This window comes from Myotis daubentonii, chromosome 3 (genome assembly GCF_963259705.1).
Source record: "Myotis daubentonii chromosome 3, mMyoDau2.1, whole genome shotgun sequence".
NCBI classification, from domain to species: domain Eukaryota; kingdom Metazoa; phylum Chordata; class Mammalia; order Chiroptera; family Vespertilionidae; genus Myotis; species Myotis daubentonii.
In genome coordinates, this window is record NC_081842.1 from 214,980,097 (window position 1) to 215,102,468 (window position 122,372).

General features: G+C 53.6%; 2 protein-coding genes and 1 non-coding gene across 4 annotated transcripts; 1 reads left to right on the top strand and 2 right to left on the bottom strand.

The window, feature by feature from the left end:
- Nucleotides 1–14,904: 14,904 nt before the first annotated feature.
- Nucleotides 14,905–36,489, bottom strand: TMEM201 (transmembrane protein 201). 2 transcript variants are annotated; one of them, XM_059691345.1, is made up of 11 exons: nt 36,253–36,489; nt 30,261–30,381; nt 29,512–29,706; nt 28,205–28,381; nt 26,269–26,621; nt 25,280–25,483; nt 20,504–20,736; nt 19,037–19,108; nt 18,210–18,509; nt 17,690–17,824; nt 14,905–16,757 (listed from the first exon to the last, which is right to left on the bottom strand). In XM_059691345.1, exons 1-11 carry the CDS (start codon nt 36,363–36,365, stop codon nt 16,660–16,662), a joined length of 2,001 nt encoding a protein of 666 aa, XP_059547328.1. In that variant the 5' UTR covers nt 36,366–36,489; the 3' UTR covers nt 14,905–16,659. The 2 variants fall into 2 exon arrangements, with proteins under 2 accessions (XP_059547328.1, XP_059547329.1); XM_059691346.1 differs by lacking the exon at nt 14,905–16,757 and having other exon boundaries at nt 17,757–17,889.
- A 3,871-nt stretch (nt 36,490–40,360) lies between these two features.
- Nucleotides 40,361–71,839, bottom strand: SLC25A33 (solute carrier family 25 member 33). Its single transcript, XM_059691347.1, has 7 exons — nt 71,529–71,839; nt 59,889–60,068; nt 46,566–46,643; nt 45,803–45,903; nt 44,196–44,262; nt 42,354–42,634; nt 40,361–40,846 (listed from the first exon to the last, which is right to left on the bottom strand). The coding sequence occupies exons 1-7, from the start codon at nt 71,582–71,584 to the stop codon at nt 40,644–40,646; spliced, it is 966 nt and encodes a 321-aa protein (XP_059547330.1). The 5' UTR covers nt 71,585–71,839; the 3' UTR covers nt 40,361–40,643.
- A 45,227-nt stretch (nt 71,840–117,066) lies between these two features.
- LOC132232073 (U6 spliceosomal RNA) lies at nt 117,067–117,169 on the top strand. The gene has a single exon (XR_009452235.1). It is a non-coding gene; the product is annotated as a U6 spliceosomal RNA (small nuclear RNA).
- The last annotated feature ends 5,203 nt before the right edge of the window (nt 117,170–122,372 follow it).

A 122,372-nucleotide genomic window follows, 5' to 3' on the forward strand; every position in this document is an offset into this window, starting at 1 on the left:
TTTAAATTTAAAAGAAGGGAAAAGGTCAAAACGGGAAGGATAAAGTTCATCAAATAAAAGAGGGAAGAGCTATTAGACAAGAGAGAAAGGAAGGAAGGAAAAGGGAAGAAACACTGGGTTTTACACAAATCCTCTCATGTTGTCCGAGTCCAGGGCCGGGGGAGCGGACGGTGGGGGGTTGGGGGGGGGAGCCAGGGGTCAGGAGGCTGACCCAGCCTCGGGCCTCTTACCCTGGGGGTGACCCAGGCTTTGCAACATTGACTCCTTCCGCAAGCTGCGCTGCTACAGTTCCGGGCTGAAGGGAGCAGCCTTGTATCAGCCAGAGGCCCGCCCTCCCCTCCCGCAGCAGATGCTCAGGTGGGAAAAGAAACTATGAAAATAAAGACAAGATACAGTGTCATAAAGCGGTAAGTGCTGCCCAGAAATATCGGGCGGTTAGAGGGGGAGAGAGAGGTGGGGGCGGGGCCATGGGTACACCTGACATAATACAAAGTAAGAGTGACCCTAAACTGCAATTGAAAAATTGCCCCAAAGCAGCGACACAGATCTCACGAAGATGGGGGGCCCCGTCCGTCCGAGGGACACGGTAGGGACGTGAACAAGTTTCCAATGGCCAAATCTGGGACAAACTGAGCAGCCAAAGAAAGTACAAGGTATAGAATAAACGTCTGGGAGTCCAGACTGACATCTATAATAATAAAAGTGTAATATGCTAATTAGACCGGACGGCCAAGGAACAACCTTCCGGACGACCTTCTGGTCGAAGCCGGGTGCCAGGGCTGCGAGGGCAGAGCCCCTTGCACGAATGTTGTGCATCGGGTCTCTAGTAAAGAAATAAGGCCCGCAGACACAGACAATGGGGTGGTGGTGGCCTGGGGGGGGGATGGAGCGGCTGGAAGAGGTTAATGGGGGGAAAAGGAGGGCCTATGTAATACTTTCAACAATAAAGACTAAAAGGAAAAAAATCTTTTAAAAAAAGAAATAATGGAATTGCCTCAGCCAGTTTGGCTCAGTGGATAGAGCATTGGCCTGCAGACTGAAGGGTCCTGGGTTCAATTCTGGTCAAGGGCGTGTACCTTGGTTGCAGGCTCCTCCCCTGGCTGGGCCCTGGTTGGGAGGGAGGGGGTTGGGGTACAGGAGGCAACCAATTGATGTATTTCTCTCACATCAATATTTCTCTGTCTCTCTCCCTCCCTTCCACTCTCTCTAAAAATCAATGGAAAAATATCCCTGGGTGATGATTTTTTTTTTAAAAAAAAGGAAAGAAATAATTGAATAGCCAGGCCAGGGTGGCTCAGTAGTTGAGCGTCAACCTATGACCAGAAAGTGACAGTTCCATTCCCACCCAGGGCACATGCCTGCGGGTCAGGGTCCATGCCCAGTAAGGGCCGTGCAGGAGGCAGCCGATCGAGGCTTCGCCCTCATTATTGATGTTTCTAACTCTCTCTCTCCCTTCTTCTCTGAAATCAATAAAAATATACTTTAAAGAATAATAAAATTTAAAAATATTTTTTAAAAAAAGAAATGATGAAATAAGTAGATAAGGAGGGGGACTAGTCTATGCAGAAGAATTCCAAATAAGTGGTCAAATCCTTGCCTGCCCTCGGGGGAGAGAAGCTGTAAGCCCCCACTCCCGTGCCCAGGGACCCCTCCCAGGGGACAGTGTGAAAGGGGGACAGCCAGGTGACCAGTCCACATCCTCAGCATAACGCATGTCGACGGCAGGCACCCTCCCCGCATGGGATGAGAATGACATTTTGGTTCTGTGGGCTTCCTTCCAAGAACCCTTGAACACGAGTCTGGTCGCGAGAGAACACCCACACCCACAACCAGAATGGGGGACAGTCTGCAAAACTCCCTGGCCAGTTCTCCTCCAAACTGTGGAGATATCGCAGACAAGGAAAGCCTGGGAATGGTCGCAGCCCAGCGGAGCCAGCCCAAGGAGACCAGAGGACTGGATGTCACGGGGGGGAGGGGGGTGTCGGCGTCCTGGGTCAGCTCCTGGAATGGAAACGGGGTGTTAGGGAAAAGCTACGGCAACCTGAATGAAGCATGGACTTTACTTAATAATGATGCATCAATATTGGTTCATCGGGGTGACAAGTGGGCCCCAGCCACGCAGGAAGTTAGCGATATGAGAAATTAGGTGCGGGAATGCTACACTCTCTCTGCAACTCCTCTGTCCATCTGAAAACGACTCTGAAATGAGAAGTTTCTTTAAAGAAACAAATCAGAATGGTGGGGTTTGGGGTGGGGAGGCAGGACCAGGCCAATCCCTGGGGGCCGGGAAGGGTGCATCATGGCCAAGCCTGGAATGGGGGGGGGGGATGGGGGCGGGGGAGTCGGAGAGTGACACAGGGGGAGAAAGTGAGGCCAGTCCTTGGTCTCCGGCCCTGAGAGTCTGCCCCTGGGCTCTGATGGGGTGGGGGTGGGGATGGGGGTATGTTTGAACCTTCTCCTCTGGGGACCCTGAGACCCAGCTCTGCCCCCACACCTTCCAGTCCATCCCCTCCTCTACACAACGGGGTGTGTTACTCCAACTTCGGTTGTGGGACTAAAAAGAGCCAGCAGACAGGTGGGGGTTCCTGAACCCCATCACCGCTGTGGCCTTCCTACGACAGGAGGCTGTGGGTCTATTGGACAAGCATGAGCCCCCATGTGTCACCTCAACGTTCTGGGGGGCCTGCCTCCTCCCCCGGACCCCAGCTGTCCGGAGAACGTCACAGTCCATGCGGTTGATGGAATAGTGCCAGCCTTGGACAAGGGCGATTCTGGAGGCCCGAGCATCATGGGAACAGGCCCGTCCTCGCGGGGTGAGGCTCGCGCAGAGCTGCCCTGCTGGGTCACACGGCGTGTTGCCTACGGCGGGGGAGGGCGTAGTCGGCAGGGACGTGGTGCAGTGAAAGCTGAGAGAGGAGGGTCACGGATGTTTTCCTTCCCATTTTCCTTTCAGTTCTCAGCCAACCGGAGCTCCTGGGCTGATGCCAGTCCCGCCTGTAGGACCCGCTCCTGGGCACCCCGGGGGCTGCACCTGCCGCCTTCTCTGGCTGTATAAGCCGGCCTTTGAGCCTGTGGGACCAGGGTGGTCACCTGGCCCCAGGTGAGCCAATCAGCGATCTCCCCGGGAATATGGAATCAGAAGCAAGACCCAACCTGTGAACCAGGAGGTCACGGTTCGATTCCCAGTCAGGGCACAGGCTCGATCCCCAGTGTGGGGCATGCAGGAGGCATCCGATCAATGATTCTCTCTCGTCCTTGATTTTCTAGCTCTCTCTCCCTTCCTTCCTCTCTAAAATCAATAAAAATGTGTTCTGAAGAAGAAGAGGAGGAGGAGGAGGAGGAGGAGGAGGAGGAGGAGGAGGAGGAGGAACAAGAAGGAGGAGAAGAAGGGAACGGTGACTCTTCAGGTACCTGGGGGCTGTGAGGCGTCCGTCTGTGAAAAGGCTGAAAGAAGCAGGGCGCTGCTGTGCAGACGGAGGCAGAGAGCACCGTGCAGCAGAGCAGAGAGGGGGAGGGTCCTGGTAGGAGAGAGATTCCAGGAGAGCTTCAGCTCCCTGTCCTTGTATCTTTTTGCAGGCCCCCTGCATTCTTGCCCTGGGCTGCTGATGAAAAGTCCCTCATCTCCTTTGGCCGCATTCCCACATTCTGCTTAAAATCGGCGTCACTCTCCTAGGGCGGCTGTGACCAATCCGAGTGGATTAAAACGCAGACGTGCATGTTCCTGGTTCCAGAGCGGGAAGTCCTCCCCACGGCCGGGCGGGGGTCCTCCCGAAAGCCATCGGCTGCAGCCGCTCTTACGTCGGTGGCTGCCTGCAGTCCTCAGGATTCAGTGCCTTGGAGATGCGTCCCTCTCAGCCCCCCCCCCCCCCCAACGGCATTTTCCCGCGTGTCTGTGTCTTGGTCCAAACGTCCCTCTTCTTACAAGGACACGTGAGCCCAGGGAGACCTCATCGTAACCCGTTAGATCTGCAAAGACCCCATTTCCAATTCAGCTCGCATTCTGAGACTCTAGGTGAGCATGGATTTTGGGGAGACAATGTTCAACCCAGCACAACCCCCCTGGGTGGGTCTAAGGCAGGGATTCTCAACCTTCTGGCCCTTTAATACAGTTCCTCATGTTGTGACCCAACCATAAAATGATTTTCGTTGCTACTTCATCACTGTCATGTTGCTACTGTTATGAATCGTCATGTAAATATCTGATATGCAGGATGGTCCTAGGCGACCCCTGTGAAAGGGTCTTTTGACCGCCAGAGGGGTCGCGACCCACAGGTTGAGAACCGCTGGTTTATGCTATTTGAAACAAATCCCAAGTAATACATAAATTGGTATCAGAAGTGGGTGTTGAAAGCGAGAGTTTTTCAAAGGAGGTATTCAAGCGATGTCTTGAGGCAGAGTGCGGGGCACCCAAGACTCCTTCTTCTCGGCGGGGGCACTGGCAACAGAGCAGTTCAACTCCCTCCCGTGGCCTCATGGGACTCAGAACAGGCGCCACCGAGGCCGGGGCTTGAAGAAGCTGGGCAGCGAGAAGTCCAGGCTCTGGGTATGGAGCTGCTTCCAGCAGCCTCAGAAGGTGGGCGAGTCCGGCTTCCGCCCAGCTCTGCTCCAGGTCAGGAAACGCGGGGCGAAGGTTTCAATTTGTCCCGGGAAATGCCTTTTCCCTGCAGCCCAGGACCACCACGCGCCAGGTACCCACGCACCTGCTCTGGGCAGCGGGCACGCCCTCCGCCACCCGTGTTTACAACACCACGGCGGGCACGAGGGCAGGAAAGCCCGGAGCTTAGCCGTCGGATGGGGACCTCTGGGAACGACACTTACCCTCAGAGCCTCTGAACCCAAGGCCGGTGGCGTGAGGGCAGAGGGCCAGCATCTTAGGAGAATGGCGGGGTGGGGGGGGTGGGGAGGGGGGGGGAGTCCCGTCACCAAGTCCCATCGGGAGGTCCCCTTCTCCCCTGTGGCTGAGGGAGAAACCGGCCTGGCAGGGCCGGTCTAAGGGCGAATAGCCAACAGCTTGGACAGGGAGTCAGGGAACTGGTTATTGGTACGTGACCTGACCCACAAGAAAACTGACAGGCAGCCCCCTGGGGGCTGAAACTCCGGGACCCTAAAACCTGGAAACAGTTTTGACATGCCTCACCCCCAGCCATTCCTAGGCCCACATCCGGCACCGGCAGGAAGCAGGCTGCCAGGGGACAGCTCCTCTCCTGGGAAAAGCCTTCCGCCCCCTTACAGCAAGGGAGCCAGCGGAGGGAGGGACCAGCAGAGCACACCCCAGGGGCGCTGGCTCCTGGGCTTGACCCGCTCCTCCCACCTGAAGACCGCGCGCTCCAGAGCGTGCTTCCCTCTCCGTGGACCCAGGGTAGTTGTGGCAGGAGAGGGGTCTGGAGCATTTAATCTACCGACTGGGGGCCCCAAGGAGACGACTTAGAGGAGATTCGGCAGAAGCTGTGTGTGTGTGGGGGGGGGGAACGGGGGACGGGGGGGGGGGCGGTGTCCGAAGGGCAGAGCGGCTCTGAGACAGAGCCCTGGACACAAGAGCTCAACAGGACGTGAACACCTCACACTTGGCAAAGGAAGAGGCATTGGTGGTTGAGTTGGCGGCATCAAGGTTTAAGCGAGAACAAGGGAACGGGTATCTGGACGGCTCTGTGCTGGGCCCCCGAGAAGGTTCCAGTGAGTCTGAGGACATGTGGAGTGAGTGAGTGAGTGAGTGAGTGAGTGAATGAGTGAGTGAATGAGTGAGTGCATGAGTGAGTGAGTGAGTGAGTGAGTGAGTGAGTGAATGAGTGAGTGAATGAATGAGTGAGTGAATGAATGAGTGAGTGAGTGAGTTAGTGAGTGAATGAATGAGTGAGTGAGTGAATGAATGAGTGAGTGAATGAGTGAGTGAATGAGTGAGTGAGTGAGTGAATGAATGAGTGAGTGAATGAATGAGTGAGTGAATGAGTGAGTGAGTGAGTGAATGAGTGAGTGAGTGAATGAATGAGTGAGTGAATGAATGAGTGAGTGAGTGAGTGAATGAATGAGTGAGTGAATGAGTGAGTGAGTGAGTGAGTGAATGAGTGAGTGAGTGAGTGAGTGAGTGAGTGAATGAATGAGTGAATGAGTGAGTGAGTGAATGAGTGAGTGAGTGAATGAGTGAGTGAGTGAATGAGTGAGTGAGTGAATGAGTGAGTGAGTGAGTGAGTGAGTGAATGAATGAGTGAATGAATGAGTGAGTGAGTGAATGAGTGAGTGAGTGAATGAGTGAGTGAATGAATGAGTGAGTGAATGAGTGAGTGAGTGAGTGAGTGAATGAGTGAGTGAGTGAGTGAGTGAGTGAATGAATGAGTGAGTGAGTGAATGAGTGAGTGAGTGAATGAGTGAGTGAATGAGTGAGTGAGTGAATGAGTGAGTGAGTGAGTGAGTGAGTGAGTGAGTGAGTGAATGAGTAGGGTAGTCAGGGCTGCACAGTAGGCTCTTCCCAGGGAAGGTCAGAGCTCTGCATCTGAGGGAGAGGACAGTGAGGTCTTGGGCCCAGCCAGTGTGAGGACAGCGTCTCCACTACCTCCCGGGGGTGAGGGGGTGGAAGGGGGGCTGCCGCCCAGCACTCTGGAGCTGGATGCTCAGAGGCCTGACAGCCTCAGGTGTCCCCTTTCAGAGTGGCCCTCCACCCTCACATCACCAGCTATGAACCTGGCCAGTCCATCCTGAGGTCCCACCCCAGATGTGGGGAAAATGCTGTTTCCAGATTGAGGATGGGAACAAGGACCCCTCTGCTCCTCCTGTGAGTCAGGCAGCCTCACCTCTAGCCTCCTCATGTCCCCCCACAGCCTCCCAGCCTCCCCCCATCAGCCTACAGCCTCCCCCCCAGCTTCCCAGCCTTCCCCCTGCCTCTCCCCCACCCCTGTGCCTCTCCCCCACCCTGCCTTCCCCACAGACTCCCCCGCAGCCTCCTCCCCTGCCTCCCCCCAGCCTCTCCACCAGCAGCATCTCCTGGGTGAGCTGGAGACCAGAGTCCAGAGCTGGCAGCGGGTCCAGCACAGCCTCTCCAGGCTTCCCGATGCCCCCAGGGCTCCCTGACCCCCAGGCTCCCTTCCCAGGCAGCCTCTCCCTCACGCCCCCTCACCCCCCAGCTCTGGGTGATGAAAGGGTTTGGTGCAAAATTCGTTGGGGAGAAAAACAGGAAGTGGCCCTGACAGCCGCCTGCAGAAGCTGCCTGCCGGGGCAGCAGCAGTGGCAGCCTTACAGGAAAGTGGTGAGGGGGCAGCCCCAGCCGGGCTGCGGGGGCGGCGGGGAGAGTCCAGCGTGGGACCCTTTGGCCAAATGGGGCTTTATTTTTAGACCAAACATCACACCTGCCTCCTGCTCTGTACACCTCCTCTCACTCTCACAGCAGCGCCTCAAGGTTAGTATGTGACCCATTGTACAGATGAGCAAGTAGAGGCGCTGAGGAGGCTGAGGCCAACGGCCTTTCCCACGGCCGGGCCTGGCGCCTGGATTCTTTCTCAGACTCTGATGGCTATTTGTGGTGTGTTTTTGTTCTGGTGTGAGCGCATGGGTGAGGGCGGCGGGAGTGGAGGGCTGCTTCTGGCCCCTTCGGCTCAGCACCTCTGAGCTGGTGGAGGGGGAGCGGGTGGCAGCCCAGGGCCTGTCCCCTGAGGCTCCTGGGATGTGTGACCTGGAAGGACCTCGCTGGGAACCAGGGCGGGAGGGCACCCACCCCTCAGTATTTATGACCTCACCTGGCTGATGGGCCAAAGGACTCAGAACTCAGGTAAGTCAGAACCCCCTTCCTTCTCAGGCCTTGAACTGGGGGAACCCCAATCCCAGAGCATCCTGCCTGAGAGGCATCACTGAATGAGAAGAAGAGGGGGGACTCCAGTGGCCCCACAAAGGCCACTCCCCGCCAGGCCCAAGCCCCACCTGGACCCTAGCTGCCCCACCCTCACCCTCGGCTCAATCCGCTCCCCGGGGACCCATCACAGCATGCAAACCGGGGCTCTCCGTCAGAGCCCCCAGCCTCTCCGTCCTGGGGCTCCTGAGACCTGAGGCCTCCGTGGCCGGGGAGGGGGTGTCACCCTATCGCCCAGGTTCCTCAGGCCTTGACCCACCCTGTGCCCCAGCCCCTTAGCTGCCCAGGTCTACTTCCTGGCCATCACCCTCACCTCCAAGTGACCGCTGGGCATCCCCCCAACTTTCACAGAGTCTCCCAATCCTGACCGCCCTTCGGAAGGCAGGTGCCCACATGGTCCTGAGGTTGACACCGCAGTGCTGTGCTGGCCTTCCCTCACCCACCCGCCACCATGCCATCCTCCGGCCATGACAGGGCTCCTTCCCTAGACGCCTCTGGGGACCTTCAGGCCACAGCGGAGGCCCGTGGGGCCAGGAGGCCGGTGGGGCCAGGACGGGAGGCCTCAGCGGTGCCTCCGCTGCTTGTGGGGCGGGTGGCCTCTGCCTCCACGCGCTCTCAGGGGGGCTGCTGGGCTGCAGAACCAGAAGTGGTGTCCCCTCCTCCCTCTGCCCTGCTTGGGGAGCGCCCCCTCAGCACTGAGCAGCACCAGGGCCCAGCAGGAGGCAGATGCAGGGGGGCGGGGTGGAGGGGTGGAGTGGGGGAAGCCTGGCCTCCTTTCTTCTGTGGGGGAGACTCCGTCTCTGGTCCCAGCCACTGTCCTATGAAAGCGAACCCTAAAAATGACTTGATATAAGTAAAGTGCTTAGAACAGGGCTGGCCCTTAGCGAGGGCTCCATACATGACTTCAGTGCTTACAACAACCCTGCGAGGGCAGCAGTATCCGCCCACTCCACAGGCGAGAAAACTGAAGCAGAGGCGAAGCCACGTGGTACGTTCACGCAGCAGCAGCGGCTGAACAGGGATTTGAACCTGAGTCTGGTGGAAGCTTGTGCTCTGCACTGGATGGGCAGGGGGCTGCACCCTGGACCTGCCGCCCAGCCCACCTTCTCCCCAGCTCCCTCTCCCCCAACCTCTGGGGCCTCGGGGTTTAGCTGCAGGGGGCAGGGGCGCCACCTGGTGGCGATGGGGGGAGCGCCACCCCGTCCCAGCCGCGCCCGGGCGCTCAGCGCGCTCCGACTGCCGGGTTGGCTAAGGTGAGCGGCGATGCCGCCCAGCTCGTGAGACACAGAACACGAATCCCGCTCCGGTCCCGCCCGCGTCCTCCGGGATGGGGGTGAGCGCGCCCCGTGCTGCTGGGCTTGGGCTGCGGTGCGCGTTTTGCTGAAACGCTAGGGTGTGCTCCCCAGCTCCCGCTCCTTCCTGGATTCCTGCGCGCGGGGCGGGCTTTGCCGGAGTCGCTCTCCCCGCGCGGCTCCTGCCTTCTCCCCTCTTCCCAGGGGCTCCGCTCCGCGGGGCGGGCGCCGGGTGCACCTCCCTCTCGGCTTCGTTCCCAAGCCTCCCCCCCCCCCTCCGTGCCCAGCAGCCGCCCAAGGGCACCGACAGACCTTCCAAGGGCAGCGGCCCCCAACCCAACTGCCCGCCCACCTGTCCGCCGCGCCGCTTCCTGCTGCGGTGAAAGCTGTTCCTCTCCCCTGTGGCCAAAGCCGGAACCGGCCTCACGGTTCACTTCCCTCCTCGCCGCCGCCGCAGGCAGGTGTCCAAGCCTCACTGTCTGTGCCCGCCAGGGGGAGGGGGAGGCCGCAGGCTGCACTCATTCATCCAACAGGTGCTGTCAGTGCCACCGGACACGGTCCTGGGCCCTGGACACAGCAGTGACCCAACCCCTGCCTCCAGGATATTCCAGTGTGTATGGGAAGGAGGGGGTTGTGCGGGGAGGGTACGGTGTGTGTGGGGGGGAGGAGGTTGTGTGGGGAGGGTACGGTGTGTGGGGGGGAGGGGATTGTGTGGGGAGGGTGCGGAGTGTGTGTGGGGGAGGAGGTTGTGTAGGGAGGGTACGGTGTGTGTGGGGGAGGGGGTTGTGTGGGGAGGGTTCGGAGTGTGGGGGCAGGAGGGGGTTGTGTGGGGAGGGAGTTGTGTGGGGAGGGGGTTGCGTGGGGAGGGTGCGGTGTGTGTGGGGGGGAGGAGGTTTTGTGGGGAGGGTACGGTGTGTGGGGGGGAGGGGGTTGTGTGGGGAGGGTGCGGTGTGTGTGGGGGGGAGGGGATTGCGCGGGGAGGGTTCGGAGTGTGGGGGCAGGAGGGGGTTGTGTGGGGAGGGGGTTGTGTGGGGAGGGGGTTGCGTGGGGAGGGTGCGGTGTGTGTGGGGGGGAGGGGGTTGCGCGGGGAGGGTGCGGAGTGTGGGGGGGTAGTGTAGGGGGTCAGATGATACAGAAATAAGCAAGAAAGAACACGCCCGTTCACAGCACCTGCATGGCGATCGGGTGGAGCCGCATCACCAGACCCCAGCGCCCTCCTCCCCTCCTGGCCCGCCACACCCACTCGTGGCTGTGCCCTCTCCCCTATGTTGCCTTCCTCTGGGCTACGGACGCCCCTCCCTCCTCACCCCACCCCACCCCACGCTCTGAAGCCCCCCCTAGGCGCCCTCCTGCGTGGCTTCTCCTTCCCTGGCTGGGCATCCCGCACCCACACCTGGCCACCGGGCAGCGGCGGCAGCGCCTGTCCCAGCTCACCTGCCTCGAATTGAATTAAGGAAAGAGAAGGCATGACGGGGAGAAGGAGGGAGAGAAAGCGGAGCCTCAACTTGATATTTTGGTTTCAAACCCTTCAAAAAGCTGAAAGAGTTGTTCAGTGAACGCCATATGCCCTAAAGACATCTTCAGATGGGAGGACACAGCTGGGCCGAAAGCCGGTGGGGGGGCGCCGGAGGAAAACCGACCGTGACCTAGGAGAGGGGCGGGGCCTGAGGGAGAGGGGCGGGGCCTGAGGGGAGGGCCTGGAGGAGAGGGGCGGGGCCTGGGGGCGGGCTTGGAAGCGAGGGCGGGGTCTTGAGGGGCGTGGTCTTGATGGAGGGCGGGGCCTGGAGGGGAGGGTCGGAGCCTGGAGGAGAAGGGTCTGGATGAGAGCGGGGCGTGGGCGTGGAGGCGAGGGGTGTTGTCAGGTGCTGGGAGAAGGGGCGTCTTTGGACAGCTGTCCCTGGGCTGGTAGCGATAACGTGAGAGCATGTGGACTTCTCTCCCGAGTTTTGTATTTTTTCCCAGTCAATTAGGAAGCAAGTTCATCAGCTGAGAGGAGGACGGAGGTGCTGAGGCTGGGGGCGGAAAGCGGAGGGGTGACTGTTCCTCTAGGAGCCCAGGAGCCACACTGTTCATCTGCAGAGGCCCCTCCAGGTTCTGTGGTCCTGCAGCCACGGCTACGGAATTGACCTCCACCATCGCTATTTCATAGGTGATGACACCAGGCCCAGGAGGACTAAAGGGCCCGACTTGACACGGGCAGTGGCTGAGCTGGGGTTTAAATCAGGGGGTGCTGTTAGCCTCTGTGCGCTGGCCTGCGCCCCCCACCCCCAGATCACAGTCACTATGTAACCAGCAGCTGTTACAGGGGCCTCACACCAAGCACCTTTACGCTAGCGACTCGTTGAACCTCACAGCAGCCCTGAGAGGTAGAACACAGGTCCCGTTTTTCCAGGAGGAAACGGAGTCTCAGTGGAGTAATCAGTTCATCCCAGGCCAGCGGGTCAGTAACTGACTTGTAGAGGCCGAGTTCCAGCTGCGGCTCCACATGCACATGCTTTGCACTGGCAGCGAGCTTTTCTCTGCACATCTCGTGTGCTCTGGAAACATACACACATACACACGTGTTACAAACTGTAAGTGCTGTGGACATGTATCCTGTGCACAGGATGCAGGGAATCCTGCTTTCACTCTCCCATCCTGGCTGCCAGGAGTAATTTTTGCCAACAGTCGGGTGTGAGTTCCTTCGGGGCAGTAACTGAGAGGTGCAGTCAAGATGAACATGTGGGGCTCCCTGTTCAAAAAGTATTGAGCATTTCAAGACAGCCCTGCTGGGTGCTCATTCGGTTGCAGCACTGTCCTGATGTGCCAAGGTTGGGGGTTTGGTCCCTGATCAGGGCACATACAGAAATCAATCAGATGCTTGAGTGGGTGGAACAACAATCTCTCTCTCTCTTCCTCCCTCCCTTCCTGTCTCTAAAATCAATCAATAATAATAATAATAAAAATAGTTAAAGCAACTGTCCCATGAAGCAGTGTTGTATCAGTCAGGACCCCTGATTCTGTAAGTTGCTTTGCAATAAGCTTTCATTTCAGCACAGACTTAGATTTACTGAAAAGGGCAGAGTTCCTGTGTGCCCCACATCTGGTTCCCCCATTGCTACCCTCTCACATTATTACAGCATCTGTCCCAATGAGGGAACTGATATTACTATTAATGAAACTCTACGATAAGCCCTTGTTTTTACATAGGGTAATATTTAGGAAATCCATGCTAATTGCATACATTCTAATACGTTTGTGTGTGGTGGGTGAAGTGCGATAAAACGTGTTTGAAGGCAACTTCAGGCTGCTGACTGGTTACTCAGCACAGAAGCAAGAAAGGGACATGCTAACTTGGTCTAGCCTATCCCGCTGGGCGGAGCCAGGGGGTCGCGCGGGGACATTTACACAGGCCCTTTTGTAGAGCCATCAGCGAATGCAGCACATAGCTGGGAGGGTTTGAGTGAAGGGGCCAAATGACAATGACATATTGAAGCCAGCTCCCCCCTTTACTGTTTATAAGGTCAAAATAGAGAACCCTTGTCCCCGTGCCCAACCACAATGAATCTGGAAGCTGCAAGTTCATGACAAGCTGTTAGTGTCTCTGAATAAAAAACAAAAACCAAATCTACAGACAAAATCCCAGCCTAGCAGACGTCTCAGCAGCTGCGGGGAAGACCCGAGGCCACAGAGCTCTGCCCTGGGGTGGCTGCTCGGCACCAGACTGCCTTAAAATCAACTTCAGCAAACCATCGCCTTGCCTCAGCCCCGTAACTCCTCCTGCGTCGGGTCTAACAGCAGCTGCCGGGGATGATCTGGCAATGAGACCTGCAGGCTGGGGCCGTGCAGCCTGGAGCTGTGCTAATCGTATAATTGAGCTGATATTTTGGAAATACCCACTAGTATTAGAAGGAAGAGTTAGATTCGCGTAGAGACATTTGTATAAAAGGCACCTAACTCTGGTCCGGTGGCTCAGCTGGCTGGAGCGTTGTCCCGTGCACCGAAAGGTTGTGGTCGATTCCCGGTCAGGGCACATGCCTAGGTTTTGGGTTTGGTCCCCAGTTGGGGCCTGTATGGGAGGCAACTGATGGATGTTTCTCTCTCGCATCAATGTTTCTCTCTCCCACCTCCTCTCTTGTCCTCTCTCTCTAAAAGTCAGTAAAAACATACCCTTGGGTGAGGATTAAGAAATTTTTTTTCTTTGAAAGGCACCAAGTGGCTCAGCAACATGCCCACCTGTCACACAGGCGCCTGGTTCTGGCTAAGATGCCTCAGGCTAAGGAAGCCCCTTCATATTTACACATTTATTAATTTCTTAATTTTCATGCATGATGCTAAGCACCAATATTAATTCCGTTATGTAGGGACACCACCACAGGAAATGCTGCTACACTTAGAGATCTTCGACTTAGATCTTTCTTGCTTCTCCCAAAAACCGAACTTTGTTTCAAAATAAGCCCACCCAAACACCAGAGAACGGTTTCCACCTTTCCATTGAGGGGCACAATGAAAGGACCCCAATAAATCCTCACCCACACCCTCAGCCTGAGCAGTTGGGCTACTTCACGCGCTGAGCCAGGCAGATGAACCCCGGGATGGCACCCCCATTGCTTTCTGTAAACTCAAAAGCTCATACGGGAGGCCGCATGGTTTCTGCCCCAGGGGCGCTATCTGTGACATCAAATGTGCTTTTTCGGGAGTAAGAGCAGCTCTGACAACTGGAGGTTCCCCCCAAACCTCAGGGCTTGTCCTGGGAAACCAGCCATCTCCCCTCTGAGCTCCTTAGCCTTATTAATGGTCCTGATTTGGCTTGAGGGGCAGGACAAACACGCCAGGCTAGGCTGCAGCTTCACCCGGTTCCATCCGGGTCCAGAGTAAGGAGCCATCTCTGCCCCCCATTTGGTTCCCTCTTACAGCGCAGAGCCAGGGGGAGCCCTGGACCAGAGGACTTTGCAGTCACTGGGAGAGAGGGCTTCCAGTGGCCCCAGGTGTTTAGGCCTCAGGGGACATCGCAAGGACCCTGTGGTCAGTGAACTCAGGTGTTTGTGGCGCCCCCTGCAGGCAGCTTGACCCTGCCCTTTACCATCTAACTCAAGGTCAGGTTTAGAGCCCACCACCCACCAGCCATCCTCCCCTGGGTGCTGGGCCAGAATGAGCCCCTCACATGTACCTGGGCTCCTGCATCGTGCTGTGGGTTAATGATCCCACCTTGGCCCTGGATGGCGGTCCTGGACTTATTAACCCAAAGCCCATAGAAACGCAGGCCCAGGCTCACCCCAGAGGCTGCCCCTTGCCCCACCAGGGGTTGCAGGCTCAGCGACAACTGGCTCATCACCTCTGAGGGCCTCCCCAGTGCCCACCGTGTCTGTGCCTGCTGCCTGGGCCAGCTGACCTTGGCCCAGCCATGAGGCCTGGGGGTCTGCCTTGGAGGGGCTGATGGGGAGCCCAGCTGCTGCCCCCCAGGCCACTTGAGTGGGCTCAGGAGAAAACAAGACCTGACTGCCCTGCAGCCCTGGGGCCGCTGGCTGGGACAGGCCTTTGAGACAGCGGAGCACTTCCTAACTCATGCTGTTCTGGGACCCTGGCCCTCCTGTTTGCGCTGATCTGTTCAAATCCCTGAGCCTTTCTGGGGACACGGCCACACTGCACCTGCCACCCACACCATGGGCCCGGGACCCCGGAGCTCCACACTGAACAAATGTGACATCACTGCCACCTCAGCGGGCTCGGCCCCCACCCCCCACCGTGGGGTCCCTCAGGGGCCGAGCTGCAGAATAAAGACAAATACAGTTCAAAGGCTGGTATCTTTTTGATTTTTTTTGCTTTTGTAAAAATAAGGCTGGGTTTTTTTTGTTTGAATTAAAACATTAAGTAAACCCCTCCCCACCAGCCTCTCCAGGTCTTGGTGAGGAGCTGGGACCCGGGTCCTGGGAGGGGCCAGGCCTGGGGGTGGGGTGGGCTCCGTGGGGGCTTCCTCAGAGCCAGAGAGGAAGTGCGTTTGAGAATGGAGTTTGGCTTTATTAGGCAGAAAATAAAATTAAGACGTTGACACATGTCCCCCGCACAAACGGAGGCCGAGACAGCCCCGAGTTGGAACCGTCTCGGCAGCTGGACTCAGGTCCTGGCGTGGCCCTCAGGTCCCCGATCCCTGTGTTCGGGGCAGGTCAGGGCAGGAGACAGTAGCTCTCAGGACGCGAGTGGGGGAAGGGAGAGGGAAGCCAGAGCAATCTCCTTCCCCACGTGGTAAAAAAAATTACTAAAAAAAGCACCAAAGCTTAAAAAAACTAACCCTCCCTGGCTGGGAGGATGGGGGCATCCTGCTTCCCAGCAAAATGCCTCCCCTGGCAGAAATGTGTAGAAAAATAAAATTAAACTTTATCCCTGAATGGTGGAGCGAAGACCCCTCCTCCTGCCCGAGCCCCTATCACGTGTTGCAGAATTCATCCAGGCAGCCACTTCCTCCCCAAGCAGCACCAATGCCTGCACGGTCACATGCACGTACATGTGCAGTCACATACACACATGTGCTGCCCCACCCTCTGTCCAAGGCCCAGGGCAGCGGGGACTGGGGGTCTGACAGCCACAGCATCATGGAGGGTCGCTGTGCCACCCCGAGGTCCCTCCCCTCTTCAGGGGTGGGCAGGACCCCGGACCAGGGTGAGGGGGAGCAATCGTGCAGTAGCGGCCAAAGGGCGATGGCAGGGACAGAGGGAACGGGGAGGGAACAAAGCCAGCCAAGGTGGCCTGTGGTGTCAGCAGAATGAGAGGACGACGGGGGTCTCAGCTGTGGGAAGGAGCCGGGTTCATGGCGGTGGGGTGCCGTCTCATCTGTCACCTGCAGGCTGCCCTGGGCAGTCCCACGGCGCAACCAGCTAAGGGTTGAGCAAGGCCCTGTGGGCAGCACGGGAGGGACCCTGGGTAGTGTTCTCAGGGTTAGGGCTACTGCCCGAGAGGCCACCAGAGGTACTAAAACGGGTGCACGTGGGCAGAAGGGAGTTTGGGGCAAGATGCTTACACGAGTCCTGCAGGCCCAGCGGAGCCGGAGACCCAGGAATTCTGAGGTGCCCACGGGAGAGCGGAGGGCAGGCCCGGCCCGGGACTAGCAGGAAGGGGTAAGGTGGGGGCAGAGGAAGCTCATCCTCAAGGGGCCGGTGGAGGACAGGGGACACAGGGGCCATGCCTCCCGCCTCCCCCGGGGGATGGGGCGCACGGTACGGAGATGTGCCCGTGGCCCATGGAGCGGGGCTCAGGGCAGGGCTCCAGCTGCAGGTACAATGGTGGTGGCGGCCCCACAGGCAGGGCTGGACAGTGCAGCCCTCGGGGACCGTGGCTCCGTGGCAGCACCAAACACAACTGATGTCAGCAAGATGGACGGGCGGAGGGTGGCCTCACACGCCCCTCAGCCCCGCAGTCCATTCCGTTACGTGAGGAGAAGGCATTCTGAGGAAGAACTCAGTCCAGCGGGCAGGGCCCGGAGGAGGGCGGGCAGGCGGCAGTGGCAGCAGCATGCACCTGGGCTCTCTGGCTCTCCAGTGCAGGAGGCCGGGCCCGCGGTCAGCGCAGGCTCTGGTACAGGTAGGCCGAGGTGAAGAGGGCGTTGGCAGTCAAGCTCACGGCCAGGAGGCCCTGGACCAGGGAGGGGCCAAACCGACCTTGGAGAGAGTAGAGACACCCAGTCAAAGGCACGAAGGCCAGAAGGTGACCGGGGTGGGGTCTCTGCGCCTGAGAGCCCCTGGCCCACCACAGGCGCAGCTCCTTCCTGGCCCCCGGAGGCCGCCCCACTCAGAAGGACACAGCAGCCCAGGTCACGGTCAAGGCCTGCCCCTACAGGTTCCTCCTTTCCTGAGTCTGTGCCTCAGGCAGCACTGGCTGGGGCGCCCTGTGCTTCACCGTGGTGATGGGGCTGTGACCTGGCATTCACACAGAAAACAGGGCATTAGGGGACTAGACCCCCCCGGGCCTCCAAGGTCAGCAGGCGACGGAGGTCCCCCATCCTCTGTGCCCCAGCATGCCCTTGATGCTGCCGCGCTCACCCCCAGACCCCGCCTGACTTGGGGGCAGCACCCAATCTTTCCAGGGAACCTCTCTGTGTCCATCTTCGCCATCCATGTGCCCCTCTCCCAGGGCAGTGCCAGGTGCTGACAGGGTTGGATCTCTCAGCTGCCCCGGGGCCCACAGGCGGAGGAGGCAGGATGTGAGCTGATGCCCGGCCCAGGCCAGCGCCCTCCCGGGAGCGTCTGCGAAGGTGAGGTCTCCTGGAGCACTTGAATGTGTGGCTGGTGCAGCTGAGGAACTCAGCGTTTACTGTTACCAAATTTTCATGTTGTTAAGATTTAAATAGCCGCCCGTGACCATGTGACCCGAGGCTACTGTCACAGCGTGCAGGCCTGGCCCTAACAGGGAGGGAGCCTGTGGAGCACGGACTGCATCCCGCGGTGCTGGGCGGGTTACCTGACCGCCCTCCGTCACTAGGGGGCCCCTCTAGGGTCTTTCTCTGTCAGGCCCCAGACAGAACAGGTGATTCTGGCTGACACCGAGGCCCCATGCTGCCCTGCCCTCCCCCCAAAACAACTCAGGCGCAGACCTCTCCAGGTGTTCTCCTCGGGGCACCCTCGGGTGGTGGTGTCCACCGCGCACGTGGACGACTGCGACGAGTCGTCCTCCTTCTTGATGTAGTGGCTGCTGCAGGCGCTGCCTCTCCCCCGCATGGACCTCATGTCTGCAGAGAAGGGGTATCTCAGGGGGTGCTCACAGGCCACCCCAGGACAGGACAGTTAGACAATACTTGAGCAAAAAAAAAAAAAAAAAAATCTGTTATCAGACAGTCTGGCAGGGCATAATACGTCTCCGATCCATCCTAAGGAACAGACCAGCCTCAAGGTCAATTGCCAAACAAGAGAAGAATATCAGCCAACAGAGAGCAATGTCCTGGAGGGTTCAAGGTCATGAGAAGCCCAGCCAGAGGCCATGGAGCTGGGGAGAAGATCAAGGACAGGCCCTGTGCAGCCTCCGAACGGGGGTCCCCACCACTGCGCTGACCCCAGAGGCGCCCCCACAGCCAGCTGGGCTCTCCTGCCCCCAGGGCAGGGGTCAGAGGGTCATACCCACGGTGTGCTTCGTGTCCTGCGCCGGCTGCCTCTGCGGGACCCGGGGTGGCTCGATGCTGAAGTGGCTGCCGTTGAGGGGCAAGTGTTCATCGGAGCTGCTGGGGGTGCTGGGGGCCTCCCCGGGCGGCGACGGGAACAGCAGCAGCTTCTGCCCCTTCAGGTTGAGCCGGGCAGGGCTGATGAGGGGCCTGCGGTGGCGCAGGGAGCCGGCGCTGGAGGCCACCGAGCCGGCCACGGAGGGCGCCGGGGAAGGGAACGGGGACGAGGGGCAGCTCCCGAGCAGCAGAGAGTAGTAATCTGGAGGGTGGAGGTGACAGACACAGTGCCTTAGCGCAGGCGCCTGCGACTGTGAGGGTAGGTCTGCACGTGCAGTTACAGTCAGCTTGATGGCTCTTCTGTTCCTGTGACCCCAGGAGAAAGGCCAGGCTGGGCAGAGCGGGGAGGAGTCTGCGTCCGCCAGGCCCACAGGCGGGGAGAGGACCGCGGAACCTCAGCCATGTCCCCTCTGCCTCGCGATTTCTCTCCAAAGGCCCTGGTACTGCCCTCAGCTGAGAGCAAGGCCGGGGCAGCAGCCAACTCTCGAGGCTTAAGGTCCGCTCCCCTGAGTGCGCATCCCCACGTGGTCACGGATGAGGACGAGAGCATTCCATCTAACCCTCACGATCCGCCCATTTCACAGGAGAAATGGAGGCACAGGGCTGTCAGTCACTTGGCCAGGCCTGCACACAGGGGCCTGCACACAGGGGGTGCCCCTGCCTGACCCTCAGGAAACCCCGGCCCACACACTGCCCCACCTGGGACAGCCTCCCCGTCACTCCTCTTACCTGAAACAGGAGCCTCCCCGGATGGAGACATCTGAGACGGCGGGCGGCTCCCGCTGAACAGATACCCCGAGTCTGGGAGGGAAGAAAGGGCACAGGTCAGGCCTGCTCCGCCGCATCCAGCCTGTCACTCACAGCCCTGCCTCTCACCGAGGGCCCTTTAACCCGCGTCATTTCCTTTTTGAAGGATAAACCAGGACGCAGTGCCCACCCCTCGCCGTCTGCAACTCTCTCCCTCCAGATGGTTCTGGAAGGTTCTGGGATCCGCACCACCGTGGGCCCAAACCCACCACTTCCCACCCCTGGCGGGCAGCTCCAGACAACAGTCATGTGGGGAAGGGCAGCCGTGGGCCCCCGTGGGCCCCCTGCCCCAGCTGCTGCGCACGAAGGGCCAGGAGGCCTGAGCTGGGCCGGGCCAGGGCTGTGACCCGCGCAGGGACTCGGGAACTCTGCTCATCAATGGCTTCCAGGCAGGAGCACAGGCAGCAGCCCCTCCCCCAGCGCTCCGCCCGTGAGGTTAAGAGAAATGCCCAGAGTCCAGGCCACGGTGCAATCCCACCTTCGCTCCGACCCGAAGGCCTCGCCCAAACACCGTCCCTGTGGCCCACCCTCTACCGACCGGGACCCCACCTGCACCGATCCCCAGCTGGGTTCAACCCCACCGCCCAGCAGCAGTGGGACCCCGGGCAAGTCACGAAGGAAACTGAGGCTCAGAGGGGTGTCTGACTGACCCACTTGGCAGTGCTGCTGAGCGGCTGAAATGAGACATGACTGCACGTCAGCAAGCCCTGGGGAACCGAGAGGCGTCCACATTCTCAGAAGATGGGGTCCCGCTCAGGGCCCGCCCCCCCACCCAAGGGCAACCCCCAGCCTGCTCCAGGCAGCTCCCCCAGGGCTGAGGGTCATCACAGAGCACGCAGAGCTCTAGCAGGAAAACGGCTGAGTTCAGTCCCTTTCCAGGACGGGCCTGCGGGGAAGGTGAAGAGCGAGACAGCGCTGGTGACCAGGACCAGGCGGTGGTCACGGCAGGGCCCATGGCAGCAAGCACTCAGGACTGACTTGAACTGAATCCTGCCCTCTGTCCCCTGGGCCACACGGAACGGCTGGGGCAAACTTCCAGCCCCAGGTGTGAAAACAGCAGGAGTAACAACAGGGCAAGAACAGGCGGAATAAACGCCGCGAAGGGCTCCAACGTTTACTGAGCGCCTGCTGGATGCACTGCCCTCCTGAGCACTTTAAATACATCCTCTCGCTTCTCTCTCACAACCACCGTGGGGCCGGTCCTACTACTGGTCTTATTTTCTTGAGGGAAACTGAGGCTCAGAGTGGGTAAGTCCCTGGGCGAAGGGCAGCTCCTTAGTGGATGCGGCAGGATTTGAACCCAGTTCCTACGGCTTGTACACAGCTGGAGTCCCGGTGCACATCTGTCCTCAGTCCCGCGTGGCCCGCCGATGCCCGAGCGCCTCTTACCTGCTCGGGTCAGAGAGGGTATGGTGCCCAGCGAGAGGGCCCGGCTGAGGCGGCCTGGCAGCGAGGAGGGCGAGGCCCGTCGGGGAGACCGGAACAGCTGCTGGTTGGTGAGGGGCAGGAAGCCGGGCGAGGTGGGGAGGAAGGGAGACGGTGAAGAGGCGGCGACGCTCGGGTAGGGGATGGCCAGGCCGGGGCACGTGGGGAGAAGGCCGGCCGGGTCTCCGGGGAGGTACCTGCAAGAGGCCGCGGGCAGGGAGAGGTCAGCCTGGAGGGCCCGGGAGCGGCCTCCACCAGCCGCCCCCTCGCCCTCGGCACAGGGGGCCCGAGTCGGGGTCCCAGAGGAGGCGTGCGTTAGTTGAAGCGGAAAGCAGTCCGACCATTCACACCATTAGGGTCGGGTGGCTGGGAGGTGCAGCGTGACCCACCGCCCCGCATGCCCCCTCCGATCCGTCACAGCAAACTAGTTCCACTACGAGTCTCGGTATTAAAGTGACACTGTCGCCCTTGCCAACCTCATGCCACCCCTTCGCCTTGAAGCAAAAATGCCCAGCCCCTTGCCAGGCTCCCATGGCGGCCAGTGGCCTGGGGCTCCTCCTGTCCTTCCTGCTCGGCCCAGAGCCTCCCGCCGTGGCCAAGCTTGGGGCCCTGCTCCCTGGGCCTGACTCCGGGGGTCCGACTGCTGCCCTCTGGGCTCAGAAAACGGACATTAACCTCAAGTGTCTTGTAGAGCAGAGGGGGGTGGCCAGGCTGAGGGTCCCCAGGAAGAGACACGCAGGACACAAGCCAAACTTGAACTTGGAGAAGACCCGTAAGCGACCACAAGGCCGCCCAAAAGATGGAAGGTGACAGTGTCCCTTTAACTCGAGATGGTACAAATCACACAACAGGGCCTGGTGGCCCCAAGCCAGAATGTCAACCATGTTTCCGATTAAGGCAACCGATTACAGGGGCGGGACAGAGGCAGTTAATACATTAGTCTGCTCACTGTCTGGACGGAGATGCGGGAGGTCTGGCCTTACCTCGGTCCCCAGGGACAAAGGAGCCCACGGTCAGTGTGCCGACGGCTGGGCAGGTTGGCCAGGCCCTGCAGCAGAGCCCGGGCCGCTAAGGGATCCCCCAGGCCCATCGCTAGCCAAGCTGCACCCTGAGGAGTTCCTCCTAGTTCTCACCCCGCCCCTTCAACAAGCTTTGAGGAAAGTGCAGGGTCAGCATTGCCCTCCTGGAGATCACGTGACCTTCTGAATGCTGTCTGGAGTGCCAGCAGGCTTCCTGGACTCCAGAACCCAAGGCGGGGAGCATGGGGAAATCAAGGCAGGAGCTCAAGCCAAGCCGCTCGCCCCAGCCTCCACCTGCCGACCTGTCCTGAAGCCTCCCCTCCACCCCCCAAAATAGAAGGTACGATTTTCCGGTTTTGTGGCAGAAGGGGGAGCTTTAGGCATGTAGAGGCAGCAAAGGACGCCGGGACCTTTGGCAACCTGCTCTGATGGTGCACAAAGCTGTTCCCTGCTGGGCCTGTGCCTCCAAGAGGACCCAGGTGTGTCCTGAGCCGCTGAGAAGCAGGGCGTGCCCAGGCCCCTCCAGCAGATGCAGCAGGACTCCTCAGGGGGGCTTCCTGCACACCCCCTGCCCCGCCGCCCCAGGCAGCGAGGAGAGGGTCCGAGCCGGGCGACAGGTTTCCCAGGTGGTCAGCTGGCCCAGGACAAGCTGGGTCTTGCCAGCACTTTCCACAACCCCTCCCCGTGCAGAAGACCCGTCTCGCATGATCTGGCACAGGGGCTGTCCCGTCTCTGATGCCACTAAAAACGTTGGCACGGAGGGGGAGACAGTTCTTCAATCTGACCCTCAGCTAGCGGATCCTTGTAAGGTGCTGAGTGTGAGCTCTGGTCCCGACTGCAGCCGGGTTCCTGGGAGCCTCCTGTTAAAGGGCCCGTCTCAGCTGGCTCCCGAGAGCTTCAAATGAGCCGACACTTCCACTGGCCAGGCGCCCAGACCGCCCGCGCTCTGAACCCTCTCCAGAGGCATCAGCCTGGGATCTGAGTCTACGTCCCCGGATAAAGGGGTCTGAGGAGGGCCGGGTGCTTGTACAGTGTCCCAGCTGACAGGGAGGGACGTTGGCCTCTCTCAACCCAACCCCAGTCCACGCCAAGAGGGGAAGGAGCAAGCTGCGTAAGTAGCAGTTTGCTGAGGGGAAAACCCCACCTGGCAGGGCACACAAGGACAGCTGGGCCCTGTGTCCTTCCGTTTCCACGTCGCCAGCTCCCAAGCCTGACTCCCGGGGCTCGCCTGTACCCCCAAGTCCCGCCCCTGGCACAGACGCCTCAGAAAGAAAAAACAAAAAAGACTCCATACCTGACGCCCACGGGTCAGAGCAGGGCCCCGGAGGCATTTATTTAAAATACAGCATCGAACACAATGTCCGGCCGGGAGCTGCGGTTACAGGGATTCGAGGGCCACTAGACAATCATCTGCAGCTCTGCACGACCAGGGACAGACGGCACGGCAACAGGCACGGACAGAGGGACACGCTCCTCCCGGGCCGGTGCGGCGAGGCGGCGCGCTCCTGGGAGGAGCCTGCTGGGCCCGGGGTGGGGACCCAGACCCAGAGGGAGAAGACAGCGCGTGTACCTCCCTCAGGTCTTGGGGACAGAGGTCCCTGGCAGGGGTGACACACTCCCAGCTAATGAGCCACTATCTCAGTGGTGCCTGCACTTCCTCAGCTGTTGCCGCTAACGTCAGAAGGGGCTGGAATAGGCTCCAAGTAACGAAACTTTAGGGGACTGATGGGTAATTAAAAAGTCACCGACTCTAAAAAGGCCAGGAAGCCTTCCCGGCTGAGGCTCATCTCATGAGGGTCCTCCCATCCCCGCCGGGGCAGGCAGACATCTGCTCAGCGCGGGCTCCCGGCCAGCTCGGGAGCTGGTTGTGGTGATTATAAATAACTTAACTTAAATACACACACACACACACAGATGTCCTGCTTCTCCTCAGCGCCAAGAAAAGCAGTCATTAGCTTCCTTGAGAACAGGAGGCTCCAGAGACGAGGGCCGCGCACAGCCCAGCACACCCCTGGCTCTCACTGCAGTGCCGCCTCCCCTGCCTCAGAAGGCGGGCTGGGAAGGGACAGGCGGACGCGCCAGCAGGACTAGGTCCTGGCTCTGCATCCCCACTCCTCCTCCACTTCCCTCCACACGCAACAAGCGGGCAGGCCTGTCTGAGGCCACACAGCTGCTGGGGGCAGCTCCTGACTCCCTGGGCTCCTCACACATGGATGTGGAGGGGCACGGGATCAGTGGGGTGGGGCAGCCTCTTAGGACCCATGAACATGAGGATGAGTGACAGCGGGCTCAGGTGCAGCTCTTGTGCCCCCCGGGACCTCACTCAGGTCTGGCCAGGGCCTGTGCCCCCTGCCCCGCAGGCTCAGCTGGTCAGGGGCCCTTGCTGAGTGGCCCTCATGCTGTGTCACCTGTTCCTGCCTTCCCTGGGCTCTGGACACGGGCCCTGGAGGGAGTGGGTAGCGTACTCTGTTCGGCCTGGCTGTCCCCTCCCCCGACCCAGGAGCCGCCGAGGCCTCTGTGGACTCTGGTGGCCCCACAGGAAAGTAGAAATTGGGAGCCTCGGCACCCTCCGTGAGGGCTCTAGGAGCCAGAGCAGTAGTGACTGTGACAGGCAAGAGAGTCATAAAATGACAATGACCTAGTGCCCTCATGGACCTGCACATATCTGGGCTGCTTACCCCGTGCTAGCCTTGGGCAACTAGGTCTTTCCCAGGCATCCAATGGAGAGGAGAGAGAACTGGGGACGTCCTGGGCATCGGGGACGGGGTCCTGACTTTCCAGGGCAGAGTCAGGGGCTCCCAGGAGAGTGGGCAGGGTGTGCGTGCCCTATTCTGCCTGTGTGGCCCACAGCCGTGCCAAACAGATGAATACAGGACTCTCCAGACCCCCCCAACCTGGGCAAGCTCCCACCATGGCTGGCTGTCCAGAACCCTGCTGACCACAGCAGAAGCAGGATTTCCTACTGTTGACCTTGAGAAGACCCTTGCCCTACAAACTCATGATCAAGGCCAGTCTGGGCCCAAGAACTGGACCCGGCGAGAGGGGTTCAGGAAGGTCTGAGTGGGAATGGGGAAGTGGGCCCAGGGGGCAGCCCAGACGGTTTCCAGTGGGGCTGGCCGGGCACTGGGCAGGACCAAAGGGACAGACCAGAGAAAGGACATGGGGACGAGGCGCGGGGCTCTCCTCTGGGCCCCGCTCAGCAGCATCTGCCTGTGTCAAGATGCCCAAGGGGTCAGGCCATGTGGCAAGGGCTCAGCCTGCGGCCACCATCACCAGCCTGTGCCAGGAGCTCAGAGATGGGGCTGGTGCAAGAAGCAGACAGTAGCCTCATCCCACGGTGTCAGAGCCAGGCAGGGGCTGTGGCAGGATGGGATGCCTGGAGCTGCCAGGTGGAAGCCATAGGTCACAGGCAGCCTGTGTGGGTGTCACCAGTGCTCCAGCCTTGGGGCAATGAGAGAGTTTTGGGCCAGAGAGATGGTGGCACCCGGGCGCGCCCTAGGCTGGGGGAGGACTTACTGGTGTGGAAAGAAAAGGGGGCAGGCCTGACTCCTCAGGGAAGTGCAGGGCTGGGCCAGGACGGGGGCTCGAGGCTGGGCAGGGGTGAGAGTGAGGCAGGAAGAAAGAGGCAAGACAGAGAAGTGCCCTGCCCTGGGCTGGGGGCAAAGCTCTGGGGCTGTCTGTCCATCTGTCCTCCCCCCGCAATCACTGCTGCTTCTCTGACCTTCGGGGCCGGAACCTCCGTGGGCCCGTCGCCTTCCTTGTGGCCACGGCTGCCATCAAGCCCACCAGGCAGCACAGGGACATGGTGCTGAACTTGAGCGTGTCCAGCCAGCTGGGCGAGCTGGCCTGCAGGTACTGTTCGGCCAGGTGCAGACCCAGCAGCAGGGCCCACAGGCAGGTGCAGAAGGCGTCAATCCTCCGGAGCCTGAGGGAGAGTGGGGCTGTGTGAGGGCCCATCTCGGCAAGACTAGTCCCCTCACCCTCCTACTCGCTGCCCCTTCCCGCACCCCGTCCTGCTCAGAGGACAGAATCCAGAGCCAAGAGCACATGTGCCTCTCGACCCGCCTCCAGCACTTACACGCTGCTCAGCTCTGAGCAGGTCAGGTTCCCTGAGCTAATGTTCCAGCCTGTAAAACGGGGCTAAGAAACCTCCCCCAGCTCGGCCAGTGTTGCTCAGTGGTTGAGCATAGACCTATGAACCAGGAGGTCACGGTTTGATTCCCAGTCAGGGTACATGCCTGGTTACAGGCTCAATCTCCAGTAGGAGGAGTGCAGGAGGCAGCGGATCAACGATTCTCTATCATTGATGTTTCTACCTCCCTCCCTCTCTGAAATAAATACATATTTTAAAAAGAAAAAAAGAAACCTCCCTCAGAGTCACTGAGATGATGTGGACACTAATCGGAACATGGAGGGAAATTAGGGGCCCAAGGGCACCCACTCGACTCTCCAACAGCCCACTAGGCTGGTGGTTATCAGGAGTCTGAGGTGGAGAAGTGAGGAAGTTTGGCCCTGGCGGCCCCCACTAGCAGCGGTCAGTGGGGGCCTGCTCTGAGTGCCGCTGCCCCCTCTAAGGCAAGTCATTTACTTTGTCTCGCCCACTGCACTCCCAGCTGCCGGGAGGAGGGACAGCTGTGTTTCCACTACACAATGGAGCCCAGTCCCGGCTGTGCGTGCAGCAGGTCCTCCTGGATCCAGCCCCACACGCACCTGATGCGGCCGGCCAGCAGCATGGCCAGCAGGCAGGTGAGCAGGCCCAGCACCACAACGCCCATCTGGTGGCTCCGCCCGTAGGCCCAGGCCTCCTGCAGCTTCTCTGTCATGTGCTCCGGCAGCAGGCCCAGCAGTTGCCGCCAGCCCTCAGCCCCAGGGGCAGTGCCGTTGTCAGGAGCTGCCGAGCCATTGCCACCAGGGGGCAAAGCCGGGGGCAGGGTGACCCCCGGGGCAAAGGGGTCGCTGGTGTCATACAGCGTGGTGGCCAGCAGAAAGGCACAGGCCAGGAAGGCGAGGGCGCGGAGCACGATGACCTGGACGGGGGCCTTCACCGCAGACGAGCAGAAGCTCTGAGGGAGGGAGAAAGAGAGAGACTGGTCAGCGAGATGGCAAGAGCCACTGCCACTGTGCACTCTGTGCTCAGGGTCTGGCCAGGGCCCCAGAGCACTCGCTGAAGAACCCACCCCGGACCTGATGATCCGAGACGCCGTCTTGGCCAGGCCCAAGATCCCTGGACCTTCTCAGCCATCTCTAGGCTTACCGCCGGACCCACTGACCCAGCCCATGGCTGGCTCTTCACCCCACTGGGTGGGGAGGGGTCCACCACATTCTTTTTTAAAAAAATATATTTTATTGATTTTCTACAGAGAGGAAGGGAGAGAGATAGAGAGCTAGAAACATCGATGAAAGAGAAACATCGATCAGCCACCTCCTGCACATCTCCCACTGGGGATGTGCCCGCAACCCAGGCACATGCCCTTGACCGGAATCGAACCCGGGACCCCTCAGTCCACAGGCCGACGCTCTATCCACCGAGCCAAACCGGTTTCGGCCACCACATTCTTTAAAGAAAGCTTTTTGATATTATAGTGACCTTATTCTTTCTAATACATTTTTCATTGTTTTTGCCAAATTCTCACCATAAATTCCTACTGGAATCTCAACTGGAATTATAATAAACATATAAATAACTCTGGCCAAAGCTAAGTTTAAAAATATGGCAATAAGTTGTTCAGTGTAGGAACACGTGGTGAGGAGAAAAACCACAGGTCCGAGCGTCCTGCTGTGCAAACACGGGCTGCGGGCCGTGTGGCCAGGAGCTGGCTGTGGACTGGAAACCACACGCCACTGGACACAAGGCACATCTGGGGACCTGAGGGGGTGGGTTATCTCTAAATCCACTCACCACTAAATCAGATCTTTAAAACCCAGAACATTCCACTAACTGAATACTGTGATAAAAAATTAATGAGTTTTTAGCTTGGCTGGCATGGCTTAGTGGTTGAGCGTCAACCTATGAACCAGGAAGTTATGGTTTGACTCCTGGTGGGGCACATGCCCAGGCTGCGGGCTCAATTCTCTGTGTGCAGAGGCTGATCTATGATTCTCTCTCATCATTGATGTTTGTATCTCTTGCTCCTTTTCCCTTCCTCTCTGAAATCAATCAATATATATTTTTAAAAAATTAATGACTTTTAACCAACTGGTTCTGGGTTCAAATGCTGGTGCCTTGGCACACGTGGTGTGGGACTCTCTACAAGTTACTTCACCTCCCCGTTGGTTTCCTGGCTGTGAGTGGGCGTCGCAGAGCCGAAGAGTGCAGCCGCCACACGGTGCTCTGGGGAAATGCCAGGTGAGGGGAATGGATGCAGGTGAGGGGAAGTGCCCAGACACATCGGGGCTCAAGACCGTCAAGTATGCAAATGAGGGGTGGACCCCAATACTGAGCCACTCTTCTGGGGACACCCTCTCCAGCTGCTGACAGAAGGGGCTTGGGGACAGGGCCCCACAGGAAGGCTGTTTCCCAGGGAGAAGGGTCTTGGCTATGGAGAGCTGCCCACCAGTCAGTGGGCCCAGCCCTCTGTGAGGGGCTATCCTGCACAAGCCCGAGGGCTGTGACGCCCCAAATTCCCCGAGGACACACTGCTCAGACCTGTGTGTGGCTCTGGTCGGCCTCCCGGCGCCGGAACTGGTGGCTGACCAGCAGGGCGCGCAGCTGGCGGTTCTGGTGCTTGAGGTAGTGCTCCACGGCCGCCTGGCACGGCCGGCACAGCTTGTAGATCTGCTCCAGGTGGTGCCGGTACACCTCGATCTCCTCGTCATACCTGCCCTGCGGGCCGGGGACAGGGGCTCAGGTTCTTGGGTTCACTTACAAGTGGGGTGACCATGGGCAAGCTGTCCCCACTCTGATCCTGCTTCCTCCACTGCCCAACAGGACAAACAGCACCCCGAGTGCGTGGCCACCGGGAGGAAGGGCTGGCCCAGAGCCCAGAGCCCAGAGCCCAGAGCCCAGGCCGCAGCGGGACCCACAGGCACGGAGGCAGGCACTCCGGCCAGTTCTACTCCAGAGGAGGCCGCAGAAGGGGGCTCTGGGCTGACGCTCCCTGGACAGCAGACAGACACTCAGAGGCAGGGCCGCCCACTGGTAAGCCCTGGGTCTAGAGAGCACGAGAGGCCCCTGGCTGGGCCGAGTGGGAGCTGCAGGGTCCTTGGGCTCCAGGAACAGCCTGAGGACCGTCCAACCCTCTCTTCCCCTCCCCCTAAGGATGCAGCAACGCTCCTCTCTGTTTCCAGGGCCCCCAAACATCTGTCTGCAGGGGCCAGCGGGGTTATCGTTTGATCTTATCTTGCTGGGACCAAAAGCTGCCCTGGTTGCCAAGTCCTTCTCCCCACCCCACCCCCTGCCTCCTTCTCCCCACCCCCCCCCCATTCCCAGGCTGGGCCTTGGGAAAGCCAGCATCGCGGGGCCTCAGCTCCTGAGGTCACAACCACCGGCCTGGGGGTGGGAAGGCAGGACCAGCTAGAGGCCAGGCTGCTGGGCTCCACGGCGGCCTGGGGGAGGTGAACGCCTAACACCCAGCCTCCCTCCCCTCCACCAACTCTGGAGCAGAGAGTCCGGCCAGCGGCGGGCAAGCCTGACTCAGAGGGCCAGGGGCAGGGTGGGTCTGACAGGGCCCAGCTGGAGCCACCTGCCCCTGCCCAGGGACAAACCCCTCAGGACTGGCAGGCACTAGGTTTCCATGATGCTCCCAGGCTTGGAGCCAAGAGAGCAGGGACCATGAGAAGGAGGGAGAACGGAGGCTCCGACGAGATGACACACCCGGAGGGGGGCCAGCACAGGTCAGGGTGGGGAGAGGCCCTGTGGGCACTGTCTGGAAAGCCCTGGGCATGCCCCCCCCCGCCAACCCCCCCCCCCCAGCAGGCTCCTTCTCCTCGCCCTACTCCCCGTCCCGGCCTCACCTCATCCCGAGGCGAGAAGGCGGCCAGCTGCTTGATCTTGGTGGTCTGGTGGTGGCTGCACCGCCTGCACAGCAGCACCTGGCTGCTCACCCACTGCTGTGGCTGCGCAGGGGCGCGGGGGCTGGGCGCGCTGCTCACCACGTGGTTCAGGTGCTCCAGGTACTGCGCGGGGATCGGCTTATTGTAGTCACCATTCTGGAGGGTGGGAGGGAGAGACAGGATCAGCGGGGAGCCCGACCCAAAGGGGGCTCTGCGTGAGGCCAGAGGCCCGGGGCGGTGAGACCCCAGTGGAGCAGCTTCGCGTGTCCCCATTCTCTCTCCATGCAACAATCAGCTGCTGTCCTCCACAGAATTCACTAGGGACCCCCACAGGCAAGCTGCCGAGTGCAGCCCCAGGGAGCGCAGCCCAGACCAGACCCACGCGTGGTGCAGGGGCCTGCAAACGAGGGCACGTAGGGGTGCTGTGTCTATGAACCAGGTTCCTATAGTGATGGTGGCTTGGCAGAGCTGAGTCCTGGGGACAAGGACAGTGTGGTCCGCAAAGCCTAGAGCCTCCCTGGTTCTCTGCAGGGAGCCCGCTGACCCCTGGTCAAGTGCAAAGCAGAGAGTGGGCGTGAACATGAGCCAGAAAGATCCGGGGCTCAGCCCCAACCTGCCGACTTGGGTGGTGTGCCTCTGGGCAAGTCACCTGGTCCCCCAGGCTGTGGGGAGGGGGCAGGACAGCTGGACAAGGGCTGGGGCCGCCGCACCTCCTGGAAGCCGTTGTACTGCTCGCAGTGGGGGCAGTCCCAGCAGTTGCGGTTCCCGTAGGGGACCACCGTGTCCTGGGCGCAGAACCAGCAGTTGACAGTGGTGTGTGTCGGCTTCGTCCTGAGCACAGGGAAGAGTCGAGTCAGTGAAGACCTCTGTGCCTGCGCCCAACGGGGACCAGGAAGGAGCGCGGGAGGCAGCACCGGGAGGACCAGCAAGGAGGCCACAGGGCCTGGGCTTCTCCTCGGCCCTCCAGGTCCCGCCACTGACCAGGTCCCTGGGCTCAGCACGCCCACGAGGGGACCCAGAGCCGCGGCGTCCGGGGGCTCATGCTGGTCAGGCCACAAGCCCAGCCCTGGCTCCCTCCCTGTGAGGCCTGTTCCCAGGCTGCGGAAATGGTGCTCCCAGAGCCTCCAGGGAGGAGAAGGGGCGGGGATTAGAGCAGCTGTGGGCTGGGGCCAGCCCTTCCTGGCGGAGGGAATGCGCAGACAGCACACATGAGGTGACAGGTGCTGCCTGCAGGGTAATCCCAGCCCAGAGACCAGGGATCTGTGCTTCGGGCCCCTCCCGCCACCTCGTTGGCTATGGGTGTGATGGGGGGGTGTGTGCAGCAACTGCCCAGCAAACCCCTGGTCCTCGGAATCTAGACACAAGCAGGTGACGGGAGGCAGCTGCTTGAGCCCTGGGGTCCTGGCCAGGCCACCTCCAGCTCTGGGGGTGCCATTCGGACCCAGCTGTAGTGAGGCCACACCACACAGACGACTCTACTGCCCACAGGGTGGCACAGCCCCCAGCTTCCAGGAGCCACTGCTGGCTGTGAGCCCCGGAGTTCCTCCTCTCCCGCTCGGCCCTGCCTGTGCTCCCTCCATTCCTCCTGCCTCCCTGGGGCCACGTCTGCAAAGTGTGGGGTCACAGCATCTCGGGGATCGTGCATCACAGGATCTAGCCCAGGGGTGGGCAAACTTTTTGACTCGAGGGCCACAATGGGTTCATTAACTGGTCCGAGGGCCGGAACAAAAGCATGGATGGAGTGTTTGTGTGAACTAATATAAATTCAAAGTAAACATCATTACATAAAAGGGTACAGTCTTTTTTTTTTTTTTTTTTAGTTTTATTCATTTCAAACGGGCCGATCCAGCCCACAGGCCGTAGTTTGCCCACGGCTGATCTAGCCACACGGGCCACACAAAGGTGCTTTGCCACGTGAAGGGCCAGCTCTGTCACTATCCTGCCCCTTGAGAGCAGCTCCCACTCCTGACATGCAGCTGCCTCCTGCACTCCCTGCCCCTGACCACGTGGGTATAACAGTACTCCAAGCCTCGGTCTTACCACCTGTAACCGGGGAGTGCGTAACTGTGCCTGGCCAAAACGCCCCACAGGCTAGTTACAGGGGGTGGGTGGAGAGAGGAGGCGGCTCAGGGAAGTGCCCCCCAAGAAACCCCTCAAACCACTTCTCCCCCAAGCCAGAGACGGACAGAGGAGACGGAACCAGGGATTGCCCCTGTACTGCAGCCCGCACCCCGGCCCAGCTCTGAAAGCCCTCACAATGGACAAGGGGCTGCTATGTCACAACCTGCCCACAGCAGAGGCAGGGCCCGGGGAGCAGCACTGCGGTCCCAGGTATGGCCTTTGGGGAAGTCATCCTGCCCATCTGGCCAGTGGGGTCATGACAATCCCTCCCCGAGGCCCAGGGAGCTAAGAGGGCCAGGTGGCCACCGGGACAGCTTCGTGGGCTTCAGGCGAAGAGCCTGGCAGGAGGAGGTCAGCCCTGGCAGGAGGTGTGGACGCCCCTGCTCGCTGAGGTGCCAGCACTCGGCACCCCCGGGAACGAAGCCCTGGGCTTTCTGTTAATCAGCACCTGCTTCACAGGCTCCCCTGTAACTGTGCGGGGGGAGGGTGTCTCAGTGGTAACGATGCAGGCAGGTGACCTCATCTGCCCCTGGGACCCTCCAGCCCTTTCACCCCACAACCCCACCACCCCACACTGGCCTCGGGACTGCAGCCAAGCAGAAGAGCTGGCAGCACGTTAATGAAGAGATGGGGAAGGGGACAAAGACGCCAGCCCAGGGGACGGTGGCGGGGGGGTAGGAGCTGCAGCCTCGAAGCCCCTCCCACCCAGAAGCCACCATTTCCCCCAGGAACCTCCAGCTCCGTTGCTAGGGAAATGAGCCTGGCCTGGAAGCCGGTGGCAGGAAGGGAGGAGGATTAGTCCTGGTCCCTGGGGATAGCGGCTCCAGCTCCGGTCACTCTCAGCCCTTGGTGATTCCTGCCCAGTGTGCGAGTGGGGGAGGGGCCACCGTAGCAGGTGGGGGTCCACAGGTCAGGGAGGCATCTCCCACAGCGCCTCAGGGCTGTCCCTGGAGTCCGCAGGCCTGTGAGCCGCAGATGAACTAGCAAAGCGATGGGAGCTGGGCGAATCGCAGCCCCCACACCAGCACTGGCCCCCCTGCGTCAGACACGTGGGCGAACGGGAATGGTGTCCTCTGGGCTACATCCACCTCCACCAGGCCTGCTGTAAGACATCTGGGTCCATCTATTCCATGCCAGCTTAGCCCTGTCCCACTCTTGCTCAGGGAAATGACCCCCTCGCCCCCATAAACCCCTCAACCCACTCCTCCCCAAGCCAAAACCTCTGCCCCAGCAGGACTCTGGGACCACCCACTCCCAGTGCAGAAGGTCTGATGTGACAAGACAGAATGAGGCAGCGCGGGGCCCAGCAGGTGGGCAGACGGGAGGCCTGGAGGTGCTCGCCCGGCTCCCACTACACTATCCCTGTGCTCAGCTCTTGGCTCTGGGGGGCCCAGGGGAGCCCGAAGCAGCGGGGGCAGGGGTCCCTCAGGAGCAGGGGCGGCAGCTCTGGACCGACCCCCACAGGCCTGAACACACCCTGGGGAGGGAAGGTGGACACAGCATCCCCCGCACCCCCCTCCCCCACCACCCCAATCACAGACGTTTAGTTAAAACAAAGCTCGCGACATCCCACCACTCCGTGCAGGTGGGCGTGTTCTAGGAGTGAGGCCCCACTGGATGCAGCTCCAGGGCCTGGGCACTGCTGTGCGCCCACAGGTAGGAGACCAGCCCTGTCTGGGGGCTGCATCTGGGGAGGCCAATGTGCCAACTAGTTCCCACCAGGCCCTGAGGAGTGCCCAGCCTCCCCAGAAGGGGCCTGGAGAGTGGTCTCCCTGAGTCAGACTTGGTTCCCTTAGGGGGCAAGAGGTCATCCTCTGGCAGGGCCCCAGGAGGAGGGGAGTCCTTGCTGAACCCCTAGTAGGCTTCTCGCTTGCTCCTCTGTGCCTTGAGTGAGCAACACGTTGTCCTATCCAACAGGGAGAATCCAAGAAGCTGTCTCCTGGCCCCAGCATCAGAACGCCAGCCAGGACCCCAGGGGCCTCCGGGCAGAACAAGCCAAAGGCCACAGCAGCCCTGCCACACCGAGACAGAGCCCCAGCCCACCTCCCCGGGGCAGACCTCACGTTCACAGAGCTAGGTCCCCAGAGAGGGAGCCGGCCCACAGAGGCAGAAATGAGCCAGCTCTCCACTTCCGACCTGGACAAGGATGAGAATGGCGACCTCATGGGGCAGCTGGTGACAGATGCCACAGGAGAGAAGCCAAACAGTGGAGCATCTGCTGTCACCCTAAAGAACAGGTCTGCTGGCCAGCAGGGCGACAGGAACAGATGGCATTCAAACAGGCGGGGCTGCTGGGCCGAGGGGGACCACCCAGCGTGCGCCCTGGGAGCCTGTCCCGCAGCCTGAGAGTCCCGCAGCCTGAGCGCGCAGCACAGGGAGAGCCTGGAGAGCGCTGGGCGGAAACAGGACTCTGGTGCCAGGACAAGGCTCTGCTGTTTAACCTGAAGCTGCATCCCCTGGGCCTCCCAACAGGACAACGTGGAGAACCCAGGAAACCCCTTTGGGTGCTGTGGGCGGCCCCTGAGGTCCGGAGCATGGGCGCACTGCAGAGCAGCAGGGGGTGCGCCCAGGGGCAGGCTGCAGTGTGGGCTGCCCCTGTGCTGGTGCTGACAGCCACAGGCTGCCTGGGCCGGGAGCTGAAGCTGGCAGAGGCGGCTGCGGTTTAACAGCTGGGTGCCGAAGGGCAGGGAGCCTTCTTCCTTAGCTGTAGAAAGGGGAGAAAAGTGGGCCTGCCCCCCAGGTGGCCCAGGTGGCAGCACCAGCGGGAAAGCCAGGTTGGCCCTGCCTGAGGCTCGGAGCACCGCGGCCCTCCAGGCAGGGGCCCTCTCCTGGCGTCCCCTCCACCTCTGTGCTGGGCTCGCAACGCCCCAACCCCCCCCCCCCCCCCCCCACCAAATCACTTTCCAAACCCAATTCTCCTCGGGAGGGTCACCCAAAACCCATGCTGTGGCCAAAGCCCCCGCTCCTGTCACACGCTCTCCTCCCTGGGGGACAAGGGCTCGGCCTCAGGGGGCTGGTCTTGCGTCCATCAGGACAGCGGCCAGTGCTCGATGAGCATCTCAGAGCAGCCTGGGGAGAGCTGGTCCTTCTCAGGTCCAAGGCCACGCCACGGCACCCCTCCTGCTGCTGGGTCACAAGCCTCCTAGGACCCTCCCCAGTCCCCTCGCCCAGCATGCCCTTCTCTGCACCAGGCCCGGCCTCCGGCCTCGGGGACAGGGAAAGCTGTGGCCGGCGGTATGAGAGCAGCCGAAGCACGCAGCACAGGAGCACGAAACACAGTCCAAACGGCAGCCGCACTGGGGACAGTGCCCGGCCCAGGCTCTGCTCCCGGGTCACTGGGAGGCAGCAGCACCCAGGCTCTGCCACCCTGAGCGAAGCGCCTTGCCTGCTGTCCCCTCCGGTATAAAAGGACTCGTTTCAACCAGCTGGTCCCGCACGCCCTCCCAGCTTCCAGAACCCGGGCAGGAACTGGGAGACTGGAGATGTGGGTTGTCAGGGACCCCCGAGTTGGGGCTCCTTCAATGCCTGACTGCCCTGCCCTGGAGACTGCCCCCCTCAGCCTGCACACAGCTGATGTCCCTCCCCCTCCAGAGGCCTGTGCCTCAGTCACCCTCCCTCCTTGCCCCCTTGGGTGAGAAGTGGTACACGGTGGTGGTTAAATAAGGACAGCCCAGGTTCAAGTCCCAGCGCGGTCACTGGTGGGCAGGTGCCTTCGCTTCCTCGCGCGCCCCCAGGCTGTTCTCACAGCCCCCTTTTCTCCCTGTCTCGGGGGAAGGGGATCAGATGGAGGCACAGTCCGTGGGCCCCGCCGAAGCGCTCAGCCCGGAGCACGGGGTCCCTGCGACAGGCCGGCTCTGAATGGGGGTTGGCACGGTCTTTGAGCCTGGCCAGGGCTGGGGCGGGGGGCTGGAGCAGGGGTTGGGGATGCTGGCCTCGGGGTCGGACCACCCTGACTCCTCTAGTTACCGGGTTTACTCAGTCCTCCTGCCCCTCAGCTTCTCTGGGGGGAGCAGGGGCCGGGGGGCTGCAATGGGCCAACGTGAGCTTAGACCTGAGACAGGAGCAGACCAGAACCACCTACAGCCAGGCCACCCCCGCCTGCTCTCGGGGACCTGGGAGCGGGGATGAGGGCAGAAAGCAGTCAGAGCGGTCGGATCCCCGCGGAGGTCTCCCGCAGGGCTGGGGGGCCCGGGGTGGTGGTGGTGGGGGGTTCGGGGGCCCGGGGGGTGTGGTGGCGGGGGTTGGGGGGAGGGGGCCTTGCAGATCCTGCGGCTCCCAGCACAGGTCTCCTTGTAGAGGGAAGTTTGTAACCCACGTGCGGGCTGCGCGCGCCCCCTCCCCCCCGCATTCCTGGAGTCCCCAACCCATTCCTCAGCCGCTTCCGGTCTTCTTTTGGGGATTGGGGGCGTGCAGAGCGGGTCTCAGCACGTGGGCACAAGGCCTGGCCCCACGCAAAGCGGCGGCCTCGCCGGGCACGGGCAGGGAGGCGCCGTGCGGCCCGGAACCGCCGAGGCGGGAAGGCCGCGTGCGGAGGGCGGGGGCGGGGGCCGAGGCCGAGGCCGCACGGGCCCGCGCACTCACCTCCGCGCGATCCGGTAGAGCAGCACGCCGGCCGCGGCGCACGCCGTGACCCCCAGGCCGCCGGCCAAGCCTGCCGTGGGGCAGCGGGCCAGCAGCGCGCTCACTCCCTCCATGGCTCCCCGCGGCCGGCGGTGGGCAGAGGCGGCGACGCCGAGGGCCGCGAGCGGATTACCGGGCGGCGGCGGCGCGCACCTCCTCGCGCCGTGACCTCCGTCGCTTTGTAGCGGGTGCGGGCCCGCCCCCTGACTCGGCGCGCTCCCGCCGCGCAGCCAATCGGGGAGTGGGACGAGCCCGATGGGCGGGGCGCCGGGGGAAGCGGCGGCGGCCCGACAGTGCCCCCTGGCGGCCGGAGGTGGGAGGCGGCGCGGAGCCTTTCCCGGTGCACTCCGCTCCCGCGCTCGCCAGGCCCCTCCCGCACGTCGGGCTACTGACCACTGGGGAAGGCTTTGCTCCCGCTGGTCCGGCCTCCCAACGCCTGGGCCAAGCCGGCCGCAGCGCGCAATGCTGTTTGCTGCAAGTTGCAGTTCTTTAAGCCACTTCCACTGAAGCCACTCCAACGGTCCAAATAATTTCTAGAAACATGATTATGTTTATAGAAAGATAGCGACGAGGTTGAGTAAGTCATAGGACAGCCATACATCTGAACATAGGTGTTGGCCTGCAGGGATGGGTGATACACTGTTCAGGAAGAGCAACATGCACATTAGTTTTAATAATATCCGGTTTAACTAAATAAGCCCTATAATATGTGTATGCTTGTAGGAAGTAGAAGATGGGTAAACGAACTGCAGTTGCCTCCAGGTGGAATTAGTGGGGAAGATGCATATTTTTTAGCATTATGGATTTTCATTAAATCACTCATAACTAAAAAGAAACAAGTAGGAAATATTAGTACTTAATTACGTTTCACTGTCCCCACAACTTTTCCAGTGTTTGGGGGGTCATTACAGTTTAGTTGTGGGCAGTGGTGGGTTGAGGGTTTCCTGTGGCCAGTTCATCTGTCCCACACCCTAGTTCTGTGCATTAAAGAGCTGCCTGTGGGGAGGGGAGGGAGCCCACAGGAAACCTGGGGCTGATTAGAGTCTGCAGTGGGAGCTCCTCATTCTTGGGAGTGGGTGTCAGAGCAAGGGCCTCAGGTTGCAGTCTCGCTGCTTTCACCAGCCTGGAGCGCACAGAGAAGGAACCAACAGCATGAAGCTGCCCTCTCCGCGTGCAGCACTCTCTTCCCAAGGAGGAGCCAGCGTCTGCAGAGGATCCCACTCACAGGAAGGGCTCTGTCCTGGGCACTACGGTGCCAGGGCAGCTCTTCCGGGATAACGCCTGTGGACACGTGAGCTGGACGGAATGCTTTGCTGGAGCTTGGCTTCCGTCAGGTCATTCCACGGGCTCAGATGCCCCGCCCGGCTGCTTTGCATTCATCTACTGGACTAGCAGTCAGACCTACTCGTCAGCTTATTACTCACCACCTCCGAGACTTCAAGCAAGTCGTGTGAGCCTCTGAGCCTTATTTTTAAAATGTGGACGATAATACCTGCCTCACAAGGTTGTCATAACAAATGTAAACGAGAAAATACACAACATTTTGCAGTGCTTGGCACACACTGGGTAAGCAGTAAGGGTTGTCTTTTATAAACATACTAGAGGCCCAATGCATGAAATTCGTGCAAGAGCAGGCCCTGCAGCCCCGGCTTTGTCCAGAAGGTCATTCTGCTTTGCAGCCATTCGGTCGATTTGCATATTATGCTTTTATTATTATAGATTGCTTAAAAATAATAAAACTCCAATGACTAAGCTTGTAGAGGAGAAATAAATCAAGGGATTTCTCCATTAACAGTTCAGTGACATTTTCCGTTTAAAAATCCAGCCCTGGCCCAGCTGATGTGGCTGTGGTTGAGTGTTGACCTATGAACCAGGAGGTTACAGTTAGATTCCTGGTCAGAGCACATGCCTGGGTTGCAGGCTCAATCCCCAATGGGGGGCGTGCAGGAGGCAGCTGGTCAATGATTCCCTCTCATCACTGATTTTTCTATCTTTCTCTCCCTTCTTCTCTGAAATCAATAAAAATTACTTAAAAAAATCCAGCTTTGACCAGCCTGGCTCAGTGGTTGGTGTGTTGGCCTGCATACCATAGGGTCAAGGGTTTGATTCCCCCATCAGGGGCAGTCAGGGGCAAGTACCTGGGTTGCAGGTTAATCCTTCCCTTTGGGGTATGTGTGGGAGCCAACCAATCGATGTCTCTCTGACATGGATGTTTTCCTCTCTCTATCCCCTCCTCTCCCTTCCAATCTCTCTGAAAGATCAATGGAGAAAACATTTCTTACTCCTTGGGTGAGGATAGAAAGATAAACTGCCCAGCCGCCATGGCTCAGTGGTTGAGTGTCCACCTATGAACCTGGAGGTCATGATTTGATTTCCGGTCAGGGCACATGCCTGCTTTGCGGGCTCCATCCCCAGAGTGGGGCGTGCAGGAGGCAGGTGATCAAGGATTCTCTCTCACCATTGATGTTTCTCTCTCTCCCTCTCTTCTAAAATCAATAAAAATATATTTTAAAAAAGTAAATGAAATAAAAATCCAAAAAGCCCCTTTATAGAGGAAGCATCCCTTTTTTCTGCCTATTCTCATCCTACCTTTGGGGCTGAGTTTCTTGCATTTCAGTGCCCGGGGCAGAAGCAAGCAGAGAACTAACTTGTACTAGGTCAACATCAAATTTATTAATTCAAGAATGTCAGTGAAAATTATTTTGAAATAATTCTCTTACCTAATTTAGTGAATATTAAGCAATCTAATTTTTTTTAATGTATATTTTATTGATTTTTCAGAGAGGGAGAGGGACAGAGAGCTAGGAACATCAATGGGAGAGAAACATCGATCAGCTGCTCCCTGCACACTCCCCACCGGGGATGTGCCCGCAACCAAGACACATGCCCTCGACCGGAATCGAACCCGGAACCGGGCAGTCCACAGGCTGACGCTCCATCCACCGAGCCAAACCAGCTGTGGCTAAGCAATCTAATTTTTAATGTTCATATTAGATAAAATCTTGAGGAAAAATTCAGGTTTTAATATGAATATTCAAACAAAGGCGTTGATAAATGCCACTATTAAACAGTCGTTAAAATGAGGTTCTGGAATAGAAATCTCTTTACTGTCATGTGTTTTGGAAGCATGAAACATGAGTAGTTGTGGACAGTTGAATTATACTAGGGAGCTCAACACCACCGACAAACTTCCTTCATGACTCAAGAGAAACAAAATAAACTCAATACAATTAGAAACCATCCGCCTCTCATCCCTATCAGAGCGTCTGCCCTGAATCGGAAGCTCTGTGCATCGGTTATTAGAGTCTTATCTTTCTAGTCATTCAGACTGAAAACGAACCCAATGCTCAGCAAAGCCCAGTGAGAGAGCTAACGGGAGAAAATGTCCCTTATTAAACTTCCTTATAAGATGGGAGCATGGGCTTATAATTCTGGTAATTTCTCATGTCTAGATTTAAAAAATATTTTTTTGAACTAGGGTATTTAAGCACCACCACCACCACCATTTCCAGGCACAATAAGTGAGCTAGCTCTTTAAGGAGCTGGCAATCAACCTTGGTCGCAGGAGCGGGGACCGAGAACAGGGCTCACCCATCACGGATGGCATCGCTGCCCACATTCCCGCCCGTGGCCGGCCGCGCTCTGACACACCTGCAAGTACCTGGGCTTGACTGGGCTTGACTTCTGGAAACACATCCAGGAGCGAGGCCACCGGTAAACCGTTCTCTGAAACTCTCACATTTGGTGCAAACTGGGGATAGGGGATGACTTCAGGAAAATGTATATAGTTTAAAATATTTAATGTCAGAAAGTTGTTTTTTAAAACGCAGCAGCCTGAAAACTTGGGAGTATCAATCTGTGTGAGACTTGGAAATGTACAAAGAGAAAACAGCTGGGCCATCTGCTCTGGTCAGCCCGTGTCACCGACACGTGTCAACCCCTACCTGCCGCGAGATTGGGCATTCAGGTTAGAAAACACGTGCACTCTGACTTTAGCGGTGGTCTGTGTTTCCAGCGTTACCATCCTATGTTTACAGTACCGTGAAGTGAAAGAGCACAAAAACCAAAGTTATACTTAAATTAAATAGCATGATTTAATTTACTTGCTGCTTAATCCTGAATCCTCTTAAATTAAAAAAAAAACAACGAAAGTTAAAATTAACTATTAACGTTAATGAATTTAAACCTTCCAGAAAACATGAATCCAAAAGGAAATGTCCAACAGGTGACTGAGCCACATACTTTATGGCCTTTCCTGTATCGGCCTCGAACATTCTAAACATCAACGGGGAAAAAAAATTCTGGATCGAGTTTTTCAGTTTTATTCTTCCGGAGCACAATTTTCGGGCCTGTTACTGAGGACGGTCTTCCAACAGGTACACGATTAGCTCATAGGTGGACAGCACAATGGCCGTGTTTGGGATCTGCCGGATGAGCTGGGCAAAGAGTCCTCGATAGAAGGCCAGGTAGCCTTCTTCCCGGAAGACCAGCCGAGCGGTCTGGACAAAGGACTTGTACTTGGTGCCCTCCTCCCGCAGCCGCGTCCTGATCACTTCTGCAGAGAGACACACGCTTTATGTGACAGATAAATTGCATTTCCCGGTAATACGAGGAGAATTCAAAGCACACAGCTTTATCATTATCACCGTACACCTCTGCCCACGTGCCACCTAAAATAATAAATTATGTTAAGATCTCAAGAGATGCCCTGGCCGGGTAGCTCAGTTGGTTAGAGTGTCATCATGATATGCCAAGGTTGCGGGTTTGATCCCGGTCTGGGCACATATAGGAAGCTACCAATGAATGCATAAGTAGGTGGATCAACAAACTGATGTTTCTTTCTCTCTCTTTCCTCCCTTCCCACTACTCTCTTAAAAAAAAAAAAAAAAAAAAAAAAAAAAAACCTTAGTTTGAGTGGGACTTGATTTTAAGATAGTTTAAGATAGTTTTATAGTTTTCAACTCCAATTAAGTAAATGCTGTAATTTCACCGAAAGTGGCATCTGTATTAAGTATGGAAATATCTTCCACAGGACTTTTATTTCATGTACTCCCCAACTTTCTCCTCCTAGAGTCCTCCTCTGCTCTGTCCAGCTTAAACGCTGCCTCCTCCTTTTCCAAACCTCGGCCCACCTGGCCCTGCCTCACCTGGGTGCCCACAACATGACACTGCCTGTCACCGCCTGCCAAGCAGACCTCTGTCACTCTGTCTCCCTATCCGGCATCCGTCCGCCTCTTCTTCACGAGCCCCGAGGCCACCAGTGCCCGGCACACACCGGGACTCCGCCACCTGTTACCGAGTTCACCACCTGCACCTGCCACAGCTGACAGCACAGCAGGCTTCTGAAAGCAAGGCTTGTTTTTCATGGCACAAAAAACAAAGCTATTATTTTAATAGTAGCTCAGAAGGACAGTAGGCCTATCATTCTTTTTAAAAATAAACTTAAAAGCCCTAGCTGGTTTGGTTCAGTGGATACAGCATTGGCCTGCGGACTGAAGGGTCCCCGGTTCAATTCCGGTCAAGGGCACATGCCTGGATTGCAGGCTCAGTCCCCAGTAGAAGGCAGACACTCAATGATTCTCTCTCATCATTGATGTTTTTATCTCTCCCTCTCTCTCCATTCCTCTCTGAAATCAATAAAATATATTTTAAATAAATAAACTTTAAGTAGAAAATAAAATTCAAAGTGGAAGCTGAGAGATTTTAAGTTTGGTTCCTTTGTCATTTTCTTTTTTTTTTTTTTTAAGTCAAGGATAAAAATCCAGATTTTTGGCTTCTTGAAAACATCAGAAGTTCTACAACACAGGCCCACGTTCTGCACAGCAAGTTTTGGGAACTGGGGTTGAGTGACACTGAGTCCCTGCCACACACACACACACACACACACACACACACACACACACACACACACGCCGAGGGGCGTGGGGGAGGCCAGGCCCACTTGGCTCGGGTCCCTCACTACCTGCAGGCATGTGCACTTCAGTTGGCTCCAGGGTCCAGGCACACTGACAAATGGCACAACCTGACAGCTGTCACTGCTCTGGGAGAAGAGTGGCACGTACCGTGAGGATAGGCGACACAAGAGGCACATCCCTTAGATACAGCAGCAGCTGCCATGAGTCCAAAAAAACTTGCGGAATTCTTCTCAGTCCCATTTGCAGAGGGGGTGAGTGGAGCGTCCTTCAGATATTTCTTCAGACTTTCATAAATAGCAAAGCAGATGACAGTTTCTGAGATCCCCGCATACGAGGCAGTTAATCCCCGATAGAAGCCACGAATGCCTTCCGTCTGGTACACGTGGCGCGCGCACTGGAGCGTGTTCATCTGCTTGCAGCCGCGCACCCTGTGACAGAGACCAAGGACAGGCCATCAGACCATGAGTGAGCGGGCTCCACAGACACTTGCCGGATGGAAGGCAATCAGTGGGCGACACGTGTCCTCCCCGCACGGAGGGCAGCTGTGCCCGGCTCACGGCGAGCCCAGGTCCACAGGCTGGGCCACCCGGCCGGCCCACAGAGAATGTGCGCCCATACAAGAGTCACAAGAACACGCTCACAGCGTCTGGCCCGAGTTTGGAAAGAGCTTCGTGGAGGAAGACATTCCTCACAGAGAAAATCTAACCAACATGATCCAGTCCGTCCGAACACCTAAAGAGGCGCAGAGAGGGAAACTGGGCACCAGGCCAGAGAGGAACTGCCGTGCAGGCGGGAGGCGGGCAGTGCTGGGGGGGAGGCGGGCAGTGCAGGCGGGAGGCGGGCAGTGCGGGTGGGGGGGTGGGGGGGAGGGAGGCGGGCAGTGCCGGGGGGGGGGGGAGGGTGGGGAGGCGGGCAGTGCCGGGGGGAGGCGGGCAGTGCTGGGGGGAGGCGGACTAGCTGGTATGTGAGGCACAGTGACAGTTACAGTTACAGTGCAGATGTGTTTTAAGACGACACTAAAGGAAAACCCGCCAGCCTTTGGCAGAGAGGAGAGTGTGAGGGTGCTCTCAACCCTGAGGTAATTGAGATTCATCAAAGGATTCTAAGCAAATGATATGTTCAAAATTATTAGAACTGCTGCATCTCAGAAGGTTCTTTCAGGCAGGATGGGACGGGGAAATGTGGAGTCAAAGGCCAATATCGAGGCTACTGTGGTCACTGGAGAGGAAGAACAGCCACAGCAGCCCCCCTGCCCTTGCAGGGGTTCCTGCTCTCTCCCCTGTCCTTTCTAGGAGCTTAAGTTGGACTGGATGAGCTGGAAGTTTCCAGTGCCCCACACAGTTACACAGGGCTCTTAGATCGAATCCTATCACAAACTTCACTTAGCATCACTACTCCTCTGAAATCACGGTAGTTATTGGGCCACGGCTTGACTTAATATATTAAGTAGGTATATTACTATATCGTAATTTTAAAAAACATTAATAACTGCGTTTCAGCAACTGGTTTCCATGTCTTCTACTATTCTAAAGGGCCTGCAGACTTCGCCGGACCACCAAAGGAATCTGCAGGCTGCAACGGGTTTCAGGCAGAAACCAGAGTCCGAGGGCCTTGGAGAGAAAATGGCCCTTCCCAGGCCTGGAGGCATTCGCTGCTCTCCCTCATTGTAAGGCGCCTTCCCGCCTGAAAGAGAAGCATCTGAGGAGAGTCCCTAGCGCTGCAACTGGGGTGGGGCCCGCCAAGCTCAGGGACCCCCGATGGTCTGCGGAGGTCAGCAGTGCACACCAGGGGCCACAGCTGAGCGAACTTGTGACCACCTCTGCTAGTCTTTGTCCCCACAATGCTTGACAGCACGACTCTCCAAGCAAAAGGAGCTGCTGTGTGCTCACATTCAGAAAGAACAAGACTGTGTACTGCACTCCACAGGGAGCTGGGGGAGAAATATCCCCAAGAATTCTTATGTTAAGGAAGCAACAATCAATAACTTACTTCCGTTCTAGCTGCATCCGGGTTTTAACCATCCATATAGGATTCATTAGGGAATTTGTGACAAAAGCTGGAAGAAAAAACACACCAGAAAATGTCATCACTGAACACAGCCAATGCTGATTAAAGCTGTCTATTCCATCTGAAATCAGGCTTTCCATGGTTTCATAGTAAAAATGGACAGTAGGAAGCAGGACATTTCTGTATCGCACAGGAAGCTCCAGTCCCTAAAGTGTAGCTTCTATTGGCATGCTGGACCTAAAAGTCTCTCCAACTTCTGGAGCCCTGACTGGGGTTTCCAGCCTGTAGGTGGTGCTGTTGGCATTTCTGTCAATGTGAGGCCCACGGTAAACATGAACCCCGCTGTAACCCAATTTACAAGCATCAGATCCAGAAATAATTTGTTTTAAGGGAAGCTGCTGTCTTAATCCAAAAGGTTGCCTTTTATCACACTTAAAAGGAACTAAATCTCCATGTAACTGAATCCAAAGGCAGACATTTTAATAGCCACTGATGTTCCAGGAAAGTGAAGTTTTAGCATCGATCTGTGTCCTACAAGAACCATTTGTTAGTGAGTCTCCCATCTCAACACGCTCGTCACGCGGGAGCGACAGAGCCAAGCAGAGTCAGGCACAGCCAGTGACCCCCTGGGACCTCGCCCTCCCCAGGCCCGGGCACAGCATGAGAGAGGAGCCCGGGCCAGGCTGAAACACGGCCGCAGGTTTGCTTTAGGTCCCAAGGGTCTTCTAAGCGAACGCTGCCCAAGTTAAGCCTGATAACCAGCGTTTAGGTTACAGCCAACCCCTATCGGCCTCAAAGTGCAGGCTCCTCGGAGCTGCGCACCGGCACACGCCTTTCTTGTTTAACATTGGTTCCGAGGGGTCCAGAGCAGCCTCTGTAACTCCTCAGAGGGGCTGCTGGTGCTTTACTTGAGTAGAGAGGTGCATACACTTACAGGCTGGCAGAGGCGGAAACTCCTTATAAAATGCCAACTGAAGTTCTCTAGAATACCTTTCTAGTTAAGCAGACATAAACATAAATCCATGAGGCATGGCCTTCTCGCCGCAATCTACAAGTCCATGCTTTTGTGGCCAAGCATTTCCTGGGGGGAAACCCTGTTATAAGTTTCCTATAGTGAGCAGGATGACTCCCTCATGAGGCACACTCTCTGGCCTGTTCCGGTCCCACTACAAGCCCACCAGCCCCGACCATCATCGTAGAGCCCAGTGATTAGGACAGAGTGCCAGCTGTGCATAGGGTGTGCTAGGCACCAGGAGTCATGAGAAAAGGAGCTTGAACTTTAGAAAGCAATGTCATGAAACAGACATGAAAAGCACATGAAAATTCCTTGGAAAGAAGCACTGCACCCAACTAGCATGCGTGGGACATGTACATGTTGAGGCAGAATAAAAAGCTTTAGTGGCCAAAGAGATAGGAACAGGCTACAAACTGATCTTAAACACATTATTTTATCGGCTCTAACATAAAGCGTTAGAAAAATGATTTCAGATGGAAAAAAGGCAGAGAGCTCATTTCTAATTCCTAGAAAAGGCTGCTGGGCACAACACATGCTTTCTCCACCCACGGGTAATGGGTAACGGGTAACGTACCTGCAGAGCCAGCTGAGAAAATGTGCACAATGTTGCTGTTAGGCACGAAAATGCCATTGAACTGCTCTTTGGCTTTGGAGTAACATGCAAAGTACACAGCCCTGTCAGAACAAAGGGAGAGAGCGATAAGACATCGGCACGCACTGCCAATAGGATGTCCCTCCGCAACCTCTGAAACGCCAGGTAAATAATATGGGCAAGAAGTTACCACGTAACAAAAGCTCGGCCTCATCCGTGCTAAACCCAAACCTGCTGCAGGCGCCTTCAGAAGGTCCTGCTCGCCCCCCAGAGAGCATACGGTGGAGGGAAGAGTCCAACATAACGGAGGAAAATGAGACTTTGGTAATACACGTGCGAAGTCCATTTATATTCTTCTTTCTGTTGGTGCCAATCCTCTGAGCACCAACATATACTGTAATATTTAAAATTTGTAGTATTTCTAAAATATACCACACTCGTCCTGCCTCACACCAAAATGAGCATGTGATTGGGGGAGGGGCAATGCTGCTGACTACACTCACTCACTTAGAGAAGGTCCAGGGATGAGAGCAGACTCATTTTCAACTCAGTACAATAACTAGAATCTCTTTCTCACCATCCACTAAAGACACACCAACAGTTCTCACTATTCCCATTTGTCAGGTGTGTTTAGGCAAATCCTGCACAGAAGAGACTGGCCACCTAGCAGTACGGCCCTTCCTTGGGAAAGGACTCAGGACATTACATCCGTATGAAGGGAGCCAGCTCAAAGTTCAATGCTTACCTTGATGGTGCAACTCCAACCAAATTTGGACCCAAGCCTCTAAAAAGTGACTTTGGTCCCTCCTTCTCCAAGATCGACCTGAACGATACAAAAAAGATCCAGCTTTAAAATCCTTAGGCAAGGTCTATGCAAAGCAAGTGTCAGCCTTCCGTTGGCGCCTTGCATAAAGAATAATAGGTTGTTGCACGGCCGACGTGGTTTGGTGGCTGAGTGTCCACCTGTGAACCAAGAGGTCACAGTTTGATTCCCAGTCAGAGCACATGCCCAGTTGCAGGCTTGACCCCGGTCGGGGTGTGCAGGAAGCAGCCGATCAATGATTCTCTCATCATTGATGTTCCTCTCTCTTCCCTTCCTCTCTGAAATCAATAAAAATATTTAAAAATTAAAAAAAGGTTAATAAATTGTTTACAAGACCCCAGGCTACTTTACGATTACATTACAACACAGAATCGGGAGGCTGAAGAACAGCTGCAGTAACAGTGAAAATCTGTGCTTCGGCAGCATCAGTCTGACATGTCTGCAAGAAGCTTCTTCCTTGTTCACACAGGAGCAAGACACTCAAGGTTTGTACGAGGAGACCCTGTAGGGACAACGAGCACTGGCGAAGGGGCTGACCCCGGGACAGGGCCCCACTATAACAAGGTCCCTGAGAAACACATTCAGAGAGGTCTCTGGATGGGACTTCTTCTGGATTTACTCCTTATTTATAGTAACCCCATCGTCTCGATGTTTACTTATTGTGGGCAAGCCCTAAACAGATGGAAGGAATAGAAAAGGCTAGTAATTTCATGGGCTGGATGGAAAAGCCTCGTACCTCAAGTCCAAAGAGAATACTGTGCCTGCTTTTTCTTTTTAATGTTTTTCATTGTGGTAACATATATGTAACATAAATTTGTACCATTTTAGCATTTGGCTCAGTGGATAGAGCGTCGGCCTGCGGACTGAAAGGTCCCAGGTTCGATTCCGGTCAAGGGCATGTACCTGGGTTGCGGGCACATCCCCAGTAGGAGATGTGCAGGAGGCAGCTAATAGATGTTTCTCTCATCGATGTTTCTGACTCTCTCTCTCTCTCTCCCTTCCTCTCTGTAAAAAATCAATAAAATATATTAAAATTTTTTTTTTTTTTTTTTTTTTTTACCATTTTAACCATTTTAAAATGTATAGTTCAGGGGCATTAAGTGCATGCACACTGTTGTGCAACCATCGCCAGCATCTGCCTCTAGAACTTTTTCATCTTCTCAACTAAAATTCCATACCCACGGAACACGAACCCTCCATGCCGTCCCTCCCCCAGCACTGGGCACCCACCATTCTACTTCTGTCTCTCTGAACCTGACTGCTCTAGGGCCTCATGGAATCACACAGTATTTGTTCTTTTGCGACTGGCACATTTCACGTAGCATAATGGCTCAAGGTTCGCCCATGATGCAGGACGTGTCAGAATTTCCTTCTTTGTAAAAACTGAGTAACATTCCATTCTATAAATGGGCCACGTTTTGTTTATCCATTTATCTGTCAATCGACACTTGGGTTGCTTGCCACCTTTTGGCTACTGGGAAAATGCTGACATAAATGTCCAAATATCTATTCAAGTCTCTATATCCAGAGATGGAATTGCTGGATCATATGGTAATTCTAGGCTTAATTTTTTGAGAATTGGCCATACTATCAACCACAGCAGCTGCACCATTTTACATTCCTATCAACAACACACATGGGCTCCAATTTTTCCATATACTTGCCATCATGCTTTAAAAAATAACTATTAAATATAGTTTCTGATCAACAGTGACTGACAATCCTAAAAGCATTAGAACATTCTTTAGAAGCATATTCCCCACTGCAACGTAATTCTTTAAGTTAGTTAAGTTTCTTCTTCTTCTTTTTTTTTTTTTAAAGTATTTTTACTGATTTCAGAGAGGAGAGGAGAGGGAGAGAGAATCCTTGCCAGTTGCTTCCTGCACGGCTCCTACTGGGGATCGAGCCCCCAACCCTGGCATGTGTACTGAAGGGGAATCGAACTGTGGTCTCCTGGTTCAGGTCAGTGCTCAACCACTGAGCCACTCCGACTGGGCAAATTTACTCTTTTGAATGGCTCGGTTTTCATGGTATCCAAGAGAATTTACATTGTTAAATTAGAGTCCTCTCTAATTCAATCTCCTTTTCTGAGAATTTACTTGGTAATTAGTACTTCCAGTTTGACAGCATTCTAAGTTGGCCAAGCTCAGAAATAATCACATTGTTTTCAAAAGAGTTTATATACTGTTTTACCTTCATTATGACACTGAAGGTAAGATAAAACGAACCTGAAATTTTTGGTGCAAAAGAGCTTAAGCTGATGTTTTAGTCCTTGGCATGCTAGTAACGTTCAAGTTTTCTCCATTTGTAGTTTTCCCTCCTGTTCTTTCCTTCCTCAGAGCAGCGTAATTTTCATGATCTAGATTCCTAGCCTTTCCTCTCCATGTTTTTTGATGTTTATAAAATAGTTCAATTGCTTGATGAGAAAGAATATTTATACCTTTAAGAGCTTTCTTAAAAAGCAGCAGGCTAGCAATTAGAAAAGAAAAAAAGAAATAAAAGGTATCTAGATTGGAAAGTAATGTCTCTTTTCACAAACATATTATATGTAGAAATACTAAAGAATCCACTAACAATTACTATAATAAACTAGTTCAGCAAGGTTGTAGGATACAAGATCAATGTACACACACACAAAAAATGCCCCAACAATTGTATGTCTATACAGAAGCAATGAATAATCTAAGCATGGGAATAAACAGCTATTCCACTTATAGCAGCATCAAAAGAATGAAATACTTATCTATAGAGAGACAAAATAGACGGGTGGTTGCCAGGGGATGGCGGAGGAGGAATGGGGAATGACTGCTCATGGGTACGTGTTTCTTCCTGGTGTGATGAAATTGTTTAGGATGAAGATATGGTGATGGTCATGTAACTCTAAATATACTAAAACCCACTGAACTGGATATTTTAGGAGGACAAATTGTATGCTTCTGAATAATATCTCAATAAAGCTACTACACTACAAAATATTAGGGAGACAATAGTTATATTTTCTAACCATAAAATATTTTCCTTGCTGGCAGGTAGAAACTCAGACCCTTTCAGTTAGGGGTGGGGAATGTCTGGCCCACGGGTGACATCATTTGGTCTGGCCCTGCAAAGGCACTAGGGGTGAGTTCATTAAATGTTTGACCCAATACAGCAGGCTAATTTTTAAGTTGGTAATTTTGTACGGCCCGCGGATGTTGTTCTACCCAAATGGCCCCTGGCGGAAAAGGTTACCCACCCAGCTTTAAATGATCCCAAGACACACTGCGGTTTGTGTGGCCCAGAATAAGCCCTCTGGCCACCCCACGTGTCACTTAAAGGTACTTTGCTGGACGCACCAGACAACCAGGGAGGCACATCTCACTAAAGGACAGATTTCTTTTCTCTTTTCATCGCATAAGGGCAAGGTCAAAGCAATGTATTTAAAATAAGACCTGGCCATAATAATGGAATGTTACTGGACAGTAACTACAAGGGAAAGAAGCCAGACACCCCCCATAAACACACTGCATGACTTCATTTATATGCAAAGTCCAGAGGAGACACCCTAGAGACAGGAGGTAGGTTAGTGGTTGATGGCCTAGCGCTGGGACCCGGGGTGGGGAATGGGGAGTGACTGACTGCAAATGGGTGAGGGCCTTCTTAGGGGAATGACATGTTTTAAAATCACATCGTTGTGACAGTTGAGCAAACTATATGTGAGCATGCTAAAAACAGTCAACTGTCTGCTTTACATGGGTAAGTTGTATGTGAATTACATATTAGTAAGCTGTTTAAAAAACCCTGCAGGGAGAAAAAGAAAGAAAGGCTCACTAAAAAAGACAGATCAGCAGGAACAGAGTTTTAAACAAAATTTAGTTCTTGTGGTAAATCAATCATTTACAAAAGATAACTGAGAAAAGTGAAATATAGGCTGCAGATGAGTTAAAAAAGCAGTATATCAAGCCCTGGCCGGTGTTGCTCAGTGGTTAGAGCGTTGGCCCGCACACCAAAGGGTCTCAGGTTCAATTCCCAGACAAAGGCATACACCTGGGTTGCGGGTTCACTCGCTGACCCTGGTAGGGGTGCGTGCGAGGCAACCAGTCGATGTGTCTCTCTCACATTGATGTTTCTCTTTGTCTCTCTACCTGACACCTCCCTCTCCCTCCCCCCTCCCAACACACACACACACACACACACACACACACACACTCACTCTCTTTCTCTCTCTCTCTGAAAAAGCAATGGAAAAAATATCCTCATGTGAGGATTAACAATAACAACAACAAAAAATAGTATATCAGTATTAAATTTCTTGAATTTGAAAACCGCTGTGGTTAAGATAATACCTTTATTCTTAGGAAATAAATGCGGAAGAATTAAGGGAAAAGGGGCACAATGTGAACCTATTTTCAAATGGTTCAGAAAAAATATGGATGTATACAGGACAAAATGCCAACACAAATGTGGCAATATGTTAAAAATCTGTGACTCAAGATCAAGAGTATATATAGCAAGTTACTGGTACCATTCCTATAACTTTTCTACAAGTTTGAAATTATTTCAGAAAAAACTTCTGTAATAAAAATCAGTTATAGGCAAGCCATAGGTTATAAAAATATTGAACTCATGATTACAGCCCAATGTTACGGGAACAAGGGCTGGGTAAAGGCAATTGTTAGGTTCTGTAAATCAAACCCCCAAGTGAAGGTCATGGAGTTGCAGTGAGTTTTCACACTAGCCAAAAACAAGTCACTGGGCCCTTAGCAGAGGCATGAGAATTAGTTTTTTCAATTTTAAATACTTAACTTCTATCTTTCTTACCACAGGCCTGATTTAAAAAGCTCTGCTCTCTGAGCAAAATCTTTTCTTAAATAACACCTGCAAGTGACCTACACCTTATAGCCTGTAAGACTGTCAAATGGTCAGAATACCCAAAATGTTTCAACTTTAGATTCTATCTGTGGTTCCCATTAATGAACACTGTGCGGCCAGCCCACGGGTCATTTAAACACGATTCCGGGACTCTCTGGCTCCAGGAAGCCTGAGCCTCGCATCTATAATGCAGCAGGGAACACCAGTCCTCAAGTGACTAGGGCCTCCTCAGAACTGGGCAGGCTGTCGCCATAGTGACACACATTAACAGTGGGCAAGAAGTCAAGCCTATTACATAATTCAAACTTCTAACCTTGCTGGCTGTGTACAAAACTCTTCTGGAACAATCAAGTGCCTACTATAAATGTACACTTCACCTCAAAATACAGCAGCAGGACCCAGGCCGATTTTCCCACAGTCATAGGAACTGTCACTTAGGCAGAAATGCAGAGAGAAACGGGCCTTATTTGGAGCATTTCATCTTCACTGGTTGTAGACCACGATCCAAGAAAAGATCTCACCTGAACACTCAGTTTTCTTTTTATAACATAGACTGGATCACTAATATATTACATTTCAGATCAAAAAGGCACCTGAGTAAAAAATTACCTGAGTGATGGAAAAAACAGGAGGAGCTCTGATTTTTTTTAAAAAAAAGCCTGGCTGGCATGGCTCAGGGGTTGAGCATTGACCTATGAACCAGGAGGTCAAGGTTCAATTCCGGTCAGGGCACATGCCCGGGTTGTGGGCTCCACCCCCAGTGTGGGGCGTGCAGGAGGCAGCTGATTAGTGATTCTCTCATCATTGATGTTTCTATCTCTCTCCCTTTCCCTTCATCTCTGAAATCAATAAAAATATATTAAAAAAAAACACACACAGATTAAGTTATAAGACTTTAAAGCAGACACATGAAATAAACTGATATATTATTCCCCTTTGGTGAATTTAACAGTGAGAGCCTTTTTAAGTAACCATCTACAAAATATAAAGGTTAATGGTGCTGCAAGGGAGAAAATGGATTCTCTAGCGGGTTACCCTGTGATGCAAATGCTGACTTGCATTTTGAAAAATAAACTTCCTGTAAACAAGTTCTGTTAAGCCTTTTAAAGTAGTACTTCCTGAAAGAGTAAGACTAAGAAGCAGCAACCTAACCAGCATCCCTGCCCCTGCTAGGAGAAGAGAGATGGCTGCAACCAGGTGGTGGCAGAGTGCTGCCGGGAGCCGGTCCATCCTTGCTGTTTCAAGGGACCTGGCATATATGGCATACGGTTCTTAATATGTTTGCTCACCTTCTTGGCGCTGTGTTTTAACCAAAGTCACCTCTCAGAGAAAGGTTGAATCCCCAGGTAGGGATTTTCCCCTGAAGTTAGGGAGGGAATAAAACCCCTCAACTAAGTGCCAGGCGGGTAATTAATCCCTTTAACTACGAACAATCATGCTTAAACTACATACTCTTTTCTCCCTGGAATGGAGATAAGAAACGCCCTAACCTTTGTAATAGAGATTGATAGGATTGAATCAACTGGTATAAATACAGTTGTAACAAGACAGAAAGACTCAGAACTCAGGAGACAGAATTCAGAAGACAGAACCTACACGGAGCCTAGAGACAGAAGAACTTCGCTGGCGAGAGCATGCCAGAGGATCCTGGACCGGGACTGGCCTCGGAGCCTAGAGACAGAGCCTAGCGAGAGAGCATGGCAGGGGATCATGGACTGAACTTGACTGCGGAGATTGGCAGGAGAACCTGACTGGAACCTGGACACTGACCCTGACTGGAGAGCCTGGACAGAACCTGGCTGGAGAACCTAGCGAGGGAACATGGCTACAGAACCTCGCTGGAGATCCGAAGCAGAACCTCTCTGGAGATCCGGGCTGGAGATCCTGGCTAGGCTGCTGATCAACTGAACGCTGTCTCCGTGTCATTCCTTCTTCGCCGACTCCGTCCACACCTTTGGGGACCCCTGGACCTGCTGGGGTCGGACCCCGGCATATGGCGCCCGAACAGGGACCCCTAGGTAAGCGCCCCACACTCGGGACGGATAGGACTCCACCATAGGAAGAGGGTGGATAGTCTGCGCCGACTCCGTCCACACCTTTGGGAACCCCTGGAACAGGATTCCCCTAGGTAAGCCCCCCTCCCCCATTGAGAACCCCCACACTCGGGACGGATCAGACTCCACCGTAGGAAGAGGGTGGATAGTCTTCGCCGAATCCGTCCACACCTTTGGGAACCCCTGGAACAGGATTCCCTTAGGTAAGCCCCCCCCATTGAGAACCCCACACTCGGGACGGATAGGACTCCACCAGGGTGCTACAGACCCCCCTATAGAGGATAAGTAGGGTAAGAAGGTGGATAGTACAGAACTTAGATTGAGAAGATGTGCCATACTGAGTCCAAAGAAAGAAGACTCTGTATTGATCCTTAGATTGAGAAGATGTGCCATACTGAGTCTAAAGAAAAAAGACTCTGTATTGATCTTTAGATTAAGAAGATGTGCCATACTGAGTCTAAAGAAAAAAGACTCTGTATTGATCTTTAAACACATATGCTTGCTAGCAGAGGAATTAAGGTTACTCCCAGTCAGACAGAACGTTTTGTACAACAAATATGTCCATGCTTTTCTGAGGAAGGAAAGGTAAATGTAATGGCATGGGAGAAGGTAGGCCCAAGGAGCCTTATCCTTAACCCCACTGCAGCCTTTCTACCCTGGGAAAGTGCAGGATTGGCAAGCTCTCCCTGGGATGATAGATCAGGACTCAGGTAATAGTGGAAAGCGCCAATCCTACTCTTAAAATGGATATAAGAAAGCATTTGAGGTTTTTCTTTTTAATGCTTGCTTTTAAAAAATAAAAAAGGGGGAATTTGCCGGGAGCCGGTCCATCCTTGCTGTTTCAAGGGACCTGGCATATATGGCATACGGTTCTTAATATGTTTGCTCACCTTCTTGGCGCTGTGTTTTAACCAAGGTCACCTCTCCGAGAAAGGTTGAATCCGCAGGTAGGGATTTTCCCCTGAAGTTAGGGAGGGAATAAAACCCCTCAACTAAGTGCCAGGCGGGTAATTAATCCCTTTAACTACGAACAATCATGCTTAAACTACATAATCTTTTCTCCCTGGAATGGAGATAAGAAACGCCCTAACCTTTGTAATAGAGATTGATAGGATTGAATCAACTGGTATAAATACAGTTGTAACAAGACAGAAAGACTCAGAACTCAGGAGACAGAATTCAGAAGACAGAACCTACACGGAGCCTAGAGACAGAAGAACTTCGCTGGCGAGAGCATGCCAGAGGATCCTGGACCGGGACTGGCCTCGGAGCCTAGAGACAGAGCCTAGCGAGAGAGCATGGCAGGGGATCCTGGACTGAACCTGACTGCGGAGATTGGCAGGAGAGCCTGACTAGAACCTTGTGACTGAACCTGGCTGGAGATCTGAAGCAGAGCCTCTCTGGAGATCGAGACCAGAACTTGGCTGGAGATCCTGGCTAGGCTGCTGATCAACTGAACACTGTCTCCGTGTCATTCCTTCTTCGCCGACTCCGTCTACACCTTTGGGGACCCCTGGACCTGCTGGGCCTGGACCCCGGCAAGTGCCAAGCAGGGCCCTTCTGCCGGCGCCCAGACAGTGCTGCTCCTGTTGGCAGTCTGCCAGGCAGTGCGGGTGACAGACCACTGCTGGGACTTTGTGGCAGGAAGACGCGCGTTTCCCCTGGAGTGAGGGTGCTTTCTTTAGGAGGGAACTGTGTAATATGATAGTCCCCTTTTTGCCTTGGCTACCAAGAAACTCAGTTATAAACCTTGTATTTAAAAAGTACGGGAAGTAAGCATTACAATAGCAGCCAATATTTATTTACATATTGAGCCCTTTATACGTGATATTTTACTGATGTGCCCAAATGCATCCATTCATGCTATTTGTACTAAATGCTTACTGTGTGCCAGGCAGCTTTCTAGGGGGTTGGGGACACCTCCCTGATCAAAACAAATCAAAGTCCCTGACGCAGAGGAACTTCCATTCTGGTGGAGACGGGGAGAGAAAATAAACAATACTAACAAGTAAGCTACACTCTGTGTTGGATGGAGGTAAGTGCTGGGGATAAAAACAAGGCAGGAAGGAGGGACGGAACATGAGGGAGGCTCGGTTTTAAATAGCACAGTCACTGCAAGGCCTTCCTGCTAAGGTGACAACTGGGAGCCAGCCATGCAGTAAGGTCAGGTACCAAGGCCCTGAGGCGGAATGTGCCAATGTTCCTGGCCTTTAAAAGGAACAGCTGAAGGGGTGGAGGAGAAGAAACATCAGTGAAGCAATGGGAGCGGCGCAGCTGTGTGGAGGCCGCAGGGACAGAGGACAGGCAGTCCCTGGAGGGATCTGAGCGAGGATCTGGGTTGAGTTGACAGAGGATGGGAGGGGAGCAGGCCTCAGGCCAGACCAGTGAGGAGCTCATGCAGTCACACAGGTGAGACCTGGTGGCTTCCATCAGGTGTGGGTGCTGACAAGCAGGGGCAAGGGTCAGATGCTGTGCATATTCTGAAGGCAGAGGGGACAGAACTGGCTGTGGGTGTGAGAAATAAGATCCAAGGCTGACTGAGGCGTTAGGTCCGTGGAGCGGGAAGCCGGAGTTGCTTCGAGACTCCGGGAGCGGCGGGTTGGGAGCTCAGTTCTGCACAAGTTCTGCTTTGGGTGCCATCGCACGGCCAGGAGGAGCTGTCAAACAGGCAGCAGGACTGCAGCTGAGCAGAGGCCGGGTCTGAGCCCTGGGCCTCCAACCAGAGGCTGCTAGTCCGCGGTGGGGGAAGGAGGGTGGTCCCAGCGTCTCTGAGTGACCTTGGGCTCCAGTAGAAGCCGAACCCCACTAGGGCACTCGGGATTATTTACTGCTTTCAAGTCTTCCTTTGAAATAGGTGAATAGACATTAAAAATGGCCTTGAGCCCAGTTGGCATGGCTCAGTGGTTGAGCATCCGTCGACTTATAAACCAGGAGGTCAGGGTTCAATTCCTGGTCAAGGCACATGCCCTGGTTGTGGGCTCCATGTAGGGCATGCACGAGGCAACCGATCAATGACTCACTCATCACTGATGTTTCTACCCCTTTCTCCCTCTCCCTTCCTCTTTGAAATCAATAAAAATATATTTAAAAAAAGAAAAAGGCCTTCAAGTTGTGTAACTCCAATTTGTGTTTCCTCATCTATAAAATGGGGTGATATCCCACCTGAGCGCTAATCTCATAGGATTGGTGTGAAAAATCAATAAAGTACTACTATATAAAAGTGGCCATTTCCAATAGAAACCTATTAAATATCAGCTGAGAATCTTAATAATGTACATAGATCAGGCCGATGAAATAAAGCTTTAATGAAATGCTTTTGAATAAAAAAATGCCACTTTACAAACTCTTTTAACAAAATATCGCAACAAGAATTTTACTTAAAACCCCATTACTTATATTTTCATGTGGATATGGAAATGGTTTGAAAGTGCTCAAGCGTTCAGTGGTGTCTGGTTACCGTGTGGCTGTGGCTACGTTAACCAGTGGCTGCGGTGAAACGGGCCGCGCAGCGTGCTGTGCACTGTTCTTGGGCTTCAAAAGACAGGAAGCTTTTTTTAATCTGTTTTATTGATTTTTACAGAGAGGAAGGGAGAGGGATAGAGAGCTAGAAACATTGATCAGCCGCCTCCTGCACACCCCCCACTGGGAATGTGCCCGCAACCAAGGCACATGCCCCTGACCGGAATCGAACCCGGGACCCCCTAGTCCGCAGGCTGACGCTCCTTCCACCAAGCCAAACCGGTCAGGCAAGACAGGAAGCTTTTTAAATTTGATTTACATTTTAATAAACAATGGTCCTAACTGGGGAGAGAAAATACATACAGAGAGAGAGAGAGAGAGAGAGAGAGAGAGAGAGAGAGAGAGATTTGTTGGAGCTAGAGAGACAGCAGAGATATATGTAGAACATGCAAAAACCTGAGCTACAGAAAGCCAGAAAGCCTCTTACCTGATTTACCTACAGGCCTGGCCCAGTGACACCCACAACTTTTGGGTAGCCGTGTCCCAGTTACAGTAAGCCTATAAACCCACTAGTCATGAGTTATTTGCAAGCATGCAAGAGGAAGTTCATGGAGGATGTTAGTAAAGCTGGCAAATTACCCGTCTTTCCTTTTGTCCAAAGCGCTTACGTTCTCCAGAAGGTGCCATCTGAGACTCCCCCTGCCCACACGTGTACCAAGACAGAGAGGATGGGGATGCTTTCACAGCTGTGTCTTCTGGAGGATGTGGGGCTGTCCCTCTCCTTCCTGAGGTCCGAGCGGGCCTCCCATCAGGGGCCCGTCCCTAAGCTGCTGCTCTGTGCCTCCGCCCGCCCAGGGTTTAATCTGAAAAGTGGGTTCTGGGGGCTGGGTGCCCGCCTCTTCCCCTCGCTGGGCTTCTGATTCTTCACTTGGGACCTTGCCCTCAGCAGCTGGTCTTGCGTTCACAGTTTTGCTCGATAAGCTTGGATGCAGCTCATCCACGTTTGGCATGGAGGCCTGCGTGCCTTGCAAACAGGCTTTACAAACAAAAGGTGCCTAAAAATAAACCCAGTGCTTTCCAACGCACTCTCCTTATCTAACCGGGACTGCACTCTGTCCAAAGTGCTCCGCATGCGGTTATTCGGACAGAGCGCTTCCACTTTAGTGCATCTTTCTCGAACACTTCCCAGCTGCCGCCTACACTGATAAACGGCAATGTCTTTCTTGGGCTCACCCTCTTCCAGAGGTAAGTCTCAGGTATCAGGTGTAGTGAAATTCAACTATCATTTACTGGACATCTCTCTTTTTAAAAAAATATTTTTATTGCCGAGGCCGGTTTGGCTCAGTGGATGAAGCGTCGGCCTGCGGACTGAGGGGTCCCGGGTTCGATTCCGGTCAAGGGCATGTGCCTGGGTTGCGGGCACATCCCCAGTGGGAGATGTGCAGGAGGCAGCTGATCGATGTTTCTCTCTCATCGATGTTTCTAACTCTCATCTCTCTCCCTTCCTCTCTGTAGAAAATCAATAAAATATATATTAAAAAATATATATTTTTATTGATTTTTACAGAGAGAGGGAGGGAGAAAGAGAAACATCAATGTGAGAGTGGAACATCAATTAGCAGCCTCCTGCACGGCCCCCTTCCTGGGGATCAAGCCCGTCCCCTAGGCATGTGCCCCGATTGGGAATGGAACCAGCAACCTTTCGGTGGACAGGACAACGCCCAACGAAGCGAGCAACACCGGCCGGGGCTGAACATCTCCCTGAAGCACAGGCCCACGGTAAAGTTCAGAGACCATCAAGAGGTCTTGATTTCTGGTTCTAAGCATAGATACCAGTAAGTCAAATTCAACTTATGAAACTTTAGCTACTTCATTAGCAAATGAGATATTTTTAATGTAGTAAAAATAATAAATTAGGCAGGTAGCCAAGGTATGAAACAAAATTTCTTTTAAAAATATATTTTTAGCCCTGACCGGTTTGGCTCAGTGGATAGAGCGTCAGGCTCTGGACTGAAAGGTCTCGGGTTTGATTTTGGTTGAGGGCATGTACCTTGGTTGCAGGCTTGATCCCCAGTAGGGGGCGTGCAGAAGGCAGCTGACCGATGTTTCTAACTCTCTATCCCTCTCCCTTCCTCTCTGTAAAAAGTCAATAAAAACATATATATACATATATATGTATATATACATATAAATTGATTTCAGAGAGGAAGGGAGAGGGAGAGAGAAAGAAACATCGATGATGAGAGAGGATCATTGATTGGCTGCCTCCTGTACATACCCTACTGGGTGGGGATGGAGCCCGCACCACAACTTGGGCATGTGCCCTTGACCGGAATTGAACCTGGGACCCTTCAGTCTGCAGGCCGATGCTCTATCCACTGAACCAAACCAAATAGGGCGAAACAAACATTTTAAAAACCATTTTACTAAGTATCTATTGAAACTTTTCTATACGTATGCAAGTATTTCCAAATAAAAAATAAAAAATTAAAACATTTTGTTTCCAGATTACTTCCCCTTCAAATATTCAAAACCTTTCTCTTGTGAAATTTAAAAGTTTTAATTTCATTCTATCACGCCATAGCTTCCTGCTAGCCCTCAGATTTTGAGCAAGGACACTTTGATGCAACAATTTGAACATGATATTTTAGTTTGCTTTGTAGGTTTGCTTTAACTGTCCCTGGATGGTGACCCCATGCACACTGGGTGCCCAGCTGCCAAGGGAGCAAGGTCAGAGTTCAAAGGTATTGGTACAGAAACCTAATTCTTAGGTTTGGAATTAGGCTGTGCAAACAGGAGATCCATCTGATAGGCTTAATAAACATTCGGTATTGACACTGGGGGCGGGGGTGTGGCAGGAGCCCAGGCTGGGGACTGAACTTACTTTAGAACCTGTACAAGTCCAGGCGTCACTGAGGTTGGTCTCACCACTCCAGCTCCATCAATGGCCCCCAGGTGGACCTGAGGGTAATAGACTGTCCGCAGAGCTAATTTCGAAGACTGCAGTCTTGTCTTAATGACTTCGAGTGGACAAGTGAAAATAGCACCAACCGTGCCCCCGCACCTGTAAGAAAAGAAATCACAACAGGATCAGAAAAGCCATGCCATTCTCTACACAAGCAAAATGTGAAATTTATATTTTCTTTATTTAAAAAAAGAGCCTGGCCGGTTGAGTCCAGATTGAGTGTTGGCCTATGAACCAGGAGGTCACAATTTGATTCCCGGTTAGGGCACAAGCCCAGGTTGCGGGCTCAATCCCCAGTGTAGGGCATGCAGGAGGCAGCCAACTAATGATTCTCTCTCATCATTGATGTTTCTATCTCTCTCTCCCTCTCCCTTCCTCTCTCTGAAATCAATAAAAATATTTTTTTAAAAGAAGAGACTTATGTTCATTTCATAATTAGAACATACGGGAGGTAAAAACAAATTATAGTTGAAATCACAGCAGCTAATGAGATAACCACTGTCACTATGTCAGCACATCCTGTAGGGCTTTTCCGTACTGGCTCTTCGATCCCCAGTTGTCTAGATGTTGTGAATGTCAATATTACGTGCACTTACATCATCTGTAATGGCCGAATACTATTCTTCTATATTGATGTATAATATATTAACCAATTTCCTACTGTTAGACATTAATGGCATTTCCAATTTCACTACCCTGTTGCAATGAATATTCTAGAAAATGCATCTTTTCAGCCAAACAAAATAGTTCTTCAGGCAATGCTCCTATTTGAAAATCATTGTCTACTACAATGGACTTTTAATAAAGTCTAATTTGGACTCCATTGAAAGTTAGGTTAAAGCTTACTTTTAATGACCAATCAATTCATCCTGTTTTCCTTAGTCACAGTCTGAGTCAGGGAACTCATTTACAATATTTCATACCAAAATATTACCTGTATTAAAATTTTAAGTATTTTTCTTCAAGACAACTCACTTATCCTAAAATATCTCCTTCCATCTTTTCTTAAACAATACCCATGAAACTGCGCTCTTAAGGGCTGGTGAGAATTAACAATGTCACGTACCATTGAAAGCCGCCCCGCACCACCAACCACGCAGGTTCTACCCCTCGGAAAACATGAAAGCTCAGGGCCTGTGTCTATTCATCTTTGTTTCCCTGGCAGCAGGACTCCCAAGTTCACACACAATATTTCCTAAGCAAAGGAATTATTAAACTGAAGTTTCAAGGAGGGTGTTTTTTATGGGATCTACATGTTTGAACACAGGACTTCCTCCTGCCTGCTATCACAGGTGACTGTCCCAGGAGCACCTCGCTAGGGGACAGTAGTGCCTGGCACACTAGAAACGATGCAGCACCAGTATCTCTGAGGGGACAAGTGGTGACAGGAACAGAAGATCTGCCCGGCTCACAGAATATTAAGTTAGGAAATCTGGCTGCGAACCCAGCACCTAGCACGGCGTCTGAGTAAGGAATGGGGTAAAGCCCTGTGTAGCATTTTAAAATCAAGAGCCTGCAGTCCCACAGAGCGAGCTGGAAGCTAGCGGTTTAAATGTTAGCATTTCTACTATGGAGTGAATGACTACCTCATGGTAAGCATGCAATCCTCCAACAATCCTTCAAGGTAGGAACTCTTTAGCCTCAAATCACCCCAAGGAATTGAAATGTCAGAAAAAAGAGAGTAAAAGATTGGGGGTGGGCAGCCATTCTGGGCTGTTTAGGCAAACCTGCTTTAAAGTCATGACGACAAAACACCGTCACGATAAAACAAACTGTTTATATACACAGTGTCTTCTGAACTGTGAGCCAAAGCCCACCCACCACAAAGCAAGGCAGGGGGTCGGCCAGACCGGGCGGGAGGCCGGCAGGAAGGGCTCCATGTATGAACCGGCCAGCATTTACCCGTCAGGGACTGGGGGCAAATATATAGAGGGGAACCTAGGTCTCAGGGAGGTCACAAAGCCGCTCAGGATCTAGTCTGAAACCCAAATCCAGGCCCTGTGTCCACAGCCTGTTTCGTCCCCCTGCGCTCAGGTTTCTCTCTGGGAGCACTGTGGGAAGAGGGTAGTGCAGACAGCGCTGCCAGCTCACGTACGCTGTTGCACTCTTCCTCAAAATGGAAAACTGTTGATCAGACAAGTAGGACTTCAAAACTCTAATGTGTCCTTTTGTATCAAGAAAAATTGTGAGCCCAACTGAATGCTGTTCTGTAATAACTGGCTCTAAAGAAAATAGGATATAATGGGGAGTGTTTAAAAAAATACCTTCCTAACCATGTCTATTTACACAAAGTAATTACTCTTATCTATTACCATAAACACGTCCTTAAAAGGTATATTTTAAAACATTAGAACATTTACATGCTACAAAATCAGATAAAGGAATAGCTGAAACCTATTTATGCTCAATAACATGATTCCATGTCACCAAAAATAAACAAAAAAAAACTCAACATAAAACAGCTTCTGAGAAACTCTTTCATCAGAAAGCCAACAAGTTTGAATGAGGCACAGGTCAACCACCTCTGCTTTGTCCGCAGATCAGCTGCCCTCCTTATCTGGCCAACTGTCATCCAAACCTGCTGAAACCTATTTATGCTCAATAACATGATTCCATGTCACCAAAAACAAACAAAAAAAACTCAACATAAAACAGCTTCTGAGAAACTCTTTCATCAAAAAGCCAACAAGTTTGAATGAGGCACAGGTCAACCACCTCTGCTTTGCCCGCAGGTCAGCTGCCCTCCTTATCTGGCCAACTGTCATCCAAACCTATGCCACTGATCAAAGGATGCCCTTCGGGGCGGTGTGCTTGCCCAACTAGGCGAATGTCCTGCTATCAATCAGGCGGTGGACTCTGAGGATGGCAAGCCACACTCACTACCAGTCGCTGGCATGGGTTGCACACTGTGCCCATGGCAGAGTGGTGATGGTGACAGGCCCCGCCCGCCCGGCCTTCTAGACCACTAACCAGGGGACCAAGTAAGGCGCTCTAAACAATGTTACTATCAGAAGTGAGTCCCTTCTTACCCACCAGGAAAAAACTCAGATGAAAAAATGTCCAAAGGATATTCTAAATCGTTAAGCTGTGGTATAATAATCCTCTTAGAAGAACCTGATATTCAATTGAAATGTCCAAAGAAGTCTTCCTGAAACTTAAACCTTTCATAGCAAAATTCTGTATCTTTCAGCTCAACTTCTTTTTCTTTCTTCATGAGCCAACATACAAGACAATCATTTGAACCAAAATGCTGACTTCTCCAGACTGGCTCTCCAAAATTTTCTAAAAATATTTCATCATGTTGGCTACAGAGCACTTAAGAGTACAACAAATTACACTCTTTGTGGAAGAGTTCCTGTCATTCTCAGTTGTTTGATACAAAGAAGCCCTTCAGCATCGCTAGCTTGGATGAAGGCCCACCCACCGCTGGCAGAATTCACGAAGAGGACTCTTCCGGAGGCCCAGCTCACGAAGGGCAGAGGCAGCAGCCTACCCTCGCTGCTTCGCAGTGGTGCTCTACTGAATGCCCCTTCCTGCCTATGAATCACAGGCAGGTTCCATGACTTCCTGGTAACTTTTAGCCCCAACACTGGGAACGCCCATATGGGTTAGTCCCTCCCCCAATCACCTTTCAGCCTTACTTGGCCTGGCAACCCTTCAAACAGCACTAGGTCCTCTCCTTCCTCTGGTCCTCATGCTCCTGGCCACCAAGCCACTGGGGCCCTAGTACCCTCCCATGCCGGCCACAAGGCGACAAGACTGGCACTGGGGAGGAAGTCACCGGAGTCCTCCTCATCCTGGTGGCCTAGGCTAATGCAGCAGCAGCCTCCCACCTGCAGGAAGCCTCTGCCATGGAGCAGGCGACCTCTCAGCCTCACCAGCTCCTCAATGCATGGAGCCCAGACCCCTAGGGCAGGGGTGGGGACAGGGAGAGGCGGTGACAGGAAAAGCCTCTCAACACCACATGCCACAGCTATAACCTTCCTGCTCTGCACACACAAGCCGGGGGAACAGCTGGTGCAGGCGGCGGACCTGCCCCCTCTCTGGGTCTCAGAGCAGGCTTCTTGGGGTCCAGCCCAGGGCCCGGAAGCCGGTGCTCAGCCAACCAGCAAAGTCACATTCAGCATCCACTCACACAGTGACACAGTGTGGGCATCAGGAAACAGACTAATCCTGATGAGATGCCAATACTTTAGACCTAATATCTAAAGTGGGGGACATCCTTAAGAGGCCCACATACAGGAAGGAAGTAGTACAGAGAGATATAGTTCCATTACATTAACCATTATCATCTCTACCTTTAATTTCTATTTTGTGCATGTTTTTAAATATATATACATATAGTGCATGTTTCACACACACACACACACACACACACACACACACACACATAAATAAAAAAGAGTAATAAACATACATGGGGATATGCACAAACATGTTAATCATAGGGCCGTGTGATCAAAGTCTAAAGACCACTATTCTAGGCCAGTGGTTCTCAATTGGAACAATGTGCCCCCATCCTGTGACATCTGGCCATGCCTGGAGACATTTTTGGATGTTGACATTGGGGGAAGGGGTATTAGCATCTAGTGCAGCCGTGGGCAAACTACGGCCTGCCGGATCCTGCCCGTTTGAAATGAATAAAACTAAAAAAAAAAAAAAAAAAAAAAAAGACCCTACCCTTTTTTTTTTTTTTATATTTTATTGAGTTTTTACAGAGAGGAAAGGAGAGAGATAGAGAGTTAGAAACATCGATGAGAGAGAAACATCGACCAGCTGCCTCCTGCACACTCCCCACTGGGGATGTGCCCGCAACCAAGGTACATGCCCTTGACCGGAATCGAACCTGGGACCTTTCAGTCCGCAGGCCGACGCTCTATCCACTGAGCCAAACCGGTTTCGGCGACCCTACCCTTTTATGTAATGATGTTTACTTTGAATTTATATTAGTTCACACAAACACTCCATCCATGCTTTTGTTCCGGCCCTCGGACCAGTTTATGAACCCATTGTGGCCCTCGAGTCAAAAAGTTTGCCCACCCCTGAATTCTAGTGGGTGTCAGGAGGCGGCTGAACACCCTACAATGCACAGGACAGCCCTGCCCCACCCCAAGCAAATAAGCATCTGGCTGAGGTTGGAGAGCAATAAAATGGACAAGATATTTGAAGGCAGTGTAAGTAGCGTGGAGGCCACTGCTGCTTGTCTCCCAGCATCCATGCCCTCTTCCTGTCTTAAGAAGATTGATCCCAGATGTCTTAAGCCAGACAGTCTGGATGCAACTGAACCATTTCTAGGTTTAGCCCCGACCCAATCAACGCTGCCACGTGTTCGGCAAGGGGCACCCGATTCAGCCCAAGCAGCAGGACTGGTTTAGAGGCCGGTGCATGTCCAGGTTGGTCCAGAGTTAAGCTCCAGCCAGACTTGTTCAATGGTGGGGAAACATTGGGAGTCGCTGTTAGCCATGCTGTGTTCATGTAAGGACCAACCCTGGAGTCAAGAAGGTATTTCTAGAAGGCAGAGCAGTCATCGCTGGTCTCAGTGATGCTGTCGAGCTATTTAGGTAAGTCCTCACCACGCCTAGCTTTCTCTAGAATTCAATAACCAAGCCAGTAGGAACTGAAATTATTATTTACAACTGAAAGCCTCCTAAATGAGCCTAGTCAAAAAGCCTTACACCCAAGCTTTTCAAGGACAGGTGGGCGGGCAGGTGGAGAGCCTCGAGTTTGACATGCTTGGCTTAAAGGGTTTTACTCTTATCAGCAATCTTCCAAAAGGCGGTTAGGACTGTGTTTCTCCTAGGCTAGGTTTCTAGCAGCCAGGAGGAACTCCCTGGATGTTAATTTAATTCGCCCCTAAGGTAGTGCTCTAGTCACTGGCATCAAAGTCCAGAGGCAATTCTCTGGGATATTCCATTCAGCAAAACCACCCAAAGACTCTGCACAGAGCAGCACAAAGACCAGGAGAGCCACCGTCGCTCTCTGGAGCCTACCTGCCCAGTCTCCTAAACACTCATCACCTGGATTTTTCTGGGCCTTTTCCCTCTTTTACTACTTGTTTCTTTTTCTATAAAGACATTCCTCCTCCCATTCTCTCTGTCTTCCTGCCCAGATCTGAAGTCTTATAGATAGGTTTAACTGTTTGTCTTTTTACCCACATAGGTCTGTCTTGATTTCCACCCCCCACACACCCCGCCCTACCCTGTGAATTAGCTCTTCTCCAGTTTATAGCAGAACAAAGCTAGACTGTTAGTACATATATAGCTTTATGCGACCAGAGACATAAAAATTTTAAATTACGCACACAAATTTTTACTCTTTAACTCTGAATTTCAAGTAACAAGTACCATTTTTAAAAACTTGATATTTTCAATAAGACCTCTGTTTTCTACACACACGGACATTTTTAGGCACTATAGTCAAGACCAATACACTCTTTATTATAAAACTGGGTTTCAGACTCACAGTTTTTCATGACTATGATACGGACTCTACCCACAAAAGATACTGGCAGGCCCTGTGACTCCAACCTCTGGAGCTTTCTTTGTAGTTTCCCCTTTCATCTGCTATCTCTATAGTCACTTCTTAAAAAACACTAGTACTTCTTTACATAGAATTTTCTGGCATAAGGCTTAGATGATTTTGATTATGCAAATTCTGTATTCATTCAGTCAAAGCAAATGCATAGTTTTTGATGCTAGTTCCTGTCTTCTATCTCATGCTTAGAGCATCATCCCTAGGTTGCGGGTTCGATCGCAGGCCAGATCACATACAAGACTCAACCAACAAATGCATAAATAAGTGGAACAACAAATCGATGTTTCTCTCTCTCTCTCTCCCTCTAAACTCAATCAATAAAAAAAAAAAAAATACATGTTACCTATGCCAATATAGTTTCAGCAAATCTTAATATAGAACCATGTTCACAATTCACAAATAAAGTACTTCTCTGAATTTGAGACAATTTAACAAGCCACATCAATCTATACTCCCAGGCATGACCCACAATACTCTTTATTCACTTAGTCATTAAACAAGTGTCCATTAAGCATCTGTAACATGTGGGACACTGTACTTGGGATGTACCAGTGAAGAAAACAGACATGGCTACTATCCTCAGGAAGCTAAATTCTAGCAGCAATCTTCCATCCGAACACCACCCAATTTTAAAAGTGTTTATTGTAGATATGAAATACTTTGGATGAAATCAATGTATAGTCTTAGCATACTTATATGAGCCATATACAAAATACGTGCACATTATATTTGTCTTATCAAAAGTTCTTTAAGCATTTGAAACAAGTCTTGCATCTTCTCTACATTGTCCCCCTAACAAGTATATTAACACATGCCCAACACTTCAAAAGTAACCATTAGCCTGTACAGATTAAACTTGTAGGCAAAAGCATAGTACAGGAGTATACTAGGTGACAGCTGTCCATAATGGGGGAGGGGAGGAGGAGGAAATACTAAATTTTGAAAATATCTTATATATTTAAACATACCATAGTGGCATTAAGATATATTTTAAAGCCTCTATAAGTATGTTTGATGACAAAAAAAAATCATGGCATAAAAATAAAACCTAAAGCATATAATCCAGGCCATTAGCCTCGAGAGCTAATGCCAGCTTAGTCTATTTCAGGTGCCAAGAGCATTTCCTAATCGCACCCGGATGTTACTGCTTGCTCAGCAGGGGAAGGGCATCCCGAATCCTACATGTGCACCAGAGCCCCGTCATCAGGCAGGGAAAATGTAAGGGATTTTCTCAACAGACTTAAGGCCTAGACAAGGGAGAGACTGTTACTGTGGGAAGAGCTCGGGAGATTTATCTCAGTGCAGTGGCAGATGCAATGGCGTGAGCGCACTCCGCCTATACAAGCTTCCTCGGCACACCAGGAAGTGGCAGCGCCCGCCTGAGCAAGCCCCCTAGAGCCCCTACATAGTACCCTATCTTTCCTACCATTGGTTGCCCTAAGGATGGTGTAAACTTCTGATTGGTCTGGAATGTTATATATGTTGCTGCACTTAAACAATAAACTCAGATCTGCGTCTTGAACCGGTCTCCGGAGTCGGGCATGCTTCGTTAGGACTCTGTCGGCCTCACCCCCGCGGGACCCCCTGCCCCATGTTACTGTTTCTCTTAATGAGATGTTAAGTTTAAAATAGTAGAAAAGGAATGATAGGTTTTGCTATGTAATAACAATAAAATCTGTGTTAGGACATTTTGTGTTTTGATACTACTACCCAGATTTTGAGATAGGAGGAAAGAAAGCAGAAAACAGTAAAATCCCTGACCATACTAAAAGTCAACATCGAATGAATGAGGTCCATTTACACAGAAGTCATCACCCTAAGAGATGGTTTTATGAACGTGCCGGTAGATAGCAAACGCCTTAAAAATGGCCCAGCCAGTGTGGCTTAGCGGTTGAGTGTCAAACCAGGAACCAAGAGGTCGCTGGTTGGAATCCTGATCAGGGCACATGCCCAGGATGCAGGCTCGATTCCCAGTAAGGGTGTGTGCAGGAGGCAGCTGATTAATTATGTTTCTCATTGATGTTTCTATCTTTCTATCCCTCACCCTTCCCTTCCCCTCTCTCTAAAAATCAATACAAACACATTAAAAAAAATTAAAAGTAAAAAAAAAAAAAAAGCCTTAAAAATGTGTTTTGACTCAGCAATTGTACTAATGTTTATCCAAAGGAAATCATCAAAGAACTACACATCTACACATAAGGATGTCGTTATTTATATTGGCAAAAAAACAAACAAACAAACAAACAGCAATGAGAGAGCAGAAGTTATGTAATCCGAGTAAGTTAGGTAGCCCTATCATAAATTACTGTAACATCCTCACTGAACTCGTCATGGGCTTGGAATTGGTTTACCTCTTCATTGCAACCACTGGACAGTAAGTCTCCACTAAAGGTAGACGTGGAGAGTTCACTACCATTAAAATGTAATATATTACGAGGAAGAAAGCAATTCTGAAAATATGAGCCAATTTTAAAATTAACTAAAGAATTACACCTGGTCCAGATACACGCACAGAACCTTTTTTTAATGTGCTTACTTCTCGCCCTAACCGGTATGGCCCAGTGGATAGAGCATCGGTTTGCAGACGGAAAGGTCCCAGGTTCGATTCCCGTCAAAGGCATGTACCTTGGTTGCAGGCACATCCCCAGTGTGGGGTGTGCAGGAGGCAGCTGATTGATGTTTCTAACTTTCTATCCCTCTCCCTTCCACTCTGTAAAAAAATCAATAAAGTATATTTAAAAATAAATAAATAAATAAAGTGCTTACTTCTCAGTGTTGGTTTGTGGGTGGTTTTTCTTCCACTTCTTTTCTTGAAAGGCAACACTATGTTAAAAAGATGATTTGCAGCTTAATGTCAGGCTATTTTCACCTTTGCAAAGAACCCAAGAAACTGCCTTTTAAAAAAGAAATAATTAAACCTGAAAAACTAATGTGTTGTTTTGGGTGTAGCTTTTATTTTCGAGGATCTAAAATTAATTTTATCCATTCACAAGCCTGTAATACCTGATATAATATTTACTCAATATCATTAATTAGGGATAGCATTAAACTTGTTAGATGTTAGTTTCCAATGGCTATTCAATAAAAGGAGACATGTGACATTTAAAGAGCTGGGGCTGACTTCTTTTCAAAGGAAATGAGCTTAGTTCTTTGGAAAGATGCCAGCTGAACAACATGGAAACTAGTTACTTCCAGCAAAGCAGCATGTCATCCACTGGACCAAGCTGGGGGTTGACTGACTGTAACTGTATATATAATATACCCATTCAACACCTGGCTCCTATAATGTTCTTCCCTAAAAGAAATGCATTTTAGGCTAGAGGGAAGGAATCAAAATCCATTTAGTGACTCTGAAAGCCTCCTTTTGGAAGATTTCTTGCTTTCTTGAGTGTCTTAGGGAACCCTGAAGTGCTGCTAGTGAAGGAACTAAATCCTGTTAAATTCAGGGCTGCAGGCACTACCCTAATGAACTCTCTAAATGTTAATCAGTTTTCCTCCATCACAAGGCTGGCGCTTCAGTAGGAGAATCAGCAGCCAGAGGGCACTGTGAAGGGCGTGCAGAGAGATTCACCCAGACAGGGTGATCCATTAAGCGGCAAGCCTCGCAGAGACTGCTCCAGACGGGCAACTCTCCAGTGTGAAATGCAAAGGATTTTTAAGAGACCACCTCACTAAAAACAATAAATTGAAATCACAGTATAACATCATTAGAAAGAATTATCTTTCTTGGCTTCAATAATATGGCCGGCTTGTTTAAAATTCTCCAGAATGCCCCACAGACACTTTGTCATAATTTAAGAATTGCTGCCTGCCCCTCTCCCCAAGCTGAAATATCAATGGGAAGAAAACATCAATGGGGAGATGAAGTGAAAGGATGAGAGGGAATGCTAGGGAAGAGATGAATGTTTTGGTTGGAAAAACAGAAGACACTGCCTGACCACCTCCAATAAGTACACAGAACTCAGAACCCTCTCGCCGTAGTTATTTTCACAGGTAAGTTCTCAACCATCACTCGTTTGTAACAAGGAACATATCTAGGCCGCAGTCTAAGCTGCAACTAACACCCTCAAGTCAAGATGACAATCCAGAATAAGTCCCATTTTACACAGAATGCCCTGTCCTTCACAACTGCTGCGGCAGGCCTGCGAGGTCCTCAAGTAAGACTCAAGGACGCAGAGCCACCGGCTGTGTTGAAAGAAAACAATAACTAATCATACTCAGAACCATTTACTCACCTATTTTCTGAAGAAACAAACAAATCAGCTCCCCTAAGAACCCCGTGATCACCCAACCTCCTTAACAATGCGTTGCCTCCACTGAAAACCAGCAGCGGCAGCAGCGTGATGATCAAACGAAGCACGCGGCTCTCAAAACAGAACGACTCACCTTGGACGCGTCTACCAGCAGGAAAGAAGCATTTCAACACGCTTTCCGGGCCTTACTTTCTCCCGGGGGTGGGGGTGGGGTCCCCCAATAGACTCCCACAGGTTGCTGGCTGCATCTCGGTCGCCAGCGCTTCCCAGGCCCTTGCGGATACCCAACACCTACAGCCCACCCGACTGTCTGAACTCGGCCCGAACTACCCCGCGGAACTCCGGGGCCAACCCGAGCATCCATCTGACCCCCGGGCCCTGGGTGGGGGGGATCCAGGCAGAGGGGCTGCAAGGGCGGCCGGCAGGGAGGACGCAGGGCGGCCGAGACACGGTGAGCAGGCAGACCGCCCCGAGCGGCACTCGTCACACCAGCCGGTAATTGTTTAAAAGGACTAATGGCCGGAGACGCCACGGGGAGGGGGAGGGGCGCGGGGACGCGGCAGGCTCCGGGCAAAGCCACGCTCGGGGGATGCGGGCCCCGGGAGGGAAAAAGGCCGACGCCTTCCGGGCCTCCTCGCCGCCCCGACGCCGGGGTTTCCTCCTCGGGGAGCCGGCGCTTCGGCCTGGGGAGGGCCGGTCACCGGCCAGGGCGCACCGAGGGCGCGGGACGGGCCCAGAGAGCCGCGGGGTGGGGTCGAGCCGGGACGCTCACCCGCCGGCGAAGAGGTGGAGCAGCGTGTTCTCCTTCTGCTGCGAGCCGGTCGCCATGGCCGCGCCGGTGCCGCGGCCCGCCGCCGCCGATGCCGCAGGCGCGAGGCGGCTCAAAGGATGCGCGAGGCGGCCCGCTCCGCTAGCCCCGCTGTTCTCAGGCGTCCGCCGGCGCCGTCCCCATGCGGGCGCGTCCCCACGACCCGCTCCCTCGGTCCGCGCACCCCGCGGCGTGGCCGCCGGCCCTTCACCCGCCTCTGCGGCAGGAGGCCGGCGTCCAGTGGAACCCCACCGCGCGGCCGTCACGTGGCGGGGGCCGGGTCCGACGTCACGCGGCGGCGCGCGCAGGGGCGGTGAATGGCGGGGGTGTGGACCTGGATCTCTGCTCCCATTGGTCGACGGGCGGATGTGGGCGGGGCTAGCGCAAGCCGGGGCGGGGTTCCGCTGGGAGCGCGAGACGGGGCGGGGCCAGCCTGGGCCCTCGCGGTGGAGGGAGAACCGGCTTCAGCAGCCTGGTACCTGCTCGCAGGCTGAGAACCTGGGCCTGGCCGGCTGGGGAGGCCCTGGCCTTTTTACCTTTTTAGTCTATATTTTCCTTTTCTTTGTGATGCTCACGATGTGCAAAAAGGTATATAAGTTACATATGACATCTCACAGCTCTGTACTCACCACCCAGTTTAGGGAAAAAAAACACGATCAAAAGCACTAAAACCCCAGTGTACCCCTACTATAATTTTGTATATTTCTTATTTTTCTAGAAATAGCATTACATGCTGCAATACGCTTTCTGGCCTATCGTTTGTGATCATCTCCAGACTGCTTCTCTGCTTGTATGTCCTTGGGTCAGCGTCCAACTCAGCCTGGCACCTTCTCACCTCCAGGTGAGAAGGCCTTCCCTGGCTACCACGTCTATCATATGCCTCCGTGTAATGTCCTCGTGTAGGTTCCTGCCGCTACTTTGCTGATCGATTTGGTTAAGTTGTCCTTTGGCCAGTGGAATGTCAGCTTCAGGAGTGCAGGGACCTTGTTTCATTTGCTCGCAGTTGCTCCTGGCAAAGTATCCGAGGCTAGTAACACCCAAAAAACTAGTGAGTCAATGTCCCTAACTGAACTCATCATTCCAGGCCTCTTTGATTTCCTGTCCTGGAAATATGACACCACCATCTACACGGCCACCAGTGCCAGAAACTTTCATGTTACCTTGAACTCCTCTCTCTGTCTCTCTCCTCTCCCAACAGTCCATCAGTCTCCTGGCACTTCTATCTCCTAAAATTCTCCCAAAGCGCCACCCCTTCTCTGTGTTCCTTCCACGGCTGCTGCGGATTCCAGTCAAAGCAGTACCTTGACCAGACAGAGCTGCTAGACGTCCTGTGTGTAAACACACAGAGAGCTTCAGTAGAAGGGGAATGTGTGCAAACACAGGAGCTGGGGATTTGATTGCTGGGACTCTTTAAAAACAACTCTCGGGGGCAGTCATCCAAAATACAAATACAGTGAGCACTCCATCTTAAAACCATTACTCACAGGCCTAGAAAGGGGAAGCCATACAGCACTCCACATACGGGAAAAAGGAAGGAAAGAAGGCAGGCCGTGAGAAAAAGTGACTCCGACGCTTTCTGGGTCTCCCAAGTCCCTTGCTCTGGTTGCTTAGGAAGTCATGTTGGTTTTAGCTGAAGATTTATGAGGCAGAAGGAAAGAGGAGGAGAAAGTAATGCGACCCCGTTAGCCAGGAGGGAGCTGTGCCCACCTGGTAAAATTCGAACCCCAAGGAGACACTGCTGTCCTTGGATGCTCTCTCATAGGGGTGATTGAGGCTGGGACCCAGGCCTCTGATGCCAAGGCAGCACCCAGCCTCCTGCCTTCTTCCCGGGTGTGTGTGTGGGGGGGCGGGGTGGTGGTGGGGGGGGAGGGGACTGCTAGTCTAGGGCTGAGCTAGACTCGTAAACAGGCCTCCCCACCTGCTTGTTCATAGTTGTGCTGCCTTTGGGTTGGAGTTTCTCCAAGGTCTTTCATGTATGTTATCTTGTTGGGTACTCACAATGCGTGTAGCCTGCTGTTTTCGTGGATAAGCAGGGTAGATTTGCTCAAGGTCACACAGCTAACTAGTGGCTGATGCAACAGTCATTCATGCCTCTGTGCTTGGGACATGCTGTTGCCTGGGAAGCGCCCTTCCGCTGCGGGCCAGCCAGAGGAAGCTCTCCGATTCATCCATCCACCCATCCACCCGTTCAGCACATATTTCTTGAGCGTTTACTCTATTCCAGTCAGCGTTCTAGGCTCTGAGGATACAGCAGGGATTAAAACGGGTAAAAATATTTAGCAAAAACGGTAGCAATCAGACCCAGCAATAGGTGAAAGGGATGGTATCTCACGGTCAAATGAGATCTGCCCCAGGAATGGGAGGTTGGTGTCACATCCCAAAATCAATAAGTTTCAGCATATGGTGTGTATTGCTTTAATATGATTTCCAATCCACCTGTTTATGACAAAGAAAAAAAAAAGTGGCTTTGATATAAGAATGAAGTCGGTCGTGCCAGGATGTCATCGTTTTACATCTGTTGTCATTGATAAGCAGTCAGCAGCCCAGCTACTGGGGTCCCCCTGGGAGCTTATCCATTAGAACGTGTGGAGAAGCAGCTATGGCAAGGGGACATTTCGACGATAAAATACTGAGAACTTGGGAGGGCTTTCTGAGAGTTTCCGTTTGGACGGAGGGACTCCTGCTAATACAAAAACGTCCAGAAGACCCCAGGCACCTGTCCTGCCTGGGTGAGGTTCTCCTGGAAGACAGTGGGAATACGTATCTCAGCTCCAGGTGAAAGAGATCAGGCCGCCCACCAACGCCTGCATCTTCGTTCCCTAGCAACATGCCCTAGCAACCCAGGACTTGCACTTTTGAGCTGGCAGCAGGAAATCAGCTCTTTGGTTGGTTGCCATCGCTCCCAGTGCCTACTCACATCAAAAGGCGCACCTCTGTTGAAATTTGGACTCTATTCCTTCGCCTCCCCTTGCCGGGAACAATAGTGTGATTAATCTGGCATTTGTTTGCAATAAGTAATTTCTCTATTTGACTTACTAAGAGATATCCTGTATACGATTGGCTTGTGAAATTATTATAATTCTCACAGCAAACCTGTGCTAAAGAAATTGCTGGCAAAGATAAAACTTAGTTTCTAAATCATGCTTTTGCAGCCTCCCAAAGCAAAAACAAAAACAAAGCAGCATATTAACAGAATAAAGGAGAAAAACCAGATGACCATGTCAACAGATGCAGAAAAAGCATTTGACAAAATTGAAAACCCACCTTTTAAAAAAGTTCTCAGCAAACTGAGAATAGGAAGGAATTATACTACCTGATAAAGGGTGCCTATAACAAGCCTACAGCTAACGTCATATTTTTAAAAAATATATATTTTATTGATTTTTTTACAGAACAGAAGGGAGAGGGATAGAGAGTTAGAAACATTGACCAGCTGCCTCCTGCACACCCCCTACTGGGGGTGTGCCCACAACCAAGGTACATGCCCTTGACCAGAATCGAACCTGGGACCCTTGAGCCAAACTGGTTAGGGCGCAAGCATCATATTTAATGGTAAGAGACTGCCTGCCTGCTTCCCTAAGGTTGGCAACAAGAAAAAGCATCTGGCCCTAGCTGGTTTGGCTCAGTGGATAGAGCGTTGGCCTGCGGACTGAAAGGTCCTGGGTTCGATTCCGGTCAAGGGCACATGCCCAGGTTGCGGGCTCGATCCCCAGTGGGGGACATGCAGGAGGCAGTTAATCAATGATTCTCTCTCATCATTGATGTTTCTATCTCTTTCTCCCTCTTCCTTCCTCTCTGAAATCAATAAAAAATATTTAAAAAAGAAAAAGCATCTGCTCTTATTCAACATGGTTCGAGCGGTACCAGTCAGCGCAATAACGCATGAGAAAGAAATAAAAGTCAAAGCCCTGGCCGGGTAGCTCAGTTGGTTAGAACTTCATCCTGATATGTCAAGGTTGTAGATTTGATTCCCAGTCAGGGCACATACAAGAAACAACCAATGACTGCATAAATAAGTGGAACAACAAATCAATGTTTCTCTCTCTCTCTCTCCTCCCCCCCACCCTCTAAAAAGTAAAAAAGAAAGTCAGAAAGGAAGAAGTAAAACTGTCTTTAGGTGCCTAGAGCTGGAACTGATTGGGGAAGGGCCTTTCTACAAAAAGACTAGAACTTCTTAGGGTGATGATCTGCATCCTCATCAGTGTTCCTGGAGAGCCACCTGAGTTGGAGGGGGCTCTCCCCTCCTTGGCTGTCATCACCCTCTTGAGAAAGAATTCAGACGAGTGACTGTAAACAGTGATGAAGCAAAGCAAGTGAATTTCTGAAGGAAGCAAAACAAGCAAATTTATTAAGAATACTAGAGGCCCAGTGCACAGATTTGTGCACTAGTGGGGGGGGGCATCCCTCAGCCTGGCCTGCGCCCTCTTGCAATCTGGGACCCCTCTGGGGATGTCGGACTGCCGGTTTCAACCTGATCCCCGCAGGTCAGGCCGAGAGACCCCACCAGTGCATGAATCCGTGCACCGGGCCTCTAGTATGCATATAAGATCTTTGGTTAATCTCTTCCCACCCTTCCCCACTTCCCTCTGAGATCCATCAGTCTGTTCCATGTTTCCATGCCTGTGCATTGAGCGTGTGCCCCCTAGTGGTCAGTGCACATCATAGCTACTGGTCGAATGGTTGAACAGTCGCTTAGGCTTTTATATATATAGATACTTGGTTAAAGCACAAGCAGGGCAACTCAGCTAGTCTGAGTGCCCTGCCTGGTAGAGGTTCAAGGGTTTTATACATGTCCCCCCTCTAGGTTTCAAGGTTCCCCTGCTGGATATATTGGCAAGGGACTAGATTTCAAGGTCGCCCGTTTACATTGTTGTGGCTTTTCCCAGGATTTGTGAGAAAGTAGCGATTTTATCTTGGCAAGTCCCAACACTGCTGACTTCTTTGCTCAGTGGATGAGATAAACTCCCATTTCTTCATCCCCTGCCCCTTCTCCTCATCTTGCCCTAGAAGCTATCTATACTGCTTAACAATCAGAATATACATAGATTAGTCAAAATTCATTAAAAGTTACACTTAAAGTGGCTACATTTTATTGTATGTGAATTATATCTCAACAGAGTTGATTAGAAAGAAAACTAAAAGCAAGGCAGACTCCATATCCTATATAACAAAAGGCTAATATGCAAATTGTCCCCATGGGCAGGAGTTACTGACTGGAGTTAGTGTGCGCTGGCCACCAGGGGGCAGCGTGGAAGATGGTGGGTATTGGAGATGTGGTGCTGGCACATGGTGGGTGTCTGTGACATGGCGCTGGCAACAGGCAGCAGTGGAGGCGCTGCCGCCTCGATGGGCCCCGATGAGAGTGGATCCATGGCGGGATGGTAGAGCAGGTGAGCGGGTGGTGCCCGGCCAAGGCGGTGCGAGCGGGGTGGGAGGGTGGGGGGTTGGGGAGGGTGGTGATTGCCCCACCAGTCACCCCACAGACCGGCCCTGATCACTGGCCAGGCCTAGGGGACCCTACCCATGCCCGAATTATATAAATATAAACAATAGTATAAATATAAACAATGTATATCAAGTTTGGCAATCGGTCAGGGCTTGGACAGATAGTTACACACAGAAATCCCCTTGGTGTTGCTGAGTCACCAACCAGGGGACCACTCCCAGGCTTGATGGGGTAGAGAGGAGTGGCTTCTTTGTTTTTTGTAACCATTCAAATTCTAAAAGACCCCAAGGTTTCTGCTGACCGGTGGCCGGTTTCTGCCAGCTTTCTTTCTCCGACTACTGGCTGTCCAACTTCTAATTGCTTCTTCTATGCTGTTCTTCTGCAAAAGCTGCTGGGGTTTCACATCTTGCAGAACACTGTGCGAGCAGTTCAGCTTTGCAGGGAGCCTGAGGCTGAGCAGGGCGGGTTCTCCCTGCGAGGCCCCACCTAGAGTGAAAGCACACACAAGGTCTTTGTCTGCTCAGGGCCGGGAGGGCGGGAGGGCGGGAGGGCCGCGGGGCAGGTGGTGTGGTTGAGAGCAAAGGACAGATCCCAGCTGCTCTCTCTCCTTTGCTTTCTCCTTAACAGATCCAACCAGAGCCGAGTTTCAGCTACAGCCTTTTTCTGTTTTTGTTAATCCTCCCTCGAGGATATTTTTTCCGTTGATTTTTAGAGAGAGTGGAAGGGACAGGGGAGGGGGAGACAGGGACAGAGAGGGAGAGAGAGGGAGAAAGAGAGGGGGAGGGAGAGAGAGTGGTAAGAGAGGGATGGGGGGGGGAGAGAGGTGAGAGAGATACCTTGATTGGTTGTTTCCCACATGTACCCACCTGGGATGGGGGATTGAATCTGCAATCCAGGTACGTGCCCTTGACCAGGAATTGGGAATTGAACCCCTGACCCTCTGGTATGCAGGCTGATGCTCTAACCACCGAACCACGCCAGCCAGGACCTGCTTTTTTTGTTTTGTTTTGTTTTATTGGAGAAAAGTAGAACCCCACGTACAAAGGGAAGAGAGCACAAAAATTCAACTGATAGCTCTAGCCAGTTGGCATAGTGGATAGAGCGTTGACCTGCGGACTGAAGGGTCCTGGGTTTGATTCCGGTCAAGGGCACATGTCCAGGTTGCAGGCTCGATCCCCAGTAGGGGGCATGCAGGAGGCAGCTGATCAATGATTCTCATCATTGATGTTTCTATCTCTCCCTCTCCCTTCCTCTCTGAAATCAATAAAAATATACATATATTTTTAAAATTCAACTGATACAGAACAATGACTGAAAAGTCACAAGGATCCAATGTTGTTTGAAATTACTTTCCAATTTCTTAGACAGCTCCTCTCAGGAAAAACAGAAATGTTTATTCGGGTTTTTTAAAAAAAATCAGAACTGCTTTAATGTACTGGGGATGGAGCCCAAAACCTGAGCATGCGCCCTGACTAGGAATTGAACCAGTGACCTCTTGGTTTCTGGGTTGATGCTCAACCGCTGAGCCACACTGGCCAGGCTGCTTTAATGCTTTTTGCAGCTGTAGGTTTCTTTGGCTATTGGAGCCATTAGGAAGGATACCTGGGTCCTAGCAGAGACTAGGTTCTGGTGTCCGCTATGGGTGGTTCTCACGATCCCCAGTGTGGGGCGTGCAGGAGGCAGCCGAGCAATGATTCTCTCTCATCATTGATGTTTCTCTCTCTACCTCTCCCTTCTTCTCTGAAATCAATAAAAATATATTTTTTTTAAAAAAAAAGAAAGAGAGAGAGAGAGAGGCCCAGACTTGTGTTTCCAATATATTTTGACTAATGCTTGGAACTTGAGGGTCACTCAGTATTAACCGATGACACTTGTAGCTGGACTCTCTGGCTGCTCAGGGCAGACGATGCCCTTTTCCATGTCTCCTCCTTCCCTCCCACTCCCTTTTGTCCCAGCTTCTGAGAGGCAGTACAGCATAGGGTTCTCCTGCCAAATGGCCAAGTTACTGAATCTCCCCGTGCCTCAGTTTCCCCACCTGTACAACCGGGTGAGTTACGGTACCTACTTCAGCGTGAGGATTGTTGATAATAAATCTGCTGACACTTACCGCGTGCCAGGCACTGTTCTAAGTCCTTCTGCGACTCTCCCGCTGGAACGGTGATCGCGCCCCTGTTTTCTGTGCCAGGGAGAAGGCACGCAGCTGGCCTGGCTGGTAAGCGGTGGAGCTGGGATTTGAACAGAGGGAATGCCTTGGCAGAGGGCATGTGCTTCCCCACCCAGCTGCAGCCTGAGGACTCTTAACGGGCTTAGGGCCCTGCCCATGGCCAGTACTGGACACATAGTCGACTGTGTGTGTGTGTGTGTGTGTGTGTGTGTTTTTAAACAGGATTCTCACCAGTAGCTATTAGAATCCACCAAAATGCACAAGAACTCTTGTTTCCAAGGTGGAAAAGCAGAGTGGGCTGGAGAGAAAGGTGAGGGACATGCGTAATCCTAAAAGAAGGATGGCTGTCATTTATTGAGCACCTGCTGTATGCCCGTTGGGGGTGGCGGGTGCTATAAGCACAATCTCGTATCCAAAGCCCCAGTGTGTTTCACAAGTCAGAGGTGTTCTGATGATGACAGACACATCAAATGGTGCACACACCTCATCAGGACAGCCCTGGCCCAGGGCAGCGCTCCGTCATCAAGCACATACGCTTTTGAACAGTCACGCTGTGAGGGATTTCAAAACACCCTGTAGCCCTGGCGGGCGTGGCTCAGTGGATGGAGCATTGGCCTGTGACTGAAGGGTCCCGGGTTCGATTCTGGTCAGGGGCACATGCCCAGGTTTCCGGCTTGATCCCCAGTGTGGGGCGTGCAGGAGGCAGCTGATCAATGATTCTCTCTCATCATTGACGTTTCTCTCTCTCTCCCTCTCCCTTCCTCTCTGAAATCAACAAAAAAATATTTTAAAAATATAATAAAAACACCCTGTAAATAGCCTCACAGTCAGGCAAGGTCAAGGGTTGCCACCAAATGAGGTGCAGCCGGTCCGGTTCTCTGCCAATTTTCAGGGCTTTGGGAGATGGAACCTCGGGTGAGGGATTGCGGACTGGTGTTTCATTTCCTTCTGCCGTCACCCCTGCGAGGTGGGTCTTCTCTTGCCCAGCTGGCCAGGCCGAGTGCGTGGCCTGAGGTCGCAGAGCCATGATGGTCATGACGAGAAGAACATGCACCATAGCCCGGTCCAGGCTTATCTCATTTAATCCCCCCAACAACCATGGCCTCTCAGCATTCCCCTTCTACAGAGGAGCAAACTGAGTTTAGGAGAAGCTAAGCCAGCTCCCCCTGCCTGCGGAATGAGCACGCGTTACCGCCACGCTGGGGCAGAGTTAATCACACCCACCCTAGAGTCAGGCCACGTGGGTGCACATTCCAGAACCTTGGGCAAGTCACTTAACACCTCTGAGGAGAAGGGCTAAAGGTACCTGCCTCCCAGCGTGGGGTGAGGGTGAGGTCAAGGAACTGTGTAATAATGAGGCTGATTGTGATGCTTTTGGCTTCCCCGCCCCTCACTAGGGTTTAAGCCACATGGATTGGTGGGAGGTGATTGGCCGTTGGCAAGGCCATTGGGCAAGAGGCCTGGAGAAGTGGGGTCTGGGTTCTTGTCCACAGAGTGTGCCCTGAGCTGGGGAGATGCCCGTTGTTCTTCTCAGCCTGGTACCCAACGCTGATGCTCTGAACGTGAGGGATGCTGGGTCAGGGGCATCAGCATGGAGGTGCCCACCCCAAAGGGAGAGGCAATGGTGTCTGGACCCACAGCAGCCTCCAACTGCTGAGGGGCTGGGGCAGACACCATTCATTCATTCATTCATTCATTCATTCATTCATTCATGCAACAAATACTGATTTGCCCCCTACTCTGCTGCCCCCTACTCCGGGGCAGTCAGAGCCGGCGAACTTTATAGGGTCCTGCATACATGGAGCTTCAGTTTTGTGTAGAAGAAAGTGCAACGAGCTCTAAAAGAGAGGGGAGCAGGATGGGGGCCCCATGCGCTGGGAGCCCTGGGCTTGTCAGCGTCCCCAGTCGTGCCTGCGGGATTTTGAGAAGTGACAGCTCTCTGGCTTCCTGTAAGACAGCCCGGGAGTCGGGGACAAACAGGGTTGTCTGTGAAATGGCACAGCTTCAGGCTGGGAGGGGCCCCTTTGCAGTGGGCTGTTTTCTGGGCTCGCTCTCCCGGGGAGGCAGAACCAAGGCCCCTTTCAAAGGACTGGGAAGAATTCGTTAGCCCAGGCTCCTGCCCTCCCAGAGGAGCTGGCTCAGGCTGCAGGCCTGGCACTGCCACAGTGTAAGTGGGGCAGAGCTCAGGCTGCCGCTCTGGGCCCAGCACAAGGGGAGGGGACATGCGTGCAAAGGGGACCCAGAATCCGAGCTAACCTTGTTCACAGAGCCCGCGCTTGTCAAGGGTGTCCCAAAATTCACGCAAGATTTGAATTTTGCGTGAGTGTTAACAACAGCAACAACAAAAAAGAAAAGCCTAATTTTTTACTTGGTTTATTGAATCAGGTTCTAATATCTGTTGCCCTTTTATTTCAATCCCTTCAATTTGAATAAGCATTACCAAGTACCAATGATGGCCCAAGAGCAGGGACAATGAAGACCACGGCTTTGCGTCTGTGCCAGCAAAGCCGTGGGAGGCCATTTACCCGATGCGCTATTCCATACATAACCCTAGACTGTGTACTTTATGAATCAATAAAAAATTTACAATTTTTAGTTATAAACCTGTGTTTTCTATCAAAATGACTTCTTGCGTGAATTTTGGGACGCCCTAGAGTAACTCACTCAGCCGTCCCAACGACCCTCCAGGTGGAGACCATTATGACCGTCCCCATTTTACAGATGAGGAGACTGAGGTGCAGAGGCCTTGGCTCCAGCGTCTGTGCTCTGGCCCCTCCCAGGCTGGATCAGAGGCTCTCAGTCAGCGGTTCTCAACCTGTGGGTCGCGACCATCGGAAAACACACATAGCATATCGGGTATTTATATTACGATTCATTTCAGTAGCAAGTTACAGTTATGAAGTAGCAACGGAAATAATTTTATGGTTGGGGGTCACCACAACATGAGGAACTGTATTAAAGGGCCGCGGGATGGGGAAGGTTGAGAACCACGGCTCTAAGCAGAAGGGTCCTCAGACTTTCCCCCTCTCGCGCTCGCTTTCAAGCGAAGCTGCCCAGCTGATCGCCCACCGGTGCTGATTGGTAAATCCGTTACAGGGAGGGGGAAGGAAGGCAGGGGGAGGGAAGAGAGACAGGCGAGGTTCTCGTTACCAGAGGGCTTCTCCTGCCTCCGCCAGGGCCATCACCGCCAGAGCTAGCGATAGCTGAGCGTGTCCCTGGGTACCCCGCCACTTGTAGGCTGTGTGACGTTGAGTCAGTGACCTGCCATCTCTGAACCTGACCTGCCTCCTTAGAAAAAAGGTGCTTAAAATGCTTACTTCACCGGGTCTTCCAGAGTCTCCCCAACACACGCCTTCTCTCCGAGTTAGAAAGTGGCCCCTCCGCTCCCTCAGGCCTCGGCCTCCAGGCTTCCCCCGGACAAGGGCAGGCTCCTTCCCACACCAGCGCCGAGGGCACCGGGCGAATGGCTTTTAGTTGTTAAATAAGGTGGGTCAGGTGACCGCGGTGATTTTCCAGCTGGGGAAACTGACTCGGGGAGTCGCCTTGTGCTGAGCTCTGCGTCTGGTCAGGGACGGAGGTAAGAGGACCCCTGAGTCTTACCCTTCCCCGTGCCATGCTCCTCTGTGATGTCCGGACGCCCCCCCCCCCCCGAAGGCATGAGCCGGGCAGATGACCAAGTGCTGTGAAGTGTGGTCCCTGCACTCCGAGACTGCCCGGCCTCCCGGCGCTGTGGGCGCGGGCCTTTCTCTCTCTAGGTGACCTCATCTAGTCCCAGACTTTATAGACTATCGAGATGGCATCCGTACGACCCCCCCCCCACCCCGCCCCCATCTCTATCTGCAGCTTCATCTTTCCCTGAGGTATGTTCTGGAACATCCACCTATGTGACACTTCTTTTTTTTGTTGTTGTTAATATATATTATTGATTTTTTACAGAGAGGAAGGGAGAGGGATCGAGAGTTAGAAACATCGATCAGCTGCCTCCTGCACACCCCCTACTGGGGATGTGCCCACAACCAAGGTACATGCCCTTGACCGGAATCGAACCTGGGACCCTTCAGTCCACAGGCCGACGCTCTATCCACTGAGCCAAACCGGCTAGGGCTCTGTGACACGTCTGATGGTGGAACTGAATGTTGACACAGCACATCTATTGATTCCGCGTCCCAGCCGCCCCACACCTGCTGTCCCAGCCGCCTCATAGGCCTCGCTGGCTAGTGACGGTGAGGGACATGGCCCCCGCGGGCTGATTTCTAGGCCTAGGACCAGTTCAGGGCTTAATGGTGTCACTGAATCATGAAAAACCCGACACATTTTTTCACAGCTTCCATGTGAGTTCCTCCTGGGGTGGACACTCGGGGAAGGACAAGGAGGGGTCCCCACCCCTCATGGAGCTCAAGGTCCCGTAGGGGAGACCACCAACAAGCAAAGAGACGAATGAATGTACGTGCAATCATGACCTCGTGTCCGATGCCGTGGAGGAAATAGCGGTGCTGTGAGGGTGGACTGCTTTGAGTATCTAGCATGCCCTTTGGAGATGGTTGAGGGAATAGAGGTGTGTGTGGGGGTGGGGGGGTGGGTGTAGGGGGAAGCCCTCCAGGAGCCACAGCCTCTGTGAAGGGCGGACTTGAACACATCTCCCAGCGAAGATGATGAGGAAAGGGCCTGTGCATCTGGACTAGGAGGAAGGAGCATGTGCGCCCACTCTGCGAGGCTTGCCCAAGGGGAGCGGGTGTGCGTGCCACCACCTTTGTGAGCCAGAGAGAACCAAATCCGAAAGTTACCCGGGCCTTGGCTTTTCCCCCAAGCATGGCCTTGGTGAGGCCGGGGGCAGCTAGTGTGTCTGGGGGAGGGGGTCCCCGGCAGCAGGGAGGTGAGGGACGGGATGAAGGTGTACAGGGGGTGGGTAATGAGCTGGGCCCACTGTGGGGACATTAGGCCAGATCCCGCTGGCACCCCGGGGAGGCTGTGGGAGCAGCTCAGCACGTCCCCCTGAGGGACACGAGGCTGACCCTGGCTCCCGCACACTGCACGTGTCCCCACAGCCCGGGAATGGGTTCAGGAAGCCGCAGGGCCCTGCCAGGGACGTGCCTGCCGTGACTTTTGGGGCTGGCTGAGGTGGGGCCGTGACAGTGTTTGACCCACGAAGGTAACTAGTCCTGGGGCGGGGAGGGGCAGGTCTAGCAGAAGCCCACACCCTCGGCCACGGCTTCGCAGGGTCCCCATCCCCAGGTGCCCAGTGAGTGTGAGCTCAGCCCCCTTTCCAAAGCACAGCCTGCCCCTGGCGGTAGTTCCAGATTCTTCTGCCTCGGGGCAGGCCTCCAGGCCTCTCCAGGCCTCTGTACGGCTGTGCTGGGAGACTTCCCTCAAATGTCACCTCCTGGGGAGCCCTGGCTGCTGCCCGTCCCCAGCCCCAGCTGACCCGGCTCCTCCTTCGGCTGATGTCCGGAGGCGGCCTCTTTGTTTACATGTCTTTCCTCTTTAGTGCTCCCAGCCCAGCCCAGGAAATACATGTCAAACAGATAACAGGCCTCCTCTCAGCCCTTCCTTGGGAACCTGCACAGAGCAGTCGGCCAGCTTCGTCTCTGTAACCCTGTGGCTTTGAAAATAATAACATTGAATTCTTGAAACAATCCTGTGAGGTTCAGGCCAGGTCTCCCTTAAAGGGTGGGGATCGGTGTTTTTGTTTTACATGGACCGAGATGCTCCTCGCAGGCGTGGGTGGGTTTCCAGTGCACCCTCGGTTCAGGGCACACGGGATGTGTGTGGGGGGTGCTGCCCAGCCCGGAGCCTGGCGGGGCCTGGCAGCGGCCCCGGGACCTTGCTGTGCTGCGGGAACGTGGGGTGCTTCCTTCCCCCAGCTGTCCGCTCTCACTCCAACGGGGCGACGGAGGCTCAGCGAAGGCTCCAGAGCTTCTTAGGCCACCACAGGGACACGCCAGTCTTTCCCCCGCGCTGCACCCTGGCTGTTAAGGCCACGGCACAGGCAGCGGGCGGTCACGGATCACTTTTCCGTGCCCAGAACTGGAGAGGCATGCTGTTCCTGAACGGCAGATTTGGTCACAGGTCACATGTCTTGAGTGAGGCACACACTGGGAAAGTGACTTTGAGCGGGTGTTTTCATCCCAGGACCAACTCTGGGGAGGGGTGGAGGCGGGGGTACCCATCCGTGGAGAGTGTCTTTTTGACTTTTTTTTTTTTAAAAAATATGTTTTTATTGATTACAGAGAGCGGAAGGGAAAGAGAGAGATGAATCATCAATGATGAGAGAGAATCATTGATCGGCTGCCTCCTGTACACCTCCTACTGGGGCTCGAGCCCACAGGTTGGGCATGTGCCCTGACTGGGGAACTGTGACCTCCTGGTTCATGGGTCGATGCTCAACCACTGAGCCACGCAGGCTGGGCTCTTAACTTTGTTTTTTATAGCTCAGACTTGACAGCAGGAATTATATCCATCAACAAGGATTGAAGCAAAGAAAAACCGATGAACCAGTTAGATTCAGAGTCTGTGTGATACATCTGGCTTAATGGATTTTATTTTATTTTATTATTTTTAAGAAATATTTTATTTTATTTTTTTGTTAATCCTCACCTGAGGGTATTTTTCCATTGATTTTTAGAGAGAGTGGAAGAGAGAGGGAAAGACAGAGAGAAACATCGATGTGAGAGAAACACATCAATTGGTTGCCTCCTGCACAAGCCCCAACCGGGGACCCAGGATGGGGAGGAACCTGCAACCAAGGTATGTGGCCTTGACCAGAATCAAACCTGGGACCCTTTGGTGACAGGATGACACTCTATCCATTGAGCCAAACAGGCTAGGGCAATGGATTTTACTTTTAATTTTTTAGAATAAGGATTGTCAAACTACAGCCTGTAGGCCTGTTTTTGTACGGCCTGGGAGCTAGGAGTGTTTTTGACATTTTTTTTATTTTATTTTATTTTATTTTTTATTGCTTAAAGTATTACAAAGGGTATTACATATGTATCCATTTTATCCCCCCGCCTTAGACAGTCCCCTAGCCTCCCCTATCACCCAGTGTCTTATGTCCATTGGTTATGCTTATATGCATGCATACAAGTCCTTTAGTTGATCTCTTACCCCCCTACCTCCTGCCCCCCAACCCTCCCCGGCCTTCCCGCTGCAGTTTGACAATCTGTTTGAGGCAGCCCTGCCTCTGTATCTATTATTGTTCAAAAGTTTATAATGGTCTCTATTGTCCATGAATGAGTGAGATCATGTGGTATTTTTCCTTTATTGACTGGCTTATTTCACTTAGCATAATGCTCTCCAGTTCCATCCATGACGTTGCAAATGGTAAGAGTTCCTTCCTTTTTACAGCAGCATAGTATTCCATCGTGTAGATGTACCACAGTTTTCTAATCCATTCATCTACTGATGGACACTTAGGCTGTTTCCAGATCTTAGCTATGGTGAATTGTGCTGCTATGAACATAGGGGTGGATATATCCTTTCTGATTGGTGTTTCTGGTTTCTTGGGATATATTCCTAGAAGTGGGATCACAGGGTCAAATGGGAGTTCCATTTTCAGTTTTTTAAGGAAACTCCATACTGTCTTCCATTGTTTTTGACATTTTTACATGATTGGAAAAGCACAGGAGAATAAAATTTCATGATATGTGAAAGCATCGAGATGGAAATTTCTGTGTCTTTGGATAAAGTTTTATTGGCACCCAGCCAGGCCCACTCACTGACATCTTGTCTGGGGCAGCTTTCCCGCCAGAGCAGTGGTTCTCAACCTGTGGGTCACGACCCCTTTGGTGGTCCAACGACCCTTTCACAGGGGTCGCCTAAGACCATCCTGCATATCAGATATTTACATTACGATTCATAACAGTAGCAACATTACAGTTATGAAGTAGCAACGAAAATCATTTTATGGTTGGGCCACAACATGAGGAACTGTATTTAAAGGGCCAGAAGGTTGAGAACCACTGCTCCAGAGGCAGAGCTGTGTAGTGGAAGCAGGGACAGGACTCACAAAGCTGAACGATGGTTCCGTTTCCCAGATCATTTGTTGAGCCCCGCATTACAATATTGGCGACAAAGCCATTAATGATGTTGCTTATCTGTGGCACCTGGCAACACAGCACTGCATGCATATCTGGTGAATGACTGAATGAATGAGTGAAAGGGAACAAACAAGGGATTTAAATACATTTTTATTATTTTTTTTTAGAGAGAGAGGAAGGGAGAGGAAGTCAAAAGATAGACACATTGATGAGAAAGAGAGATAGAAACATCAATGAGAGAGACATCAAACCATGACCTCCTGGCTCAGAGGTCAGTGCTCAACCACTGAACCACACCGGCCAGGCTCACAGAGATTTAAATGCCGTGGTCCTGGATCCAGGCTGCACCAGCACCTGAAACAGGACGTGGTGGTCATGACCCCTTCAAACTTCTGGACAGTGGGGGCTGTGGCACGGGATGAGTCTCAGGGCTTCAGGAAACGGTCCCTGACAGCCACCCAGTGAGCTCTGCTTGGAACACACTGACTGGGCATGTTCTTGGAATGCTCGGAGCTGGGAATGTCGGATTGCCTGATGTCTCCATCTGCAAGGGCTGCCCTGACAAGGTCCCACAGTCTGGGGGGCTCAAACCACATTCCCTTTCTCACAGTTCCACAGGCTGGAAGTTCACGATCAAGGTGCTGGCAGGTGTAGCGTTTCTTGGGGCCTCACGGGGTGGTCTCTCTGAGTGTGCATCCCCGGTGTCTCTCTCTCTTCTTAGTCCTGTTGGGTTAGGGCCCACCATCTGAATTCATTTAACCGTAATCACATCTTCAAGGCCCCTTCTCCAAACACAGTCGCATTCTGAGGGACTAGGAGCTGGGACTTGAACGTGTGAATTTTGGAGGAACACAATTCAGTCCATAACAATCTCCCCTAGCCCTAACCGGTTTGGCTCAGTGGATAGAGCGTCGGCCTGCGGACTGAAAGGTCCCAGGTTCGATTCCGGTCAAGGGCATGTACCTTGGTTTCGGGCACATCCCCAGTAGGGAGTGTGCAGGAGGCAGCTGATCGATGTTTCTCTCTCATCGATGTTTCTAACTCTCTACCCCTCTCCCTTCCTCTCTGTAAAAAATCAATAAAATATATTTTAAAAAATAAAATATATTTTTAAAAACCAAAAAACAAAAAAACCCCAAAACAAAACAAAAAACAATCTCCCCTAAACCCAGGGGCCTGTCCTGGGCGTTTTCAGCCTCAGTGCCGCTGCCCGCTCCTGCCTTCCCACCTGCGGGGCCCTGAGGGTCTTCTGATGCCCAGACATTGGTCACTGCCCAAGGATTTGCCGTTTGTCCTAGATGACCTCCTCTCGGTGACGGTGGGAACCCCACCCCAACCGGCCCCAGAGTCTGAGTCTGTCCCCCCACATCCACCTGGAGCCACTGAGGATGCAGGTGGGCCTCCGTCTGCCTTTTCTTGACTGCCCCCAGCCTCAGCCAACTCAACTCTTTTTGGGGGTGAAAAGAACCCCCTGCACTTTGTCCCAGAGCCCAGAATTCTGAGCGTCCAGCCTCAAAGCCCAGTCGGTGTGCGTTCAGGTGGGGAAAGGGAGAGGGTGAAAGAGTTGCGTTCTGTTTTCCCAGAGCAGGGAAACAAAATGCTCATTATTCCAGAGCTTAGGAGGCGATGCCGGCACACTCAAGCTCTCTGCCCAGCAATGGCTTCTGCAAACCTCCTCTCTGCTCAGACCCCCGTGTCCCTAAATGATGCCCCCTTGGCCTCAGAGAGAAAGCAGGTGATGGGGCTGCTCGCCTCGCCTCGAGCTGTGGCTTCCGTCCAGGACCCATGCAACACCCTTGCTTCCCCCTCCCTGCCCCGTCCCCGGCCAAGTGCTCCCTCCACCCTTCCACTCTCTCTAAAAATCAATGAAAAAAATATCCTCGGGTGAGGAGTCACAACAGCAGCAACAACAACAACAAAAAAACACACAAAAAGGTACAAGCAAACAAAACAACATTACAAATAGACCCTTGCCGATTGCTTCCAGGCAATAGTGTTTGTTTACCCTAGTGATTCTCGCACACAGGAGGTGTCATTGTGAATTCTCAGGCCCATGCAGAGTTACTTTCATGACCACCCCAGCGTGGGCTGGCGCAGGACCAGCCCAGGTGGCCTCTTCACAGGTGCCTGAAGCTGCACACGGGGAGCAGAGGTCCCTCAGGCCGTGGGGTCCTGAGAACCGAGAGGACCACCTGTTCCAGCTTCCAGTTGTCGCCTTCTCCACTCTAAGACAGGGACTTGGGATCGGAACCTGGGGCAAATTTTGCAAGTGGCAGGAATTCAGCCGCGCCTGCGGGCCCGCTGCCCTGCCCCAGAGAGAGGCCAGAGCAAACGCAGACGGGACTGCAGAGTTAGGAAACAGCACGAGGCAGCCAAGGCCATCGATTCCGGAGGCTCATCTGAGCGGAAGTGTCGCACGCACAGCGCCCCTGAGGGTGACCCGTCACAGGGGTCACAGAGGGAGGTGGGTTTTCAGAGCAATTGTGAAACATGTGCTCTCGCTCAGATGCCAGCCCTCCCTGCAACCTCCTTCCACGTTAGTGGCGAACGGGCACTCGGCCTATTTCTTGGAGCCCGTCTCCCTGTCGGCTACCAGACGGGTCATTCAAGCAGCTGATGCTACTGCCCCTACCACCATCTTCACCTTAAAAACAATTTTTTAAAAATTGATTTCAGGGAGGAAGGAAGAGGGACAGAGAGATAGAAACATCAGTGATGAGAGAATATCATTGATTGGCTGCCTCCTGCACGCCCCCACTGGGGATCAAGCCCACAACCTGGGCATGTGCCCTTGACTGGAATTGAACCTTGGACCCCTCAGTCCACAGGCCGACACTCTAATAGCCACTGAGTCAGACCAGCTAGGGCAGTGGTTCTCAACCTTGGCTGCACATTAGAATCACCTGGGAATCTTTTTAAAATCCTGATTTCTGGGCCTCATCCTCCAGAAATTCTGTCTCTCTGTTATGGGGTGGGGCCACAACATTAGTAACAAAGAAACAGAATTTCTGGAGGATGAGGCCCAGAAATCAGGATTTTAAAAAGATTCCCAGGTGATTCTCATGTGCAGCCAAGGTTGAGAACCACTGAGCGAGGGCCATTTTCACCATTAACTCACCTGCGCGGGGTTGCATGGCGGCCCCTCCCCAAATATTTCCACGCAGAACCTGGGAATGTGACCTCATCTGGAAAAAGGGTCTCTGCAGGTGGAATGAAGTGAAGGATCTGGAGATGAGACCATCCGGGATTGTCCAGATGGGCCCTCATCCAGGGACCGGTGTCCTTGTAGGAGTCGGAAGAGGAGAGACACCGACAGAGACAGAGCCCAGGTTGGGGTGATGCAGCCACAAGCTAAGGGACCCGGGGAGCCCCGGGGCTGGAGGGAGCGAGGAGGGACCCCGTCCTGGAGCCTCTGCGGGGACGGGTCCTGCGGACGCCTCGGTTTTGAACTCTGGCCTGCGGGACCGTGGGAGAAAACATCGCTGGTGCTTTAGGGCGCTCAGCTGATGGCCGTTAGTAACGACAGATCCAGGAAATGTCCACAGTCCTTCTGCGTCGTCTGTAACATGAAATCTATTTATCTGTTTAACAGACAGTTATTCCTTTAGTGGAGCAACCTCTGCACGCAAAACAGATGGTTTCAGATTTCTGAGCGGAAAGGAAGTCAGGTCTGAAGAGGTTTTGTGAGTCTGCTCCATGTTTTCTGGAAGTCACTGGACTGAGCCTTTTAAGTCCCCCTGATCGCCCTGGCTGGTGTGCTCAGTGGTTGGAGCGTCGGCCTGCACACTGAAGGGTCTCCGGTTCAATTCCCAGTCAAGGGCACATGCCTGGGTTGCGGGTTCATTCCCTGACCTTAGGGCAAGTGCGGGAGGCAACCAGTCGCTTTATCTCTCTCTCTTTATCTCTCTCTCTCTCTTCCTCTCCCCCTCCCCTCCACTCTCTCTGAAAAGCAATGGAAAAAATATCCTCGGGTGAGGATTAACAAAAAACAAACAAGCCCTAGCTGGTTCCTCAGTGGTTAGAGCGTTGGCCCGTGGACCCAAAGGTCCCAGGTTCGATTCCAGTCAAGGGCATGTGCCTCAGTTGCAGGATCCTCCCTAGCCCGGGCCCTGGTGGGGGCGCATGCAGGAGGCAACCCATTGTTGTGTCTCTCTCACATCGATATTTCTCTCTGACTTTCCCGCTCCCACTCTCTCTAAAAATCAATGGAAAAATATCCTTAGGTGAGGATGTAAATAAATAAAAGGTAGTTTTAAAAAACCCCTCAGAAACCTCCCCCTCAACCAAAAAACAAACAAACCATTAAATAATAAGTAAACAGGTGTGGGTCTCGGGGTGCAGGGCTCTGGGGGACACCTGTCAAGGCAAGTAACTTCAGTCCTGTGACCTCCCCCCTGCAGGGAGCTGCCCATCTGTAACTGGTCCATCTGTCGGGTCAGAACAAGTGCACGGGAAAGTCATCCGCCTCCCCCTGCGCCCCCTCCTCCCTCTGTGCCCCCCCGCCCCCGCAGTAAATAGCTCCCAGAGGCCGAGGGACGGACTGTACCCTGTACCGCCGCATCCCGGGGCGGCCAGGCCAGCGCGGTTATTTATAAGCCCAGGCAGCCGCCAGAGCTCCCATCAGGCTGGTTTGTTTGAGTCTCCCTGTGCCAGGTTTCTTCTCCTCCCAATGAGTCTGAATCTGAACTCAGCCAGGTAAACCCGGAATCAGGCCGCTGGATCAATGCTTGGTCGCCGGCCACGGTCAAGGCCCTCTCAGTCCAAATGTCCCGTTGTTTCCCACGCCTTCCTGGACAAATCCCTTTATGGTGGGAAGGAAACAGTGGGCTGAGGGGGGTGGGGGTGTGCTCCTAAGCGCAGTGCCTAGAAGCTGTCCCGGATTGTGCCCTCAGAGAGGGACACACGAGGGCTCACTGTGATTTACAAAGGAGACTGAAGTTCCTGGAGGAAAGGCCTTTGGAACGTCCGCTGCCAACTCCAGGGCTCAGGGCCCTGGGCGCTTTTGCTTCCATGGCTCTCTTCCTCCAGAAAAATTATTAAAAGTTATATTTTAGCCCGGCCAGTGTGGCTCAGTGGTTGAGCTTCAACCTATGAACCAGGAGGTCAGGTTGCGGGCTAGATCCCCAGAGTGGGGGTGGGCAGGAGGCAGCTGATCAATGATTTACTCTCATCATTGATGTTTCTCTCTCTCCCACTCTGAAATCAATAAACATATACTAAAAAATAGTTATATTTTTATGACTGTTGGTACAAAGACAAACATAATTCAGGCTGGATTCATTATTATACATTTATTATTAGTGTACAGTGGGGCCTTGACTTACGAGTTTAATTCGTTCAGAGACCGAGCTCATTAAGGAGCTCGTTAACTCAAATTACTCTGTCAACTCAATGCAAAAAATCGGCTGAGAGACAGCTGGTATCTCAAAAAACTCGTTAGTCGGGACACTCGTAAGTCAAGGCCCCACTGTACTTATTTTTTCTCCTGATTTTATAAAGTAAATCAAACATTTTTGTGGGCTCCTAAAAGTCTCAGGATCCCGGGCCTCCTGGGTGTGGAGGTTGCGGCTACCCTGGTGCGGCCGGGGCCTCCCTCCCCTGCTGTTTTATTCTTTAGCGGTTGTCTGTGTCCAGGTATTCTGTGCAAAGTGGCTTACACACGAAGTCATATTTCTTCTCCGAAACAGGCCCATGGGGTGGGGAGCCTTGCTTGCGACCCCCAACCCACAGATGTGGAGCCCGAGAAGTTAGATAAGTCGTCCAGGATCACACACAGCCGGGCCCGCAGCCTCACACCCCGCAGCCTTGTTCGTAGCCTCTATGCCGGGCGCCTCCTCACCCACATTTGACTTTGGGGAGTTTGCGTGCCCACAGTCAGAGCCGCACACGGCTGCCCGGAGGCCTCCGTTAATCAGTAGCCACCTGCACCTGGCCCAGTGGGCGCGACCGGAGCAGAGAGTACAGTACAGACGGGGCCGCAGGGCTGCGTGCGGCTGCACCTGCCGCCAGGCTCTGCCCGCCCACCCCTGCCACACCCTCCCTGGCTCAGCGTCCTGGGTGTTGGCAGTCCCCTCCTATCCCAGGCCCAGGGCCACTGCCCTGTGTTAGGAAAAGGTGCCTCTTCCTCAAGACCCTGCTGGCAGGAAGCTGGTGCAGTGAAGGCACAGGTCTCTCATGTCCAGCAGGTCCATGCTGTGCACGGTGCTCCCTTCAACCATCTCGGGGGCCTGTGCAGGCCTCCTCCCAGCGCCAGCGCCAGCGCCTGCTTTCAAGGAGTTTCTGATCTGAGTCATGCAGCCAGCCCTCCCCCCATGAGCCCCTGAGCGAGAGAGAAAGGGAATGGGGGGCTGGCAGGAAAAGGGGGGGCTGCAGAGGAGGCAAAGGACCGCAGCTGTCCCAGGGCCAGGCCTGCCGGGCATCCTCGCATCCCCAGGCCTCCTCCGTCTGGGAGGGAACAATGGAGGGGGGGTCAGGTGGCTGGTGATTGAAAAGCCAGGGCCCGGAGGGCTCCCTCCTCTGCGTAGGCTGCGTCTGGGCTCATCATCCGGCTCCACCACTTTCCAGCTGGGAAACCTGGCAAAGACAGTGCCCGTCTGTAGAAACGGGGGTAGGAAGGCACCTCCCGCGGGTGCGGGTGAAGTTTACGGAGATGAGAAATGACGCAGGTGCAAGGAGAGAGAGGGTCGCCACGGGGGATTGTTAGTTCCCCGCGGTTGCTGCTCGCGCCGCTGCGCCCCCTGGTGGCCGCAGAGGGAGCTACGCTCTGGCCCGCTGGCTGCGTGGGGCTGGGCCACACTGGCCCCAGCAGCTGCCTCCACTGCTACCATTGACTAATCAAGAGTCCTCGGCCCAGCTGGTGTGGCTCAGTAGTTGAGCACCGACCTATGAGCCAGGAGGTCAGGGTTTGATTCCCGGTCAGGGCACATGCCTGGGTTGTGGGCTGGATCCCCAGTGGGGGATGTGCAGGAGGCAGCTGATCAATGATTCTCTCATCATTGATGTTTCTCTCTTTCACTCCCACTCTGAAATCAATAAAAAAATATTTTTTTTTAAAAAAAGAGTCCTCAAAGGTGGCCATACTGAATTTTCTCCCAGCTCTCTGCTGTGAGGGACAAGATTGGTGGGCGTTTTGGGGTGAGTATGCAGGCTTGTTCTCCAAAACTCTTCACCCACCCACAGCCAGACCTACCAAAAACGGAGCTCCCGCCCTCATCTCCACTCACTCTGTTCAGCCCCTTGGGCTCTTCCAGGACACCTCCCGCAGAGGAGGAGGGGGCCCCCATCAAAGCCCGCCCACCCCACTGAGGCCAACTGCTAGGCGGGGGTATACAGAGAGGTCCTCTCAGGACCCCCTCAAGGGGCAGGACGTCCAGGGAAGGGCCCTGCCACCTGGGCCTTTGGGAGGCTGAGTGCCCAGACCTGCAGGGGTGATGCCCAGGAGGGTGAGGGCCTTACCCCCCTCCCCTAGCAACCCCAAGGAAGAATGAAAATATTGGCAAAGTACGTGTTTCAGATACTCAAATTGATGGCACTACTGTTTAATTCGAGAAAGGAGTAGTACATTAAGAGAGAGGGGTAATCTACTGGTGAAATAATTGCTTGGCCATTAGGGGAAAACTCTAGATTCCACTGAAAGAACCCTATTAAGCAACCCACTTGTGAAGATCAAGTATTTATCAATACCGTCTTTCTGCGTTAGTTTTTGGGGGTGTCCTTGGACGGCCCAGGAGATCTTTCACGTGACCGTGTCCCCAGCCCTTGTAGAGGGAACCCCAGAGCCGGCACTCACCCCACAGACCTTCATCGATCCTGGGACGTCCTGAGCGGTTGGGTCCCGGAGGAAAGGGCAGACGGCACAGGGGTGCGGACCCGCAGCTGCATGGAGGCGACACCCACGCTGAGCGGGCAGAGTGGGGACCCGCGGGGGTGAGTGTGGACTGTCCGTGTCTGCGGTTTTAGTCTGGACTCTGCAGGTGGTGAAATCAGGCATCTGAGCCATGTTTGTCTAAATTTCAAAAGGCCAAGTGGGCCCAAGGTGACATGAGTCGGTCACAGTGTTTATATTGATGGAGTGGCCCTGGAAGTCGGGGTGCTGCCCGCCGGGCTGTGATGTGGTAACTGTCCCAGGAGCACAGCGCGGGGCCTGCCCAAACCTGGACTCGGGCTCTTAGAGCTCCTCGGATTTCACACCGCTTCTCCCCGACAGAGCCTTTCTGCTCACGGGCTCAGGAACCCCAGGACTTGAACAAGTCCTAGGCTCTGGCCGTTAGAAAGAGGCGGGCAGTGCAGCATTTTTTCATTTTTCTCTGACTTTGTCTCAGGTGCATTTTCTGTGTTTTTTTTTTAAAATGTTTTTTTTTTTCTCTGATAAAAGGACCAGAACCATAGAGGGCTGGGGAAAATGGGACAGGAAAACAGATAACACCTGTGTGTCTCTACCCACAAAACACGTGGCTCGGGTCCCTCTGGTCGTGAACACGGCCATCGTCTTGTACATAGAGAAGCACTGAGAGGAGATCGTTCATGTTCTCTCCGGGCACACACAGAGACAGCTATGTGAAGCGATGACGCGTTAATGAGCTCGAGGGTGGAGATCATTTCACAATGTTTACTCATGAAGCCGGACAATCAAGGGTTCCGGGCTGCCTGTCACTACTCGAGCCAATGAAGCAGAGAAGAGTTGAATCAGATGTGAGCGTTTATTCCAATCCTGCCGGCATGTGGGAGAGCAGCAGGTGATCCACAGAAATCTGCTCTGTACCTCCCCCACCTCCCCAGCAAGCCAGCTGCTTATATTGGGTAGGACATAGACTACATGGGGAAGTAGGGACATTGATTACATGGGGAAGTAGGGACATAGATTACATGGGGAAGTAGGCTCGGTATAATCATTAGGTTACAAGTAATGCTGGCTTGGGGTGGGGGGTGGGGGGAGGTCACAGAGGGCAGGCGCCTCCAGGAGTAGGTTGTCTCAGCCACGGAGTGGTAAATCTTTCCACAATGACGGGCAGTTCTTGGGGAGGGAGGATGGACTGCGTTCCGATGTGAGCTCCCCTGTCCCAGCTCCCAGGCCGCACAACTCCCAGCCAGGTGAGAAGGTGCTATCTCTAATCAGAACTGTTCACAGAGCATGCTTCGTATTTCTTATCATTGTAGCTAGTCCCCAATATTCTATTTCTGCCCCTAGCACTTACATCCAATCTTCACGTGGTACACCTTAAATCTATATGGTTTTTATTTGTCAATTATACCTCAATGATAGAAAAGCACACTTTCTTCAAATAAATTGCAAGATGAACAGAGAACCTGGAAATAAAGAGAAATTGAAATGGCAGATCAATGAATCTCAATGGGCCCTGATTCAGACAGGCTGTTAAAAAAAATAAATAAATAAAAAGAAGCCCTGGCTGGTTTGGCTCAGTGGATAGAGCGTCAGCCTGTGGACTGAAGGGTCCCAGGTTCGATTCCAGTCAAGGGCATGTGCCTTGGTTGCAGGTGCATCCCCAGTGGGGAGTGTGCAGGAGGCAGCTGATGGATGTTTCTGACTCTCTGTCCCTCTCCCTTCCTCTCTGTAAAAAATCAATAAAATACATTTGGGGGATAGGGGAGGCTAGGGGACTGTCTAGGGCGGGGGGAAAAAATGGACACATATGTAATACCCTTTGTAATACTTGAAGCAATAATAAAAAAAAAGAACACACACACACACACACACACACACACACACACACACAAAAAGAGCGTCATAATCCGCCCTAACCAGTTTGGCTCAGGGGATAGAGCATCAGCCTGTGGACTGAAGGGTCCCAGGTTCGATTCCGGTCAAGGGCATGTACCTTGGTTGTGGGCACATCCCCAGTGGGAGATGTGCAGGAGGCAGCTGATCGATGTTTCTCTCTCATCGATGTTTCTCTCTATTCCTCTCCCTTCCTCTCTGTAAAAAATCAATAAAATATATTTTTAAAAAAAGAAAAAAAATACATTAAAAAAAAAGAAAAGAAGCACATTTGGCATTGATGAGACTATGGGTGACATGACAGTGGTACTTTCACGATGGTGAAGGGTTTCTAAAGGTGTGATAACAGTATGAGGTGATGTTAAAAAGAGTCCTTGTCGCTTATGCATTCATAAACACTGTATCCACAGATGGGATAAGATGCTCTCTGGAATTTGCTCCAAAATAATGCAGATGTGGGGAGCGAATGGAGATCAGGATGAAATGAGAATGAGACTGGGCACATGTTGGCAATTGTTGAAGCAGGGTGGTGAGTATGTGGGGACTCATTAGATGATTTTATTATTATATTTTTTGAAATATATTTTTATTGATTTCAGAGAGGAAGTGGGGGTGAGGGGGAGAGAGAAACATCAATGATGAGAGAGAATCATAGATCGGCTGCCTCCTGCAGATCCCCACAGGGGATTGAGCCCACAACCCGGGCATGTGCCCTGACTAAGAATCGAACCCTGACCTCCTGGTTCATAGGTCGACGCTCAACCACTGAGCCACGCCAGACGGGCTGATTTATTATTATTTATTTTATTTTATTTATTTATTTTTAATATATTTTATTGATTTTTTACAGAGAGGAAGGGAGAGGGATAGAGAGTTAGAAACGTCGATGAGAGAGAAGCATCGATCAGCTGCCTCCTGCACACCCCCTACTGGGGATGTGCCTGCAACCAAGGTACATGCCCTTGACCGGAATCGAACCTGGGACCCTTCAGTCCCCAGGCCGACGCTCTATCCACTGAGCCAAACCAGCCAGGGCTGATTTATTTTTTTTTATGTTTGAAATTTTCCATAATGAATGTCCATAACAAAAAGGTTTTAAAAGCAAAAAAGGGGGATCTTCAGTGCAAAGGAACTGAGTCCCGGAGAGGTACCCGTGGGCTGGGAGAGAGCTCCCTCCAGGGCCCCTCCTATGGTACATTCCCAGGGCCCGCCAGGGGGCGTCCGAGACCATGGTAACTGACGCAGGGCCGAGGGGCTGGGCTGGGCTCTGTGCGGCCCTCCCCCTCCCTTCTCCACCCCCTCTGAAATCTGCTGAGGTTTCAAACTCCGTGGGGAAACGTCTGGGCACAAACCTAAGAGATGTGCTTGAGGCCGAGGCGCGGGCCAAGATCGCAGGAATGTCGCTGGGGACTTGCAGATGAAAATTGGCTTTTCTTACTGTTTTCTTATCCTGGGGTCACTTCAGAGAACTCAGTTTCTTTGGTTTCTGTCCCAGAATTTCTCAAGTCTCCCTTGTTGTTGTTGTTTTTTTTTAAATCGATTTCTTTGGGATACAATTCTCCCATTTAAAGAGCACAAGTGAATTGTTTTCAGTATAGTCACAGACATGTGAACCTGTCACCTCTGTAATTGTTAGACTTTTTTTTTTACCACCTCTAACAGCAACTGTGTACTCTTTAGCTATCACTCATCTATCCTCCCGCCCCCTTCCCCAGTGAGCGCCCACCAATCCACTTCCTGTCTCTAGATTTCTCCAGTCTGGACAGTCCCCTGTGTTTGTTTGTCTGTTTGTTTATATTGACTTCAGAGAGGAAGGGAGAGAGAGATAGAAACATCAATGATGAGAGAGAATCATTGATTGGCTGCCTCCTGCACACCCCCTACTGGGGATCGAGCAGGAAACCTGGGCAGGTGCCCTTCACCGGAATCGAGCCTGAGACCCTTCAGTCCACAGGCCGACACTCTATCCACTGAGCCAAACCAGCTAGGGCTCCCCTGTGAGTGAGCAGGCTTCCTTCTGTCCCACCTGGAGGTGAGAACGGTTTGGGGCCCCCGGGGCCTCCCGCCCTCCCTCTGCAGCTTGGTCCCGAACACAGAAGCTGCGGACTGCCCCTGCAATCTCTGACGGCTCCATGAAACTGGCTTCTCCAAGTCAAAGTCTAAAGAGTCAGGGTCGCCCGGCCAGGGTGGCTCAGTGGTTGAGCGTCAATCTGTGAACCAGGAGGCCACAGTTCGATTCCCGGTCAGGGCACATGCCTGGGTTGCGGCTCCTTCCCCAGTGGGGGGCATGCAGGAGGCAGCCGATCCATGATTCTCTCTCATCACTGATGTTTCTATCTCTCTCCCTCTCCCTTCCTCTCTGAAATCAATAAAAATATATTTTATAAAGACTCGGGGTCCACGGCTGTGGATCACCCCCTGGTCCAGTACACACCTGTGTGCACACACAAGGGTGATGAGCAGTTACAGTCTACAAAGGCCCCCACCCCCTCCACCCTGCGGGGTGCAGAGGATCCCGGGAGGGCAGGGCCGCGGGCAGGAGAGGGGGGAATACCAGGCTCAGCGCCGAACCCCAGCCTCTTTCACAGCGTCTCGCCCACGGCCTCCGCCACCTGCTCCGTGAAGCTGACCCAGAGCGGGCGCAGTCGCTCTGCAGTCGGGCCCCGGAGAGGGGCCTGCGCCCTTGGAAATAAGATGGCGCTTCTCAGCCAGGGAATTTCCCTTCGGGTCTTCATCTATAGCGTCCACCGATGACTTTGGGGGGAATTTTGAGGAGAAAAGGCAATAAAACTGATGAAGAGGCAGGAGGGCCTGATTATGAGGAGAATGAAACAGCAGCTTGGCCGTCGCAGGCTCTGGGAGAGGCCAGGCCTCCCCCTGGCGGCTGTCCAGGGGCCCAGATGGAAGAAGTTGGGGGAGCCTGGGAGGACATAAGGAGAGTAATGAAGTGATTTTATGAAAAGGAAGTGATAGGCTGAGGATCAAGCCTATTTCTGGGCAAAAAGCCTGTTTCGGAGAATAATTGCGTCCCAGGGGCCGGGGATGTACCGCGTGGCTGGATCCCGTGAACGTTTCACAAGATCAAAGTCGCAGGAGCTGTTCTGCTGGGAGTGGCCGCCCCTCCCCAAGGCTGAGGACACCTCGCCTTTCTCACAAGTTTGTTGGAAATGCTGTTGCTGGTTTGCAGTCCAGGTTTTGGGGGTGTGGCTGGGTGGCTGGGAGGAGACCTTTGCAAAGGCGAGCAGATGGGTGTGGTCGACAGTGGGCACCTGTATCCCCCGGGGAGCCAGGGCTGGACCAGGGACCAAAGGAAGTGGGTGCACCCTGAGTGACCAAAGGGCTCTGGTGGTCTGAGTGGAGCAAACATCTGTTGGTGCCCTTTTTTTGGGGGGGGGGGTAATCCTCACCTGAGGAATATTTCCCATTGATTTTTATAGAGGGTGGGAGACAGAGAGGAACATCGATGTGAGAGAGAGACATGGATCAGTTGCCTCCCACAAGCGCTCCAACCCGGGCCAGGGATCAAGCCTGCAACCCCGGTGCGTGCTCTTGACTGGAATTGAACCCTGGACCCTTCAGTCCGCAGGCTGGTGCTCTACCCACCAGCTGGGGCGGTTGGTATCTTCTGAGCCAGTTTCTTTGGTGTCGAGGGTTCCTCTGCCCCCTGGGTCAGACGCCTCAACATTTCTGGCTGGAAAGGCAGCTGCATGCCCATTGCCTTAGGTATCTACTCACGGTCATTAGTCGAAGCTGACCGAGAGCAGGCACAGGCATTCACACCATCGTCTCTGGTCCTCTCGGTTGCTGACAAGGAAGCCGAGACCCCTAACCAGTAAGTGACTTCACCAAAGGCGCCCGCACACCCAGACCGCACATGCGGAACTCAGGGGCCCTGGTGCAATGGCTCCACGCCTTCAGCACATGCAAGGGCAGCGCTTAGGGAGCAAGAACCTACCAGGAATCACACAGTTTTTAACGGGCAGGGCCTGGGGGGCTGCGTTTCCAACGGGCTTCCAGGTGCTGCCTCCACTGCTGCCCGGGTCCCATGTTGTGAGTGACAGGGGGCGGGCTCTGTTCTTTCCACTTCGGGGAAAACAGAATTGATGGTAGTTCCGAAGCCAAATCACGCCAAAGCCCCCTCTGCCGCAGGCCCCCTTGCAGGGCTGCTGCCCGTGCTGCCAGGGCCTGGGAGGCCAGAGGGTGGAGGTGGAGGAGACACCTTTCACCTCTGGGTCGGGAGTCTGCAGCCAGCGACCTGGGCCCTCTTCGTGCATTGGAATCAGCCGGGTGTGTGTGTGTGTGTGTGTGTGTGTGTGTGTGTGTGTGTGTGTGTCCAGGGCTTTTATAACCCAGCTGGCTCAGGCTCCCCTCCCTAGAGAGTCTGCTCCAACTGGTGTGGGTGGGGCCCAGGGTTTCAGAAGCTCCCGGGGGATGCTCATGGGCAGCGGGGTGAGGACCACTGCGATTGATAGTTAACCTCCACTCATTCATTCCTTCTGTTAAAACAAAGAAACAACAGGCCAGAATGGAGTCACCTTTGCTCAGCCAGGCCACCAAACCCAAGCTCAATGCCTGACCTACTTGCAGTTTCTGCCTCTCCCAGGAGTGGAATTTTAAGCCAATCCATCTGGAACTTCCTGATCAACCCTAGTCAGGTAATCTGCTAAGACCCCCTGCCTTCCCCTAAGGAAAGGTGTCCTTGACTAAAGCGATCCACTCTTAACTTCTTTTTGTTGTTGTTGTTTGTTAATCCTCATCCAAGGATATTTTTCCGTTGATTTTTAGAAAGAGTGTGTGTGTGGGTGGGGGAGGGGGGGAGAAACATCAATGTGAGAGAGACACATTGATTGGTGGCCTCCCACCCATGCCCTGCCCTGACCGGAATCAAACCCGGGACCCTTCAGTCCATGGGCTGACACTCTAGCCACTGAGCCAAACAGGCTTGAACCACTCTTAACCTCTTAGTCCCACCCTCTTTCTGCCCATAGAACCTCCAGTTTTGTTCGGCCCCTCGGAGCGCCCTTGTGGTTGCTGAGTGGGAGGTTGCCCGACTCAAGTTGCTTAATAAAGCCAATTAGATCTTCACATTGACTTGGTTGGATTTTGTTCTGTTTTGTTGTTAATCTTCACATGAGAATATTTCCCCCCCATTCTTTTCAGAGAGAGTGTAAGGGAAGGAGGGAAGGGAGAGAGAGAGAGAGAGAGAGAGAGAGAGAGATGAGAGAGACACATCGACTGGTTGCCTACTGCACTCTCCAAAACCCAGTTATGAGCCCTTGACTGGGAACTGAACCCGTGACCCTTGGGTGCACCGGCTGATGCTCTAACCCCTGAGCAACACTGGCTGGGCTGAATTTTGTTCTTTAACAATTTGCATAGTTGACATTTTACAAGATCAAAGTCCTAGGGTCTGTTTTGTTGGGAGTGACCACCTCCCCCAGTATTGTTTGAGGCCCCACTATGTGCCAAGCACTGACACAGCTGCGAACACAAGTCCCTGACCAGTGGTGATGGGCATATAAAGGCGGGGAGGAGTCGGGGTGGGGTGAGGGGGGGCGTGGGTACTCTCATATACATGGGCAGGGCAGTTCTCTAAAGAAATGAGCTCTGAGCACCGTGTGGTGCTGGGGTCGGGGGCGGAAGGCCCAGGCCCGTGTCGGGAGCTCCCAGGATGATGGCGGAGACCCAGGAGCAGGTGCTGCTGTCAGACGGGCGCCGAGCACACGAGGTTCTGGGGCTCGAGCAGCAGAGAGAAGAGCGTCCACACCCGGCTGGGCATGGAGAGAGCCTTCCTGGAAGCGGACTCGGAACTGAGTCTCAACAAACAATTACGTGTTGGGAAGGGCGGAATAATGTTCCGGAAGAACCCACACAAGAGGCGTGAACCGAGAACTGTGAGATGGGGTCCGCGTGGGCGCCGGAAGGCCCTGGTGGATGGGTCGTGAGGAGCCGTGTGCCTGGGTTTCTTCCTGAGGGCTGTGGCCACCATCCCGGGCTCCTGGACCAGCCACTGTCCACAGGCCACATCCTGCCCATGGCCTGTTTTCTTTGTTTGTTATTATTCAATTTATTGGATGGCCTGTTTTGAACAACCGGCAAACTAAGGACGGATTTTGCTTTTTGAAATGATTGGGGGCAAAAATCAAAATAAGAATATTTCATGACAAGAGGTCAGGGTTCAATTCCTGGTCAGGGCACATGCCTGGGCTGCAGGCTCGGTCCCCAGTAGGGGGCGTGCAGGAGGCAGTTGATCAATGATTCTCTCTCATCATTGATGTTTCTCTCCCTCTCCTTTTCTCTCTCTAAAAAAAAATCAATAAAAACACATTGAAAAAAGATTTCATTGGGACTGAGCCGCGCCCTTTCCTTACAATCGCCTGGGGCTGCCTTCCCTCCGCCGGGCAGAGTGGAGGCGTCTGGACAGAGGCCGCGCGGCCTGCGCACTTGGACTGCGGGCCACCTGGTCTGCACAGGAAGACGCGGGGCTCTGAGACCCGGCCTCGTAGGCAGGTGCCCGGGGAGCAAGACGGAGGTCGGGGCCCTGAAGGGTCTCTGCTGCTGCGGCCGCCCAGCCCCGAGGCTGACCCTTCTGAGGGTGGAGACCGCCGGGCACGCGATCCGCTCCGGCTGCTGGAACGTCACCTGCTCCTTTCCCCAGGCGCAGAGTCAGCTGGTGCAGGAAGCCTGTGCCCTCCCAGGCCGCCCTGCTCGGTGAGGCTTCCTCCCCAACCCTCTGGGAGGGGGCACCGGGGCCCGTGGGCCGCCTGGAACGTTCCCTCTGGCAGATGTTCATAGCTTCAGGGGTGCTCCAGGCCCGGAAGGAGCCCCGGAAGAAGCCCCGTGGTCCCTGGAGCAGCCTGCCCTTCCCCAGCAGCCGCTCTCCCGGGTCGAATGGCAGGTCCTTGACCTCGAATCAGGTTTCATTGTTTTGTTTTCCCTTCGGGAACAAGCTGTCCATTGGAGGGCAGGCGTGAACCTGGCTTTCTGGAGCGGGAGGCCGCCTCCCAGTGCTCCACTGCGGGAACCCGGCTCCTGGAGTTCACCCTGGGACCCCGGAGGGAAGCCAGAATCAGGGGTCACTCAACCCACACTGGGTCCCCCAACTGAGCCTGAAACAGGGGCCGCATTCCTTTTTTTAAAAAAAAATTTTTTAAATTTATTTCAGAGAGGAAGGGAGAGGGAGAGAGAGAAACATCATTGATGAGAGAGCATCATTGGCTGCCTCCTGCACGCCCCTCCCCCGGCGATGGAGCCCCAACCTGTGCATGTGCTCTGACCTCCTTGTTCACAGGTCGATGCTCAGCCACTGAGCCCCTGGGCCGGGCAGAGGGCCCGTTCTTGATTAGGTCCCAGGGTGGACGGGCTATTGGATTCTAGGGCTGGCGGTGAGTCAGTCCAGGGCGGTTTCACAGCACTCCGGGCCCGGCCCTGCTCGATGAGGCTCCCTCCCCAACCCTCGGGGAGATGGGATTCGGGCCGCGTGGGCTGCCTGGAACGTTCCCTCTGGCAGCTGTTTATAGCCTCATGAAGTGTCCAGAGAGACGACGGCTGCTCCCTGACAAGTAAATGGAGGGACAGGCAGGGGAAGGAGTGCACCCCGGGAACCAGAACTACTCTCAACTACAATCCTCATCCTCTGGGTCAGGCATCTCTGGGCAGCCGGTCCCCAAGCCCTCCTGGGTCACCCAGCGCAGCCCCACCCCGTCGGCTCAGACCCCAACTGGCATCCAGAGGGCGGTCCCTGCCAGGAGCCCCAGGGACAGAGGAGAAAGTGCACAGAGGGCTCTTGGCCCCGCCCCGGCCAGCGTCCCCTCTGACCTCCGCATGGAGGCCCAGACACTGAATCAAAGGGCATGGAGCCAGCTGGCAGGAGGCAGGCAGAGGCCTGACAGCACGGCCTCTGCGGGCTCACAGATCAGGATCGCCTGGCGAGGAGGGGCACGAGGGATGAGCCCCCGGCAGCCTCCGGGCTGTCATGTTTAAACACATGCATGCGACCGCTACCAGAGCATTAGGCAGGCTGTGGGTGGCGTCTAAAGGCCTGATCAGGATCACTCAGGGCTGAGGTCAGAGACCCCCTTTCTCCCCACTGTCAACAGTGGGTGTCAGAGGCATCCCTGTGAGCCGACGCTGCAATGGAGCCCCATCTCTCCCCATCCCCCACACGGGCAAGGGTGGGGGCCCCAGGAAGGTGAGGGTCCAATCTGAGCCAAAGCAAAGACCAGTCACTGAAATATCACCGAAATATTCAAAACGGCATCCTTAAATACGGGACGCTTGCCCGGACGAAGGCTGCTGGTATAAATGTAAACTCTGTATCTTTGGGAAACACTTGGAAAATAAGCTCTCTTTCAAAGCCATGTTCCAAGGCATTTAAAAATATATATATTTTATTGATTTTAGAGAGGAAGGGAGAGGGAGAGACAGAAACATCAATGATGAGAGAGGATCATTGATCTGCTGCCTCCTGCACGCCCCACACTGGGGATCGAGCCTGCAAAGCAGGCATGTGCCCTGACCAGGAATGGAACCCTGACCTCTTGGTTCATAGGTCGACACTCAACTACTGAGCCACGCCGGCCAGGCAACAAGGCCCAAGGCATTTTGGTCATTTGTTCGTTCATTCATTCATGCATTTATTCACTCATTCAATCAACAGACACATTGAGGCCTTACTATGGCTCAAGCATTATGCCGGTCAGCAGTGAGTCAGGCACAGACTTGGCCCTGAAGGATCGCGGTTTGGGTGTGTGGGGGTTGGAGAGGGGACACGGACAGATAATCAAAAACAACGTGTAGGCAAGTGCTGCGACTGAACCACACACAGGGCGTGTGGGCCGGGGATGGCTTCCAGCCGGAGGAGAGGCGGGGCACTGAGTCAGGGAGGCTTTTTGGAGGAGGTCATGCCTGAATCGAGTGATAAAGGATGAGTAAGCATCTGGGGGTCCAGGTGGGGGGATGCAGAGGAGACAGCAAGAGCAGAGGTCCAAAGGCAGGGAAAAGCATCGTGTGTGTGTGTGTGTGTGTGTGAATTGTGTGGCTGACTTACTGAATGAGGCGGAGGGTACAGGGAGGTGGGGGGAGGGAGGCAGGGGCCAGCCCTGGAAGGCCCAGGGTTCCTTGCTAAGGAGCTGTCTTTTGTTCCCTCAGGGATGGGGAGATTCCAAGGCGGTGAGTGACATGGAGTCCCCTCTGCCACGTGCATTGCTTAGGTTCCTTTTAGTTGCGTATTACAGAAACCCAGTGCCAATTCCTTTGAGCACAAAAGGCTGGCCAGCTTTCCAAAGTGAAATGTCCGAGGATGAATAGAGTCACCTTCAGGCAGAGCTGGATCCAGGCGCTCGGGCAGTGCTGACAAGAGCTGGCCTCCCCGTTGTCTCTGATTTCTCCCAGGTGGGTTTTATTCTCGGGTGGGCACTCCTGGCCCGGTGGCAACGGTGGCTGCCAGCAACTCTAGTCTCCCATTCTGCAGATTTAGCGGGCCAAGCAGAGAGCGCACGGGGTCCCGCTCTAGCAAAAGTCCTGTGGCTGCTCTCATTGGCTGGGATTGAGTCACAAGCCCGTCCCTGAACCAATCACCGTGACTGATTTGCAAGGCTCGGGTCACGTGCCCTCCCCTGAGAGCAGCGGGTGTACAGCCACATGGGTTGAGGGAGGGGAGTTGGGGTGACTTCCCCAAAGTAAAATGCAGGCGCTGTGATCAGGAGAAGGGGAAATGGGTGTGGAGTAGGTAAAAGCAGCAGACTTCCACTCACATACACATTGCAAGACCCCATTGACTTGAAATGTGCAGAATAGGTAAATCCGAAGGGCAGGGGAGCTATTGGGGGCTGCCAGGGGCCGGGAGGAAGCGGGCTGGGGGGTGGCGGTTAAGCGGGTAATGACAATGTTTTGGAACCAAATAGACGTGGTGGTTGCCCAACACTGTGAAGGGCTAAATTCCACTGGATTGTTCACTTCACAGTGGTTACTTTTACCTCACAGGAGTCTCACCTCCATAAAAAATAAAAAACACGCCACGCGTCCCCCCCAGGATCCTGGGGTGCTGCTGGGCGGTGCAACCCCTTCCTTCCTCCCCCTCCTCCTGCTCTCTCCCTTCTCCACTCTCAGTGGACCGTGAAGCAGGGGCGATTCCGGGCCTGGTCACTGGCAGGTCCGCTTCCCACTGCAGGGGCTGGAGACCGGGGTGGCTGGTCCAGAAGCTGAGCTCATGTACCTTCTGAGACCTGGTAGATGGGGCTCCAGGGAGATGCCAAGCGCGTCCTGTTTGCCAGCTGTCCCGGCTCAGGGCGGTGGAAGGGCGCTGCCCTACGCAGGGTGCCCGCTGCAGCCCCGACAGGCCGGCCAGGAGCACTCGGAGGGAGGGTTTCCGTCATCACTTGGCACGCGGATGCGCACTTGATGCCATCAGCACCGTGAGAAAGGGCCGGGCTTGCGGGAGAGCTATTGGTGCTGCAGCCGTAAAGGAGAAAGAGGGTTTTGGCTCCCTCGCTGGGCCTTTCTGAACCCTCCAGGCTGGGGTTTGGGCAGAGCCCAAGCCGCCTGGGGGCTCTCCCAGAGTGAGTCCGCACAGGCTCCTTCCGGATCGGAGGCTGGACCCAAGCCCTCCTCCTTGGCTGCTCGGCACCAGCTGCTGCGGGATGAGGCCTTCTGGTGCCCGCAGGCCTGGCGCTGGCTCGCTGGCGCGGCCACAGGTCCCTCGGGCTCGGCTGTGCTCTCTGCTCCTACCTGGAGCTGGGACAGGCTGACCTGCAGCCCGGGGTCTGGTCTCAGGGGATGCTTGGGGATTCTCAGGACGGGGTCCTGGACCCGCCTGCAGGGCAGTGGGGTTGAGGGCCTGTTTACAAGGCAGATCCTGGCACTCCCCTCCCTCATCTGCCACAGGGTCAGAACCTCTTGGAGCCATTTCACACCCCCCGCCCTCTCCCCGGGGTTGGAGCCCAATTGAAGTGAGGGGGCCACCCTGCTCTGCTCCAGGAGGTTGAGGGTTTCCCTTCCTGCCTGGAGGGTGGGGTAGCAATTCCTTGATGCTGGGTTCTGGCAGACAGTGTGGGGGGTCCTGGCACTGAGGCCTGGGTTTGAACCCTGATTCCACTCCTTACCAGCTCAGGGACTAACCGCTTCACTGGTCCCCAGTGTCCTCATCTGTAAAAAGGAGCCCCCCAAATTCATGCCCAACGCAGACCCTCGAAATGTGACCTGCTTCGGAGACAGGGTCTTGGCAGGTATAGTTAGTTAAGGATCTTCAGGTGAGATCACCCCAGATTTCGGATGGGCCCGAAGTCCAATGACGGTGTCCTTGTAAGAAATGGAGAGGACACACAGAGACATACATGGCGCACAAAGGCCACGGGGGGATGGAGGCAGGGAGCGGGGTGCTGTGGCCACGTGCCAACGAAGTGGGCACCTACCGGCTGGCTCCCCCACCTCTGGCCTCCTGAGCTGTGGGAGGACGGGTTCCTGTTGCTTTAAGCCACCCAGCTTGTGGTCATTTGCGATGGGCAGCCCTGGGGAACGAAACAGAGGGCAGGTACCTCCTAAAGCAGCGGTTCTCAACCTGTGGGTCGCGACCCTTTCACAGGGGTCACCTAAGACCATCGGAAAACACAGATATAATTACATATTGTTTTTGTGATTAATCACTATGCTTTAATTATGTTCAATTTGTAACAATGAAATCGGGGGTCACCACAACATGAGGAACTGTATTGAAGGGTCGCGGCATTAGGAAGGTTGAGAGCCACTGTCCTAAAGCATCAGAGACACAGCCCATAGCAGGTGCTCCGTGGACAGCCACTGTCATCGCTGTGCTGCCTGTGGCCCTGGAGAGGACCGGCGTGTGGAAGGATCACCCCCAGGGCCCCCAGGTGGTGCACTGTCTCACCCCCAGCCCCCCAGCTGCCCGAGGCTGGAGCCCTGGAACACGGCCTGGAAGGAGCGAGAAGAAGGAGTCGCCTGGGAAGGCGGCTGCAGGTGGAGGGCTGCGGGCTGCAGGAGGAATGCTCACGCCATGAATCACGTGCAGCAGGCCCGTGGCTGCTGCTGACACGTTGCACCCCGGGGGCAGCACAGCCCTGACCTAATGCCGGTTGTCACTTACTCAGGGCCGCTCCCAGCTCCGCCCAATGCTTCAACACTGGCCAGAGGGAGCTGTCCCCACCCCAGCCTGCGCTCCCCTCCCGTGCGCACAGCAGACCTTCTGAGCCACGGCCTTCGCAGAGGCTTATGATTTGGATGCGTTTGGAACGGGCCAGGCGTGAACCCTGGGCCACCGGTGCGTCTGCCACGGCTGCACCGGACAGCCGGCTGGGATAAGCTTCGAAGGGGTTTGTGCCCAGGCTGGACGCTATACAAACAAGGCTTACTGGTGGGGAAACTGAGGCCCAGAGGAGATAAGGGCTCGCTCTGCACTTCCAAGTGAGAGGGCTCCATGGCAACAGAGCCAGGGTTGATTTGAGGTTGACCTGGGGAAGGCTCTGTGCTACACCCTGGGCCAGTGCTCTCTTCCTGGCTGCTAGGAGCTCCTCTCCTGCTCCCGGGCTCTGGATGTGGCCCCGAGTCAGGGCATCGTGGCTCCTGCCTGGAGCACCCACCTCTCAGTGGTGGCGGTGCACAGGGCTGCGGACAGCCATGAGCGCAACCAACTCCCCCGTGTCCACCGGCTTCCGGGATGGAGAGAGCTCCCCCAGGTTCTGGGTTTGGGCTCTTGGCCACAGTTGCCAGATCACCGGGAGCAAGGGCTTTAGGGGACGCCTGGACGGGACATGGTGCCTGGAGGATGGGTCCCTGAGCCTCCAGGGTCCCTGCAGCCCCCCACCTGGCCTGCGTCTCCCGGGAGAGAGCTACCTGCTTCCCTGCCTGGGGGCTTCGACTGGGGACCTAGAGCTGTGGGCGGGGCCACGGTGAGCTCTTCAAACCTCCTGCTTATTTTTTTTTAACATCATGACTTGAAGCCAATATTTAAAGGTTACCAAGGCAACAGCCCAAATCTCCCAGCCCTTGGACCCCCTCCAGCCCCATGCGATGGGGACGAGGGCAGGAGGGGGAACAAGAGAGTGAGTCAACCGCCCCCCACCCCCAACCACCTGGGAAAACAGTGACCGAACACCAGATCGCAGCCTCTCCTGCGACTCAGCACTTTTCACACACGCGGAGCCGCCAGGCAGGCCCTCTGCCCCAACATCTTATTTCGTTTCTGTCGTTATCGTTGGAGCCAGTCGGGGTTTCAAACGTTTTATTGGAGCTTAATCTACATGAAGAATGTGTGCAAACCCTAAGGGCAGAATTCCCCCCACAGACCGAGCGCACCCTTTCCCGGGCCCAGGTCCATACACAGCACAGGGCAGCCCGGAGGCCCCCCTGTCCCCAGGCCTCGTAGCCATACCCACAGGGTAACCACCTCGGTCCAGGCAGCTCACAGCGCAGCGTAGTTTGGCCTGTTTTTGTACTTTCTACACACGAATCCTCAGCACGTCCTCTCTTGGGTTGAAGCCAACAGCACTTTTAGCTTCCGAGAGACCTGAGCGGCCCTTCCTACCGCCAGCTCCAGGGAGGAGCGAGCAGAGCGGAGCAGAAGGCACCTTCCCCGTTCCACGGGCCACACGGAGTCAAGACAGGGCCCGGGAGGCAGGCATAGAAGGGGGGGTGTGATTTTGATTTTTCAAAAAGGCACAGCATCCTTCTTCCTTGGGTGGCATAACCGGGACTTCCCCGGCTCATCTCCACCCAATGCACAGGGAAGGGGAAAGGAGGGGACCCCAGAGTGGTAAGAAGGCCCCCAGGGAGGCCTCCAGAGCCCTGGCTTCTCCTAGCAGGGGCCAGGCTCCCACCCTGTCTCTGCAGGCCAGTGGGCCTCCCCACTGCAGGGCCGGCTCCCGTGCCCCTGTGTTTATGCCTGGTCGGTGCAGACAGGGGATGCAGCAGCCTCCCAGTGTCCCCATGGTGTGGGCGGGCCTGGGCCCTGCTGGGCAGGTCCTCTTGCTTCCTGTCCCAGGATCGGGAGGGGGAGCCGTTGCTGGTGCTTTACATCCTCTGAGCCTGAGAGTCTCAAACTCCCTGCAGAGGAAAACCTGCGTCTAACAGTCCGGGCAGACCGCTGCCTTGGTGAGATACGGGACCAGGACCTCCCGGGAAGGCGGAAGAGGAGAAGCAAGGGCCTTGCAGAGTACAGCTGTCCCTCCGTATCCGAGGGGCATTGGTCCCAGCCCCTCCGTCCCCCCTCGGATACCAACATGCAAGGATGCTCGAGTCCGGTCATAAAATGACAGTATTTGCACATAACCCACCCACACCCCCCTGTCTGCCTGAAACCACCTCTCGTTACCCCTAGTGCCCAATGCAATGGAGGCGCTGGGTAAACAGCTGTTAAGCTGTATTGTTTAGGGAATAACGACAAGAATCAGAGGCCTGTACCTGTTCCCCACAGACATGACCCCCGCAGCCTCAGGGCACGGTGCACGCAGCACCCATGCCACTTTTTCTTTCTGAAACATTTTGACCCGCGAACCCCGGGGATGAGGAGGGAGGGCGGACTGTATAAACCTGCGCTTCTTTCTTCTTATTAGGTGCGATGGTCACAGAGTTGCATTTCATAAACTCGAACAGGACACACCCAACAAGGGGAAAGGCATCCGGGAGCTGCTCAGGGCTTACTCTTGGTCTCTGTACTTACTCTGTTGGACTCGGGGCAAGCTGGCCAAGCCCAGGTCTGCGGGCCCCGCCCTGCGCTGGCCTGGAGCTGGCATCGCCGGTGGCCCCCGCGTCTTCTTCCTGCGTCTGCACACGCTGCTTCAGCGCAGCTAAGAGACAGGGGGCTCTGCCCGCCCCTTTGGGACGCTTGTCCCAGACCCCACCCGTGGGAGCCTTGCTCTTTCCAGTTGCTTATAGATCCCGGAGCTACATTTCTTTTCTTTTTTAAATGTTTCCTATTTATTTTAATTTTATTTTTTTAAAAATAATAGAGCTGGGACTCAAGTTCTGGTTTCAAAGCTATACTCTTTTTTTTTTAAATTGATTTCAGAGAGGAAAGGAGAGGAAGAAAGAGAAACACCAATGATGAGAGAATCATTGATTGGCTGCCTCCTGCACGTCCCCTACTGGGGATCGAGCAGGCAACCTGGGCCTGTGCCCTTGACTGGAATCGAACCCAGGACTCTTAAGTCGCAGACCGACGCTCTAGCCACTGAGCCACACCAGCCAGGGCCCAGAGTTACGTTCCCTTCCTTCCGCCCTCTCGTGGCTTTTCTCTCTCAGATGCGGGACAGGCTCCCTCCGGAGCTGGACAGGAATATGATACCGCTGACGAGAACACAGCACCACCCCCAAACCTCTCTTCTTCCTTAGCGCCCCCCCACCCCCCAGTCCTGGCCCCTGGTGCCACCCTCAGGGAGATGCTGAGTGTGGGAAGGCGGCTTCTGGTGTGTAGGCGGCACCTTCGCCCCCTCCTCGCTTGAGTCTCCCTCCTGTGGTTCAACCCGAGATCACAGGGCCGGGACTTTTTCTCGCAGGAAGGTCTCAGGACCAAGGGGACCAGCAGCTTTATTCTGGCGGAGGTCACCACCAGGTACGGGGCCAGGCCCTCGCCCCAACGCTCTCTCTACCCCGCAGGAAATCCTTGGTCTCGGTTCCTCTTCCTCCAGGGAGACCGCCAAGATTGCTGATCCTCCCTCCCCCTTATAGCCGGGTCAGCTCCTCCGTGGCCAGTTACTGGGTGACCAGCCTCCCCAAAGGACAAAGGCCGATGCCTCCTCTGCCCCGAGGGTCACCAGGCTCATCTGCAGAGCGTCCCTGATGCAAGGAGGCTGCGGTGTGCCTTCTACCACAGATGGTTTGTTTGGGCTTCCTGAGGGACCGGGGCTCGGTGAGGACGATGAGGACGGTACAGCCCCCGCAGAGGCACGCGTGGAGCCGCGTGCGGGGATTTACGAGCTGTCACCGTCCTGCCGCGGACAAGCCTTCCTGCCGTTCCCTTTCCTCTCCTCATGCCTCGCTCTCCTTCCTTTTTTCTTTTTAATAACCCTGGCTGCATAGTTCCTCTAAACCGAACCATCTGTGTACCAGCTCTTATAAGCAGTAATAAAGGCGGTGAGGACCGGAGCCCTCTGGGCCCAGGCCCTTGCCCGGCGTCTGCAGGAGGCCCGGGGAGAAGGGGAGGGCCCCTGGGGGTAGCGCATCTGTGGTTGCCTGTGCACAGCGGAGAGGATCAGAGGGCGGAGGCAGGGTCATCACAGGCTCGGGGGGCACCTGCCTGCCGGTGAGGAGCTGCCATGAGGCGGCTGTGCGCATCCAGCTCACGGTGCCAAGATCCCTCCGTCCAGAGCGGAGCGGCGAGGACAGATGAGCCGGGAAAACAGCTCACAACAATGCGCAGCGCCTAGGTGACCGGGGGAAAAAGAGGAGTCTGTTTGGGAACAGATTTTGGCCTCCCCTTCCAAGGCATTAGTAATTCAAGCAGCAGCGAGGGTAATGCTGCCTTGGGAAACTATGAAAAGTCGTATAACAATGTTCTTTTCACAGCTTTCATCGTTGGCTCGCCGGGCTCCGCGCGCCGACAGCCACCTAATCATAAACAGAAGGGGACGCTGCCATCTGGCAGCCAGGCCCGGGCCTGAGCTGTCAGCTGGGCTGGGGTCCCTTCCTGGGCCAGGTGTCCCCAGGCCTGGGGCCAGGTGCTGGGCCCCAGGAAACCTGGATGGCGAGTCCCACCCAGCCGCTGCCCTGAGGGTGGCGCACGCACCTGTAGGAGAGAGAAACGAGGGACGGAGGTGCTGACAACTACAGTGTCTGGCCTAGCAAACAGGCTGGAGGAAAGATGAAATCCTAGGTCAGCAAAACCCGGCTTAACACATATTTTTTTAAAAACATTTTTTTTAAACCTGGCTGGCATGGCTCAGTGGTTGAGCGTCAATCTATGAACAAGAGGTCACAGTCAGGGCACATGCCTGGGTTGCGGGCTCAATCGCCAGTAGCGGGTGTGCAGGAGGCAGCCAATCCATGATTCTCTCTCATCATTCTCATCATTGATATTTCCATCTCTCTCTCTCCCTCTCCCTTCCTCTCTGAAATGAATTAAAAAATAATATAGATATACACAGTTTTAATGTAATTTATTTATTTTTGGTGGGAAAACGGGGGGGGGGGGGAAGTGAGAGAGAGAAAGAGGAACCGACCTGTTTGCCAGGGACTGAGAGGGTCCCAGGCGAAGGGGCGTTACCTTCTCAACCTGGAGAAGTCCCAGGCCAACCGGGATGCGTTGGTCACCCTAGCGGGCTGGGGCTGCCCCCAGAGGAGGGAAAAGCCCAGCACCCAATGGCAGCACCGGGGACTTGCCCCTAACTCCCCGCTGGCCCCTGGGAAAATCGCAGAGCTTCCCAGGGCGTATCTACAACAGGAATAGATTGGACTCCTGGGGGCAGATGAAGGTCAACAGCCTACAGGCCCAGCAGGTAACCTGAGAGCGAAGGGGGCGGTGTGAGGGCACAGGTGCCCTGGGGGGCGGTGGGCAAGCAGACCTGGACACGCAGTCCTTTCCTCACCAGCCCATCACCAGCACGTGGGGAGTGAGCCCGGCCTGCCAGACATCTGATTTTTAAAAGAAATTTTGGTGAAAACTGCCAAATCCTGAAGTGCTGGCTCACATATGAAGGACGTCCTGTACGGGCCACACAAACACACCTGCTGCCACGGGGCCACTGGTTTGCCACCGCTTGGCGACCGAAGTTCCAAGTTTCCCGTCTATTCCCACCGTCAATGATTTTGCAAACTCCAGCCAGCCGGCCCCGCAGCCATTTGGAAATTAATTACATGGTTTACTCTAAGGAAGAATAAGCAAATATATATATATATATATATGTTTCAAAAGGTGGTTTCAGGGCCTTAATTCTCAGAAGCAATTTCTGCAGAGTGTCCCAGGCCAGTGTTTCTATCCATTTATTCAGGTGCTGTAGACGCAATGCTTTTAAGATGTCTGCTATGACCTGGGTGAACCTTGAAAACATTATGCTGAGTGAAAGGAGCCAGACCTGGGAGGTCTCATGTCGGATGAGTCCATTGATACGAAATGTCCGGAGCAGGCAAATTCATAGAGACAGAAAGTAGATTAGCGGCTGCCAGGGACTAGGGGAGGGAGGGAGGGAGGGTGGGAGGGTGGGAGGGTGGGAGGGTGGGCCCATTAGGTCAGAGTTTCTCTTAGGGGTGAAGAAAATGTTCTGGAATTTGATAGTGTTGATGGCCATACAACCTTGTGAATATTCCAGAAACGGCTAAATAGTATGCTTTAAAATGGGGACTTTTATGGTATGTGACTTATATCTCAATTTTTGTTTTGTTTCTTCTTCTTCTTTTTTCTTTTTTACTTATATCTCAAATTTTAAACTAGATGTTTGAGGTGTCAATTCTTCCCAAATTGATCTATAGAGTTTATGCCATCCCAGTCAAAATGTCGGCAGGCTTCTTTTTTGGATAGAAATTGACAAACCGATTCGGAAATTAACAGGAGATGCAAAGGACACAGACTAGCCCAACAGCTTTGAAAACGAACAGCAAAGGAGGAGGAGGCCTCACGTGCCCTGATTTCAGGACGCGTGAAGCTGCGTAATGGAGACAGGGTGGTGCTGGTGCAAGAAAGGCAAACAGATCAACGGAACGGAATAGAGAGCCCAGAAATAGGCCTACACAAATACGGACAACAGATTTCAACAAAGGTTCAAAGGCAAGTCAGTGGAAAAAGAATAGTCATCTCAACAAATGTTCTGGAACAACTGAATATCCATACACACACACACACACACACACACACACAACACACACACACAACACACACACACACACACACACACAACACACAAAAAACAACCCCCCCAAAAAAGAACCTTGATCCGTACTTGCATCATATAAAAATATCAACTCCAAACAGACGTAAATGTAAAACCGGATCATATAAAACTTCTAGAAGAAAACCCAGGAGAAAGCCTTGGAACATTGGTTTAGGCAATGAATTCCTAGAAATGGCACCCCGAGCACAGTCCATAAAAGAACAAATTGATAGAAATTGGATTTAATTCAAATGAAAAACTGGTGTTTTTTTTTTTTTTAAAACACACTGTTAAGAGACTGAAGACAAGCCACAGACTGTTTAAAACATTTACAAATCATATGTCTGATAAAGGAGTTGTATCCAGAATATATAAAGAACTCTGAAAAGGTAACTATAAGAAAACCCATTTAATGTGTTTTAAAATATATCCTATATAATAGAAGCCTAATATGCTAAGTGTCCGACCATTCGTTCGACCGTTCAACCAGTCTCTATGACACGCAGATGCTCCAACCTGTAGGTTAGCTTGCTGCTGGGGTCCGGCCTATCGGGACTGGGCAAGACGGGCCGGACACGCCATGGAGCCCTCCCTTGGTCACTCCCCAGCCCTGATCATGCACCGGTGGGGTCCCTTGGCCTAGCCTGTGCCCTCTCGCAATCCAGGACCCCTTGGGGGATGTCGGAGAGCTGGTTTGGCCCGATCCCCGCAGGCCAGGCCGAGGGACCCCACCAGTGCACGAATCCATGCACCAGGCCTCTAGGATACAGTATATATAATATTGATTTCAGAGAGGAAGGGAGAGGGAGAGAGAGATAGACACATCAATGGTGAGACATTAATCAGCTGCCTCCAGCATGCCCCCTACTGGGATCAATCTGGCAATCTGGACATGTGTCCTGACTGGTAATTGAACCATGATCTCCTGGGACCATGACCTCCTGGTTCATGGGTTGACACTAAACCACTGAACCACATTGGCCGGGCAAGAAAACCCATTTAAAAAAAAAATGGGCCAAATATTTGAACAAACAGATGCTTATTTTGTTTAATAAGCTATATGTTCCTTTCTGGATGGCCTATAAACATATGAGAAAATGCTTTATTAGTCATGAGGGAAATGCACATTAATACCACACTGAGATATTGCTGCACAGCTATTAGAATGATTAACATGAAGAAGGCTGACCAGGCCATGTGCTGGCAGAGATGTGGAGCAACTGGAACGCTCATATATCGCTGGTGGGAACGCAAGTAGTATGGCCACTTTGGAAACCCGTTTGGCAGCTTTTATAAAAGCTAAACATAGTGCTCTGGCAGCACACACGCTAACGTGGGAATGATACAGAGAAGATTAGCATGGCCCCCACGCAAGGATGACACACAAATTCGTGAAGCGTTCATATTAAAAAAAAAAAAAATTTAAACACACAACAGCCATAGGACCCAGCCACTCTCCTCCTAAACATGTATCCTAAGGAAAAGGAAATATATATCCACACACAGATTTGCATACGAATGTTCACAGGAACATTCCTTACAATAAGCAAAAACTGGAAAAACCCCAAATGCCCACCAACCCATGAATGGGTAAATAAATTGTGGGATATCCATACAATGGAATGTCGCCCAACAAGAAAAAGGAATGGACTGCTGATAGGTGCACGGACATGTTCATCTCAAAACAATTATGCTGGATGAAATAAGTCAGAGAAAAGGGCACACTTGTGTTAGTTTGCTCGGGCTGCCATGACCAAGTCCCGCAGACCAGCGGCTGGAACCACAGACATTGGTTTTCGCACAGTTCTGGGGGCCGGGAGTCCGAGATCCAGACCTCGGTGGGTCTCCTTCCTCGCAGGCCTCTTCCTTGGCCTGTAGACAGACCTTCACCTGGTGTCTTCACGTGGTCACCCCCCTGTGTGTGTCTCTGTCCTCATCTCTCCCAAGCGCACAGCTGAGTGGACTGGGCCCAATCGGACGGCCTCATTTTAACTGAATGACCCCTCTCAAAAGCCCTGTCTCCAAATACAGTCCCATTCTGAGGATTTCAAAATGTGAATTTGGGGAGGGGTAGAGTTGACCCCCTGACAATACTGTCTGGTTGCATTGATGTGAAACTAGAAAACCTAAGCTAATCTATAGCCGGGAAGCAGACAGGCGCTGGCTGACTGGGACGGGGAGCAGAGCGGTGGGAGGAAGAGATGAGGGGCCCCAGGAAAGTCTGGGGAGCCAGGGACATGCTCATATTCTTTTTTTTTTTTTAATATATTTTATTGATTTTTTACAGAGAGGAAGGGAGAGAGATAGAGAGTTAGAAACATCGATGGGAGAGAAACATCGATCAGCCGCCTCCTGCACATCTCCCACTGGGGATGTGCCCACAACCCAGGTACATGCCCTTGACCGGAATCGAACCTGGGACCCCTCAGTCCGCAGGCCGACGCTCTATCCACTGAGCCAAACTGGTTTCGGCAATGCTCATATTCTTGATTGTGAAAACGTTTTCATGAATGTATCCATGTGTCAAAAGTTATCAAAGCTTATACTTTAAATAGGTGCTGTTTATTGCATGTCAATTGTACCTGATATCTTAAGCTATTTTTAAAATTTTATTTTTTTATTGATTTCAGGCCAGAAGGGAAAGAGAGAGAGGTAGAAACATCAACGATGAGAGAGAGTCACTGATCTGCATGCCCCGCACTGGGAATCGAGCCTGCAACCCCAGCATGTCCCCTGACCTGGGATCGAACGGTGACCTCCTGGTTCACAGGTCGATGCTCAACCACTGAACCACACCGGCCAGGCTTAAGCTATTTTTAAAAAGCTATTGCGGGGGTTCAGTTCTAGAAAGAAGTCTCCTCCAAGTGTCTTGGGCCTGTTCCACTTCCGGCTCCATCCCGTCCGCAGACGTCACGAAGGCCTGATGGTGAGTGGTCCTTCCCTGACCCATCCCTTGCTTCCTGTCGCCCTGTGAACCGTGGCTGTGAAGAGGCATTGCTCCTGTGGTCGTGTCATGTTGTAAGAGGTGTTGACCTTAAGGCAGGAAGACACCAGCCCTTAAGAGCGGCGAGCTTCCTCTGGCTGGTGGAGATGGAGAGGAGGGATGGGGAGCAAGAGAGGGACCGGAGGTACCAGTGCTGCCTTGAGGGTGGAGGGGCGTGTGAGAAGGAGCGTGGGTGCCCGCGGTGTTAGGGGAACCCCCTGCTGACAGCCCGCAAGAGGACAGGGACCTCGGTCACCTCCTTGCACCAAGACGGAATGTTTGTGCACCCCCTCCACCCCCAAAGTCATATGTTGGAAACTTACCCCCAATGTGGTGCTATTTGGGGACGGGGCATTGGGGGTGCTTAGGTCATGAGGCGGGGTCCTCATGCATGGGGCTAGTGCCTAGGAAAGAGACCCCGGAGAGTCGCCCGGCCCCTTCGGCCCCGTGAGGACACAGCGAGGAGACGGCAGCCCTGAGCCAGCAAACTGGTTCTCACCAGACACCAGGTCTGCAGGCATCTTGTGGGTCATGGACTTCTCCGACTCCAGGACTGTGGAAGAGATGGTCCGCTGTTTACGTCTCCCTGTCTGTGGTCTTCTGTCCCAGCGGCCGGACAGACGGACAGCCCCTCACCTGGGATGAACCTGCAAGGGAATTCCTTCTGAGAGCTTCCAGATAAGACCCTGGGCTAGCCCACGCCTGACTGTGGCTGTGAGACCCTGAGCATAGAAGCCGGTTCCGACCCAGAGAGCCGGGGGCTACTAAACAGGTGCTGCTTTATTTTTTTACGTAAGTGGTTTTCGTTTTAAATATATTTTTATTTGACTTCAGAAAGGGAGAGGGAGAGGGAGGTAGAAACATCAAGGATGAGAGAGCATCACTGATCTGCTGCCTCCTGCACACCCCCCACCCCCACTTGGGATCGAGCCTGCAACCCAGGCGTGTGCCCCTGACCGGAATTGAACCAGGGACCCTTCAGTCCGCAGGCCAACACTCTATCCACTGAGCCAGACCTTAGGGCTAAACGGGTGCTGTTTTAAATGACGGAGTTTATGCTAACTTGTTATGGCAGCAAAACAAATACCCTTCCTCAGAGCGGGGCTCCCGGCCACCCTCTCTGAAGCGACCCCCACCTCCAGCACCTGTGCTGTTCTCTCAGTCCCTCTGCTGCCTGCAAGGCAACGATTCTGTCCGTTTTGTCTGACTCTCCCGTCCTAGAACTTGGCCCATGAAGGCAGAGACAGGGCCTCTTTGATTCACCTGTGGGTCCGAGTACCTGGCCAGACGGCGCCTGCCCCTGCCCCTGCCCCTGCCACCCTGCTCCGGGCCCCCGCCCTGCCCCCGCCCCTGCGCCTGCCCCTGCCCCTGCCCGGTGACTGTCATTGGATGGACGTGTGGTCCCTGAAGACCGCCCCGGCTGCCGGCCAAGGGGAGTCACGTGACCCTCCCTGCTCCCTACCCTCTGAGGACGCATCTGTAACGTGCTAGTGTAATTAGGAGACTTCTCAGCAGAGGTTCAAACAAAACTGGATGTTGAAAGTTATAATTCCTAATTTCCTCTAACCAAAGCAGCTGGTTAGCCAACTTTCTGAGCTAAAACTGAGATTTCACTGCAATGCGTGTTTAGAATCTTTCTGGAAAAACCAGTGACGATGCTCTTGTTTCAGCAGAAAGGACTGACCAACTCTTAGCACCCCTGAAAATTGAATAGAAATGGAAAACGGTTAAACAGGGAGCTTCCATGTGATCCAGCAGTTTCCCCCCACCCCATAGCTGCCCAAGATAAATGAAAACCTTCGTGCAGCCCCAGCCGGTGTGGCTCAGTGGATAAAGCGTCGGCTCGCGGACTGAAGGGTCCCGTGTTCAGGTCTGATCCAGGGCATGTACCTCGGTCACAGGCTCGATTCCCTGCTCTGGTTGGGGCCTGTGTGGGAGGCAACCAATCGATGTATCTCTCTCACATCGATGTTTCTCTCTCTCTGTCTCTCCCCCTCCCTTCCACTCTCTCTCTCTCTCTAAAAAAAAAAAGATATGTTGGTGGAAAACGCATGTGTAGACAAAATTGTGTTCAGGAATGTTCACAGCAGCAGCAGTCAAAATAGCCAAAAAGCAGAAATAACTCAGATGGCCATCAACTGGTGAACGGGTACATAACATAGGGCAGTGGTTCTCAACCTTCCTAATGCCTGACCCTTTAACACAGTTCCTCATGTTGTGACCTGCCGGGAGCCGGTCCATCCTTGCTGTTTCAAGGGACCTGGCATATATGGCATGCGGTTCTTGATATGTTTGCTCACCTTCTTGGCACTGTGTTTTAACCAAGGTCACCTCTCCGAGAAAGGTTGAATCCCCAGGTAGGGATTTTCCCCTGAAGTTAGGGAGGGAATAAAACCCCTCAACTAAGTGCCAGGCGGGTAATTAATCACTTTAACTACGAACAATCATACTTAAGCTACATAATCTGTACTCCCTGGATTGGAGATAAGAAACGCCCTAACCTTTGTAATAGAGATTGATAGGATTGAATCAACTGGTATAAATACAGTTGTAACAAGACAGAAAGAGACAGAACTTAGAACACAGGGCTTGGAAGACAGGACCAAGAGAGACAGAGCCTAGGCACAGAACCTACACAGAACGTTCTCTAGGGACAGAAGAACTTCGCTGGCGAGAGCATGCCGGAGGATCCTGGACAGGGACTGGCCTCAGAGCCTGGAGGCGGAGCCTGGCGAGAGAGCATGGCAGGGGATCCTGGACTGAACCTGACTGCGGAGATTGGCAGGAGAGCCTGACTAGAACCTGGTGACTGAACCTGACTGGAGAACCTGAGCAGAACCTCTCTGGAGATCGAGACCAGAACTTGGCTGGAGATCCTGGCTAGGCTGCTGATCAACTGAACGCTGTCTCCGTGCCCTTCCTTCTTTGCCGACTCCGTCCACACCTTTGGGGACCCCTGGACCCGCTGGGGTTGGACCCCGGCAGTGACCCAACCATAAAATTATTTTTGTTGCTATTTCATAACTGTAATGTTGCTACTGTTATGAATCATAATGTAAATATCTGATATACAGGATGTATTTTTATTGTTACAAATTTTTTTTTTTAAAATATATTTTATTGATTTTTTACAGAGAGGAAGGGAGAGAGATAGAGAGTTAGAGAAACATCGATCAGCTGCCTCCTGCACATCTCCCACTGGGAATGTGCCTGCAACCCAGGTACATGCCCTTGACCGGAATCGAACCTGGGACCCTTCAGTCCGCAGGCCGACGCTCTATCCACTGAGCCAAACCGGCTTCGGCTATTGTTACAAATTGAACATAATTAAAGCATAGTGATTGATCACAAAAACAATGTGTAATTATATATTCAATATGTGTTTTCCGATGGTCTTAGGCGACCCCTGTGAAAGGGTCGTTCGACCCCCAGGTTGAGAACCCCTGACATAGGGCATAGCTACACAATGGAAAGCGGATCAGACATAGAAAGGATCGAAATGCCGATCCACGCGGCAGCCTGCTGGGCCTGGAAAACATCACGTGAGGGGAAGGAACCCAGGCGCGCAAGATCGCGTGTTGTATGCTTCCATTCATGTGAAATGCCCAGGACAGGCAGGCTCGAGAGGACA

Excerpts from the sequence above, each read along its gene's own strand:
- SLC25A33 (XM_059691347.1), bottom strand. The coding sequence starts at position 71,584 with ATGGCGACCGGCTCGCAGCAGAAGGAGAACACGCTGCTCCACCTCTTC. Across the intron at positions 60,069-71,528 it reads CTCCACCTCTTCGCCGGCGG|GTGCGGGGGCACGGTTGGTG; the intron begins GTGAGCGTCCCG and ends CTTTTCTTACAG. Across the intron at positions 42,635-44,195 it reads CGGATGCAGCTAGAACGGAA|GGTGCGCGGCTGCAAGCAGA; the intron begins GTAAGTTATTGA and ends TCTCTGTCACAG.
- TMEM201 (XM_059691345.1), bottom strand. The coding sequence starts at position 36,365 with ATGGAGGGAGTGAGCGCGCTGCTGGCCCGCTGCCCCACGGCAGGCTTG. Across the intron at positions 20,737-25,279 it reads CGGAGGTTCCGGCCCCGAAG|GTACCTCCCCGGAGACCCGG; the intron begins GTCAGAGAAGCA and ends GGCCTCTTGCAG. Across the intron at positions 17,825-18,209 it reads GGACACGAAGCACACCGTGG|ACATGAGGTCCATGCGGGGG; the intron begins GTATGACCCTCT and ends CCTTCTCTGCAG.